Genomic DNA, 144,179 nt, shown 5'->3' with positions numbered 1-144,179 from the left:
AATAATATTACTTACCCTACTCCATTCACTACCAAATTTCTCCTGAACTTCCTTGGCCGAAATCAGCCTTTTTTGGCCATTGCAGGCGTGATTATTGCCTTTATACAGGGTCTGTGTGCACAAAGTCATCCCCGAACAATAGAAGGTGATATCTCCCCACCATATGATTTCAGATTGTCTGAAATATCCTTAATGGATGCCCATCTGTTCGCTTTAGCTATCTGTATAAGTTTTCCAGTCATTAGCAGACTCATTTTAGTCTTTCAACCACAGTTACCTTTCTGTTTTGTAACAAGTTCATCACCAGCCTTGATTGCCACATACATTTGGCTCAGTGATTTCTGTGAAACATTTACTTTTCTTGAAATATCGTGTTGAGACTATACCTTTTCTTTCAAGAGGCATGCAACCAAGGCTTTTTTCCTTGGTGATAAGTCTGCCGTCTTCATCATAACCACTTTTTAACAGAAAAGAAACTTCACAGAAGAATCAGTACTGAAGTATCAAATACAACAATGATACCGCCTTTTTGAAACAATGAAGCCTTGTAAATCACTAGAAACAATCCTACTGACCATGCATTATCACATACTCCTCAGCAAAGCAAGAATGATATAGCAAATTACATATCAAGAGGCTGAACAGGACAGCTTGTGTAGAGAAGCTAAACAACCATTGCTGCAACCTCCATAAAAAGAAACTTACCTACCACATATACTTAATACTATGGCCCAATACTATGAGGAACACATAAACAAAGCTCAATGAAATGAAATCAGTCATTCCTCCTGTATTTATTAAGATATAAATCGTGATAGAAAAATGTGAAAATACGACGGTGAGTCAAATAATTTGCACACCTCCGTATTTCAAATGAAATATTTGTACAACAGCCAGCAATTACTGAAGAAAATGGGCGAGTCATAACATTCAGTGACATGAATTTGAAATTTGAGTGGATTATCTGCATTAGTTTTTATTTTATGGATGTTTTTGTGTGACAGGTACGCTTAAACTATCAAAAATCAAACCCCATGATGCAACAAACCCAGAGGGACATAGCTTACTAAGCGACTGCTATTCAGCCTGAAGGCCTACAGATTATGTGAGCGAGCAAATAAAATCTGATTCCAGTCACCAATGTGGCCATTTATGATGACTTAAATGGGTTAATATTCAGCATCATATAAAAAACTAGTTCAAGACAGTGACTGAAACAATGCCAAATAATATTTGGACATTGCAACATACCCTTAAAGAGTATCGCAACACTCTATTTTCTGTCAACTATGACAGTAGGACCATCACACCTAGGCAAAAATTCCCAAAGGAATATATCCGTAGACCAATATGAATGCAAGCAATTCAATAGTCCAATAGTAATAATTTCAGCTTTCCCAATACTGGGAGTGGAGTGCCTAAATCAAGAAATATTCAAATCCTTCTAATTGAGAGAACTTTTAATACACACTCTTAAAACAGATTCTCTACTAAGATAGACGATACATCTATTGGCAAAGAAAGTCTGGTTTTTCAAAATTAATTTTAATATAAGCTTTTTGTTAATTCAGACAAAATAAGTGCTTATTATTCCAGTAATATTTTAATGTAAGTGAAGAATTATTGTAAACATCACAGTTTCCTTATCAATTCAAGCAACTTTATGATCACTGGTAAAATGGTCTATCAATTTTCAGTAAATAATAGACAGTAGTAAATGTATTTTGGTAACACCCAGAATTAGCCTCTTGAAGTAAGCAGAGGTGCCAACATCTGAACTGGGTTGTCAGTAATTACCCATTAGTACTGTGATAAAACAAAGTTTGAAGCTTATTTCACACCTAGCAGCTGCTTTTCGGTGTAGGTCTTCTTGAAGCATCGTTCCCACCCTGTGATGATATTTTCGTCTTTTGGACTATAAGCATTCTAGTGTAGTTGCACTTAATGTAGACCTAAATTCAGTTTGATTTTCCCTAACAAACTGAAATCTCCTGTAAGAAATCTACTGTGAGGTACACTTAATACAATTGTGCAAATACAGCATTACTAAAATTTTTATAGTGAAGAAGAGCAGAGTAGAAATCCTTAATTTATAATGAATACTACTACTAAAGTATTTTCTTTCCTCCCCTGAAGGGTGAGGAGGGCATCTTAAGACAGTAATACAGTGTCTCAGACCAGGAGATTTGTTACGGTGAAGGTGAGGGAGTTGGTGGCTGTGGTCTATACTAGGAACTGTCCTGGCATTCTGTAGTGCAGAATGGAAAACCGCAGAAAACCATTCTCAGGACAGCCATCGGTTGGAGGCCAGCCCTAAGACGTCTCCTGAATGCAGAGGCATACAGCGATGGTAGAACCGTGGCCACCCCTCCTCTGCTTGGTTGGCAGGTCGGACTTCAGAGCTGTGGTAGATTGTGGGCTGAGACCCAATCTGCATCCGATGCACTAAGAATTTCATAATGCTCACAGGTAGCAAAAGGAACAATCTAATAAGTTTAGTTGCAAAAAAAAAATTACCGGGCGAGTTGGCCGTGTGTGTAGAGGCGCACGGCTGTGAGCCTGCATCCGGGAGATAGTAGGTTCGAATCCCACTATCGGCAGCCCTGAAAGGTTTTCCGTGGTTTCCCATTTTGAAAATCACGAGCATTGAAGAGGAAGGTTGAGCAGTTCTTGTTTTTCCAGGATAGTGTTACTTTTTGTAATGATTTCCCCTTTGACCGTAATGCTGTAATCAAGAAGCAAAATCCGAGAATATTACGGACAATCCATAATAGTTGGCACCTCTGAGTAAGGTTACATTGTTTCCGAGAGTCCTCAAGAATATGTCCTCTCCTTATTTCATTTGTTTGGTTTTGCATGAAGAAACTGGTGCAGGTCTATTGAGTAAATTGCAAATGGTTTTGCATATCCAACCCTGCACAGTATGTGCTAAATCCTAAATGAATATATATTGTTAATACAGCAAACGGAAAAATATCCTGTCCTAAAATTTACTGTATCTACATGATGTAATGTGGAAACATCATGCTCAGCAGATAACATTCTGAGTGACAAATCTCTTTCAATGTCTGCAGATGACTTAGTGAAGTACTTTGTATGTGGAATTAGACATTCACAAGATTTTACAAACTTTAAATAAAGTGTAGCTGCTTATTAAAAATAAAGGTTTTGCTATTACATATTAAATCCCAGCTCTAGCAAGAACGAAACACACAACCTGATGCGTGGCTTGGAACATAATTATGATTAATTAAAATATACAGAACTATTTTTTATTCTAAGAAAAAACTTTCTGCTATATTTTTAATTTCAGGAGGAAATAAGAAGTGATGTGGAACATATATGAAATTATTTATTTAGAAAGTCCCACATTTCTACTTTTCTCCCACAGTAAACTCTCATGGCCACCTTTTTACATCTCTCGATTCCCCTCTGCACGAAATATGAAAATGAAAGTTAGTGCGGATCGTTCAATATATGCCAAGTACGAGCCGACTTTTGATCAAACGCCATTCCACAAGCTCCACAGACGTGCTTTTTCTCTCCATTATGGACTTGTCTATGACGGTTGAGATTAGAAGTGCTGATAAATTTTTTCTTACAAGTATCACATTCAAACGGTTTGCCTGTAGTATGCATTACAATATGCCTACTCAATATTATAAGAGTCGTAAAGACTTTCCCGCAATAACTGCAGGTATACGGTTTCTCACCACGGTGAGTGGACATATGTTGATTTAAGGTACCTCTTTGAGCAAACGCCTTTTCACAAATATTGCATATATGAGGTCTGTCACCACTATGGCTTACCATATGACGATCGTAACTATCTTTCAGGAAGAAGATTTTAGGACAAATAGTACAAGTATATTGGCGTTCTCCAGTGTGTAAAGACATGTGGCGTGTTAAATGAGACCGTCTACGAAAGCTCCTTTCACACTCATTACATTTGAATGGCTTTTCCCCTGTATGGATTAGCATATGCTGATTTAAATGCGGTAGTCTAGAAAATGCCTGTCCACATGACGTACAAGAGTGCGGCTTCTCACCTGTATGAATTAATATGTGTTTGTCAAGGGCAGAATTCTTGATGAAATCTTTACCACAAAATTTACATTGAAGAAGTTTCTGCTTTTCATGCGTGTATATATGTCTGTTCAAGGCAGACTGACATGTAAATGATTTTCCGCACTGTTGACACTCGAGTAAAATGCCTCTCTTATAGGTCCGTGGTTTATTGTTTCCATCTTTCACACAGTCCAATGAATCCACTTTTTTAGAATCTTCCCAGGTTTTGTCAGTCGAAGGAACATCAACCTCCGTACTGCACAACAATGATGAGTTCTCCCTGGAAGGGTTATAAAGAATGACTACCGCAAATTACCATGCTTCCAAATTTAAAATATAGATAACTTTAAACAAACCTTCCTCAGAAGAAGGCAGATCAATTTCAGTGATGCAAAATGATGAGGAATTCACACTGGAAGGATGACAAGGAACTACCACAGCACATCACAATGTGCTCAAATGCTAAAAGAAAAATGTTTGTTTACGCGACAATAAACGTGTTGTTTTTATAAGCTATCCAACATAAAAAAAACTAACCCCAGGCGCAACAGCCCTGAAAGACCACTACTCAGTCCAAAGGCCTGCAGATTACGAGGTGTTGTGTGGTCAGCACAACGGATCCCCTTGGCCGATATCCTTGGCTTTCTTGACTGGGGCCGCCATCTCATCGTTAGATAGCTCCTCAATGGTAATCATGTAGGCTGAGTGGACCTCGACCCAGCCCTCAGATGCAGGTAAAAATCCGTGACCTGGTCGGGAAATGAACTCGGGGCCTCTGGGTAAGAGGCAGTCACGCTACCCCTACACCGCGGGGCTGGATAAATTATCCAACATCAACGTAGCAAATTAACAGTTAACTGTGCATGAATTTCTGTTTTAAAATAACTTCTCAACACTCAAATATGCAGCATTGAACACAGGATGGAATCCACTTCTACCACCAGAATAAACATTCCAACAGATACTCTCAAAGGAATTAACACATTTAGGTTCCACGTCTATAGCTTTAATTCTCTCCCTGGTCTCTTTCCCAATATATTGGAGTCAGCAATTTATATTGGTTCAAGCTTGTTTTATGTCTGTTTCCCCTTACTAATGCTGAAATTGTGTGGAGAGTTGTATTCAGTATTGCATGTTTCCATGCTGATTAGTAGTGTGGTGTGTAGTATGCAGATTACGATGAAAATACACCCAATCCCCAAGGAAAAGGAATGAACTATATGCAGTTAAACATATTTACCTGGCCAGAAATGGAACTCAGGGTTCTCTCAACTGAAGCCCAATTCTCTGACCATTCAGCAAAGGAGAAAGATCGTGTCTTTAATTTGAATAATTTTCAAGAGAAAGGCAATTGCCCTCTGTTGTTAATTGCAATGTCACTGCTACTGGTAGAGGCTCGTAGACAAGCTAATGACGTGCCGAGTCCACATCTGGCTAAAACACTCATCATATATGAATAAAAGGAGCCCATCACCTGCATTCTTCTTTTGACACAGACCTACACAACTTCTTTCCCTTTACTGGCTGTCTGAGACCATGCACAAGCACACAACACTGGCTACATTGTGTGCAATATTTCAGGTTGTATTTCCTACTAAATGCATACATTTACAGAGCAAAGAATAAACTGTTCTGCTGTTAAGGCAACTTTTACTTTTGGCTTTCTAAAGATACTGCCTTGTTTTCTAAGCCATGATTACAGAATATCAGTATAAACATTTGACATTAGTGGTATCCTTCCAGCTCAATGGTGGTTTATCCTAGAAAAAATGTCATTCATGGTTCATTACATGTATTATGTGGAATAGCCCATAAGTAGAGCTGCATCATTACCTTCCACACAATAGGTACAAAGGAGAATGTATTTGATTGCTGTACATTCTCCTAAGACAGCATAATATGGTAAATAGTCCAACAAAAGCCAAGAAAATATTATTATTTCCATTTGGTTGATATAACCAATGATGAAATGCTTGTAATTTATATAGAAAAGTAAATGACTCTAAGCAAGCAAGTGGCAAGACCTTACTCAGAACTTATTTGCATTGATTTAGTGATAAACCTGCCCCAGATTCAAAAATGGGATTCCAGGCATGGCAGGTATTTTCGGATATCAATAAGGAATGAAAAAAGAGAACAAATGTTCAAGGTACATCAATCTTTTTGACCAATGTATGATCAAATTGGTCAAAAAGTTGAAAACTGTTTTAAATTCGCTAAATATCTTTGGTGTAAATGAATTAGAAATTACATTAAGTCCTTTAGGAGAATAAACAGAATTATGCAGAATCAAGTAATTTCAGAAAGTCTGCAAGAGCATGTGCCAGAGTACTGGCAGAGCAAGAAAGGGGGGGCCAATAACACAGTGGGATGTAGAACCCAGCAATTCAATTGTACCTGTGAAACCGATGGAGTGGGAGTCGGCTGCTGATTAAGCAACTATTTATACTCAGATAGGTTTGCATCCGTCGTGATAGTCTGCATCCATCAGTGCCAAGTTTATGTACTCGATGTTGATTAAGTACACTGCCACCCGAAAGGAGATTATCTTCAATGCAGAATTTAACTGTAAAATGCTTATTGTTATGAGATATTTCACTCTGATCCTTATCACAATATGAATATGTTGAATCTTGTGCAGGAACAGTTAAATTTACATACGAGATGTATTCAGTGATTCATAAATTAGTTAATCAACTTAGGGAAACGGGGTAATTTTGAGCTAAGAAGTGAAGACTATGAGCACAGTGGTCACAGAAGAATTTCTTGATCACAACAAACCATCTAGAAATTCTGTGGAATCGAAAATCTCCTCCAGCCCTCTGTGAAAAACCATGAAGTTTCATCAATTTAAACTCAGATACCAGAAAGGACAATCACTGAATTCATGGAAAAACATGATTAGTTTATCGAGACAGAAAGTGTTCTTCTTTATCATTAGTATGTTCTAGTTCTGAACATATCATCACCTTATATCCAGTGAAGGCTATTTTCAGAGGAGAAATGGAAGATATAACCAAAAAGACTGTAAATTCAAAGTTTATTTAGCTGTAGAAGTGAAAGTACTTTCATGTTTTTAGAATCAAGATGGCAGACCACTGTGTTGATGATTCCAAAATCGAGCACTTCCTTTTGGAAGATCTTAGTGACAGTATTAATGGTGACATAGCTTATTGTGTTGAGTCCAAAGAGGAAATTATTCCTGAAAGTAGTCAAAAGACAGCGAAGTACAAGGTGCCTCGGAAGTAAGAGAAAATTCTGATAAAGGAAATGATGTTCGAGTCAGTGCAGGTGATGTTATTAATGGCAGTATATCAATATTTTAAAAACGCAGTCAAGTGGTAACAGTGAACTGGACTAACATAGTACTACAAGAAAATAATTATCCAAGTCAAGATGTGCCATTTGTTTTTAATCACCCTGGGCCTATGAACTTGTCTCCCTATAATGCAGCTCCCATTGTATGAAAAGAACTCTAAATCCGTTTTGTTAAAATATCATGGTTTACTTAGCATTCAAACTGAAAATTAGAGAACTGTGTGGGAATATGTAAGAACATACTTCTGTGTTTCAGAACACCATGTTTCAGGGATAAATTATCTCTCAAAATTATTTTCTTAGAGCAAAATATTTCAGCAATTTCCTTTGTTCAAAATAATTTGTAATTATATTTTACTATAGTTAGAAATTGTGAAAACATTTTTTGTTATTTCTGTAATCTTCATGTAGATCAGTCTTTCAGCTTTATATTTGTGAATAATATGGATTAACTAGGTTTAATATGTTATTACAGGTATGGTGTTATTTTCATGGTGTATACTGAGGAAAATAACTATAGCATTTGACAGATAAATTTGCAGCAGTGTTAGAGTTAAACAACAAAATGTTACATCCTGACAACCTCAAGAGGCAATGAGTGTTTCTTGCCGTACATATTTTCCGTGAGAACGCTAAAACTGTACTCACAAATGAATCTCACACTTGTGTTCAAATAAAATGCCAAGGCATATTTTTGTTTTATGTCACACCTGCACAAACAGAGCTTATGGCAATCACAGAATAAGGAAGAGCTAGGAGTGGCAAAGAAGCGGTCGTGTTCATAATTAAGGGACCACCTCAGCATGTGCCGGGTGTGAAGTGGGAAAACCATGGAAAATGATCTTGAGGGCTGCCAAGAGAGGGATTTGAATCATACAATCTTCCAAATGCAAGTTGACACCTATGTGAGCCAAATCCATAGATGTGTTGTTTACCTTACACTGGAAATACACTCATACTTCCCACAGAACTTGGGATTCCGGGCTTAATGGCCTTGGCCAACAGCATAGCTGGACTGGATACACTGCATGCACAAACAACTCATTTTCTGTTCACCTGCTATTATAATAAATAATTTGACATGCTTCCCTTGACTAGAAATAACATGAAGTTCAAAAAATAATCACAAGAATTCAGTCACACAAAGAGCTGTGAATCATCCATCGGATGCTTGCTCTTAGTTGATTTATTCTGCTTGGAATATGAAGTAGTTTGCATGAAAGAAAGAGATCATAATATGGCAGAACCTGATTGTTAACACCCTTGCTCCTATAGAGAAGTTTGGCTGTTTAGCGCTCATTTAGTGTAGCATGCTCCAATATACTCGTGTTTTTGGAGACCAGAGGAGTTCTACCTAGAAGTTTCTTTTTCTTCCATAGATGACTCTGGTGTCTTTTTTCGACACTGTCTGTGATGTTGGATCGAGGAGAAATTCAGTATGTATCTTCATGTTAAAAAAAAGTCAGCATTATTTGGCTTAGTTGGCGGTAGGAAGGGTTCCTTTACTTGTTTACAAGCCAATTTTTGCGCTTTTCAAGCTGATTGAAATTTCAAGTGACAGTAGTTGTTTAGTAGACAAACCTTCAAATGAGTAAATTTTGTAGTAATAAGAGTGATTGCAGAAGAAAATATATGTGATAATTTGTACAATAAAGACAGGTGATGATGTGATAGCTTGAGACAGTGAAAGTGATTATGTACACAGTTAAGGTGCTGGAAGGGTAAATAGTGATCTGGAAAGGAACAATGACTGGGTTTCCTTTCTATCATTCATCGGCTCCAATATTTGATGTAAGGTACATACAGCTGTAAATAAAAATATTGAGGTAAACGATGTTATGTCTTTTGTCATTATTTTTTTCAATGATTATTTCTTTAATATACACTAATGTAGAACTCAACAGTCAAGTAGGCAGTTTGTTAAAAATAGCTGGTCTCCAGCACTGAAAAGCTGCTAAAGCAGCTGGCAGTGAAAGTGTTAAGTGGTGGAAGTCAAACAATTAAACAGCGATTAGTCTGTGATGTCGGTTGAATGAGAAGTTCAATGTAAAAAAAAAAAAGAAAGTCAGCATTATTTGGCTTAGTTGGTGGTAGGAGGGGTTCTACAGGTCCGGATTTCAAATCATCCAAACAAAAACCATATCCTTGGTGATGAGCAGAGCTGTCAAGCAGAACAGCATGACATTAAAACAGTCGTACCAAGTGAATTGGCAATGTAGTTAGTGTTGTTCAGCAGTAAGCTTGCAATCAGGAGACATTGTGTCAGCAGACCTGCAGATAGCTTTGCTTGGTTTTGCCATTTTCACACCAGGCAAATGTTCAGGCTGTACCTTAACTGTTACCAAAAGACCGGTCATATTCGGCTCAACATAAAGCAAAAACAACAAAAACCAACCTTACATTTTAAATATTTTGGCAACTCCAGAAATTAATATTTTTTTCACTCATCTGCAAACTTTTACAAGTCTGTTTCACAGTGTCTATGGGAAGCTAAGTTGTCATTGTGTAAATCCTCCCTGCTTCTCTCCCTAACCTGTTGATTAGAAGTGATTGGTTGAAGAAATTCACAAATAATTGTTGAGATGATGTCTATTGGGATATCCTACCGCGTACAAAGCACAAGAATGAACAGCTTTCTCCCTATATTCTCTGTACACCATTAACCTGTTGGCTTCTTCAACTATTACAAAGTAACTGACAAGGAAGTTGCAATGCAATCAATGCACTATAAAGGAAACTAATATAAGAACATCATAGCCTCATAAGTAAGCAGCTGAATAGAGCAAACAAATGTTGATATTTATAATTTTCAAACTACGATAGCAAGTAAGCTACCTGCACTAGAGATCTGGAAAAAACCTCACATTCCAATTTACTCTTAGTTTTATTTTGTTAATGTCAATACGCATTGTTCTATTTGAAAAAAAGTAACTTTCTAAAATAATACACTTTCTTACACTTCATTTCTGTGGAAAAAAAATCAACATAACAACAGCACCTTCTATTTCAGAAATATTTGGGGTTCAAGTTTTAGGTGATTCACACTGTACAAACAATATGCTATAGATTCTTTTCTAAACACAAAGAATTCAAATTTTCAAAATTGTTAGGAACTTACCACTAAAATTTTAATGAAAGATAAGGATTAAAATATATTCTTTATGGCAGAACATCTAAGAAATTCTAGAGCATGCTGTTGATGTAAGTCATTAAACAAGTTTACAAAAAGATTCATGAAAATATTCCAATAACTGAATCGGTCATGTAAAAAGGCACTACGGTAAGTCAGTTATTGACAAGAAAGTGACATCTGATTAAGATCACTTTATGCATGTAGACACATCTGGTCATGTTACAAGAAATGTAGTCTGCCCTTTCTGTAATGGTAAAAGCAGTAGCTGAATTCAATACTCAGTATCAACTCATTGGCATACTTTGCTGCCTGCCAAGCGTGTGCAGTGACCATTCGTACACACACTTCTGTCAAGTGGTCTACTCAGAAGTAAGCTTTCTGCAATTAGTTAAAGCTTTCTGTCCATTGATGGCATAACATGCAGTATACCGTCTGAAAGCTGAGAATCATAGATTGCATCACACAGCAGGCAACTGCTCTCCAAGAAGGGTCATTACCCGCTTGGTGTTTAGCAGAAATGGTCGGTCCTAGTAAACATTGGATTAAAAGGAATAAAATTGAATGTATATTATGGGACAGTCAGAGTGAATTGGGAAGTGGTATACTTTTAGAAAATTAGAAAATTAAACAATTTTATTTACTAGCAGTGAAAATTATAGCAGCATAACAAACAATTTCACGTGTATATGATGACACGTTTGAAAGTGACGATGATAATAAAGTCCATCTTGCCTACAAAAAGACATCAAACAAGGGTATGATTAAAATTCAGTATGTTGCGGATTACATGTATAAGTTGTAGTAGCATAAAACTGTATCTTATGCATGAAAAAAATTATATAAATGTGCATGCTCAGTACATTAAAATTAGTATGTCAATGGGTTAAAGGGAACTAAGACACCAACTTTTGTTACCTTCTATATGTCCATTGGACGGTTTTGCATTGAAAAACTAGTAATGTGCAGGGACCAGAATTTCATGATATATTTTTTAAATTATCACACACATTGCTAATATGTATAGAAATGTTATTCCTTGTTATTTTGTAAGTTTTAGGTCAAATTTAAAGTTTTGTGTCATTACTGTATCTTTATCAGGTATTTCCTTCATCAACAAGATACATTTAGGACATCTTTCCCCTATTTTGCACAGTGATTTTCAGATCAATTCATTTCAATATATGATCAGCTTTGAATTCAATGATGTCAAGAGGTTCAAACTATACTTGGGGCATTGAGAAAGTGTCTTTGTACACCTCATAATGCTTTCTTGGAAAATCCACATTCCTGAAGTGACAAGATGCTGGAAATAATCTGGGTGACTGAGAAAGTGAAAAGCAACAGGTAGGTCTTAGCAATGAATTAGGTATAGTGTAAGTATTTATAAACTAGAATTTCAGTGGGGTTGTTGAAATACGCAATGGCAGATGTATCCTAATGTATTATTAAGAGAGAGAGATAATCATATAGGCTGAGTGGACCTCACAGTGGCCCTCATATACAAGTAAAACATCCTGGCAAGGAATCAAACCCAGGACCTCTGGGTGAGAGGCAGGCATGCTAACCTTAAGCATGGAGCTTATTAAATCAGAAATTTCCCTATAAATTTCTTTCAATTTCAATGACAAAACCAACCAAAATAAACCATTCAAGAATAATACTGTCATGGTGAATAACACTTGCACAGGAGAGCATAAAATCTTCACATTTACCATGAAAATTCTTTCCTGCATTGAGAAAATTTAGAACAAGATTACTTCCTTTTTATGAATGACCGATTCAATTTACTAGTTAGCAGCAAAAATTCAGTTCATTGTGTTTTAAACACCACTGGGATTTCTAAAATTATGTACAATATTTCATGAATGGAAAAGAATACATGTTAAAACAATGCCAAATTCTTTTTAAGTAGCATTTTTTTATGGCTGCAGTATAAAAATTCAAATTAACTAAATTGAAGCCAATACGTAAAACTGTTGTTAATTCATTTAATCTAAATACTTACTCATTGGAATGTGATACAGCATCATCATCATCATCATCATCATCTTCATGTTCTTGGTGTTCATCCTAGATGAAATCAATAAGAATTTAAATAACTTTACAAACTGTTTACTACTTGCAGTGATTATAAGTATAAATACACCACTTGCCATTAAACTTGAAACACCAAGCAGTACACACCTGATGGAGGAATGCATAGAGGACGATGGGATAATGAAATTATTAGTTATTCAGGCAAGTGGTACAGTATATGAGCCAATGACGACACTGATAAGTGGCAAATATTTCAAATGAAGTTAAGGAAGGGTTCACCTATTCAATACAAGTTCTATATCAAATTTATAAATATTATGTTTTAATTATCATCATGAGGTACTAGTTTCGACCTACTACAGAGGTCATTCTCAGCTATTGACAAAAATAAAATAGATGAATTGGCAAGATCTAGAGCGGATATAGGTGATGATTCTGAAAGGGAACCTGAAAATGAGTAAATAAACAATACTAATATAGTTGGTCCATTATTGGACATCATAAATTTTCCAGCTAACTCATTCCTAGTTGCCAGTGTTTTGCCCAGTTTGCTAAGTTGGGCTCATCACTTGGTAAATAGCACACCTACCACGACGCATGTCTAGTGCATACCATGGAGGGCACTGTGTAGTCTACTTGGAGCCATCAGCAGTGCCAATCCACTGTGAGAGACGTCGTCTCATTTTCAAAAATTGATGCCTGCCTGGCCATCAGATGATATAGATGCTGATTCCCACAGGGAACCTGAAATATTTTTCCCAAGTGAGTAAGTTTATAATACCAATAGCTCGTAGTTGGCAATTATTGGACATTATAAATTTTCCAGCGAATTCATTCCTAGTTGCCAGCGTTTTGCCCCAGTGTGCTAAGTTGGGCTCATCAGCTGGTAAACAGCTCACCTACCAAGACGTATGCCTAGTGCATACCGTGGAGGCCACTGCGTAGGCTCCTTGGAGCCACTAGCAGTTCCAATGAACTATGGGAGACTTTGTCTCATTTTCAAAAATTGATGCTTACCTGGCCATCAGATGATATATATGTTGATTCCCATAGAGAACATGAAATATTTGTCCTGAATGAGTAAATTTATAATACCAAAATTCAGCTTCCTTATGGGAAGCAACATCTCTATCATCTGATGGCCAGGCAGGTAACAATTTTTGAAAATGAGACAAAGTCTTTCACAGTGCATTGGCACTGCTGGTGGCTCCAAGTAGCATATTCAGTGGCCTCCACGGTATGCACTAGCCATGCGTCTTGGTAGGTATGCTATTTACCAACTGATGAGCCCAGACTGGGGTAAATGCTGGCAACCGGGAATGAGTTAGCTGGAAAATTTATAATGTCCAATAATGGACCAACTATATTGGTATTAAGATCTACAGTAGTGAAAAACATTAAAATATAAATAAAGAAAACAGCTAAAACTATGGTGATAGAAAGTTTATGCTTAATACGAGGACGGTTTTAAAAGTTCTCGGAATCACCACTAGATGTCAGTGCTAGAGCAACGAGGTTCCCGCGCAATAATCACACATCCTTTGTGAGTGAACACGTGGCGTGTCAGTGCTCTAGCTGCAGGAGTGTGGTAGTGACGACTCTTTGTTGTTGTTCCCGCCTAGTGATTTGTGACAATGGAAAAACTGATATTTGAGGAGTGATTAAATACTTTGTAAAGAAAGGTATGAAAGCAAAGGAAATTCATGCCGACTTTCAGAGCACACTGGGGGACTCTGCTCCTTCATTTTCAACTGTTGCCAAGTGGACCAGCGAGTTTAAATTTGGTCTGGAGAGCTTGGATGATGATCCGTGTAGTGGACGGCCAAAAAGTGTTACGACCCCAGAATTTATCGCAAAAGTGCATAAAATGGTCATGGAGGATCATGGACTGAAAGTGCGGGAGATTGCTGAAGCTGTAGGGATGTCTTCTGAACGGGTATATTATATTTTAACCGAAGAATTGGGTATGAAAAAATTATCTGACATTGGACATTAAACGCACCAGATTGGAAATGTCCAAACAAAGTCTGGCCCGTTTTCAGTGCAACCAACAAGATTTTCTGCGCCAGTTTGTGACTACAGATGAAACTTGGGTCCACTACTATACCCCAGAGAAAAAACAGCAGTCAAAGCAGTGGAAACATGCTGATTCACCACCACCAAAGAAAGCAAAGGCAGTGCGTTCGGCCGGAATGGTCATGGCCTCAGTTTTCTGGGATGCAAAAGGTATTCTGCTGATAGATTATCTTCCTACTGGTCAAACAATTACAGGGCAATACTATGCAAACCTCCTAGAGCAACTACAGAAAAAGATACGTGAAACAAGGCCTGGTTTGGAAAGAAAAAAGGTCATCTTTCATCAGGAATACACTCTGCCGCACACAAGTGTTATTGCCATGTCAAAACTTCATGAACTGGGGTACGAACTGATGCCACATCCACCTTATTCACCTGATTTGGCACCATTGGACTTTCATCTATTCCCCAAGCTGAAAATTTTCCTCGGTGGACGGAGTTTTTCTACAAGGGAAAAACTGACAGCCGAATTGGAGAGGTATTTTGCAGGCCTGGAGGAATCTCACTTTCGAGATGGGATCAAGGCATTGGAGCATCGCTGGACCAAATGCATTAGTCTACAGGGAGACTATGTTTAAAAATAAAAGCAGTTCCACCGAGGTACGATAGTTAATTCTAGTACATTCCGAGAACTTTTCAAACCACCTACGTATCCTCATAACTTAAATGATGTATAATCTCCACAAGATTATTTTATTAACTTTCCCTCACTTGTCGCACAGAGGATGTCTGGGATGCCATGGGAAGGTGTTTGCTGTCATACCAACAGTTTCCAGCCACAACTCTTTGAGAACTGATGCAACACATGCTTCAAGCACAGAGGAAAGTTCATCAATTCAAAGACTTTCTGATTCAATACCATCACAAATATGAGAATGTATCCAAATTCCAGGTGGTCACACTTATGATTAAAATTCACCATTACCTTGGATGGATTGTTTCCAAAATGGATAAAACTTCAATTACTTAACACATGCTACTTTTTACTTGAAAATATTAATTTGGAAAATTAATTTACTGTAGTAAAGCAGTCTAATAAAGTTCAAGAAGTAACATAATGATCATTTTCAAATATTACAGTTAGGTTTTCTTTACCATTAATGAATTATGACTTAACTCACATTATGCCCCAAGATTTATTTATGTTAAAAAAGTATACAGGTATGGGCTCTGATATATTGTTATATCCACCTAACTGCTCATGAACGAGCTGAGTGAAGCTGGCAGGGAAAATACATTTGAAGAAAAAAAAGAAATAACCTATGTGGGATTGAGAGCCAAACACAGAATACACAACTGGAACATTTTAGTAATTAGGCTGTAAAATCTCCCAGGATGGTAGTATTCTAAATGAAACCAAATCAAGGCACAACAAAGGTAATGCTAAACCTTCATATCAGTCTGTTCTCAGACCAACTTTGCTGTATGAGAGTGAAAGCTGGAATACAGATAACGTACAGAATGGATGGTAAACTGTTTTAATTTGAGCCATCTAAGAGCAACGACTTGAACATATTCTGTAGCATTACTCAAGTTAGAGTATGCTGATGATAATGCAGGTGTAGCTCAGTCTGAAGATGAAATAGTTTTAATCTTGAATGACTGTTCTGCAGTATATAAAAAGATTGGGCTGTGACTGAATGCCAGTAAGACATAGATTCTCTACCAACCAGCCCCTGGAGAAAGACAGACAAATCAATGTCTCCACTGATGAAGTGAACCTTCAAGCCCTAAACATCTTTCCTTACTTTGGCAGCATCCTCTTATCAAGTGTGAATATAGGTTAGGAATTCCAATTTCGAAGCAACCGTGCTTGAGCATCCTTTGCCAAACTAAGTTCTTCAGAATTTGACAAACATTTCAATGTTGGAACACAGATCTTTGTGTGCAATTCAGTTATAGTTCCCAGCCTACTATTCGGATCTGAATCCTGCACATGCTACAGATGACATATTAACATGCTCAATCAATATCACCAGGGATATTTAAAGAGAATTCTGCATGCAACCTGACAAGATAGATGCACAAATGCCTGTTCCTTGAACAGGCACAGACCACCAGTATAGAAGCTAGCTACAATGGATAGGGCATGTAATACGTATGCTTAATAATTACATTATCATGAAAGTGTTTTATTCTGAGTTAAAAGCAGGTAGACACTGTTTATGAGGATGCAATTAAGATGAAACATGAAGACGTGTCACACTGACATTAGCAACTGGGAGACCTCAGCCATCAACCGTTCATCCAGGAGATCATTAGTTCACAGTAAATGAATAGCTAATGATAAGGGGCAACAGAGAATAGTAAGAGAGCAAAACAGAAGAACAGGGGATGCTCTACCTGGGACTATCTGTCATCACTGCAGCAAATTGTGCGCTTCTGGTACTGGGCTGTACAGTCACATACTAACTCAAAGATAAAAACAAGTTCTGTTTGGAAGATCAATCTACTTGTTACGAGTGTTTACTGTTATATTGTAAGTTAGAAGTAACAGATATTAAAGCAGCGAGAATGACTGTTACTACAAAGAGCAGGGAACAATGAAAAGAGATGTAAATTTACTTGTATACAAGTTATAAAGTATTTTAAACCACTGCTGAGAAAGATATAAGAAAATTGAAACTTACACTTTCAGCACTCTGGTGCTCTTCAGATGGTGACTCTTCTCTTTCTAACTTTGGTTTAACTAGGACTTGCTGCATTTCAACAGCTCCTATATCATTATTAGTATCAGAAGTCAATGGAGTCCCCTAGGGAAAAATAGAGACAAGAAGCATAAAATTCCTGATGTGTATTCAGCGAACACAGTACAATGAGCTAGGTCTGCTACGGGTTCTATTCACTCAGAACAGGTTCCTGATATTCACGACTGTCTGCAATATTTATTTTTATGATTTATTTATTTATTTATTCATTGTACATCTAGATGGGCACAACGGACACCATCAAGGATGTTGTGTTGTTTGAAATTTGCCACAATCACATAGAACTGTCTTGGTCAGAAAATGCCAATTATATCATTTGTCCTTTGTTCTTGCAAATTCAGCTTGCAGACTTTCAGATTGGCCTGTTTTCTGCTTGGCCAGGAGGTAGAGATTCCTTTGGTTCCATCAATTCAGACAAATTCCTAGTTCTCTCTTTCCACATGGCAACTCGTGCTTTAGCAACTGTTCCTTGTAATGGTTGAGTAGTTGTTACGAAGCTTTCTCGATTTTAATCTTCTTTCAACCGGTTGATTTCTGTAGAGTGGGTGCAAGGTCACAGTAGATGATTTATTTTTATGATAATAATAATAATAATAATAATAATAATAATAATAATAATAATAATAATAATAATCATAATAATCATAATAATAATAATAATAATAATAATAATAATAATAATAATAATAATAATAATAACTTTACTGGTTTCACATTCCACTAACTACTTTTACAGACTTTGAAGACAATGAGGTGTTATAACTTTGTCCTGCAAGAGTTCTCTCATGTACCCAAAAATTTACAGAGAGGAGGCTGGAGTGTTCGAATGCTTTCAAGTACTACTGGACTAAGCCAGGATCGAAACCACTAACTTGGGCTCAAAAATCCAGCTTAGGGGCCGATGACCTAGATGTTAGGCCCCTTTAAACAAGCATCAATAAAAAATCCAGCATTTGATAGTCTGGAGACACTGAACGTACAGATTATCTTCTTCTCCTTCTTCTTTTTTCTTTACAGCCGCTAGGACCCTGGGCAACTTTTTCTCCTCCCAGAACTTTTAACTTATCAATTTAACTCTTTCCCACAAGTGAACTCGAATCACACGCTGTCTCCTGTGGGTTGCACAGTAAAGCATACTTAACTTCCAAACCAACTTCCTCTGTCTGCTAAACATATAACTTCTTGGAACCTCCAAATTCCCTACACTTCCTAAATACAACTGACATGCATGGAATGCTAAAATAAAGTGATTTTTATACATTTTCTTAGATAGAACAGACAACTGACTGAATGTGAACACATTGTAGCAATATGGATGCAAATAACCAGTTGAGTGAAGAGGATATTTGTTACACATTAGATTAATATGTTGACAAATGCAATGGTAGTGAATTTGAAGTTGTAGGTATGATGATAAAAATGGTGTGGGAAGCAGCTGGGACAGAAGGTGAACCTAAGGGAAATTTCGATATGGTATATTGCACAGGATAGGAAATGCTCATTCAGGTACTGTCCCCTGTTAAAATATTAGGCCTACTTGGACAAAAAATAACTATCAGTTTTAATACTCCAGTTAATTCTGTTTCGGAGTATGGGCCTCTATGTAATTACATAATTTTCCAAGTAATGTCAATTTATCTTCCAATCCCATTCAGTGAACAATAGTTTATAATTCATATTACTGAGAGGCAGTATGATTTGCTATCTAAATATCTTCATCCAACAGATCCTGAAATTGAAATAAATTGGGGATCCGGGGTGAAGTCCTGAGTTCTTTGCATTTTCAAGGAAATAAGAGCCCCATCATGTCGAGCAATTCAGACTGACTTAAGGAACACGCAATTTAACATTAACTTGCACCATGTTGGATGCTTCCTGATTATCATTCTGAACTTGGGGGTTGCTGCGTATAATTAGATTATCTCATTGTATCAGTTTAGAAGAAGTATTTTCCCTTGTCGCAAAATTTCAACCGATATCTTAAGTGGTTTTTACAAAATAAATTATATAGTGAAGGTACTCCACAACTATACTTGACAAGCAAATGATTACTCTAGGTTTTGCCTGACAGTGAGTCAAAGACAGTCTGAAAGAAAGGGTTAAAGAACGATACCCAGAAGCTTCACAAGAGAAAAGTTGATCAACAAGTATATGGTCACCATTTTTGCAGCAACGAAATGCTTAGATAGAAAGCTTCAGGTCTATGGTGTGAGGTGCACTCTTTAATATAAAAGTATTTGTCTTAAAAATTAAACTAATTCTGAAAAACTAGTAGTTATAATTTACCTGAACTAAGTCGTCCCCCTTCACAACTTCTGAAGATTCATCCTCATCATCTGCCTTAAGGAATACATTTTGAGGCTCATCTTTGATCTTCACCACTTCATCAGTGGGAAACTGTAGATCAGACTCCTATGGAAGCAATGTCATAGTACAATGCAGACTTAAAATATGTCCAGAGAAAAACAGATGGCTATAACAGAGGCAAAATATAAAAGAGAAAAACAACTTGCATGCCTGAACTAATTGAGACCACTTGGTAAGTATTATTACAAAAGGTGGTTTGGGATACACATGGTGTTTCAAAATTATAGGTACAGTCATCAGGGATGTGAAGAGGACAGTGAATCATGAATTTGACCATATTTGCTCCTCAGTGGTCCATACTGACTATGCTTATAGAATACTTACTTACTCACTCACTTACTGGTTGGCACTACACTGTTTCGTGCTATATGATTTTTCACGAGAGTTTAATCCTGATGTAAACAAATAGGCGGAGCACCTTGGGTTTGCACGTGGACACAGACGTAGTTGATTGGAGAAGCAACCGTCGCACTCACTGGACTGTATGCGAGCTCGAAGAAAATTAATACGTGGCATTAATTTAATTTTATCTTAGTTTATTACATTTAGATAGTCTGAAAGAGTACGTAATCAAATTAAAATATGGTTGTCATATATACCGGTGTGTATCTATAATTTTTTTAAATAAAACAGTGATTAAATAACGAGATATGAAGGCAGAAGGCGTGGTGTAATGCAGGAAGTCTTCTCATAGCGAGGGAAAGTCCCAAGCTGTACAGCGTGGAGATAAGGTGTTGCATCTTGCAGCAGCTGTCAGTGTCAGTATTCACAGTGAGAGAAATGGAGCAAGAGGTGCTCTAGCCTACGATAGCTTTCTTTAATATTCAGAAATGAATAAATAAATAACGTAGGCCCTAATCTTCAGCAGTAGATCTCCCTTTAGACCCCTCTGTTTAGTTTCGCACAGCTCAAAAACTGTTCCTCGTCTATTTTAGGTAATATGCGCAGCACTGTATGTCCGAACACGAGACGTTGACGGGGCGGAGGTCGATACTACATGTTCAGCGAATCACAACTCTTTCTTTGGCTGAGGCGTGGACATGCCTTGTTTACATCAGGATTAAACTCTCGTGAAAAATCATATACAGTCCATGTAGGTCCTTGGCCTTCTTAATCACCTGCCTCCATACATCTTGGTATCAGCTTTCCTTCTCCAGTATTTAACTCCCATCTTTTTACGGTCATCTCAAACATCATCAATCCATCTTTTTCCGGGCCTTCCTCTCCTCCTCCTTCCTTCAAGTTTTCCTATAAAGACCTTTTTGACAGTACAGGTTTCTTCAATTCTCTGGATGTGACCATCCCACCTAATTCTTCCTTGCTTGATTTTAACTACAATATCTGGCTGGCCAAACAAAACAGACTTTTGTATGAGAAATCCTGTGCTGTTACTGCCTTCTTCTCCACCACTGTACATCAGGATATGTTGTCCAGATACTATCATCCCCTGCCCATTCCATCTTAGTTCCTGCAATGCTCCTATCTTCACTCCATACTTATCCAATTCATTCCTTAATCCCTTCAACTTACCAGATCACTTCAATGTCCTCAAATTCCAAGTTCCTAAGACAATACCAATTTCCCTTCTCTTTAGCCGTTTTTCTCACTGAAGCATCACAAAGTTATCTGATTTTACTTTAGTCGAGCTTAAGGAATCCGTAACAATTTTCTTTTTACGAGGTAAAGGATGCCCAACCTTCAACCTGGAGGACCAGGGTATCACTCTTAGTCTGTCTGGATCCTCACTTCAGACCTGTCCAGCTTGGGTGGCCCTACCAGGAGCATATGCTCCTGCTGGCATAGCTCTAAAGATCATTTGAAACCACAGGCCTCCAAAACACCAAGCAAAATGTATTCTGCCTTCGTCAAGGTGGTGATACCTTAGGGAGCAAGTTTATAGAATACCACAGGTAATAGTCAGATCCGCCCTATCAATATGTTATCAAATAATTGTATAAGTTACAAATTTGATTAGACTATTACCCATGGTATTCCATAAAGGACACTGAAACAAGGAGAAAAGTTTGAATGGGTATAGGTCCGTAAACCAACCATTCCTGAGATATTTGCAACTGTTACAATATTTATGTTGAATGTTCCAGATCTCATGTTTCACATTAGATATCAACAGCAACTCTACCGGTAGTGCCTTCTGATGCAGTTGTCATGACACCTCACACATTGGCACATCCATTCATGAAACAGATGCTGGCCATTTATTTGTTAGAATACAAGCAAGGTGCCATGATGACTGTTTCAAATGCAAAACAAGTTACATCCAATGTAGAGTCTGGTACCTGGAACATAAAGCATGAACAACACTTTAATGTATATAAAACATTATGATGTATATCTCAGAAACTGTTGTTTTTTTGGACTATGTTTATTGGGCTTTTCTTCTCTTGTTTCATTGCCCTGTACCTGTAATTTTGAAACAACTTATATAAGAACTATTTTGTGACACCACTGCCAGCTGAACTGATGGAGCAGCCACTCTTATTAGTTTTTATTGGAGTTGATTAATCTCATTATGCTGTTCTATATTCACACCAATAATATATAATAAACATGAAAAGAAATTATTCTGGATAAGCTGGAACCAAAATAATTTCCTTTAGAGGTTATTATAATGATATTAGGTTATATGTCGCATACAAGAGGTGCCAGAACATCATAAATATGCCTATAAAATTGGTGCTGGAAATTAACCATAAATGTGCATATTTCTTGTCAGAATGAATAATGAAAGTCTTAGAAAAACCACTGTGATAGATAGTGTCTCAGTGCAAAAAAACAGGAACTGCTGCTAAGCATTCGTTCACAAAATGCTCCAATAACAGGACACCAGTGAAGGTGCTGTCTATCTGTGCTTGGACATATCAGGTGAATGGCATGCCAGGAAAACCCATTAACCTAATGCGAGATGAATAGGAGGTTGAATATCTCTCTTTACACTGTAAACACACTCATCCATAACTGTCTGCGGCTGTGGTACATTTGTAAGTCTTGTATACACTACCTTCTTCTGCACCACAATACCAATATGTAAGGAGGAGAAAAATGTGAGGTGAATGTTGTCTGCTTTCAAGCATCCACAAATACGCACATCCATCATACAGATAACTCTTGTTTGTATGCAGAGGATACTCCACAGGTGTGTATTCACAGCAATAAGGCAAAAAACCATACTGTGGAACCATGTTCCCCTCTTTTACCAAGAGATGGAACAGTAAAAGAGGATCTATGTTTTCCCATTTCAGGATATTCCACTGAAAAGCCCAGATGCCAGTCATAGGAACTTATGCATATTCAGACTCGTGAAACAATGGCTGAAAGATCGCCATCCATACAACTTCACTGGCCTTTAGAAAGCCTGTTGTGAGGAATGAGATAGGATTCGTATTCATATACACTTATGTCCATAAGTTACGGGATCTTCAAGATCCATGAGAAGACAAACATGACAGGACAGCATGAGACTGATTAGTATGCCTTAAATAGTCTCTGCAGGCAGACAGTAAGTGAGTTATAGGGAAGCAGGATGTCACAGAGAACACATGTGGATGACATTACGCATGATCAGATCAATAGCAGATCAAATGCCAGCCACAGTCAGCGCCAGGTGGGCCAAGGGATGAATGTTGTCCGTAGTCTCATTTCATGGCTGTGGAGAAGATTCCATGAGGGAGGAATTCAACGGCAGTATGGGCACGGTCAACTATGTGCTACAACAAAGCATCAGTGCTGTCATGTAGCCTTAAGTGCCCAAAGACATTGAAGCAGCATAGCACCTGTACTGGCTACAGACCTTGCAGCAGCCTCTGGGTCACACATCTATCAGACTGCATTCTGTCAGCTTTGAGAGGGTGTTCTGTATGCTTCGTGACTTGCTAGTTTCATTCCCGTCACGGTTCATCAAATGTAGTGTTTTGCTCATTGTGAACAGACCCAGAAACAGTGGGGTAGTTTAGCCTGGAGAGTGACTCTTGCCGTCTGTTCACCTGGCACACCCCTGAAACATATTACAAACCTCCCAATATTGTGGAAAGGGACCGATATGGCAGGCCAGTGTTCTCATCTAGGGTGGTGTCATGTTTGGAGCATGTATCCCACTGCACGTTTTCTAGGGGGACTCTGATGGGTTGGCTGTCTATAGGGATGACATCCTGGAACAGTATGTGTGGCTTTATTGTGCATATGGACCTAGATTACATCTGATAGATGACAATGATGACCCAAACAGGGCTGGCCTGGTGGACAAGTACCTGCAACATGAGGACATCACACGTCTAGAATGGCCAGCTTGCTCCCTGGACTTAAAACCAATTAAAGATGCATGCAATGCTCTAGACTGAAGGATTGCAACCCTAACACTACTGTTTACTTCCAAAGGACCCTTGTCTAGCAATGGGATTCATTGCCTTAACACATGCTGGTCGGTCTGATCCTGAATATGGCGAGTTGTTGTGCATCCTGCATTGCCATGCGAGGTCATCACACCCTGTACTGATCTTCTGTATGCCATCAGCAAAGGACCACCAAACATGCATACATGGTCAGTGCCACCCACTGTCCATGTCTGGTCATCCTGTATAACTGTGTCAGGAATCAAACTGTTGGCAGGGGACCTTTTATTGCACACATTTTCACACCATGCTCCATGCTTTTCTGTGGATCTCGACGATTCCTTAACTTGCAGGGTGATTCTACGGACAGAAGCCAATGCGTAAATGTTGTTATTGGTATGCAAATGGTATTATACATTACTATATATATATATATATTCTCATGGGGCAATGATTAACGACTGACAGATAAAATGAAAAGATGTAGGTGAGTGTTGGTGATATGAAAGATGACAGGGAAGAATGGAGTACCTGGAGAAATATATATATATTGCATATGAAATACAGTAAAGCCTCAGATTGCAAGCACAATTTGTTGTGTTAACATGCTTGTGATCCAAGTAAGTTGTGTATCAAAGCAAATTTTCCCATACAAAATGACTGAAATGCACATAATATGTCACAACCTAAAAACTGATATAAAATGATTAATACAAAATATAAAGTAGAAAGACATACAGCTGAAATGAGGTTCTTGAAGAGTATACAGGGAAAGACAACAAAAAATACAAAATGAGGATAGACTATAAGAAGAGTGGGCATTTGTAAACTTCAAGAAGAGAGGTAAGGGTTATTCTGCCAGAAGGCAGGTCCGAACCTCCACAGAGGTGTTCCTGAGCTGGAGTTTACGTGCAGTAGGGTGGCCAGTTCCTTTCCGCTCCTCCATTCCCTTACCCCCCACCAACAGTGCGTGGCAACCCATCCAACTCCTGACCACACCCAATGTTGCTTAACTTTGGAGATCTCATGGGATCCGGTGTTTCAACACGGCTACGGCCGTTGGCATCAAGAAGAGACTGACACAGCAAAGCTGAAAAGGTCGTGTACATGATGAGAATGCTAGGGGAGAGAATTCCAAAGAGAACATTCATGGATACAGAGAGTGCAAAGAGGCTTAGGAAATGGCCTATAATGAGATGGAGGATCTCTGTAAGGGACTGAGTTGAAACTAGAAGAGTTGATAGCAATATAGTACCAGAAGAGAGTGGTGAAAAAATTGAGCAAGGTGGAGGGCTTTGGTATACAATCTTACCCAGAGAGAATTTGGAAAAGGGAATGTAGTAGTAGTAGTAGTAGTAGTAGTAGTAGTAGTAGTAGTAGTAGTAGTAGTAGTAGCAGCAGCAGCAGCAGCAGCAGTAGTAAAGAAATTGGCCAATACAGATTTACAAGGGTGGAAAGATAGCAAAAATGTGCAGATGTGAGATCAGTATTAAGTAAACATGGTAAGTTAATATAACATCCATACTTGTACTTGACTTACAGATCCGTAGGGTTCTTCTGTATCTGTCCCCCATTCCGGCTCACATTTAATGAAGAGTGGTTCCTCCATTATTTACAAGGACCTAGAAAACAAAATTTATACATTACAATACACATGAAAATCCACAGCCTGTTTCAAGTCATTCAACTGGGTCAGGATTAGAATGAATGAAGCCCCCATCTAGCAGTGAGGACAGGAATTGTGCCAGCTGCCAAAGCCTGTCAGACTCTTGTGGGGCAATGATTAACGACTGACATATAAAATGAAAACATGTTGGCGAGTGTTGCTAATATGAAAGATGACAGGGGAAAAATGGAATACCTGGAAAAACTCTATCCCGCCTCCCCTTTGTCGAGCACAAACCTTACATGGAGTGACCGGAATTTGAACAACCAAACCCAGCAGTGAGAGGCCAGCATCCTGCCACGTGAGCCATGGAGGATCTCACATAACAGTACATATAAAATAAATAAAGGTAATCTACACCACAATACCTGACAGTCCATAGGATCAGTAGAAGGTTCAAGAAGTCATTTATAATAAGACAGAAACACTGAAAGGAACACATGATAGGATAAACACATTGTAGCTTACAAATTTCATTTAGGGTCCTGGGAATTGACCTGGGAAGAGTCTTTTTAACTTTGGCAAAAGGGAGTGAGATGTGTCGTTGCAATCCATCTAGCAACAATAACATAAGGACTCGGAAAGTTTAAGTTCTCTAGCCTCTCTCACTTCAACTCCAAGCACATAACCTATAAGAGGTGCCCCTGCAAAGCGGACAACCGAGTGGAAGGTTAGGGTACCCAACCCCAGCGGGAAACTGGGTCGGCGAGCCGATCAGTGCGGGAGGATCACCAATCCATTATTGAACCAGGTGTGGTGATTAAGCTTCACACCCTTTAAGTCAAATGATGAATGACATTACGGTTAATAAATTCTCCAGAGGTAAAATATTCCCACATTCAGTTCTCTGGGTGGGGCAGCTTTGATGTCTCAGAAACAAAGATCTATTACAAAGAAACCTCAAATATTCTAGGTCTGTACCTATAACTGTCGCTCATTGTTAGGTAATGACAGGCTAGAAGACAATGAACAAGAACTTGGAAAGATCAACTGGAGTATTGTTGATCTAAGTGAAATATGTCAGAAATGAGAAAACTGTCTCCTTTTAAAGTCTGGAAATTTGTTTTATTTCTGTGGTGAGCCAGAAGGAAAACTGAATGGAGTTGGGTTTTTAGTAAACAGGAACATCACTGACAAGATATTGGTATTAGAATGAATATTCAGCAGAATAGCTCGAAAATGTACAAAGTGCAGACTGTACAAGTTTATGCTCCCACTTCAAGCCATTCAGATGAAGAAGTTGAGACCTTTTATGACAGTCTTGAAAAAAATCTGTGAAAAAGAAAGAGATTGTCATTTCCAACTAATTATTGGTGATTTTAATGCAAAAGTCAGTCAGCATCTATAAACATGGTGACTCAGTGGTGGGACTGATGACAGGAATGACTGAGGAGAGAGACTAGTCCAATTTGCAGAATATACAAACATGCCAATAATGAACACGTTCTTCAAAAGCATTCTAACCAAAAATGGACATGGAGAAGCCCCAAGTTCAATGTTAAAAATGAGATGTAGTTTATTCTGTCAAATAGCCTGATATTGTGAAAGACGTCTCTGTTTTAAAGAAATTCATTACTGACAGTGGTCACCGACTTGTAAGAGCAAGAATTGAAATCAATGTATCAGATGGAAGAAAAAACTCAAGGAAGAGAAACATAATCAATCTCAAAAAAATTAGAAGAAAACAAAGAAGAATTCCAAAAGTTATCCAAAGAAAGTTTCAGGTACCGGTAATAAAGGAAGAAGACCTAGCAGAAATGTTAGTTGTAAGTGCACAAGAAATATGTGGCTTATATAAGAATAACGACCAACCAAATAAATTCAATGACAAAACCAAAGACCTGCTACACAGGAGAAGAGAAATGAAAACTCGAACTGATCGGGACACGATAGAATATTCTGAGTTATGTAAGAACTTAAGAAGAGAAATGAAAGTTGATATACAGAAGTTCAATGAAGAAACCTTAAAAATAAGTGTAGAGCAAGACAAGTTTAAAGGCAGCTAAACGTAAGCTGACAATTAGTAAAAATACAGATAATAGCTATTGATGGAGACAATGGTCGAATTACTGAAAAGGAGGAGATTTTTATTTTTATTAGAGGCTTTTATAGCAATTTGTATAGTAAAACAAACAAAATTTCGATAGCACCTGACCTAAAAAGTTTAACTAAAGTTCCAGATATACATCCTTCAGAAGTCAGATGTGCTATAGATAACATGAAGAAAGGAACTGTTGGCAGTAATGATGATCTCTCTGTTGATATTCTTAACTTACATGTGATGAAACAGTAAACCACTTGGCTAAAATCTTCACTTCTTGTTTGCACAATGCTTCAATCCCAGCATCATGGAATAAAGCAAAGATAGCATTGCTGCATAAAAAAAGGAAATATTAACAATATCCAAAACCTATAAGCTTGCTCTCTGTTTTGTACAAACTTTTTATGAAGATTTTGTTATACAGAATCGGCTCTACCCTCGACTCAGTCCAGCCGGTTGAAGAGCAGGATTCTGCAGCAGCTTTAGCACAATGGACCACATTCTGGCTCTGCGTGAAGTGATTAGCAGAGCAAATTAATACCAGATGCCTCTGCGCATAGCCTTTGTCGATTTTGAAAAGGCATTTGATTCAATCAGCCATTCAGCTATCTTACAAACCTTAGATAAGCAGGGCGTTGAAGTGGGTTATATCAGAGTTCTCAATAACATCTACAAGACCTCTTCAGCCTTTGTTAATGGTGGCGAAGCAACTTCAGAATTCCCTGTTGGAAGAGGTACTAAACAAGGTGATCCAATCTCTCCAAAGCTGTTCTCAGTTGTTTAGGAGATGGCAATGTCGAAGTTAAATTGGGAAGGAAAGGGTATAAGGATCAATGGCATAAGGCTTAACAACTTGAGATCTGCTGATGACATTGCATTGCTGGCAAACGGCAATGACAAACTCCAGGCATTAGTTATTGATCTTGCCATGGAATGTGAGTCAGTTGGTTCGAAGATGAACCTTTCCAAAAGAAAAGTCATGTCCAACAAGTGGGTCACAGCAGGAAATGTGAAAATCAACAACATGCTGTTAGAGAAGATCAATGAATATATCTATCTGGGCCACTTGATGAATATGAAAGGTGATATAAGACCAGACATTTTTTGATGCATTAAGCTAGGATGGCAGGCATATGGGAGAAACTCAACTGTCTTCAGATCAAATATTCCAGTAAATCTGAAGAAAATAGTTTACGATCAGTGCATTCTACCTGTGTTGACTTATGGCTGTGAGACCTGGACACTGAACAAATTTACGAAAGGGAAAATTAGGACAGTGCATTGAGGCATGGAAAGGTTAATGCTGGGTCTTACAAGGAAAAATAAGAAGTGAGCAGATGACATCAGATGACATCAGATCAGTCACTAAAGTTAATGACATTCTTGAGAGAATAGCCACCTTAAAATGGCAATGGGCTGCACATATTCCTCCAAGGGAAGATGACAGATGGATGAAGCTAGTGTTAGAATGAGTCCAAGAGATCATCAAAGGCCTAGAGGAAGACCGCCAGACAGATGGGACATCAAGAGAATAGCTGGTGCTATCTGGCGGAGAACTGCTCGAGACCATTCTACCTGGAAATTTCTGCTAAAGACTTACCTGAGTTCATGACTTAAAGAGGCCACATCATATAATGATAGAATTGGCTGATGATGATGATTGATGTATAATGTTGATGAACTCATTTTTTAAAAATAATTTATTATACAATTCAACCTATTCAATACTTTATCATAATGATTATATTAAAAAATCATCTTAAACATCTAGGACATTTTTCGGTCCTTTTGTGGTCATCTTCAGCTAAAATCGGAATTATTTGATCACAAGTTAGGCAACGTGTCTTCTACCAGTGGAACACATAGAGACAGACAAAGGATGTAAAGGAGAGGGCATATAAATCAGAGTATAGTTTCAGTGAATTGGAACCTCAGCAGCATTACTTGATTTGAGAATTGGGGGGAAAAAAATCCAAAGAAAAACAGCACGGTTCATTCTGGCTGATTTCCAATAAAAGTATAAAATGTTGCAAACTTTGAGCTAGGAAGACTTGGGAGTAAGGAGACAAGCTAGTCGATTAAGTGTTAAAGTCCTAGCAGTCAGTGGATAGGTGACATGCAGTGACAATAGTAGACAGATAAGTTTGAGTAGTGTTTTTAAAAGTAGGAAAGAACAGAATATGAAGATAAATTTGTAATTCAAGACAACAAACTGTGGCAATTATTCACTTATAGAAATAGGAGTAAGGGATTGGAAAAATTTATCAAAGGAGATGTTTGATAAAATTCCAAATTCTTTGAAATTATTTAAGAGAGGTCTAGGTAACCAATTGATTGGGAATCTGCTGCCTGGACAGCTGCCCTAAAAGCAGATTGATACTTCCACTATTCTTTTCAGTGACTTGGTTTTAAACTGGTATACACAAACCGAATGAGTGTGCCAAACATTTATTATGTAGTACTACTTGTGTTTACTATTTAAGTTCACATGTGCCAGACTGTGTTTGTGAGTTGAAAGTTGCATTAAAAACATTTAAGTGGGAGGATACTATATTCTTGCTCTTATGTCTCAATGCAGTTACTGAGCTGGCAGTTGAGAAGTGTTTCATTTGGGAAATGAAAGATTTCAACTTCAGGGTGATCGAGAATCTTGTTGCCCAGATATAGAGGAGAGTGCATTTTCTGTACAAATGAGGGTGGCAGTAAATTCCTTTACTGTTTACTTTTGTGTATGTTTTTAGCTAATGTAACCATCCAGCTATTTTGTCCACAAAATGCCACTGCATTTACTTTTCACACTATACCTACTTTGTACACTTATTATTTGAATATTATATTTATTACCATAATTAATTTATTTACTGTACATTTTGCTTTAGGTCACTCCGACACAGATAGGTCTTATAATAACAATGGGATATGAAAGGGCTAGGAGTGGAAAGGAAGTAGCCGTGGCCTTTACAGCCCCAGCGTTTGCCTGGTGTGAAAATGGGAAGCCATGGAAAATCATCTTCAGGGCTGCTGACAATGGTGTTTGAACCCACCACCTCCCGAACGCAAGTTTATTGCTGGTGCTCCTAACCGCACGGCCAACTTTCTCCGTTTACCAACATTTTAAATAATCTACATTGTGTAGCCTATGTTATGAGCCTAGTATAATATTTGAATTTAAACCAATTATCACCAATCTTACCTTAAGGAAAGAGCTAAGCCTTCTTCTGATATATTTGAACTATTCGGTTCCATTTATTCGTATTCAATCAATGACCACTGGTCTGCATTTCAGACAGTCATCTAAGTGGCAGATTTTTCCAGCAGTTGTTTACCTAGCATCTTCTTAAATGTTTTCAAATAACTTTGATATTTATCAAACATTTTCATCGATAAATTAATCTAATCCCTTACTCCTTTTCTTATAAATGAATATTTGGCCCAATTTGTCCTCTTGAATTCCAACTTTACCTTCATAACCGTCTACTAATGTCATTTCTCTACCGACAGCTCGGATCATACCGCTTAGTCGAGCAGCTCGGCTCCTTACTCCCAAGTCATTCCATCCCAAAGTTTACAATATTTGCCTGATGTGAAAATACGAAACCACGGAAAAACCATCTTCAAGGCTTCCAACAGTGGGGTTCAAACCCACCATGTCCCGAATGAAGCTAACAGCTATGGCACCCTAACCGCGCAGCCACTCACTAGGTATATTTTAATATTTAAAATGCTTAGTATTTTAATGTTATTAGATCGCCGAATAGTTTATTCAGCTAAGTGCATTTTGCTATGAAGCGAGATTCATGTTTCACCATGCCATCGTTATACACCCCTTCTACTTCGATGCAATTTACCGTGCACATTCTATTCCAATTCGATGACCACATTCGTGTGATGTTGACACATTACAAAACGCCCAGTTAAACACTGAACAATATCTTTGACGAGGATCACACTGCGAGCTCTCTAACTATACCATGTTTATGTTGTCACACTTGGATACCAGTGCCTCGTGATAAGACGGTACCGTACTTCACTATCTGAAAAGATTTGCTTCCTGACCCCTTAGACACCGAATAAACAATGTTGAGACACTGTTTTAACTCCATTCGAATACAATATTTAGATACGCAACTTCCAAGAAAGACGCACGCACATTAACTTGTTCTTTCCATGTTCATTTATAACCTAACTGCATTTCAAGGTGACTGTTTTAACGGCGGGAGGATATTGAACTGTTATCTTGCTTGTGTTCATCGGAACATTTCTGTACTGTTTGTATTCCAGGTATGAAACCCTAACTGTCTTGTCTTTGGAGCCTAACATACAGTGAAGTTCCTTGGTAAGTAAGCAGCTACTGAAGAAATAATATCCACAATCGACAACGAATATGGGCCACTACAGGTTATGACATTAAATCATATGAGGCTAACGATCTGATTTGTTCGAGTTAAAATTGTTGGAGTAATTTACAGCACTCACCAACTTCCTGTGGATTCAGAGAGATTTAGCAATACAAATCACACTGTCTCAAGACCTGGAGCTACACTGTCATTCACAAGGAATATTGTATTTTTGCCGTCACCTACGTGAACTTCTTTTTCATGTTTGACGTAGGGCGCTGTCACTAGAGAGAACAGCTCCCGAGGATCTGTGACAATTGGGACATGTGACGTACAAAATAACTGTGATTTTTATCGGCGGTTCTTAACACAGCGGTGACTGCAACCGTTCTGTAACATTCGAGAAGCTGTGATTCTGGCATTTGAACCTTGGTGTACTGATTACTTTTTTAGCAAGACAGGTCCTATGGCGACAATGGGATAGAAAAGGGCTAGGAGTTGGAAGGAAGCGGCCTTGGCCTTACAGCCCCAGCATTTGCCTGGTGTGAAAATGGGAAACCACGAAAAACCATCTTCAGGGCTGCCGACAGTGGGATTCGAACCCACTATCTCCCGGATGCAAGCTCACAGCTGCGCGCTCCTAACCGCACGGCCAACTCGCCCAGTCATTTTTGTTGTTACTATCTGCTTTACGTCGCACCAACACAGATAGGTCTTAGGACGACGATGGGATAGGAAAGGGCTTGGAGTGGGAAGGAAGCGACCGCGGCCTTAATTAAGATGAGGACTCTGAGCATTTTCCTGGTGTGAAAATGGAAAATTACGGAAAACCGTATTCAGGACTGCCGACAGTGGGGTTTGAACCCACTATCTTCCGAGACTTTTGCTCGGTCTATGTAAAAAAACAAAACAAAAAAAGTGTGTTTACATACGGGCTTGCAGCTCCGAGTCCCAAAGGCATGTTAAGTTGATTAAGATGGCTAAAGATAGAGCAATGGGCGTCTTACAATCGAAAAACAATGGTTCAAATCCTGGAGGGAAAACATGCCAAAGGCGGGACCCATAATTTTAAATTGGAATCTATTATTTTTTAAATTTTTAATCGAGTGTTTGGCCATCTGAATATCAAATCAAACCCATCATGTTGAGCATCGTTATGCCTAATGTACACGATGCCAATTGTTGAGATAATTGTTGGCGACAGTTGTCCTCTAATTATTGCGGGGTAATCACTGAACAGTCCAGTTGAACGAGAACCCGTTCATACGAGGAAGCTATCGCCATGGCAGGAGATAACGAGAAATGGCTGAGTACGCAGAGTCTGTAGTGTCCCGTGACGAATTAAATTTATTTTGTAATTATATGTGCCGGGAATTTATTTCTAAGTCATGCAAAGTTTTGATCTCGGTCACACGGAATCCTTGAATGTCAATTTTATCGGTAATCACAAAAAGTGCCGTTTGCTTTTTTGGTCTTTATACAGGTCTCGTGCTGGTCCCACAAAAACTGTCGTTCCCTATACTCCTCATCGAATTTTACGTTTGTGTCATCGCCCCACTTTGGAGTCATACGCGAACAGCCTACAAATAGTTTAAAAATTAAAGTATTTAAATTATCAAGACCACGCAGGCGGCTGTATCTCTCGGCTGACACAAGCGAACTGGCACACAAGAAATAGGCCTATCACGTTCATGAGGATGAGCTTGGCAGTCACAGCGAGAGGATGTACGTGCTTCCCGCTGACTCTCCTCGCCAGGCGGTCTGTACTTTTCAAGTACTAGTCAGGCAACTGTACTTGTTGGTACATTTCCGAAAGAGCTTTGTCTAAGCTGAAGGACTTCTCAGTGCTTATATTCTCTCAGTGATTTATTTCAGGAGAACCAGAATGACTACAGCGGCCAACGAGACGAAGTCGTACGCCTAGAGGGACGGGTGTGAGCCTCCTGACGGCTTCGTATTCCGAGAGAGCGGTGCAACCCCGGTGAGCCAGGCTCTCCTCGTGTACTACGGGCCGGGAAAAGACGCAGCCGCTGAGCAGGACGTCGCCGGCCCACCAGGAGACGGCCACCCAGCCGCAGCCCAGAACTGCTGCCAGGGTAGCAGCCGACCGAGGAGCCAATGAGGGGAGGACCTCAGCGGGTAGCGGCAATCGGGTGTGACCGAAACGCCCCCCTCGGCAGCCTTTGCAGTGTTTCCGCTGCCTGAGGTGGGGCCACCGTCAGGATAGGTGTGGGCTCTTAGTGAGGTGCAGCCGTTGTGGGGGTGATCACCACTACACGGTCTGCGCTGCACTTAAAGAGGCGCCGGTGTGCACCAACTGCGCGGGGGGCCACCCGGCCACTCATCGCAGTTGCCCTGTGTACCGGGCCATGGAGCAGACAGAGAGAAAGTAGGCCCGGCGTCATGACCCATCCCTATCCAGGAGACCCCCGCCCCGGCGGGCTTGGCCTCATTCTCCGGGATCGGAGACTGGGTACGAGGGACCTCAAGGGGTTGGCGCTGGGCTTGCGGGCTCTAGTGGCTCTTGACGCATGGCTCCGCAACCGGCAAGGCCCGCGCAAGTCACGGCAGTGCCCAGATGGACTGATCCCCTGATAACTAGACTGGCGAGATGGCTGGTGCATGATACCGTTTCTCAACTAACTCAAACATCTAGACCTATCCAGAAACCACATCCTTTTGCATGTGCTATCAAAATTTGTCAGGTTTTACATATATACTCTTTCTTTTTCCGCCTATGTGGTTTTCCCTGACCCTTAATACCACGCTTTAACACCACCTTACCAACACAAGCCTTGCCTGGTAATACGTCTGACGTGCAAATAGGCAGGTGCACGTGTAGTACCTTTATCACTCTTCCCTGCTATTTCTTTCTCCCTGGAAATTAATACAATGTCGGAGGCAATGTAGATTGAGTCGACTGCCATGCGGGGGGAACGGAATTCGGCCCCCCCCCCCAAAGAAAAAACTGTCACGTTCACACGGCGCCAATTGCCGCAACAATACTGAGCTCCGGGTGGTGGGGTTGCAGCTGGGCCCAGGTAGTTGTCCTCAGTCTACTTTTTTTACAAGTTGTTTTACGCTTCGCGGACACAGATAGGTCTTATGGCGAGGAGAGGACAGGGTAGGGTTAGGAGTGGGATGGAAGCGGCCGTGGCCTTGATGAGGTACAGCCCCAGCATTTGCCTGGTGTGAAAATGGGAAACCACGGAAAATCATCTTCAGGGCTGCCGACAGTGGGGTTCGAACCCACTATCTCCCGAATACTGGATAATGGTCGTACTTAAGCGACTGCAGCTATCGTACTCGGTCCGAATAAGAAAATATTATGTAATGTAATTGGAAGCAGTTCTTTTGAAATAAAGACTGCTAAAAACCTTGAGTAATTATTTTTCAATGAGCCATGTTATTGTAATATCGAATAAATAGTTAACATATAACACATATAGCCTATTGCTGTAGTTATCAACTTCTCTCTCTTTGGAGTTGTCAAGTTCGGCAAAAAGTGGAATCACTTCATGGAAAACTTCATTCCACATTTGAAGCTTTTAATTTCATTTGAACAGTCTCTTGTTCGCTAATCCCACAGACAAGGGCGATTTTGTATTTCTATTAATAACTTTTCCGTATCTATGAATGGAACCGACATTTTGAAACAAAAACTTCGAACTTGCGGCGCACACAATGTTGACTGTCATAACGAACTAATCTTAGTGAGCATCCGGTCGCCCAGAGTGGAAGACACTTCAGGCCGGTTGAGAGCAGCCTGCTGTTGATGAGATTGGACGGAGGTTGTGCCACACGAAGTGTCTCGTGTGAACGCTACCGGCCTTTTTCTACACCTCTGATGGAGTGGAGTGGCGTGGAAAGCAGTGGGTCGTGTGAAAGGGCCCTAAAAGTACAGTAGTTAGAGAGACAGAGATATTATTATTTCACGTGCCGACATCATACAATATAGAGAGCCGAATAAACTTTCTGCCTTCCAAAAATCCAATTATCTCTCCTGGGTTTGAATCCATGACACTGGAATCCGGAGGTCGACTTTACCATTGATCCACAGAGGTGGCTTATGACAGCTGAAATAAAAGACGTTATCATACACAAAATAAACATATTTGTCCAAAGAAGTGCGCCCGGTTCTAATCCTGGTCCTTAGGCTGCCGATTATGAGGCCAGAACCAGTCACTTGCCCAGAGAACTTGGACACTGAAATGTTACTGATTTTCAGTTGGGCAGGTGAATTAAAATCTGTCAAAGAATCCAGGATGCTCTCTCCGAATTTGAAACCCACCGCCCGCGACTGGCCTTCTAATCAATAATTTGTCGCTCCCCAGAACTTCACCGTCATAGACTGATTGCGATTAATCAATACTCTCTCTCACACACAGACGTGGAGGGCACCCAACAAGATTTAATTAAAACGAATAGCTGACACTCCTCACCAGCAGTGCATGAGAATGGCAAGGAGGGATTCTTGGTACATGAACGTACATAAAATTATTTTATTATAAGGTCGACCGAGTCAGTACTAAAATATGTTCCAATTCGACTAAATATTGAACATTCACAAAATAAAAACACTACAGAGGACATGTTTCGATTAATTTGGGTCATTCCCAGCTACATCTTAATAAGGTACAATCATTTTCAATTACGAAGAGTCCGCCTCTCTAGCGTAACGTTTAGCGTTATTAGCTGCCGTCCTCGGGGGCCCGAGTTCGATTCCCGATACTGCCAGAAATTTAACAATGGCAGGAGGGCTGGTATGTGGTTGAAATGCTACGTGCAGCTCACCTCCATTGTGCATGTGCCTGAAAAGAGCTGCACTACCTCAGAATGAGGACACAAGTTCACTTTAGTTACGAAGAATCATACAATTATGCATTTAAAAGCAAAACATCATGTTTAAAATATGAATATGAAAATTGAAGTTCTATTTTCCTAATAATGAAAAAAGTCTTCTCATTCACATGTAGATAAATAACATTCTCGGTAAGACGTTTTTTCTTCTAAAAGCCTTTAAAATAACAGAGGAACATTGTGAGAAATTGTTCTGCATATACATTTGTTGAAATCTTCTTGTTCAGAAATGTACTGAAGGTTTGATGTTTACACGGAACACCGGGTGAGTTGGCCGTACGATTAGGGGCACGCAGCTGTGAGCGTGCATCATGGAGATAGTGGGTTCGAACCCCACTGTCGGCAGCCCTGAAGATGTTTTTCCGTGGTTTCCCATTTTCACACCAGGCAAAATGCTGGGGCTGTACCTTAATTAAGGCCACGACCGCTTCCTTCACATTATTAGCCCTTTCCTATCCCATTGTCGCCATAAGACGTAGTATTTGTGTCGGTGCGACATAAAGCAAGTTCTTCAGGTGGCAGATTCCCTATCAGTTGTTAACCTAGCCTTTTCTTAAATGTTTTCAAAGAACTTGAGAATGTATCGAACATTTCCCTTGATACCGGTAACTTTTTTCAGTCCTTTACTCCCTTAACGTAAGTTGTATTAAAATAATGATGACAGTGAAAGGCGCAATATTTATCTGAATTTGAAGATGTACCTTTTCCCACATTTCGCAAGAAGTATCTGCATACTTTCTCCACCCCAGTACAGATGGGGACAATTGAGCCCTGCTGAATGTTCCTGGCAACACACGACATTAGTTTCACTTAGGGTGAATTACGAAAGACATGTTATATAGCGAACTCAATAAAGCTTTATTTACAAGTGTCCTATTATAACCATGGTAAGAAGTTAATGGCATCGTAGTGGGCAGTCAATAAAAAAATGAAAAAAATAGAACCTGATTAACTGATTTTATTAAATACTCTATAGACAATACTGGGCAATTCCATATTCTCCTGTACTAAACTGAGATACATGTTGACAGTGGCGCACCTGGTGGTTCGACCTTGTAGCCTAAATCAAACGATAAACTTGAAACTACAAAAGTTGCATGATGAATAATGGATCTAAATAATGATTTTCACTTTGTTTGACTACGAAAGTTGAATGTTTACATTAATAGAAATTATAACACTCAATAATGATTTTTTTGTCCGAATACTTGGCTGTAAGGTTAGCGTTGAGTCCTGCGGTTCACAGGGTTCCAGGTTAGATTCCCGGCCGGATCGGGGATTTTAATCGCGTCAAATTAGTTCTTCTGCCTCGGGAACTGGGTGTGTTTGTGTTTGTTCCAACACTTATGTCTTTATATTCACACAACACATGACATTTCCAACCACCATAGAAACATGCATAATGATTACTAGATTTCGGATTTTTAGGTGCTAAAATGTAGACAGGTCCTTCTTTCTTGTAAATGTAATCTAAATCAGTCGTGGCGATTAAGGGGGGCGTGAGGAGGAATTTCCCCATCCCCCAATTTCTGTAGAAAAGATTAAATTTTTATTTCAGTTTGGTCGACTGAAACTAGGAACTATAGGAATTATTAAAAACAGCAATTTGTACAAGCCCTGTTGTCTTACCAGCTAATTTTTTCCTTTGTTTCCTTTAATTATTAACACAATTATTAGCGGAAATACGCACAAAATATAGTTCGTCCCGGCTAACCGACTTATATAGCGCCACAGTAAGTACTGATCTAAATCACTTCTCCTACATTTCGTAACCCATTGATCACGCCTACAACGAAGAAAAACAACCGGGATGGTACCTAACTTAAGGCCACGGCCGCTTCCTTTCTTCTTCTTCTTGTCTATCCCTTAAATCTTCCCATCAACCCCCTCCCCCACAAGGCCCCTGTTCGACATAGCAGGTGAGGCAGCCTGGGTGAGGTACTGGTCCTCCTCCCCAGTTTTATCCCATGACCGTAAGTCTCAAGCTCTAGAACACTGCTCTTGAGGCGGTAGAGGTGGGATCCCTCGCTGAATCAGGGGGAAAAGCCACCCACAGAGGATAAACAGATTAACAGATTAAGAAAGAAAGAAAGAAAGATAGAAAAGCGGAAGAAAGATTTCGATGGCTTCACCAGTTCAAAGTTACTGAAGCCATAAATAGCACAAATCTTACCAGACATGCTTCAGTGCTTCTCTGATTGTAATTTCAAAAACCTTTTGTCCCCGGATAAATTAAATTTCCACGATAATCTTCTTCTTAACGCTAATCCAAGAACAAAATTTCACACTTCATCAGCTGACCGGTATCACTACTTCCACTCCATCTTCAAGGCCGGACGGCTAGGTGAGCTGGCAATCAACGTCTGGCGATATCTCACGAAGTGGTACGTATTCCCTATATTTGATTTTATCTTTATGACTATTAGTAATTGCGAACTGACTCCGGTTGATCCCCTGTCGACGCACGTTGAGAATTTTAAAGCCCGAGCATATTACGTTTCAGTTGAAATGGCAATATACAAAATTTCGCGTACCATGAACTTCTTCCGAATTGACAATCGGAAGTCAGTAAAGCCATGGACACCCACGCTGCTTGTCGTCACCCGATCGGTCGCGCGTAGGTTCAGATTTTATCTAACACGGTCCCTTTTTTTAATAATGACCTAATTCACTCTACTTTTGGTGTGTTCATACTCAAAAGATATTATCTGATTATTTATATCCAACGAGCTAGAAACAGGACTATAGAGTGGCTTTCTTTTTTGCTAGTGTCTTTACGTCGCACCGACATAGATAGGTCTTATGGCGACGATGGGATAGGAAAGGTCTAGGAATGGGAAGGAAGCGGCCGTGGTCTTAATTAAGGTACAGCCCTAACATTTGCTTGGTGTGAAAATGGGAAACCACGGAAAACCATCTTCAGGGCTGCCGACAGTGGGGTTCGAACCCACCATCTCCCGATTACTGGATACTGGCCGGAATTGGACCGCCATACTTTAATGAATCTACTTGAACGCAGCGTCCGGCATATTCTAAGCGATCAGATCAAGTGGGTGTGGAGATGAAACTAGTACAGAGGCTGCGGGAATAAATACCGTTTTACAGTTTTCTTAATTAGAAAGCACTCAAAGATGCATAATGTCAGTTTAAAAGGACATGAAAAATACAAGGTACAGGCTACATACTTACATACTGTATAAAAAAGGAAAATTAACACATTTCCAGTAATTACAAAATAAATCGCAATGCACTGCTATTAAGCAAATTTAGCCCTACTTACAGAGAATGAAAGTATAGCACAGAAAACCTTGAACATTATAACATAACAACGTTGATAAATAATAATAATAATAATAATAATAATAATAATAATAATAATAATAATAATAATAATAATAATAATTCATTGTCTCTTCCCAGTTACCTGATTTGGCATTTTGTATGGATTCAGCCTTATTTTGCGGTGAGTGCCCTTCCTGACGCCAAACCTAGATGGAGTGATGTATTCACTACTGTGTGTCTCTGCGGTGGTTTGTAGTATGTTCCGTTGTGTTAGATGAAGAAGGTTATCCAGTCTCCGATCCAGAGGATATAGCTATCTACTACCCAGTTAAAATCCTCAACCCAGTCGAATCCGGGGCCCTCTGAATCAAAGCCCAGCTCATTCAGCCAAGGAGCAGGACAATAAGCGACTTGGCAGGTTCGATCCTGGCTTAGTCCGGTGGTATTTGAAGGTGCTCAAATCCGTCAGCCTCGTGTCGGTTGATTTGCTGGCACATAAAAGAACTCCTGCGAGACAACATTCCGGCACGTCGGCGTATCTGAAAAAGTAGTTAGTGGGATGCAAAACTAATAATAATAATAATAATAATAATAATAACAAAAATCATTTACAAAATTACGTATTCTAGAGCCGTGGAGGTTTGAGGTGAACAATGGTGTAATAAAAGTATCCTATAATAATAATAATAATAATAATAATAATAATAATAATAATAATAATAATAATAATAATAATAATAATAATAATAATAATAATAATTGTACCGGGCGGTACACCTCTACGCCGCGAATTCAAATACTGCGCCAGTTGAAACCTCTCTACAGGAGAAACTCTGAACTTTAAAATCTGTATTACATCAAAGGTTTCTCGGAAGATGTCTCTACTGTAAATTTTGAAGTGTTCTGAACTATGTCTATTTCGATTTGTATTTGTTTGCTCTGTAGCAAGAAGTGTGTACATTCTCTTCTAGATGGCACTACTTAAGAACTATAATTGTGCACCCTAGTGCGAAGTGAAGGAACTGGTTTTTTTGAAGAAATTTTGTATTCATAAGTTTTGTGTTTACTAAATTTTGTTCTGTGGTTTGTGGGTTAGCAACATTAATCATTTCTACCCGCTTGTTTTGAATTTAGCCAATCCCGAATTTCTCTAATTAATTTTTGACCAATAACGTATGTCTTCTCCGATATGGATATGTTGCTTTAAGCTATCCAATAAAGTTGAGGGGGGTGTGGGTACTCATTCTTGAAAGGTCTCGAATGTTCCACGAGGGTATTTAAACTGCTGATTTTCTTGTCTCGGTGCCACTTCATCGACATCTTGCTTAGTGTGTGATTATGTAGCAGGGGGCGGGAAGCGCCTTTTTCTTCGGGTAGCAGTTCATCCACAAGGTAATGGCCGTTTAATAACTTTATTTCTTGCTAGCTCAGCAGTTTAACCCTCGGGGCAGGTTCGAAACTTTTCTCATGTAACCTATCTTTAAAATGTAATAGACAATGGGTAAAATTTCGTCTCTTTAACTATAAATTGGGATAGAGAGTGCCTAACCTTCTCGAGCTCCCACTCATATTGTTTTGAGGTGACTACGTTTTCATAACCGTTTTTCTTCTCTTCGTAATGTAATAAAGTTTTCTTATCGTGTCACCTCCTTAGTATGGGATTAGCCCTTGCGTAAGCGGCCTAGTGCCAAGTAGGTTTCAAAAGTGTATTAGGTGTGCAAGCTTCGCCTCCATTCTATTTTGTATTATGGGCCAGTAACTTCACCTGATGTTTTATTTTCCTCATGTAAAGGCCCTGTAGGTTGGGTAACAAATACCCCTGTTTCTTGGTGTGCCTTAAGGGCAGACAGAAATGAAGTTTGTTGTAGCCTTTGATAGGCTTGTCAAATTGAGAGCGGGTCTGCTCTTTTTCTTAACGTTGTAATTAGGAGCAAGTGCTCCTTGTACTTAGGGGTTTTCTGCCCTTTAGCTATTGTGGTGGTGAGCTGAGAGCTCAGAAATTAATCTTGGGGCTCGAAGCCCAAATCTTGTAACTATTGTAATTCTTAAATTGTTTTCCTGCTACTTGGTACCTGTTACTCTGTTGTTGTTATCTGTTGATTTTGAAAAGAAAGTATAACCTTTGTTAAAGTTTTAAATTAACTTTAATTTCGTAAGTTGAGACCTATTCCACCCAGCACCTTGTTTCACCTCTGCAAATCCACAAAACATCGTAATAATAATAATAATAATAATAATAATAATAATAATAATAACAGAAAGTTGTAGGATAAACTATTTAACATAATATTGTTTAAAAAGAGCACAGTCCTTTTTGTGTTAATGGTTTTAAATCACATACTTTCTTGAATAATTCGCTTCGATATTTTTGGACGAAGATTATGGTAATATCGATTCTTTTCATATGCTATATGTTGCACCAATTCAGGCACGTCTTGTCGCTACGGTGCAATATTACAAGGGTGCGAAGGAACTGGCGGTGGCCAGGTAGAGCAGTCCCAGCCAGCATTTGCCTAATGTGAAAATGGGAACTACAGAAAACCATCTATCGGGGCTGTCGGCAGTGAGATTCGAACTCGCTTCATCCCGAATGCAAGCTAAGAGGTATATGCCGCGAACCACGTAGCCAATTCGCTCAGTAGTATTGGTGATATAGGGCTGAAAGTTATCATAATTACTCTGTATCGTTGGCAGAAGGGATGAGGTGACGAGGAAATTCAAAACATTGTAGGTGTGGCGTTGGACAATAAGCGCCTTGTACCAACGTTGCTCTCTATATACGAGGGGCGTGTACTGTATTATCTTACACTTTATTTTTTGTACGTCCGGGTATGGTTCACATTTGAAGGTAACTAGTGTCCTGCCAGCGTAGGAGCAGACAACATGGGAAGCAACAGTCAGGGACAGCACTGTACGACTTGGTTCCTATGGAAAGAAGACGTGACCACTGCAGAAATTAATCGGCGCTTGGTAGCAGTCTGTGGAGAACATGCGCCGACACGGAAAACAGATTACAACTGGGTGGAAGGTTGGAAAATAGGGCTCATGGTAATGGAGCCATGTCTCATCACAAGTCACTAGCCTAGTCATGAAGTCGGCTGGATCTTGATCATGGCGTTGCAAAAGTTCTCTGCACACGTTCACACGACTCTGCTTTTCGTCTGCAGACAAGAGTCTAGGCACCGACGTGGATGATACCTTCCCCAACTTTAAGTGGCCGTGCGCGATCCGCTGCAGGCTGTTTCGGCTAATTCCCGTAGCTGCCTCCATTTCCGTAAATGTGATGCATTTGTTTTCTTGGATGGCCTGTTCGACCCGGGCAATGTTGGCTGGTGTTGACACTGTCACATTCCTTCCAGAACTGGTTCCCTTGTCCACCCTGCATTTTGCCACATCACAAGACGACAACTTAGGGAAAAGGCCAGGAGAAAGAGACAGAGCACCAAGCAGATGGGTTTATCAGGTGAACCAGGTCACTCAGATGTCTCTAAGGAAGATCACACGAGAGGCAGAAATTCAAGAACAATATTGAAGCAACAGGTTAGGTCCAGAAAAAATTGACACCATGTTTGAGGTTACGATGCTCAGTCATAAGGAAAACGATTAGAGAGAGAGAGAGAGATGAAAAATATTACTTATTGTTTTCCAGGAACAGCCTGTGATAGACACGCTGAAATTTCTCTCGGCAACTTTTTGCGTATGCAGGGAGGGATTCATTTGGCAATCATTAATTACCTGCATATGGGGCAGTCGCTCAGGTGGCAGATTCCCTGTTAACTATTTACCTAGCCTTTTCTTAAAAGTTTTCAAAGAACGTGACAATTTATCAAACATTACCCTTGATAAATTATTCCAGTCCCCTACTCCCCGTCCTATAAGTTGCTCCCATTTGTCCTCTTGAATGACAACTGTCTTCATTTTATGGTCTTTTAAATGCTTATTTGTCCACTAAAGCCATTCCGCTTATCCTTTCACTGACAGCTCGGAACATACCACTTAGTCGAACAGCTTGTCTCCTTACTCCCGAGTCTTCCCAGTTCGAAGTTTTGAACATTTTCTTAACGCTACTCCTTTGACGCAAATCACCCAGAACAAACCAAGCTGCTTTTCTTTGGACTTTAACCTCTGATTTCTGCGTAGACGGATGCTTGTCTTGTAGTCGCACAGTGGCAAATGTTCTTATTCTCTGGAGTTCAGGGAACGATCATTCATTAACCATATGCAGATAAGTTTAGGTCAATATACTTTCGTTCTCGATATAAATTAGGTCAAATGTCATGACGCAGGATCCGCTTCAGACAAAGTGAAGGTGATAGAACAAAAATTTACTAAAACATGTCAGGTCTGCAACCTAATAATTTCCGAAAAAGTGATCAATCCCCGTTTCCATTGCAACGCCTATATACTTGGAGAGTTACATCGCAGTCAAACGGAGTGGCAGCCTAGTGGTTACCGTACTTATCTGCGAACCTCGAAGACGTGAGTTCGAGTCACGTCGCAGCAATATTTCTTGTACCAAAAATATATATATATATATATATATATATATTTGAGGGAAGGTGAAGATAGAAATGGGAACAAAAATGTTATGCAAATTTCAGTACACTTGATTTTCTACCCGAAATTAATATAGAGTTCGCCTCTATGGTGTAGTGGTGAGCATGATTAGCTTGATTAGCTGCCATCCCTGGAGGCCCGGGTTCGATTCCCGGCTCCGCCACGAAATTTGGAAAGGGGTCCACTCAGCCTCGGGAGGTCAACTGAGCAGAAGGGGGGAGGGTATTCGATTCCCACCTCAGCCATCCTGGAAGTGTTTTTCCGTAGTTTCCTACTTCTTCTCCAGGCAAATGCCGGGATGGTACCTAACTTAAGGCCACGGCCACTTCCTTTACTCTTCCTTGTCTATCCCTTCCGATATCCCCATACCCCCACACGGTCCCTGTTCAGCTCAGCAAGAGAGGGCACTTGGGCGAGGTACTGGTCTTCCTCTCCAGTTATATCTGCCAGATCGAAATCTCACGCTCCACGGTACTGCCCTTGAGGGGGTAGAGGTGGGATCCCTCGTAAGTCCGAGGAAAAAAGCAACCCTGGAGGGTAAACGGATTAAGAAAGAAAGAAGTAAAAGACTTAATATAAGCCTAAACGTTCTCGCAGTTACTGATATATATATTTGAGGCAGTACGAAGCGGATCCTGCGACATGACATTTATCCTCAATATTTTCGAAGACAAAAGCCTATTGACTTGAACCATTATACACGAGTTACTGCTGAGTATTCCCCAACAGATACATTGAAGCTCATTGAAATCGGTTGGCCTGTACTTGTAAGACCTGGAAGAGCAGGGGAATGACTAATAATACAAAGATCCGTCTTGTTGAAACCCTTCTACCGAGCAAGTGGCCGTGCGATTAGTGAGATAGTGGGTTCGAACCCACTGTCGGTAGCCCTGAAGATGGTTTTCCGTGGTTTCCCATTTTCGCACCAGGCAAATGCTGGGGCTGTACCTTAATTAAGGCCATGGCCACTTACTTCCCACTCCTAGCCCTTTCCTATTCCATCGTTGCCATAAGACCTATCTGTGTCGGCGCGGCAAAAAAAAAAAAAAAAAAAAAAAAAACACCTTGTATTCTCTGTTTTCTCATATGGCTGTGAGACCTGGACCGTAAACGCTTAGGACAGAAAACGCATCGATGTCTTTGAACTATGGTTTTGGCGTAGAATGCTACGTGTGGCTCGGACCGCAAGAAGAACCAAAATTAACAACGCCTTTCTTCTCGTATCAATGAAAGAATACTGCAGTCCTTTGGGCACATTGCGAGAGGACCTCGAAAATGTCTAATGAAGTTAATAATCATGGACGGGAAGGTTGAGGGAAGCAGCCACGGGGAAGGACTGCAACCAGATGCATAGGGCAAGTGAAGACCATCATCATTTTATCTTTCCAGTCTGCCCCTGAGGAAAACTGAAGATCGTCCGGGATGGTGAAGCTACAGTAGAAATGTAACCAGGAAAACTAGCGGGCTCACGGCACTCAGAAGTGAGTACCGGTAAATCGATTTGTGATGACGATGATGATTTTTGTTGATGCAAATATAGCAAATAAGCATTATTTTCTCTATTACAGACCCACAGCTAACAAGAAGTAGGTAAATATTTAAATAGTAGGACTAATGGTACCGTATGTTATCATTGGAGAGGCCTGGTTCAATTGTTTCGAGTTAGGGTGACCAACTCGAAATTAGCAAATGGAGGACAGACTCTTAATAAAAAGGAAGACTTTTCATTAAAATGTTCTGAAAATGGAGGACAAATGGAATTTTAATATTTGCATGCAAAATTTAGTATTACATACCTTGTAACTGTTATGTTGATGAATATGCTGAAGTTGTAGCTATTTTATGCTGATACTTATCGACTGCACCCACTGTTTCAGTTTCTTCCAGAACTTACATTTCCTGTTTTGTGCCTCGCCACTTTTGAGTGATGACATACTGATATTATTCAAATTTCATAATAAAATCACAAACACTCCACTCACTCAGAAGGTCCGAATACAACGAGCACAAAAACAAAACTACCGTACGTAATACCGCAGCCAGCATTACTTGACTGGTGAATCCCCGCCGAGAATTTCCCGCCCCGATCGAGCACGTTCAGATCACGCCGGGCGGTGTCACCACATTGGTGACAGGCCCTTCAGACAGCTCTAACTTAAGATATGATTTATTATTGCTCTAACTTAAGATATTATTTATTATTAAGTGAGTAAATGACGTAGTCTGATAGGGGTATGCAGAATATGGACTGAGATAGAGGAAGTGCACCAAAAATAGCTTTGCAAACAGAGAAAACAATAGGAAACTGAACGACTAAGAATACAACATACAAAAGACCGGACATTTAATAGCAAATAATAAATGCCTGCCGGACAGACGACAAGCATGAAAAAAAGGAGGTCATGTCCGGCAAATGCCGGACGGTTGGTCACCCTATTTCGAGTTGAAGTTCATGCGTGACCTGCGAGTCTGTGACGATGTGGCCCAGGCTAGGACGAAATCGAATATCGAAGACGGCAAAGATATCCAGTCCATTTTGCCCCATTTTGGCGACCATGATGCCAATATTTGAGCCCTGGCATTGCTTCCACTTTCTTGTGCCAGGCTGCTACCATGTCCGACCTCTCTTGGTCAACTCTTGTCCTTTCTCGATCCTAATGGCACTAAAGCATTCGAGGCCTAGCGAGTCTTTCATTTCCACGCCTTTTTTTTTGCCCGATACCTTCATTTTTCGAGGTGTCGGGCCCCTTCCATTTTTCTCTCTGAGCAGTGTTAATAGTTGTACCTCCTCGTAAAACAATAATCACCACCATCACCCCAGCCAGAGGAAATAATCACTGAAGGTTAAATATCCACGACCCAGCCGGGAATCGAACCCACGACCATCCTGGACCAAAGAACAGCACGCTAATCAGCGAGCCATGGCGCCGGACAGGAAGGAAGGAGAAGTTGCTAAATCCTACAAACAGTAAAAAAATTAGATAACTGCAGCATTGCTCCGTATACATGTCTATAAACCTCCTTACTTTCTTAGATAATCCTTGGTTTACACGTTGTTTGGAACTCGCGCATTTCCTTGTACAGTATTTTCTTTTATTTTTGTTTGAAATGGACGGTTTGTAACTTGTTCTACTTCATTTCGCGTTAAAACACTGGCCAGAAATGCAGTAATCTATTTTCAACCTCCTGTTCCATGAGTCCATGAATCTGGGGTTTTCGAGACCGAACTCGAGTCCCGGTAAGTTTCATTTGCATCTTTCATTTTAGCATTTTTTTGGATATTCTTGTCGGTAGTCAGCTAAACGGTGTGAAAATTCAGGTGAGGTTTAAAAAGAGGAAAAGTCCTCTCAGTTTTTACTGTGTTGATGGGGTGAAAGTTCTTCATGGGGATCGCTGTGAGTACGTAGGGGGGAATATAGGAAATATCCTTCATTGGGGCTATCACATTAACGGAATTGTAAATAAAGATTACAGATCTCTTCACATGGTTACAAGTCATTTAGGAGTTGTAGTAAGGATGTACAGGAGAGGGCATATAATTTTGTGGTATGACGACAACTTGAGTATGGTTCCAGTGTGTGGGGCTCACACCACATTACTTTATTTGAGAACTGGAACAAATCCAAAGAAAAGCAGCTCGACTTTTTGGGGTGATTTCCGACAAAATAGTAACGTTACAAAAATGTTGCCAGTTCGGTAGAGGGGGAGGGGTTTTTGGGAGAAAGGAGACGAGCTGCTCGACTGAGCGGTATGTTCCGAGCTGTCAGTGGAATGACATTAGTAGACGAATACGTTGCAGTGGTGTTTTCACAATTAAGAAAGATAACAGTATGAAGACAAAATTGGAATTCAAGAGGAAAATCGGGGCAAATATTTGTTAATAGGAAGAGGAGTAAGGGATTGGAACAATGTACGAAGTGAGATTTTCAATAAATTTCTAAATTCTTTTAAATTGGTAAAGAAAAGACTACATAAATAATTGGTGGGGAATATGCTGCATGGATGACTGCCCAATATGCAGATCAATGGAGATTGATTGATTGATTGATTGATTGATTGATTGATTGATTGATTTGATGATTGATAGATATAACCTACCACAAAGACAATTTTTTTGGTATTGGCTTTACGTCGCACTAACACAGATAGGTCTTATGGCGACGATGGGATAGGAAAGTCCTAGAGTTGGAAGGAAGCGGCTGTGGCCTTAATTAACGTACAGCTCCAGCATTTGCCTGGTGTGAAATTGGGAAACCATGGAAAACCATCTTCAGGGCTGCTGACAGTAGGATGCAAGTTTACAGCTGCCTCTAACCGCATGGCCAACATGCTCGGTCCACAGAGACAAAGACGTTGGCTTAATTAAAACAACAGTTTCTTCTAAGCATCGCTTAATTAAAAATAAATAAGATTCACCCAAGTATTAACAATACCGAGCATTATTTTTTAAGTTACAATATTTTATTTTACTTTAGTTTCCAGTTAGGGCTACCAGGTCACCTGGTATAGCCAGTTACTACCTGAATATTAATGTCTTTTCTCAGTCTCGCTTAAATATCCTTAACTACCGTACTGATGTGTGTACCATGGGACCTCTCAGTCCTGAATTTTCTGCCCTCCTGGTGTTAGGAAGCTTGTAAATGAGTCATAAATGTTTCACTCCTATGAAGTGTGAACTAACTATTGAATTTCATTGAACTGGTAGTTCAAACACTTCATATCCTCACACTTCATATCATTCACAACTCATTTGATATGACTGTCGCTCCCTCACTCGCTCTCTTCCCCACCCCCTACATCGGCTCCACCTATTGGCATCTGCGTCATTCATTCTCCCCTTCACTTCCAGTCCCAACCCACCTGTCTACAGTGTTCTTATGCCATTTAAGATATAAAAAAAGACACAGAAAAAGGTGAACATTGCAAACTTTCAGCATGTGAGTCTAGAAGTGAAGCATGCACAGAATTCATAGCCAAAAGAGTATCCTCCTTGTAGGAATATTGATCTCATTTACAACACTTGAAATAATTCAACAAAATGACACTTTGAAGATTAGCCTAATTAAATTAAGAATGTACCAATATGAATAAAAATAAACTGACATGGTACCACTTCTCTTAGGGATTTCCATTTAAAAATGTAAGCCTTGGGGTTAGCCGAGAATCAGTCTCAAAGTTACAGCAGGGATCAATTACTACATTCTCTGCATCATCCATGTCAGCTAATCGAGAATCCGAATGGAATTTTAAAAAATGATCATAATGTAGAATACGGAATTATAAATAATATTATTTCTCAACTGAATTATCTCTATCTTTACTTCCCTTGTTACAGAGTTTTAGAAATCATGGAGGAAGTTCATTTCATCAAGTGTGAACCAAAATGGCCATCGGATACAGAAGAATCAACAAATTTTGTAAGTGTATACTTCTTCCTTAATCGTAAACAAAGAACTCATTTCTCATTGATTACACAGTAAAATCTATGAATTAAAATGAACATAATTCAAAAACAAATGAGTTGGTTATTTTTAAAACCCCTTAAGTCAAGAATTGTAAATTTGTGGGAAAATAAGAAAAACTGAATAACTATGTGGAGAACTTGTATATGATTTAATTACTTCTGAAATTTAAATCTGGTTTGGGCATGCGTGGAAGTATGCAGTTTGCTTGTATAAATATCACAATTGTTGCTAGTCTGGTTTAAAAGTTCATGACTTACGGAATTTAAAAAATTAATGAAGATTTCTTTTATCATAATATAGCACATGTTCCTTACAATAATATATAGAATTACAATATTCATCTGGAAAATGATTTACGTGTCAGTAAAAGAAATTGCTAAAAATTTAAGAAACTTGTGTTTACATGAAAGTACACATCATACAAATTATTTTGAAATGAACATCCGTTGTAACCAATCTCTGTGTCAGTGATATCCCAGTCATACACGGTTATCCAGAATCTTTGAATTTCCTCTTAATTTGATATGTATGCTTCCATTTTTCAAATCCTCCATTTTCCTTATATTAATTGGAAGATTACATTTGCATGCTCTTTCTTGTGGCATCACAGTGGCACTGGGAACACTGTTAAGAAGCCTGAAGTTGTATGTTACAAGACTTCAATGTACTGGCTAGTATTATACCAAAATGGTCCCCAGAATACCTAACTGTTATACTGTGATACCTGAAATATTACTTTCTTACTTCGAGGCACCCCGTTCCCATGCAATTCACTGGGTAGGACAGACTTCTTGAACAGAGGAGGCCACCAGGATTTGTGGTCAACAATAATTAAATTCAGAAACACTGCAAATCAGTTATTTAGAGAACTTCAAAACCAGGTCAAAAGTTCGCAGAGGCACACGGCTGTGAGCTTGCATCTGGGAGATGGTGGGTTCGAATCCCACTGTAGGCTGCCCTGAAGATGGTTTTCCATGGTTTCACATTTTCACACCAAGCAAATGCTGGGGCTGTACCTTAATTAAGGCCACGGCCGTTTCTTCCCAAGTCCTAGGCCTTTCCTATCCCATCATCGCCATAAGACCTATCTGTGTCAGTGCGAAGTAAAGCCTCTAGCAAAAAAAAGTTCCCAGTGTCCTCACATCCATTCTAATCATCAGAATTATGGTATTTCTGCATAGAATGATGCATTTATGTTGCAGCTTTCATTTTCTCTCAAAATATGACAATGATGAAAGTAAGTGACTTACGGGGTTTTAAAAATAACCCAATTCAAATGAGAAAAATATTATCCTAGAAATAAATAAATGAATACCAGTAACAGTCTTGAATGAGGCTGCATTGGGGTCTTGGCCGAATGTTTGATGTAGATTAATACTACGTGACAGGTATTGTTCAAATAAAATATCTATATAGCCTTCCTGCTTGGCATCATACCAGTGTGAGAAACTTGCGGAATCTGAGTGGAGTCCAACATTGAGCAGAGCGACTCATTTGCAGACAGGATAATATAGTTGCAACTAAACCATTTATATTACAAGGGTAATCCCAAAAATAATGTCTCCTGTTTTTTATAAATACAAAGAACCATTTATTTCTATAGTATTTACATCATTTTAAAGGGTGACCTTTTATCTCTTTTTCTACATAATCATCATTTTGGTCAATGCCTTTTGTAGGCGCTGTTTCAGTTTGTGTATGCCCCTGTCATACCAGCTCACCACTATGCTGTTGAGGAAACGTTGTACTCATCTTTCACCTTGTCGGTGTTTGAATTTTTGCAGCTTGGGCGAAGAGGGATGCCACCTTTCACGTGATTGTTATTTGGTTTTTGCCACTATGCATATGAAAAGGACAACTCTTTGGGCTGGACTGCAACAGATGACAAAACCTGGGCATTCCACTTCACACCTGAGACCAATCAACAATCATCGAGTGGCGGCATTCTTCTCCGCCCATGCCAGGAATATTCAAACTAACACCAACGACGAGGTGAAAGATGAGGTTAAATGTTTCCTCAACGGCATGGCAGCAAGCTGGTATGACATGCAAATACAAAAACTGTCACAGCATCTACAAAAATGCTTCGAACAAAATTGAGATTATGTAGAAAAATAGATAAATGTTCAACCTTTAAAGTGATCTAAATATTTTAGAAATACAGTGTTCTTTGTATTCATAAAGTCAGGCTGAGTGGCTTAGATGGTTGAGGTGCTGGACTTCTGACCCCAACTTGACAGGTTCGATCCTGGCTCAGTCCGGTGGTATTAAAAGGTGCTCAAATATGTCAGCCTCATGTGGGTAGATTTACTGGCACATAAAAGAACTCCTGCAGGACAAAATTTCGGCACCTCGGTGTCTCCAAAAATGTAAAAGTAGTTCGTAGGACGTAAAGCAATTAACATTATCATTATTGTATTCATAAAAAAAGAGAGACATTATTTTTGGGATTACCCTTTTGTTAACTATGTGTGTAACTTATAGACCTAATCTTTCTTTGAAAATCTCAGGATGGCACTGTTAAACGGTCCCCATGTCACTGCCTTTAGTTATCATATTGCTCAGTCTGTAGAGCACAAGGTGCATCTCTCTCTCTTTCTCTAGAGCAATGGCATACCAATCCAGGTTTTACAGTCACTCTGCTCAACTCTGGAGTAAGCTTCTGTGTATTATTAAGGACCTTCCTCTACAATTTTGCTGTGAAGTGGAGGCTCTTATGAGCCTGAAAGTAATACCTTTTGTGTATCTGATAGAGTGAGTGATTATCCCATTTATTTATAAACTACCGTATTTTCTTGCAAAATTAATGCACTTTTATTTACAAAAAATTCAGGCGAAAACTTTGGATACATAAATTATTCAAGGAATTAGATATTTAAAAATTATTTACAATTCATTTACATTTAAAAGATACGTCAAATATAATACAAACACAATTGTTCCATCTAATTTGCAGTTATCGTCATTTGGCACAAAATTCCTGCGTGAGGTTTTTGCTGAAAAGTCAAATAGGGTACATCAGGTAAGTTAGCCACATGGGTTGGAAGTACTGATACTGGGAGATATTCTTCCCGTTATGAGCTGATGTTATGACCTGAAGTGAAATAAACATGAACTAATAAAAGTCCAGTTCATGTAATGTCATGACAATGACATGCTGGCAAAAAAATAGAAAACTGTCCAACACAAGAAGGGCCAGGCATCGAAGGAGGGACCCTGCTAGATTTCCCCAAACCATTCGTATCCAATCTTGCACTAGTGACGTGTACATCCACCCTTTTTCTTGAATACGAACATGGATCCCGAATGGAAATTTTGTTTTAGGCATTGTTTTTCATTTTAGAACAATGTAAGGTGCAAGCTTTCTGTCATCAGCTGTTACAGCAAGCATCGTAGTATATTGTCATTTTTCACTTCTGGTAGCCCGTACGATAATACTCTATGTTCCTTTCTTATCGATTGTTAGACTTCATGGCATGTGGAACCTGACTGGCGTCTGACCTGCAGTTCCTATTTGGGATATCAAATATTCCTTCACTTACGCTTTTCAATCACAAAGCTATGAAAATGGTTGAAATCATTTGTCTTTTTTTTTTTTGGCATAGTGTTGTTTTTCATCAAAGAGAAAGTCCATTTCTCTTCATAAAATTATTCAAGCCTCAGCTAATCTTCAAATTCAAGACACTGATTCCATGTGCAACGACTATTTCTCATTCTTTAAAATGCAGTGTTTCGTGAGAAATGGCTTATGCAATGTTGCATAACAAAATAATATATTTAAGCAGATCCTCCTCTACTTGCAGAAACGTGCTGCATTTTGATCCGCAAAATGCTTTGCGAGACTTGTTGGTCGCTTGAAGTGCACTTCTCTGTTACCACGGTAGCGCATGTTGCATTTGGACACTGAATACTTGTGGCCTGCTGCTCTGTTCCCATAGCTTACAGTGTAACTGATAACCGCGAGTTTGTATGATGCAGTATTATGTGAATATTTGCTCACTGTGGACTAACGAGCAATTTTGAGATCACAGAATGTCCAGTACCCGAAAAACTTGTGCAATATGTTTGTTTCAGACTGGAATAGAGCGTCACTAGTCACTTCTGGGCTGATTCTTTCATTGAACTAGTGCAGTGGGATTTCCTGCTGGCTAATAACAGTACATTGCCCTGTATTTGGAATGCCCATTTTAGCTATAGGAAGACTGCTACTTGAGTACGATTGTTGACATCTTTTTGAAACACATCCGGAACTGAATGGTGATGTTCAAAGAAGTCGGTGCATCAAATACGTGAACATTTCTTTTTCTCCACTTTGGACCCAATTATATTGGGATGCATAAATTGTGCAAGGGCATTAATTATGCAAGAAAATACAGTATGTGTTAGTAGAGTCATGCACAGAGTTATTTTTAATGTATATAGCAATGCTCAGGTGTAAAATTGTACACATGTAACATACAAAGATTTTAGTGTGTACAGTAGCTTACATTTAACCCATTCAAGTCACAAAAAATGGCCACATTCTTTACTGTGGTATCAGATTTAATTTGTGTGCCCCTTTAAGCATACCTACCACACAAAAACATGCATAAAACAAAAACTAATGCAGATAATTCATTCAGATTTTACAGTCATGCCATTGAAGATTATAACATCTATTCTTCAGTCCTTGAGTGACTGCTGGCTGTGGTACTAATGTTTTTTTGAAATAATTTCGAAAAGAGCAGATCTATGTACTCTAAGAACATCACGATTTTGGACGGTGGGCGGACTATACAATTTTTGTAAGTATTTCTGAAACAGCCCTGTATCCACAAAATGGATATATATCAGGATTATCATCTTTTTATCCAATTTCCAGTCACTATGGTTCTTTTGTGTCACTGACTGCACACGTTTGAAAGAACCTCGAGTGGCACTTTCACTCTTCCTTTCTTCAATATTCTGCTCTCTTCAATAACTTTCACTGTTACCAGCACTATCCTCGAACTTGGATTCATTTTCCAAAATGTCTTTATTGCCATAATCACCATCTAAAACAATATCTACAAGCGCTTTCAATCTCTTGTCGACATTACTGCAAAACTAGTTCTATTGTGTAATGTATACTAAATACTGATGAAAATAAACTGTTATTCAACAATTCCGGTATCACACAGAAATGACATCTATTCTTCAGTCCTTGAGTGACTGCTGGCTGTGGTACTAATGTTTTTTTGAAATAATTTCGAAAAGAGCAGATCTATGTACTCTAAGAACATCACGATTTTGGACGGTGGGCGGACTATACAATTTTTGCAAGTATTTCTGAATCAGCCTTGTTTACCAACAGTACATGTCTCTAAGTTTCTTACAGTATGTATTGTTACAAATTATATTGCAAAGGGAGTCTAGTATACAAAGATAAGCGAGGCACTGCGTCGTTGCGAGCTGAGCTTGTCATTTGATTCATGCACCAAAACACTGCACGTGACAACAGCTCATCATATGACACAAATGGGTTAATCAACAGAAATGGGACTCTTCTATGTATATGGGGCTTGCTGTTTCCCCATCTGCCATTTGCAAACTGTAACAACAGTTTTTGGAAAATGTATAAATAAATAACTAGACAATAATCAGTATATGTTTGAAATCTGACTGCTGATGTTGTATTTCTTCCTTCTAAACAAATTTATGCACCTTCAATTCAAACTGGGTAGTTACTACTTGTGACATGCAAGTCTGGATATTAGCATCTTGTCTCGATCGTTGTACATTGCTGCTTGTTTCATGTCTGTGCTGAAATGCTGCTTACCATCTCACAACAGTTCAGTATGGAAGGGCATTTTTCCCCACAGCTTCGACAAGATCTCTATGATATTCTGAACATTGCAACCTTGGCAAATGGCCAGTTTGATGTATGCACGCTGTTCTTGTCTTGTCACATTCATTCTGCATGGAGCCTGATTCACTATTGCAGTCCCTTCACCCTTTGTGTGATACTTGTCCAAAGGACCACTGTCTGATGCTTTGTTCCAAGTACTACATGTGTCCCACTTTCCAGGACATATGACCATTGTATGGTAGCACCGTGCAAATGTGAGGAAAATAATAGTTGCCATGACTTATGCAGCAACCCTCGTAATTCATTTTAAACTTGAATGTTTTTCTAATGCTCACCTACCCTACTACAGTTTCTAAAACTATGAATGCAGTAAAAATATAATTGAATATATTTTGAAGTGAGTTTTTCCTCTACCAGTCCTTACGGTGAAGATGTGTGATAGATCATCAGAACACCATGGTTAGCTGGTTTGGGTCCCAGTGGTGGAAAAAATTTCACCAAGCGAATGCTGGCAGGCAGGGTAAAGTGGTCTTATACAGTCACTGGATTGCATGCCAAATGTCTGGAGTCAGTTCCAAAGCTCTCTGGGTTGTTCATATGGAGTGAGGGCATATGAGGTGTTGATATTGATTTGTCTGTTGTATGGAGACATTAAGCTTTGAGCGGATCACTTGGTTTTATTTAACAGGAGTAGGCTAAGTGTTGGCACCTGGTTTCACCACCTCCATACCTCATTATGATCATCTTGCACCTAGACAGGACCTGCACCAATTGAGTTGAACATGTCTGCAGACATTCCTTGAACTAAAACTCATATGCTGAGAATGAATGAATGTTGAAATGTAGTTCAATTTAGGCCAGTTCTGATTGATTGATTGATTGATTGATTGATTGATTGATTGATGTTCTGGCCCCGTGGTGTAGGGGTAGCATGCCTGCCTCTTACTCGGTGGCTCCAAGTTTGATTCCTGGTCAGATTAGAGATATTTACCCAGATCTGAGGGATTGTTCAAGGTCCACTCAGCCTACGTGATTAAAATTGAGGAGCTATCTGATGGTGAGATAGGGACCCAGTTTAAAAAGCTAAGAATAATGGCCGGGAGGATCTGTTGTGCTGACCACACAACACCTAGTGATCTGCAGGCCTTCGAGCTGAGCAGTAGTTGCTTGGTAGCCATGGCCCTTTAGGGCTGTTGCACCAATGAGTTTGGTTTTCTTTTTCTCATTGTTTAAAATCGGTTTTATTTCCTGCTTCCAAATGAGTTACATTGATTATTCTCTCTGAACTACTGTATACATATCAATATTATGTATTTTTACATTCCTTAGGGAGCAGATATTCAGCCACCATATGATGATGATCCAGTGGAGAGTAAAGTGGAGGCATATCTGATGCCTGATGATCCAAGTGATGATGGGGATATTTCAAAGTCAATCAAAGAAGAATTTTTACCACAGGTAAGTACTGTCCAATTTATTGATTAAACAAAAACTTTTGGACTAGATTTTAAGCATCTCAAAGAATATAATGCATCATTCATATAATGTTTTATCTTTGTTTCTAATAGCTACCATGCGGTGAATAACACAAACAAAAATAAATATGGTTACGAAATAGCACAACTTACAAATGGAGGTAGCAAGGGCAAAAAGACACTTGAAATGAGGAAATAAAGATTAAGTTAAACAGGTATGAAACTCTGTGTATGAACTGGCTTTAAGTTTGGGGCCACAAGGGGCAAGTAGAGGACAGGTTACTTAAGACAGTGCTGAGTTCAACCTTAATATACAATCTTCATCCAGAAAGTTTTGACACCGAAGCTGTAATTGTAACAAGAATTTGAATTAACCAGAAATGCTTTGTCTGCATGTAGTACATTATACTGTAAACTTAATTTGGCCCTAAGCTGTGATACATGGTGATTTCACCAGGTGACAAGATGGTGCTTAACCCTCAATTAGTCATGCATCAAATTTAGTTCTGCATGGTCTTGAATACTGGGTTTTGAATATACACTTCCTTCTCCAAAGCACTTTACACACATAGACACAAGTACAAAAAATTAGCATACATGATGAATACAATTTATAGAAGTGAGTAGGCAAACTTCGTGTCTGTATTCATAGATGTTAGTGTATGCTTGATTGTGCACATGCACACTTCTTCTTGATCTAATTTCTATATCCCTTTGCCCATATAACTGGTTCCCATGTTTGGATCCTATATTTGTGTGGATTTCATATCCCTTGAGTAAACTCCATGCCTTAACTATCATGGCTGCCAGACGGGCTTCTTCTCCTGCTCTAAAAACGGAGCAAAAATCTTTCAAGTTGAGTTGTAGAAGCATGTCATTTGGTGGCCATACGAGTAGCCCCTGCAAGTCTTTACAAGGCTGTAAATCACAGGCTCTAGTGGCAAGATCATCCAAATTAACTTTTTACTTGTTCATAACCACAAGAAATTAACTCAAAGTAAACTATATTGTACACTAAATCATACAATATCCTCGAAAGCAAATGTTTCTTGTTCCACCTTGTTAGATACCAATTAGATTCTTAAGACCTTTAAATTATTAGTCTATTAATAGTTGCTAAGTACCAGAATGTTGGTACATGTTTCATCCTTCTTTATAGGACTCTCTGGCCATTACACTTCATAAAATATATTGATATACAATTAAAAATATGTTTAAAACATTGGACATTGCACAAAATAATCTCCTGTGTTGTTTGTTCATTGCACTGAAAAACAAGTGTTCACTTAAAATAGTCTTCTTTGACTAAACTATCCCAAATAAAAGACTGACTAGATAAGGTAAAATCTTAACGGTGATCATTAAACTGTTGTAACTCTTCGAACAGACATAATTTTACTGTACTCTTATGTAAAATACTCTCCAAATTTAGAAAAAAAACATTTAAAAAATCTTTAATCCAATGTTAAAACGTAGCAAAATACTTCCAATATGGAACAATGTAAACATCAGGTGATTAAGATGTTCTTGATATGTAAGTGATTTGATAGAATCTGATGATGCCCTTTTTAGAACAAAACATGTTGTTCAGTTTTTAATAAACTCCTTTATTTTGTAAGTATGTTTTAATGTTAACATAATTTTGTATTTTGTGTTCAGCAGATTGAAAAACTGTATGATTATACAAAATTTGTATTATGTATATATAAAAAAGAAAAGCTGATGATTTCATTGCTATTCATAACAGTTGATTTTCTTGCAGGATGTAAAGGAAGAACCCAGTACTGATGATGTTGACAGTGGAACACTTCCAGATGAGTAAGTCCTAGTCTTAATTCTTCATTGTACGCAGGTCCCCCTAGGCTACTTCTCATACTGCGCTCAATTCAGTTCTTCTAGCTTGGTTTTCTTATTCATCTGCTCCTCCTTTTACTTTTTTGATCCTAAATTGGAATGTTCAGAAAGCTGTAATGTATAAATTTTATAGGATGAGTCTCTCCTCTATGGCAAAAATGAAAGAGACAATTCGGATATGTTAACTCTCTTAGTGCCAGAGTAGTTGTGAGCGATCCTCAAAAATGAACAAAACTTGCCAGTGTTGCTCTGAGAGATGCTGTGCTTTTTCATTGTACGATAGGCTTCTAGACCGAAAATGGCACATTGTCTTGGCATTACTATTAAAGTGAGGTCTAGCTATCATGTTGTGACAACATTCTCTTGTTTTTTTCTATATATCGATAATCTTGAGCGATGTTTAAATTTCCTTGACATGTTTACGCGCGACTCGCAAAAGCATGGCATCGAAGTGTAAGAAGAGGTGTGTAAGAGACGAGGGCGTTAGAACTAATGGGTCCAGAAACTGTTGTGGAACCTGTGCAATATTGTCCTGGGCACCATTCCTTTCTTCCCAGTCACTATTAGTATCTGCATCAACACCGTCACTATCTTGGTTATGTACAGCCACATTCCGTGCAGGTAATTCATTGTCTGAGGCAAAATTGGCACTTGATTCATCACCACGATTGGAATCCCAGTTCACAAACTCTTGAGAGGTCACCAATTTACTCACCAGTCATCAGCTATACGGCTGTTTATTTTCACTCTCATCATTTAATTGTCTTTACTGGTGTGATTGCCATTATTGGTGTATTTTTCAATGCCAGATTTTAGAATTTCAGATTTTTTACGCCCTTACAGACATGTTTAAAAGAAACAAAATGCATTTCTTTGTTCTTGTATAATGTATGTGTGCCCTCCAGTGCTCGTTTTTACTCCATTTGTAAGTGTGTGGTAATAGGAATTACCAAATTTTTCATCTTTTATTTTCCTTAATTTCATTGTGATCTGAAAGTTATCTTGAATTTAGATGACTATATTTTGCACTCCCTGATTGAGTTTTACTTTCATAATGCAAAAAAAACAGAGGAGTTACATTCCTTTTCTCTGAAAGTTTACGTTTTCCATTAAAACTGTCTGGCATTTTTAGACCTCACCTTTCCATTTTTGCCTGGCACTAAAAGAGTTAAGAAACATAACAAGGCCAGGATGTATCATCCAGTTCAGTTCCAGTTTTGTAATACAACTGTATGCAGCTAAGGCAACAATTGTGGATCCACATCTGCATCTGATGATGCTAAAACAACGGTCTATCCTCCATAACATCCATAACGTATTGAACTGTACGTGCACATTCATACCGCAGCAGATTGTTGATGAGTACGCCACACACAACAGGTATCTACTCTGGGCTGGGTGATAACGAGCATCATATCGCTTTTTATTTTCTAGTGGTATTATGTTGCAGTAACCAGAACTGGGAAACAATTGAGTAAAAGTAACTTAATCACTTCTAATGATTACATTCCTCGTAATTTTTACTTAGAGCCTCCATGGCTCAGGCGGCAGCACGCCGGCCTCTCACCGCTGGGTTCTGTGGTTCAAGTCGCAGTCGCTGTATGGGAGATTGGTGCTGGAAAAAGCAGAGGCAGGACATGTTTTTCTCTAGATACTCCAGTTTTCCTTGTCATCCTTCATTCCAGCAACACAACTCAATATCATTTCATTCATCAGTCATTGATCATTGCCCCAGAGGAGTGCACAATTCCTATCTCCGCTGTTAGATGGGGCTTCATTCATTCCATTCCTGACCTGGTCAAATGACTGGAAACAGGCTGATAATTTCCATTTTCAATTTTTACTTAATACACTCCTTGAAATAAAATTGTAAACTTTGTTGTTGTTTCAGTCATCATTCCATCAATTGGTTTGATGCAGTTCTCAATGCCATCCTATCCTGTGCTAACCTTTTCATTTTGACGTAACTATTGTATCCTACATCTGCTCTAATCTGCTTGTCATATTCATACCTTGGTCTACCCGTACTGTTCTTTCTGCCTACACTTCCTTCAAAAACCAACTGAACAAGTGCTGGATGTCTTAAGATATGTCCTGTCATTCTATCTCTTCTTCTCGTCAAATTTAGCCAAATCGATCTCCTCTCACTGATTCGATTCAGTATCTCTTCATTCGTGATTCTATCTACCGATCTCACCTTCAGCATTCTTCTGTAACACCACATTTCAAAAGCTTCTATTCTCTTTCTTTCCGAGCTGGTTATCGTCCATGTTTCACTTCCATACAATGCCACGCTCCAGATGTAAGTCTTCAGAAACATCTTTCTAATTTTTATATCAATGTTTGAAGTGAGCAAATTTATTTTCTTAAGAAAGCTCTCCCTTGCTTGTGCTAGTCTGCATTTTGTGTCCACCTTACTTCTGCTATTATTAGTTATTTTACTACCCAAGTAACAATATTCATCTCCATCCTTTAAGACTTCATTTCCTGCATTACCTCCCTTCATTCGACTGCACTCCATTACTTTTGTTTTGGACTTATTTATTTTCATTTTCATTTTCACTCCTTACCCAAGACTTCGTCCATACCATTCATCAGTTTCTTGAGATCTTCTGCAGTCTCAGATAAAATAACAATATCATCGGCAAATCTCAAGGTCTTGATTTCCTCTCCTTAGATTGTGATTCCCTTTCCAAATTCCTCTTTGATTTCCTTTACTGCCTGTTCTATATAAACATTGAAAACATGAAAAGGAGGGGAGACAAACTGCAGCCTTGCCTCACTCCTTTCTGGATTGCCGCTTCTTATCACTGCACACTGATTTTTATACAGATTGTAGATAATTCTTCGTTCTTGGTATCTGATCCCAATCACCTTCAGAATCTTAAATAGCTTGGTCTAATCACATTCTAGTAATTGCTGTATATCGCATGTAAGCAGAAATGGGGAAAAACGAATGATGATGATAACTTACCAGTTCTACTGCTGCAGAACCAGTAGCCTCACCTGTTCTCAATGAGGTTCCTACTTACGTCTCCAGCACTTTCAGAGACATCGTACTTATTCCAATTATATACATAAAATTAAACACATAGGCCCTGTTTATTCAGCTTCCTTTAAAAGAACACTGATGCACTGTTCGTTAAAATTGCATTAAAAATTGAGCAGCATGTTAAGATTCTTGCATTTATCCAAACATTTTCTGGGAATTGTTAGCTAACATGGTGTTAACTCTCACAAGAGTCACGATCATGCCATTTTTGGAAATATTATCAGAGACCGATCATCTCACTCACATACTTCCTGTGAGGGAATAGAGATGTGTAAATTTTAGCACTGTAGCTTTGCATAGCAACAGTCGGGCTTTGAGACAATAAGTGTTATAAATATATCATAGTGCTGTACTGTGCTAGATGTAGAGTAAGCAGTTTTGACCAATAATGTATATCCTGATTTCTCCTGATTTTTCCTGATTTTCATGTCAAAATCTCCTGATTTTTTGTTTTGTAAAGTTGGCAGGTATGATGTTGATTCCCATAGGGATGATATAGATGTCGATTCCCATAGGGAATGTAAAATATTTGTTCCGAATGAGTAAATTTATAATACCAATATAAATGGTTCGTTATTGGACATTCTAAATTTTCCAGCTAACTAATTCCCGGTTCTAGCGTTTTGCCCCCATGTGCTAGGCTGGGCTCATCAGTTGGTACCTAGCACACCTACCAAGACGCATGGCTAGTGCATACCGTGGAGGCCACTGCGTTGGCGAATTGTGGCCATCAGCAGTGCCAATGCACTATGAGAGACTTTGTCTCATTACCAAAAATTGATGCCTGCTTGGCCATAGGGAATGTGAAATATTTGTTCCAAATGAGTAAATTTATAATACCAATATAAATGGTCCGTTATTGGACTGTATAAATTTTCCAGCTAAATAAATGCTCATTTCTTAGCGTGGTTCTTAAGCCCCATCTAGCCACCTGCAGATTTGAATTCACCCCCGAAGCGATTAACTTCAGCAACTGACAAAATGATAACAGCACAAGGTATCGATGTAATTTCTTCAAATTACCTATCAGTGTGACCAATGCTCTAAAGCTCATATACGCAGTTCACATTGTTTCCGACCACCCTGTAAAGGAACGAAACATATACTAATTAAATGTCATGCTAATTATGTGTTTGTTCTTGATATAGACGAAATAACAGTGCAACAGTGAGAAAACTTTTTTTTTTTTACAAAAGTAGGTGTACTTTATGTATTTCTGCCTTCTGAATTCGAAAATAACACTGAACATGTCATATCACCCTCAGTTTTGGCAGAAAATGTATAGTTTGCTAATAATGATATCACATATTGAAGTAGTGCATATGTATGGAACACGAACCATGCTGAACTAGAATACAAGTTTAACCAACAACATACTGAAATATGTGTATGTTGAACAGATGCATACAGAGAATGTGATAGAAAACATGCAGTTTAATTCATTCCGTGCTCTCTTAGTTGTTATTGTGTGGCCCCTGCTTTTCCTCTTATCGGGCATTTCCGCGTGCTCACGTCGAAGCATCCACCAGCAGTCGCCCATCATTTGAACATCCCAAGTTCCCTGGCATCGTTGTTCCATGTCACTTATATCCTGATGGAACCTTACCCCCTGTTTTTCACCTACAGCACCTAGGTTTGGAGGAGAAAAGTCAAGGTGAGAATGTAAAAAATGTAACTTCAAACTCATTGAGCATCCCAGCATTTTCAATTTTGTCAGTATGTTTTCCATTACATCGACATACTCTGGGCTACGATTGTTTCGCACGGAGTTTTGAACCACACAATTAAAGGCAGTCCAGGCTTCTCACTCCACGGCATTCATTGAATGAAGGAAATCTTTATCTGACATCACTTTTCGAATGTCGGGACCAGTGAACACGCCATCTTTCAACTTAGCATCTGATGGGTTGGGGAACTTGTTACATAGATATATGAAACAGTTGCCACATCTATGTAATGCTTTAACAAACTGCTTAATTATGCCCAGTCTGAGGTGCAGAGGTGGCAAGAGTATTCTGTCTCTTTCCACTAGAGGTCACACTTGATATTTTTGTCCCCTGGAACCAATTCCAACCCTTGGGGCCACTGCTTTTGCATATTATATTATAATAGACACTAAAACATCATATGAAGCTGAGTATATCAATCAGAAAATTGTTACATTAAATTGCATTATCACTAATTACAAATTTATGCCATTTGTGCAAAAAATTGTGGGTCATATGATGTTTTCAGTATTATTTTCAAATTCAAGAGGTCAAAATACAAAAGAACACCTACAATTTTGAAAAATGTTTTTGTGACCTTAATACTTGTTGAATTGTGTAAGTAATGGACTGAAAAGGTGGGAAATCTTTCCAGTAACATGTTATCATAATTATTGGAAAGAGCACTATAATTTTGGAAACATTGCACATTGAATGAAAGACACACCTTTTAAGAATCATTCAGTACAGTTTGTGTGTCTGTGTTGTGTACCATGTTTAATCAACATTGGTCTTGGCATGGTCTTTATACAAAATGACCATGACTGCTGACTGCTTGTCAAAGGTAAGTAGAATTATTGACTGAACAAGAAAGTACGCTTGAACATTTTAAGGCATGAGATAGGTTTGTAAGAGTAGAAAGGAATGTCAGAAATGTCATTGAATACTGTAACTTCCCTTTAGATTAATCTGGGAGGAAAAGAAATATGCATGTACTGTACGGTACCGATATCCTTTACTGTAGCATTTCTTGTTGTTTTGTTAATTCCTTATATTTGCACTACGAAGTTGATTATTACAAAAGTTGTGTTTCATATATGTATGAATATGTTTACAACCTGTACAGATTTTATTACATAGTTTAAGAGCTACAGTGTGTTCAGAAACTCAAAATTAGTAATTTGATAATTTCTTTCCCTCTCCAGTCGCCTCACCTTGGAGGAATGATTAAATATACTGGAAGAAGACAACATAGTCATAAGGGATGTATACACTGAGCCACCAGGTGCAGCTGTACATTCTGATGAAGGCTCTGCAGAGGAAGATGAAGAGGATTTATTAGACACACTCATCAGACAGCAGCTACATGTTCTAACTGAAGTAGTTTACAGCCATAAGCGTGATAAACAGTGCTATGTTCCCATTGAAGAAGACTTTCCTGCAAGTAAAAGGCCTAGCAAAATGCCTCAAGGCACCTCAACGTGGACCCAGGATGATCTCCAGATTAAATTCTCACAATTTCCTGAACCGGACTATTCTTCACTCAAGGATAAATCAGTCACTGACATATTTGAGTGCTTCTTTGATGAGGACATTGTTCAGTTTCTGTGCTCTGGAGCAACTCGATATGCGCTCTCCAAAAATAAAGCTGATCCGAAAATAACACCTCAAGAAATGCGCGTATTCATTGGGATTTTACTTCTCAGTGGATATAATAAAGTTCCAGGTAGGAAGAGTATGTGGGAAAGTGCCTCTGATATTTGTAATGAAATGGTTTGTTCAGCCATGTGCTTTGATCGCTTCATACAGATCATGAAATACATCCACTGTGCAGACAACAATAGTATGAATGAAAAAGACAAACTTTGGAAATTGCGGGCTCTCATAAACAAAGTTTAAGAAAGATGTGTAATAAATTTTAGAGCAGAAGAAAATTTATCGTACGACAAATGTATGATTCCGTATTATGATTATGAGAGGCACAATTGTAAGCAGTTTATTAGGAGGAAGCCTGTTAGATTTGGCTACAAGGTGTGGAGTTTGAATACTGTGGATGGGTACTTGATTTCTTTTCAGATTTATCAAGGTAAAAATCCATTTGCTAATGAACAGTACGAATTAGAATTTGGTAAAGCTGCAGCACCATTGGTAACAATGATCGACCAGCTGCCAGACGTCATTCGGAAAATGCCTCTCAAATTGTATTTCAATAATTATTTTACTGGATTGAGCTTGGTGAATCACCTTCATGCCAGAGGTTTTGGTTGTACAGGAATGATCTGTGAAAATCAAATTCCTAAAGACTGTCCAAGGAAATGAAGAAAATGAAGAGAGGTACTTATGAATATGCACAAAGTAAAGAAGGTCTTATTATCGCTCGATGGGTAGACAATACAGTTGTTTCTATAGTTTCATCCTGTCACAGTGTAAAGGCTGTCACTAATGTGGATAGATATAGTTGGACTGAGGAAAAGAGTGTATCACTCCCTTGTCCAGATTTATTTGGCAAGTACAATCGCTACATAGGAGGAACAGAAAGAATGGTCCAGAATGTGGATCTTTACAGGATTGGAATTACAGGCAAAAGGTGGTGGTGGTGCATCTTTACCTGGCTTATCGATGTCATGGTGCACAATGCTTGGCGGCTTGCTCAAAAATCAGGAATACAGGTTTCTCAACTGGATTTCCGCAGGGAAATTGTGGTGACATACCTCACCCATTACAAGAACCCACCTCGAACAGGAGGATGCCCACCAACTTCAAGAGACAGCATGATCAATATCAGGTATGTGAATATAATTTAGACCTCAGGGTGCTGATATCAGATTAAATGAATGTACAGTATGTAACTTCATTTTCTTTTAGAGTGCCTGACAGTGTAAGACTGGATGGTCTTGATCACCTGATCGCCCGAACAAGTCAGCGTCGAAGATGTGCTGCTAAAAACTGCGAGTCCCGTGTTCGAACTGAATGTATCAAATGCAATGTCGGCTTGTGTGTTGACTGCTTCTTAATATTCCACACGCAACAATAGGTCAGTTGTTGAAGATGGCTCCACAGAACAGACTAGTGTAATGTGTAGAATTACCTTCCTCGTAACAACAAACTTTTTTCTTTCAATTTTATGCGGCTATATATTTGTGTAGATATATTAGAAGGTTATTTTTATCAGAAGAAAAGACCACACAGGGTCATATTCAATAATTATGCAAGCTAAATGTATTACCAAACATAGCAAAATTTGCTTTTATGAGAGACTGTAGTACTGTATACAAACAGTCTGTTATTGACAACCTATTGAGGATATTAAAACATGAAAATAGCTTTTTCCTTGGTTTCCCTTCAATGCACATCTGCAGATTTCACAAAATGAATAAATTGGGAGAAAAATAAAAACTCTATCCTCCCCAGGTTAATTTAATTACATCAACAGCATTTGTCTGGTGTAAAAATAAAAAATTATGGAAAACCATCTTCAGGGCAGTTGACAGTGGGATTTGAACCCAGAATCCCCCAGCTATGTGACACTATCTGCACAGAAATCATCAGTTTATATCTTCCAATGGCACTCTAGGGGAATTACAAATTACAAATCTCATCATTGGGTCTGTATTGAACAGCATGTAGCTTTTTGAAGGAATGTTTGTTGAGGGTCCGACTTTTCACTACGTTATACGCTTTTGTTGATTTATATAAATAATATTACATCTTGACTATGTCTTTTGCCTATTTTAGGCATTTTCAGCCACTTTCCTAATATCTAAGGTCAAAATTATTTACTAGGATCCTAGGCATTATGTACAATGTAAATACTTAGAATAGTTAGACTAACATGAGTTGCTCTGTCTAAAGAGTTGTGCTTTCACATACTGCATATCTTGTAAAAAACTCTTTAATATGATTATCACACATTAAAAAGTTCAGATTATATACTAATTCAATCCAATGTTTTGTTTACTAAAGGATGTAACTTTTTTATAATGTTCATTTTGGGGTAAAAGTCCAAATGTGGTTTTATGAGAAGGTATTGATGTGATAAGTCGTCTGACTTTTTTTCTTGTTGCCTTGTGTTGATTAAAAGTAAGTAAAACAGGGCTGCCTGCTGTTGTATAGGTTGGAAGAGGGGAAGTCTCAAGATTGTTTTTACTGTTGTGGTTGGACCCTATTGTGCTTTAAAAGGTTGAGAGTGGTGGATAGAGAGTCTGTAATGAGGAAAGGTGCCTTAGTTATGAAATTTGAGGTTTATGCAACATTAAGTGCATTCTCCCCCAACTCTTAAAAAATGTAGTTAACAAAGAGTAGTAGTGCATTGGACCATACTTCTTGGCTTATAATCCTCATCTCCCGAGTAGCCTTCCTGCATTTCCATACAGGAGAGATGAAGGTTGTAGTCTATTGCCAAACTAATAATTCATCAAAAAATGTACATAGAATAGAACTTGGTACACAACATTAGGAGTGACATTACTGTTACAGTATTGAATGATTCTGACTCAAATTTTTAAAATTATATTTCATCAACAATATCATTTTAGTTGGTAAGTTTATGTTCAAGTGATTCTTTTAGCAAATATTGAATATGGATCAATTTCTAAAACACCATCATTCCTCCAAGTGTACTGGATGGCTCTGAAACATGGGCAGCCAGGAAGACTGATAGAGGAAAGCTCAATATCTTTGAAAGAAATGTGATGTGATGAACTCTCGTGCCTATCAAAGATGAAGAAGGGTGGAAGCAGAAGGCTAACAAAGGGCAGTGACATGGGCAGATATGGTATCTTAAACATCAAGGACATGTTTCGGCTCGTTTGTGGCCATATTCAGCTAAAATCTGAATTACTTGATAACTGAGAAATGTGATATGTTATGAATAAAAATGCACATTAAAAACACACACAATTACAAATTAAACTAAAGGGCAACATTTATGACAAGTGAAATATTTTTCTCTTTAAGTGTTCTAATAATGTTGTTGCCAGGACAAAACCTCCTTTCTGAAAATATTTTTGGAGATATACTGACCCGCAGCATATACATTATGAAGAGCAAGAATACCTTGACAATATTCACACAATATTGCACTTTAGATGACAGAACCTTACCGTCCAAAGTTCTAAGCAAAAATATTTCACACAGGAGGTTTTCTTCTGGTAGCGATGATATAGTCTTTAGTGAGAAAATATTGATGTAAAGATACCGCTGTATATTTGTGGTGGATACCGGACAAAAGGTGATGGCAATAGAGCACTTGGTTGAAATGCTGTGTTTATAACAATGTATGTTATTTTGGTTGTCAATATGGAACCTGTGGAAGTTTATGCTTTTCTAGTTCAAACTGTAACACACTTCATAAAGATACCGGGCAAGTTGGCCACGTGGTTAGGGGTGCACAGCTGTGAGCTTGCATCCAGGAGGTACTGGGTTCGAGCCCCAGTATTGGCAGCCTTGAAGGTGGTTTTCCATTTTCACACCAGGCAAATTTGATGGCTCTAACATAATTAAGGCCTCGGCCACTTCCTTCCCATTCCTAAGCCTTCTCTATCCCACTGCCGCTGTAAGACCTGTCTGTGATGTAAGCCCAATTCTAAAAAAATCTTCATAAAGAAGTGTTGATGATGTCAGGTCTGCAGAGACCAGATAACCACTTCAAAATATGTTTATTTACCTCTATAAATGACATTTTAATTGTTACCTGAAATGTTGGTTATCCAAAACCACTTTCCCTGTTTGTTCCAGTTAACAGAGGTTCTAATGTATTAAAAAGCAAAGTTAATTTTGGATGTAACTCAGTAAGGAAGAATAGTTCTAAACAATGACTGTGTACTTTCCAGAATGCTGTCCTTGTCACATTCCAACATCAATGAACTCAACTCCATTGAGTCAACGAGGGATTCCAGTAATGATTCTCAGAACCATGTGGGTTTGTTAAGTGCAACACACCTAGGGCAAGATTCTAGTGAATTTGGTGAAGTAACGAGATACAAACATGAGAAATCCTTTCCGTGTAAGGATTGTGAACTGGTATGTCGGAGCCGATCTGCTCTGGCCAAGCATATTGTACTTCATACAGGCCTAAGGCCGTATGTTTGTAAATTCTGTTCTAAGTCATTTACAAGGAGTGATGCATTAAAAACTCACGTAATGCGGCATACGGGTGAGAAACCTTACGCTTGTACTACGTGTGGGAAAGCTTTTGTTAATAGTGTTGCTTTGAATCGTCATATCAGAATTCATACTGGGGAAAAAAAATTCATTTGTAAGATTTGCAACAAATCATATTCTCAATGGTCAGGATTGAAATTGCATTGCTTATCTCATTCTGGAGAGAAGGCTTATGCTTGTGTGTCGTGTGGAAAAGCTTTTGTTTCTAAGGGTGCTCTCAAGAAACATATGCCTATGCACACAAATGAAAAATCACACATCTGTACTATTTGCAATAAGTCGTATGCTCATAGGTTTACTTTAATGGAGCATATGTTAAAACACACAGGAGGAAGGAATTTAAGCTGCAAATTTTGCAATAAGAGTTATACATCACGTGCTGGTCTGGCATTTCATTTGCGTATGCATACAGGGCAAAATCTTCACAGTTGTACTTCTTGTAATAAGTCTTTCACTACTCAAACTTTGCTAGAAAGACATGTGTTGTCCCACAGTGGTGGTAAACCTCATGAATGTCCCTCCTGTGGTAATGCGTACGCACTTAAATCCAGTCTGAAGAGGCATCTTTCAACACATGGAGAATAGATTTCCTTTTTCTTGTTTACCGATTTGGAAGAATTGTTTTATTAGAAGTGGCAGAGCCAGCTTTCAGAATATTCTTCAAATTATACACTAGAAAATTTTCAAAATGATCCTGGAATTGTTAGAGGAAGGAAATTGTACTGTACATTATGTATCAAATTAAAAAGGAAACTTAAATTTCATAGCCTCGTTTGTTAAATACCCTTCTTTTGTAGGACTATCAGGGACTTTGGCACTATGAGAGGGTTGTGACGAACATGGCAGTGAAGACAAGAGTTTGCTAGTGACACTTTATCATGGGTCAGAATGGTGTTTTCATAATATAACAGAAATCAAAGTGCTTTAATTAACATTGTATGTACAATTTTAAAATTATTTTGAAATCGATTGTAGCAGATGTCACAATATGATATTACAGAGAAACTGTGTGATAAATATTCCTGTTGTATTAAGGAGCCCCCTCACAATAATTGTAAATGTCTGTAAATAATAAATGTATTTTTCCTGTAAAAAGTGTGTGCCGGGATATATATTCAGTCAATGAACTTCTATTGTCATACCTCACTGATGTACATATTTTTATTTAGCATGACCTCATAAGGAAACTTTGTCATTTCATAATATTTATATTAAAAGAAAATAACTAATGAATAAGTGGCGTTCAATTATTACAAGTAAACAACTTTATAAATTTTATTATGTGTTAAGTAACGGAACATGTTAAGATATATAACCTACCTACAAATACATTGGCCGTGAAACGTCCTCATTAGGGTGCCAGAGAATCAGCTTTTAAATGTATTACAAGTTCCACAATAAATCCCTATGCCATGCCAATCATGTGTGTCAATTATTACCTCTCCACCTGTAATATTCCATGAAGTATTGCTTTGTCAAATGCTAACAAATTTTTAGGTCGCCCTGTACATACACCAGCATAGGAGCTGCTTGGCATTTACCCCTAACTACTTCCATTTAAGTCTTGCCACATTTTATATCTGTCGCTTTTGTTCTGCTTCTAACAATTGTGTTTCTCACATTATCCTTTATGCTGACACTAAATGCTACACTTCCCATTCCTCTTTGCCTGATACATAGTTTAAAACGGAAGTTTCTCAACCTGTCAAAACTAACTCAGGTTAAGTGAAACTCGAGAATACCTGAAAAAGAAATAATCAAACCTTAGTACTCACATAAGTTTGTCTGGTAACACAACTCCACTTGTATTTATTCTTCTGGAAAAGTATGGGGGACTGTTATCTAATCTTACATCAAAAACTGAAATAAAGATTTTACTTGGCCATGTAAATCTTGAATTAAGTATTTTTAGGTATGCTTTCATTGTTTATTTTTACCCTCTGTATAGCAATCACAAAGCAAACATCTTGATGAAGATCTAGTGTCATTGCAAAGATTTTTAGAAGTGGGTTTCATTTCGCCTTTCTTCGTTCTATGTATTAACACTCTTAGCCAATGCCTTTGTAATATTTCGAGTGTGTGTCAAGATGAAGTGTGGCATTGTCTACAGTGGTCCCTCAATTGAAACAAGAAATACATCGGACAGACTATGAACTGGTACCTTACAGACACGATACTGTCAAAGAGTTGCTAAAAGCTTAAATCATGCAATTAACATGTGCTGTTCTTGGAATAAACAAACAAATTTAATGGATTAAATTAAAATGTCTTGTTTCATTTTTGAAACAATGACATGAGATTCTTTAAAATCACACATTCAATTTTTATGTTATTATGTGTACTGATGAATGAAAATCTAATGAAACTATATTAGAGTCTGTTGCTGGAGTGAAAGATGACATCAAAAACTGGAGTACTCAGAGAAAAACCTGCCCCATCTCTTCTTTGTCCAGCACAAATCTCAATTGGAGTGACCAGGAATTGAACAGTGGAAACCATTGGAGAGAGGCGTGCACTGCTGCCTGTGCTACAGAGGCTCATATTAGTTGAATATTGTGAGCAAATTTGAAAGCATTTTAAAAATATTATTGTGAAAATGTCAGAACTTATCACAATGAAGTACATTTCCTGTACTTGCTTTCTCCTCAGTAGTGCAACAGGACTCCAATGTATAATCTATGGCTTCAGGCCTGCTGGCTTGTTTACAACTTTCTGTTACCTCATGCTCTAGTGATGTCATTTTCTTTACTTGTACCTTTATGATTATGATTATTATTATTATTATTATTATTATTATTATTATTATTATGGTGCATGGCCACAAAAGAGGCCTGGTGCAGGTCTTTTGTGTTGATGTCATATAGGCGATCTTCACATCTGCAAGGATGGGGCCTTATCTGAGATGAAATCTAATGTTGAAGATGTCACAAACACCCAGGCCCTGAGCCACAGGAATGAACAAATGAAAGTTAAAATCCCTAACCTACCCAGGAATAGAATCAGGGTCCCCTGAACCAAATGCCAGCATGCCTACCACTTTGCCATGGAGCCAGATATTATTATCATATTTTGAACTATTTTCAAAATGATTTAGGGGTAGTTTAATGAGTTTAATGAATTTATATAATTTAATTGAGTTTTAATTACTGTGCTGGACTATGGAGATTACACAGAATACATAAAATTACACAATAAAGTCCACATTCTCCAGCCACTTGATAGCATCAGCTGTGTGCCTGAAGATTTGTTTAAAGTGCCTGTCAGGTAAACTTATACATTAAGAGTACAACTTTACTCTTTCTCCCCTGTTAATAGTGAAGGTAGTGATTTATAGTTATTTTCTGTTAGGTTCAATTCAGTGTCGCTAACTATGAAGTTTACGGACTCTTACTTGTCGAATGATGTCTTACAGTTACTGTTAATCTTGCAGGTTGTAGTCATGATTTTTTTAATGAACTGCAAGATTATACCTACTGATATGTACTGCCACTGCAAGAATCAGCTTCATTTCCTATATCAAATCTTATTTATAATTAATCAATAACAGTAAATTTCCACCTTTCTGACACTTATATTTGCTTTAAGCAAATCAGTTGATCATTTATAGTACATGTTTCATTCAATTTGGAACATCTTCAGATATATTACAATGCTTAGGTGAAATTACAAAGTTTATTTATCTTCTTGAGAACATCTTAATGAGTACATTGTTTTGCTTAAAACCTATGTGAATTTTAAAAACTAAAATAATTAAAATAATTGTGAATGTTTGAATGGGGCAGTGAAATGGGAAGGAAAATGGATTTACTTATTTTAGCCTATTTTAAAACTGTATCTATTTATTTGAACATATGTTAAAAATATTTTGTTCCCAGCACTTTTCTCACTATGATGTACGATTTTCTGGTGGTCTATTAATAAAAAGTTTTTAAAAATAATTTTCCTTTGTCACTGTTCTATTTTTTACAAGGGCTTCTCCCAGAGACCAGGTATAGATTATACTGAAACATTTGCACCAGTAGCACGACTCAGCTCAATACGAATGGCTATTGTGCTCGCTGCTCATCATGGAATATATGTACGACAATTCGATGTAGCAACTGCATACTTAAATAGAATTGTTGAAGAGGAAATCTTTACGGAAGTACCAAACTCCACCAGAGAAGTACTCGAATTCATCGTACACGAAAGCAATGCAACATCCGAGGTCATAGCTGAAGCCAGGAGGATGCTGAAGATGTTGAACAAGGATTGTGTGTGCCGTATTAAAAAGGCTCTGTATGGCTTGAAGCAGGCTGGCCACTGTTGGCACCAATGCTTGAATGAGCAACTACTAAAGCTTAGTGTCAAACCAACGTCCAGCGATTTGAGCGTCTATGTGAAGGGTTCTGATGCTGATGCTCTCCTAATCATAGTTTATGTTGATGACATTTTAGTTTTGTCACGGAACTCGAGAGAAATTGACGAGGTCCACACATTTCTACAAAAGTCATTAAAGGTCGAAGACCTAGGAGATATTAAGTACTGTCTCGGGATTGGGTTTTCTCGAGATGAATCTTGTATCACCTTGAAACAGAAAGGTTATGTTATGGACATCTTAGATCCCTTTCGAATATCTGATTGCAAGCCCATGGCCACACCAATTGAAGCTGGAATTAAACTGACAAGATCAAATATTTGGTCCAAGGATGATGGCAAGAGGCCTCCCTACAGAGAGCTCATAGGTGCTCTTACGTACCTATCAACTGCAACGCATCCAGACATATCTCATGGAGTGAGTGTCTTAAGCCAATTTAATGATTCTTTTGGCAAACAACACTGGCAAGCTGCAAAGAGGGTACTGGGGTACCTGAAGGGTTCTTCTGATGTGCATATCACCTTTGGAAGCGATACCAGTAATTTAACTGGCTATGTAGATGCTGACGCAGATCACACACTGGCTTTGCCTTTACAATGTATGGCGGAGTTGTATCTTGGGAATCCAGGACACAAAAGATAGTGCCATTGTCCTCAACGGAGGCTGAATATATGGCCTTGAATGAGGCTTCAAAAGAGGCAGTGCACTTACTACGACTAGCAAGGGAAATAGGCATTAACAGCGTGTCGACTGTACAGCTATACAATGACAACATTGGAGCTCAGAAGCTTGCTGGAAATGCTGTTTTCCACTCTCGGACTAAGCACATTGATGTGCGACATCATTTTGTATGAGAGGTTCTTTCATCTGGGGACATTCACCTCGAATGCTTGTCAACTGAGAGGATGCCTGCAGATATATTAACCAAGGGACTTCTGAAGGATAAGCACTGGAAGTGTTTAGAATGTCTGGGTGTCAGAAGAGTGAAATATTGAAACTGGTTCAGCCTTCGAGAGGGGGAGTTGAGAATATTTACATATATTCATATGACTCTGGCTGAGCCACCATCAAGTAGCGCCACCTACACACTACGTTTTCTTTGTCCATTCTGACATGTCACAATTGTAATCTCCATGTCTATTGTTTTCACTGCATCCATCTGTGATTTACATAAGTAATAAATAGTGTCATTCTAAATAACCCGTGCTGACCTTATTACTTTCCGAAACATTGTGCCTTTTCAACTTTTATAAAATTTAAACAAACAACATTCACCTTGGAAAGAGCAAATCCTTTTAAAAAATAGAACAGTGACGAAGGAATTATTTTTCAGAAACTTTTTATTACTAGACAACTAGAAAATCATACATCATAGTGGAAAAAGTGCTGGGAACAAAACATTTTTTAACATCTGTTCAAATGAATAGATATAGTTTTAAAACAGGCTAAGTAAATTCATTTTCCTTCCCATTTCACTGCCCCCCATTCACATAGATTTTAAGCAACCAGGGTACTTATTAAAATGTTCTAAAGAAGATAAATATACTTTAAAATTCAAACTAAGTGTTGTAATATAGCTGAAGATGTTGTAAATGGAATGAAACATGTACTATAAATGATTAATAAACCAATATAAGTATCAAAAAGGTGGAAATGTACTGTTATTGAATCAATGTATTGCCATGCTGAATTGTGAAAATCACTGCTGTTAGGTTTGCAGGAGTAAGTAAAGCATATTTTCTTTTTTCTGGAGGATCGAAAATCTGTTTGGGTAATAACAGATAAGTAGAATTGTGGCCTATCTGAATAATGCATTAAATAATGTATCTAGGTAGTTGGTGTTAAATGACAAATGCAGCAATTTATTAATACAGTCTTATTTTGGATGTATAAGAAGAAAGAAAAATCTGCAAGAATTCCTCCTCTATAAAGATCAGTTCAGTAGAAATGGATGGAAAGTTCATTATCAACATAACTTAACCTGAACTTGTGCTGTTACAACTTTGGTGTGGTGTGCAGATTTAGCCTTTGTGTATTATTCTTGTCTTATGGCATATGGGTTTTTTACAATGTACTTTACGTCGCACCAACACATACAGGTCTTATGGCGAGAATGGGAGAGGAAGTGCCAGGGAATGTGAAGGAAATGGTCATGGCCTTAATTAAGATACAACCCCAGCATTTGTCTGGTGTGAATGTGGGAAAGCATGGGAAACCATCATCAGAGCTGCCGACAGTGGGGTTTGAACCCCCTATCTCTTGGACACAAACTCACAGCTGTGCACCCCTAACTGCATGCCCAACTGGTCTGGTCTGGCATATGTACATGTAATATATTTGCTTGTGTGTATTATTACAACATAGCTTCACTTCATTCTGACAAGAAATAACAAATTGAAGAAGGGAGCTGAATTATTTGTTCAAGGCAAATACTGAATAATATGTTTATAGTAATGCATATATCAAAATAAAGGTAGAAATATATACCATTAAATTGAGTGAGGGTGAGAGTGTTTATTTCCACAACTCCTCACCGAGCTTGAAAACCGACTTAATTATGAACATCTTGATTGATCATTTCTTTGGCTAGGGGATCTTCCATTACTGATACTTATATTGAGATAAATTTATTGATGTTTATGTCTCATGATTTCAATAAGCAACTAGTCAAGATGGCAACAGTGATGAGCTGTTAAAAAAGGGAAATAAGCGGCGATATTTGCTTTTTAGCCTTATGTGCCAAGTAATATGCTTGAGTCAGAAGCAATAATGTACATGCGGTAAAGGAATGTTACAATTATTACATGTATACATTATCATTATAGACTGTTATGCCTTTCAGCGTTCAGTCTGCAAGCCTCTGTGAATTTACTAAACGTCACCACAATCCTCGATTTGCAACTAGTGTTGTGGCCTCATTTAGTTCTATACCTCTTATCTTTAAATCGTTAGAAACCGAGTCTAACCATCATCGCCTTGGTCTACATCTACTTCTCTTAGCTTCCATAACAGAGTCCATTATACTCCTAGGCAACCTATCCTCCTCCATTCGCCTCACATGACCCCACCACTGAAGCAAGCTTATGCGTACAGCTTCATCCATCGAGTTCATTACTAAATTAGCCTTTATCTCCTCATTCCAAGTACCCTCCTGCCATTGTTCCCACCTGTTTGTACCAGCAATCATTCTTGCTACTTGCTACAATTATAAATTCAAAAATATATATATAAATAAAATCTATCAACTTGCATTATCGTTGCCAAGAAATGGGTCACTTCCATACCACTGTCACAGCCTACCATTAAACACTTGTGTTGTGCAAGAGTATACACACAGTTCCCTGGTACACAGGTGTAACGTTGTCTATCCCTCCCCACACTCACAGAGATCTGAACCTTGTAGGTGTCCCCATTTATGTAAATTAACTCTACATCTTCCCACACCACTCGTAAGTCTGCAAGTGATCACCAGATTTCCCATTTGGCTTCATGACCTGCAGGAAGGCTTTCTTTGGCTTTCATCCATTTTGGTGGTACAGTGGATTGCCATAGCTGTGTCCTGGCTACCTAAAGTTTTGCAGTGAGCACTGTTGTCCTTTATTTGAAACCTCTCGTAGCAGCTGGTGACCAAAGAGGGCATGCGATTGGTTCTCTACAGATGTTGTTCATTCACTCTGTGCTATGACCTCACAATGTATCCTAGGAGGGGTTATGCTTGCCAGGGAGTATTTCAGGCATCTAGAAATTATTCTCTCGAATCACTGAGAACAATATTCACTGGTTTCGCATGAGTTGGATGATACCATACAGATGCTATGGCTTCCAGGGTCAGAAACAGAGGATAATGCTAGATGAGGCATTTGATTGTCTGCTCCTCAAGAGCACAGTTGCATAATTCTGTGCCAGAAGTAGCAGGTGTATACAGTCAAGATGTGAGTAAGGTTCTGATCTTCATTTTATCCTAATACCCTGTGTATTGTAAGTGCTATCCTTACAAAGAGGACAAGAACAAACAGGAGCACATATTTCCATTCACTGTTAATTCCCTGATGAGAAAATATAGCCTTCAAGCTTACTTTTTCAGGTACTATAAAGCATAAGAACAAACAGTGGCATTTTTCATAGACTTTTTATTGCCTTTGGGTGTCCAGTTACTTTAAACATTATGTCACAGTTGTTGCACAGACAAAATTTAACTAAACATTTTGAAAATCATGCTGAAATTGATTTAAGTCATTGGGCCTGAGCCATGGAACTATTCCGTGCTTCATCTTGCTGGACCACGAAACTGTACAGTTGTCTCACTTTACTACATAATAGCTGCCTCTGTGGATCAGCGGTAGAGTGTTGGCCTCCGGATCCCAAGATAGCGGGTTCAAACCCGGCAGAGGTAGTCGTATTTTTGAAGGGCGGAAAAAAGTCCATTCGACACTCCATGTCGTACAATGTCGGCATGTAAAAGATCTCTGGTGATACATTTGGTATTTACCCGACAAAATTAATCAAATCTCAGCCATAGACGCCCAAGAGAGATCCGGTTTACTCTGTCTGCCATCTAGCGGACCTAGAGTAAAACGGAACGTCGAAATTGATGAGCAGACAGCCAGATGGCGTCAAATAGAAATGTCTGCACATGGCAGCTGAGGCCATACGATTATTATTATTATTATTACTACATAATTCAAATTTTCTTCAAGACACGGCAGAGTGGATAGCATTTGGGACTCTTCATCTCCAATGTTATATACTCTTTGTTAATATAGATCAATAATGTGCTTGGTAATATTAGTTTGAAGTGAGCTATCTCTAGACATTGAGATTCCCTTGTAAATAAGATGGCTGCCAGCAAACGACTGAAAGTTACCAATATACAGTAGCGTAGCCACCATCAGCCAATGTGGGGAGGGGTGTCTGTCTGTTAGGTCATCAGCCCAGAGGCTGGTTGGATCCTCAAATAGCACCACCAAAGGCTATGCTGTTATAGGAAACCCACAAAAACCAATGACAGCACCAAAATGTGGCATATTAGGCAAGATGAGGAGTGAGGTAGTCTGCCATTGCTTTCCTCACTGGGTCAGAGTGTGCTGTTGTAGCATGACTAAGCCTTTGAGCAATACCTTTCACAACCCTCAGACACATACGATGTGCTCCGACTGTCATTACTTAGCACCACCCATACCCCAGCAGCTTCCATATTGTCACAGCCATGGATGAGACTGGGACTTCGGTGGAAGGTACACTTTGCTCTCGCCTGTGCCAAGAGGTGGATGCAAAAGTACTGTATACATCAAGAATGGGGAAGGGGGTTGTAGTTACAAAATGATGGTAGAACGCAATGGAGAATGAGTGACTTGTCATTATAAGAACAATGACACAAGTGAATTATAGATCTGTTGGTTCTACAATAAAATGTCTCTGAATGTTTATTTTGTTTGTCAGTTCTGTTCATTTTCTTTTTGTAAAACTTCTATGGGGGGGTTCAAACACCCCCCCACCCCCAGTTAACGCCCCCTGGCTACGCCCTTGCCCATATATAACCCCTTTTATAAAAAAGTAATGACTAGGAATACTTTTTAGTGAAATTAGTAATGGTATTAGTAATAGTGTGAGTTATGTGGAAATCAAAGAGGAAGTGAAAGGAGATGACCGTGTTACAGCCCAGCAGGCGGACTGTGCATGGACCCGTGATGCTAATAAAATAAAATGTATTTAAAGTATTCGTGGTTCGTGACTTGGATGCCATTTATTTTCATGTTCATTTAAACATTCAAAGCTCTTGTAAGTAAGAAATTTCTCATCATGCGAAAGCTTCACTGTATTTCCTTCAAGATAATCCCAGCCCCAATTCAGTTTCAATCCAACCAATATGCAGGCCTCAATGGGTTATGACCTGCTTTTTCTGGCAATTCACTTTACTTATATCATTGCTAACACTTCCCATCCAACATGGCAATAGATTTTATGATCACTAAATAATATTTTGTATGTAATGACTGGAAGTTTTAAAAGTCTGATCTATTACTGCCTGGCTTTGTAAGATAATTGATTCTAAAAGTATGACACTAAATTTTGTGCAATTTGATGTAAAGTGAATTCCAAAATGAAGATAAAATACAACACAGTAAAAGGGAAATATGAAAAATTGTGCCAGGGTATCTGACTAACAAGGAGATCTTGGAAACATTTCCCCACTGATTTGGCCCTTCAGTATAAATGAAGATCAGGGCATGAACTTTCACCAGTTCTAAGAAAACTGAATTTGAGTAGTTTGACATGGCGTCACAAGATCAGCAAACGCAACACATTCTCACAACACATGCTCATAATCGATGGCTGTATCAAGTGTGCTTTGCAATGAAAGATTTGAAAACTCTTGTTATTTGTGAGAAACATGATCTCTGTTCAGTGTGCCAGATGCCACATAAATTGCAGCTTTTATTGTTTTTATGATTAGCACCACTGCACTACATGTAATAATCTATAGTTGGAATGCCATTCTTATAAGGGTATATATCTTATATAAATGACAGACAACAAATATTTTGAAGAACATATGTGAAATACAATTTGTGCATGCTCTGTAGCACAACTGTTTACCCAAATGTGAAATGAGAACAGCACAAATACTGTGAAACCAAACTCATAATCATCAGTTGTAAGTGTACCTACAAAGTTCTTGAAACAATTACTTCTTAAGAATAAGGTACTTATGCCATTGGTAGCAAAATTGTACAGTGCGGATTCAATAATGGCGCAGTGTGATTATAAGCATGGAAGGACCACTTCAGCTTGTTCTTAAACTGCAGTTCTTCTGATAAACAAGACCTCCTCCAGCATGTGTCACAATATCCTTGACAACCATGGATGGCAGCTGTACCTACTTTTCATGAATTTTATAAGGCTCTTCATAATCTAAAACCAAGAAAAGCTCCTGGACCTGACAATAGTGTCCTTGAGTTCATAAAAGTGGAGGCTTATCTCTGAAAACTAGGCTTTTGCATCTGATCCTTCTAATATACAAATTGTGCAAGGTCCCTGTTGACATGACGTATTCCACCACTGTCACCATCTTCACAAAGGGTAATCAAGCTTTGCTAGTAATTACCATGTCATATCCCTTCTCTCCTTCCCTGATAAAAATATTTGCTAGAATTCTATTGAATCATCTCCAGATAGTCTCTAAGAACATACTTCCCGAATCCCAATGTGGGTTCCATCCCTCAAGAGGCACTACTGATATGATCATATGTTCGGGACAAATCTAGGAAGAGCACAGAGATCAACAAAAGCCTTTGCTTTTTGTGCTCTACAGTATGGAAAACATCTTTGATACAGGAGCTAGAGAAGCAATGTCTTTGATTTTAAGGTGATTTGGATGCCAAAAACACACTGATGGATTGATACAGGCAGTCGATGATATGCTTGAATAAGTGTTACACCAAAATCAAACTTCAAAACAATTTCCCATCAATAATGGGTTTAAGTTAGGCTGTGTATTTGCACGAACACTCGTTTCTCTGTACCTAGCAGCCATACTCTAACGAGACATGTCTGAGAACAACACAGATGTGGAACTTAAGTACAGGCTTCATAGAGGCCTATTCAATCAGGCCAGACTCCAATCCGAAGTACTTACTAGTCTCACTTATGTAACTGAACTGCAGTATGCATATGACAACAGTTCTCCAGTTCATACACCTGACGAGCTGTAAATATCAGTTAACTGTTTCACTAGGGCAGATGAACAATTTGGCTTAACCATCAACATTCCCAAAAGAGATGTACTTGCACAGCCAGCTCCTGGAAATGCTTTCCCAGATTTCAGTACTTCTATCTCCATTATCATTTCCTCTATCTAGGAAATATTCTCTCTTGTTACTGCTCAATGGAGAAGGATACAGATTATGTGCTGCCCATATAGCTTGTCGACATTTTACACAACGGGGCTTCCTGAACAAAGATATAAGAATATATACAAAACTGATGATGTGTCGAGCAGTTGTCATCTTCACCATACTCTGTGGATGTGAAACATGGATGCTATATTGATGTGATATGAAGAAATTTGAATACTTCAGTCAATAGAAGCTCAGATATATTATGATTGTCAAACAGGATTACTACATTCCAAACACAAACAGTTCCTAGAGAGGGCAAAGATGAACAGTATGGAGGGCCACCATTGTTGGTCACAAACTTAGATGAATTGGACATGTCCAGATGACCAACTTCCTTAAAAAATTCTGTGCAGTGAAATCAATAGAGGGAGGAGATCCCATAGTACCCCCTCTGAAGCGCTATAAAGATCAGATTAAGAAGACTTTCAGGAGCACTGACAATGATTCAAATACTTGGCACATCATTGCAGAAGACTGCATTTGCGGCACACAACTACTGTACCTTTGCAAAATTTGAGCATGAAGAATGTAGACAGGATGTACAAAAACATCAGAGGCATAAACAACACCAGGCTCAATCACAAGCTACACCCTCTAAAAGATGCAACCAATGTAGTCATATGTTTCATGATACATTGCAATCCTTAACCATCAAAGACGTCTGCACCCCCGAATTCAAATATTGGAACAAGAGCAAGAGAATATGAATATCTGCCACTGCCAACGACTTCAACAAATACCGTGGTCATCAGATGTGTGCATTATTCTTTCAAATGACAGATTGATCAGACTCTTCATCTGGTCAATGTACAAGTTTGAGAAACAACCTCTCAGCTGTTTTCCATCAACTTTACCCTTTGCTTCTCAGTGATGTCTTGCCAGATAAAAGGGCCGAAAGGAATTCATTATTCACCTCTGGATGTTTGGAAGTAGGCGTGCATTAAGGGCAATCTTTAACTCCTGAATGGATTCATGCATTATTCTTTTGCTAGTGGTTTAACGTCTTACTAATACTAAAGGTTTTTGGTGACAAAAGAATAAGAAAGGACTAGGACTGGGAAGTTAACAGCTGTAGGCTTTATTTACATACAGTCCCAGCATTAGCTTGCGGTAAAAAATTGGAAATCAGAGGAAGCTATCTACAAGGTTGCTGACGATGGGTTTCCGACCCACATTCATATCGAAGCAAGCTCAATGCTACACAACACATACTGCATGGCCAACCCTCTTGTTACTGTTGTTCTTATTGACCATGATACTTGAAGCATTCTTCAATAACATGTCACCTCATAGGTTCATTTCTCCTACAGCATGCAACATTTATAGTCCAAGACTCGGAGACACATACAGTGATAGGAAATACTAAAACTTGAACCAGTTGCTTCTTTTGTAGGTAACATGATGGTATTTCCATGCCTATTCTTTATTTGATTTCTCCTCCACAATTTCCCTTACTGGAAATTTGAACCCCTCGGTAGACTAATTCTTCCTTGAGATCTCTACCCTGTATAAGTTTGAAGGGATGATTTAATGCACCCTGCCATTCAATTACAATCAAGTAACAGTGGACTGATTTAATTCAGTGCTGGTTCGTCACTGAACTTTTCAGTGCATTGTAGAAATTGTGACAGCTCTTCCTCCGAACTAGCAAGTAGCGAAGTATAATCTGCATAGTGGAGGTCTAAGATTGTGTAATAAGTGAAAATTTATTACAGTGAATGCAGTTATGGCACTTCAAATTACATTATTTGGGACCTTGTTTCTTGAAGGCTGTTTTAGAAGAGCTTTGCTGCATAACAATCATTGACACAACTCCTCATTAATGTCCTTTGGCAAATAATTTTTCAGGCCTTCTAAAGAAACCTATTTTTAAGAGTAAGGTAATGTTACAATAAACCTTTCAGAGTAGAACATGATTTTTGCTGCAAATTTTATTCACAAATTTTCTTCTCCTTGTTGTGAATTAACATATGAATTTTTAAAACAAATATATTGTTAAATACCTTATTACACACAGAGCAGGGGTAAGGTTTCTCGCCTATATGTTGCATGATGTGAGGTTTCAATACACACGCGTTGATAAAAATTTCGTCACACACAGGGCAGCGGTGACATTTCTCGCCTTTTTGCCGTTTTAAATGAGTTTTTAATGAATCTTTCCTTCTGAACGCCTTTCCACACGTAGGGCAAAGATTAGATTTGTCACTTGTATGAACTAATAAATGATTTTTCAGTCCACCTTTCAGCCTGAACGACTTAAAACAGAAATTACAAACAAATGACTTCTCACCTGTATGAATTAAAGTGTGCCTTGCTAGATCGTACTTGTCCCTAAAAACTTTTCTACACTCCTTACAGGGAAAGGGGGTTTTATGCTTGTACCTTATAACCTCACCAAATTCATCTGAATCATTTCTCAACTGTGTTGCACTTTGTGAATCGTTGTATTCCTTATAATTATTACTGGATTCACTTGATGACTTACAGGAGATTTCTTTCTTGACCCCAGCGACATCTAGATGTACTGCAGAATGGTTTCTAGAAAGGAGAACACAATTAATAATACTCTATGAGCAGAATAATGTCTTCTTGTTTCATCATATTAAAATTACATTCCTAATCGGCACAATGCACTATGAACACCCTTCAATGTTCTTTTCTTGTCTGACTAACCGGGCACTTCCTCACAACAGACAAGCAGGTCACCCCAGGCAACAACTCAAGAACGTGCATGCTCCGATCCTCTCCAATGACTGCTAACCATTATTTTTATTATTATGACTTCTTCAACTGGTCAGTTTAAAAATCACTAGATTACCACTTTGTTGGGGAGCCTGAGATCAAGTCTTCTGTGCTACGATGATACAAACCATTATATGATTTCTATCACCCTACTTACTAGAATACAAGTGAGAAGGAAAAAAGAAATTGAAACTACTGCCTATATTAGGGGCTAATGGGCTGAGGTAGAAAAAGCAATTGGTTCACCTGGAAGAACATGTGTTCGGTTCCCTGTCAGGAAGTCTAAAATTTTTTAAATGTAATTTCCACTTCCGGAGGTGCACATGGCCCTGAGGTTCACTCAGCCTACATAAGAAATGAGTACCAGGTAAATTCCTGGGGACAAAGGCAGCCAGACGTAAAGCAAACCACACTACCCCATCAAGTGCCGAGGTTAGGGATAATGGAAGCCTTTACCTTCCACCACTCCAAGGGCCTTCTTGGTCTGTACAGAAATGAATTGTTACAGTTCTGAAGTTATAACTGAATTTTATTGTACTTGATTGCATGGGAGACAATACCTTCTGAAGTCAAAAGGTCATTTTGTAATTTAACATTACACCTTTGTATATATTTCATAGCATTAAAGTTTCACTCTTGTTGTGATTTTAGAACCACAACGCAGTAAAATACACAGCCCAAAAGTCTTTATGTGGACCAAAAGTGAACAATCGATCAATACACAGATCAAGTTTGAAACGTAGTTGCTCACCATCTAATTTCAAATACAACATACATCTTTGTGTGGTAATCTCACTTACTGAAAGACAGAAATAATTATCAGGATTTTGCCATATTTCTTAGTCACCCATATGACAGTCATTTTGGCCTTTCATATAGGTACAGACCTGCTTTTTTGCTAGCTGCTTTACATCGCACCGACACAGATAGGTCTTATGGCAACGATGGGAGAGGAAAGGCCTAGGAATGGGAAGGAAGCAGCCATGGCCTTAATTAGGGTACAGCCCCAGCATTTGTCTGGTGTGAAAATGGGAAACAACGGAAAATCATTTTCAGGGCTGCCGACAGTGGGATTCGAACCCACTATCTCCCGGATGCGAGTTCACAGCTGTGCGCTCCTAACCACATGGCCAACTTGCCCGATAACAATCCTGTTTTCCAAGGACGTATGGCAACTCTATCTATGCGAAATTATAATATTTATTTTTGAAACATCGCCTCGCACCTCACATGCATCGGTTCTGAAAAACCAAGCCTTAAAGATCTAGAGTAGGTTCCTACATTCTGTGCTCATTCATTTTTTCTTACTTATTTTACAGTTTATTTTATCTCTGCTGTATTTTTATCTTGATGACACACCTATGTGGATCAGCACATTTCAAAAAGTTTTTAATCACTGATGAGGGACCTTAGTGTCTGACAACTGGTTATGAATTATAATTTGCTGTGCTGAATTGACTGTTGGATTTTGATAACAATAACAATAATAATGGATATATGATGCAAATATATTGCTGTCCAAATATTGGTTAGAAGAGATTGTGATATTCGTCATGTTACAAAAGAGATTGTGAATATTAACATCTCCTCAGCAAAGCAGACTGTTGCCCTCTGAAAATAGAATAAACTGTATTCTTTCCTGCAAAAAAAAAAAAAAAAATATTTGACTTGACACTTTGATATAGAAATGATGAAATGATTTTGCACAACTGAAAACTGGTATTTGCTCAGATATATTAACAGAGTCGCTAAATGCCAACAGTGGGCTGGCGACAAATTAAGAAGGAATCTATGGGAGGGTTGAGGCAGATAAAGGTGTAGGCAGCCAGCAGCAAACTGTTTATATTGTAAACTTTCTTTTGTCCTTTATATTTTGACAACTTACTGCACGCAAAATAAATCAAATGTCCTTTAACTGCAAAATATTTCTAAGGAAAGGAAATTCTAAATGAATATTCGACACTCCATGTTGTACGATGTCGGCATGTAAAAGATCTCTGGTGACACATTTGGTGTTTACCTGACAAAATTCATTAAATCTCGGCCATAGACCCCCAAGAGAGTATCAGTTTACTCGGTCTGCCATATAGCAGGCCTAGAGTAAAATGGAACGTTGAAACTGATGAGCAGACAGCCAGATGGCACCAAACTGAAATGTCTGCACACGGTAGCTGATGCCATTCGATTATTATTATTATTATTCTAAATAAATAAACAAAATGAAAAATATCTGGACATTATCAGCACAAAACACATAAATATGACTTGGAGAGTGGTTAAGACATTTACAACATTTACATTTACATTTACAACTGGTTATGAATTATAATTTGCTGTGCTGAATTGACTGTTGGATTTTGATAACAATAACAATAATAATGGATATATGATGCAAATATATTGCTGTCCAAATATTGGTTAGAAGAGATTGTGATATTCGTCATGTTACAAAAGAGATTGTGAATATTAACATCTCCTCAGCAAAGCAGACTGTTGCCCTCTGAAAATAGAATAAACTGTATTCTTTCCTGCAAAAAAAAAAAAAAAAATATTTGACTTGACACTTTGATATAGAAATGATGAAATGATTTTGCACAACTGAAAACTGGTATTTGCTCAGATATATTAACAGAGTCGCTAAATGCCAACAGTGGGCTGGCGACAAATTAAGAAGGAATCTATGGGAGGGTTGAGGCAGATAAAGGTGTAGGCAGCCAGCAGCAAACTGTTTATATTGTAAACTTTCTTTTGTTCTTTATATTTTGACAACTTACTGCACGCAAAATAAATCAAATGTCCTTTAACTGCAAAATATTTCTAAGGAAAGGAAATTCTAAATGAATATTCGACACTCCATGTTGTACGATGTCGGCATGTAAAAGATCTCTGGTGACACATTTGGTGTTTACCTGACAAAATTCATTAAATCTCGGCCATAGACCCCCAAGAGAGTATCAGTTTACTCGGTCTGCCATATAGCAGGCCTAGAGTAAAATGGAACGTTGAAACTGATGAGCAGACAGCCAGATGGCACCAAACTGAAATGTCTGCACACGGTAGCTGATGCCATTCGATTATTATTATTATTATTATTCTAAATAAATAAACAAAAAGAAAAATATCTGGACATTATCAGCACAAAACACATAAATATGACTTGGAGAGTGGTTAAGACATTTACAATATAACCAAAAATCATTTTTATACCACCTTTTGTTCAAATATGACATTAATAAAATGTTGCAAATGTATTTCTGTTAAACATAAGAACCATGTTCTCGTGCTTCAGGTTGTTAAGTTGTATTTAATTCAAATTTGGAAAAAAAAAAGAAATCAGTTGAAAAATACGTCATGGAACCCTAATTTTAATTAGTACAAGAGTCATCCAGACACAGAGTCAAATCTTGAATATATTTTATGTGATACAGACTGTATTAAGCACTTTGCCACACACAGTATAGTGAAATTCCTTGTACTGATGGTGTTTATTAGGAAAAGTTACCAAAATAAAACTAATACTATTGCTAAAATCTTCATTCAATGATAATTTTTGGAATGGTATATCCAAAAATAATTCAAACTCCTTTATTACTGAGACCCTCTGAAACTCACTAATTTCTGGATGGTAAGTATATAAGGCTGATCATTTGCCATGTTTTTCGTCCTTGTTAGAATGGGACACCTATGAAGGCAGGCATCATATTAAGGAGCCATCACATCACTGCAACATCATCTTCTCTAAGCACTGTGCTCAATATGGAGTCACCTCAATCTTTCTGTTCTTTTTATGTTGTGTGGTTATTAATATGTATGTAAGTCTTTGTAGTAAAATTTGTCTTTAATATGTAGGTGATTTCAGTGCTCTCCTGATAAATAAATAATGGTACTTTAGGGCCCTAACAAATACAGAACCATAAGGGATTCCTTACTGTCTTCATGTCAATCCAACACATTTCTGTATATTCATCCAAAATATTTTTTCTAATTTTGTACATAACAAAATACCACTAGAAGACACCACCATCAGAAAGGTGCCAACGGTCAAGTACCTAGGAGAATGGATCTCTACAAACCAGAGTGAGAAGCTAGCCTTAGACACCAAGTGCATTGAGTCTGAGAAGGCTTATCACTCCTGCAGAACCATCAAAGTACCTCTCAAAAAACCTCAAACTCAGGCACTATAATGCGGTAGTGAAACCATCTGTTCTCTATGCCTCTGAGTATCTTGTGTTGACCAGAAAAGGCGCCCTCAGAAAACTAGAACTCGAAGAAAAGAAGATCCTGAGGAGAATACTGGGACCCATAAGAGAAGAGGAAGGCACCTAATGAATAGGGCACAACAATGAAATATACAAACATCAAAAAGGCATCGTTACTTGTGTTTAAAAAAGGCGCCTGGTCTTCTATGGGCACCTAACCTGCATGAAACCCTGCAGGCATACCAACAGGATCTTTGCTGTTGCAGATAGAGGGAAGGTGTCCAGGAACAAGTGGATCTCTTCGGTCTAGTTGGATCTGGAACAACTGGGGATCTCACATGAATCCATACATGACCGCCCATAGTTTTGGCAAGCCATCCAGCAGGGAATTTTTCCAATGTAACTTACGAGTAGGAAGAACACAGGAACCAGCAAACCCATGTGAACGGATGAAAGAAAGCTGGCTCACAGCCAGAGAATGAAGGAATACTGGAAGAGGAGAAAACAGAAGGCCCAAATGATGAGAAGATACGAGCCACAAGGTCTGCGGTAGGCCCAAACGACAAAGAAGAAGAACACCACAGTGTATCAGGCCTCGAAATGCCAGTTCTGTCGATAGTCAAGATATTAAGCTTTACGACTCCCAAACGCAATTAGTCCATGAACAAGGGTTGATATTTTAATTATTTCAATATTTTTTTTAGTTAAGACAAAAATCTGTCCATATATGATGAGAGAACCTAAAGAGAGGTTCACCCTAAATGTAATTTTTTATATCAGATTTTGAAATTTCCAATTAGGAAGCAAAAATAAAAAAGAGGTAGTTGTGTACAATCGTGATGAATAAAAGAAACATAATTCCAATATAACTGGTCTGTTATTGGAAATGATAAATTATCCAGTTCACCCATTCTTTGTTGCCAGCATGTTGCACCAGTATGCCAATTTGGACTCATCAGGTGGTAATTAACACATTGAGATTGAGTGGTAGGTCCAATAATGGACCAATTATACTGGAATTTTGAATTAACTCATTCCGGGAAAGTATTTCAAGTTCCCTGTGGGAATCAAAATCTACATCATCCGATAGCCTAACAAGCATTACTTTTTGTAAGAGGGACTAAGTCTCTGATAGAGCATTGGCACTGCCTGAGGCTCCAAGTAGCCTGTGCAATGGCCTCCATTACATGCCCTAGCCATGCTTCTTGGTATGTATGCTAGTTACCAACCGATGAGCGCAAATTGGCATACTGGGGCGAAACACTGGCAACCATGAATGAGCTAGCTGTAAAATTAATAAGTTCAATAATGGACCAATTATGCTGGAATTATGAATTTACACATTCAGGACAAATATTTCAAGTTTTTAGCTGATTTGAAATCTATACAAAAAACTAACAATTAAGATATTAACTGAGTGTGATGCAATATACTGGGGACTAGTTTACAATGAATAATTAAAATTAGCACTTACTCATTTGCAAATGTTCCACTGTCAAGATCATCATCATCATCATCATCATCATCATTGAGTTCTTCTTTCAGATCCTGTGAGAAAACAAGAATGTTTTGTGCAGCACTGAAATCATCTGCTCATCTTGTTCATATCTACATAATACAGAGCTTATATAACATTTTTCAGTGCCAATATCAACTTGCAAATACTGTATAAGAAAATTTCTTTATAATTTTATGCAATGGGTATCAGTAATAATGACATGTAGCTGAAATTCTTTTAATGTATTTTAGCAGATTGAAATTTCTCTCCTGAGGATTAGTAAGAAATTGAAAATTAAAAAAGTCAATAAGGAAAATGATTTAGTTCGACTTAATGTTTGTCAGCAGTGAATAGAATGAAAGGAAATCACATAGCATATTGTGAAAAGTAAAATATTAAAAACGGAGAACTTGGTTACTCATTTATATCGTCTGTATAGGTTTTTAGTGACGGATCGGCAGGAAAAGTCTGGGATTGAGAAGGAAGCAGTCATGGCCTTAATTAAGGTACAGCTCCAGCATTTGGTTGGTGTGAAAATGGGAAACCACGAAAAACCATCTTCAAGGCTGCCAATAGAGGGATTTGAACCCATCATCTCCGGAATGCAAGCTCATAACCATGCGACCCTAACCGCACGGTCAACTTGCCCAGTGATATGAGAAAAACTGTCAGCCCATGAATTTATGTGGACCTCCTGTTGCTGTTCATGCCAGGGCTTCCAAGAAATATTTTGCAACGACATAATGCTAGGCCGTACACAGCAAATTTATTATAGGAATGCCTCCGCAACATGGTCACACTCAAGTAGCCTGCTGTTAGCCAGATTTATAATTCACTGATCATATCTGGGACTGCCTGGTGTGCCAACATAAGCAACCTAGAAGTTTACATGATCTTGAGGAGTAGTTGCAGCACATATGGGCAGCTATGCCTCAGAATACCATGTGAAACCTGTCTGCCGCCATGCCTGCTTGCATCACATCCTAGCTAGAGGAGGACCCACTGGATATGAGTCAACCTTCATGTGTTCAGTTTTCTGCTCTCTACAGCCAGTAAGACAACAGGGGGGAGGGCTACTAGACTTTTTCATGCTTATTATCCCTTCCTGGCAATGTGGTGCGAACCCACTATCAATCAATCATTACTGATCTGCATTTAGGGCAGTCGCCCAGGTGGCAGATTCCCTATCTGTTGTTTTGCTAGCCTTTCCTTAAATGATCACAAATAAATTAGAAATTTATTGAACATATCCCTTGATAAGTTATTGCAATCCCTAACTCCCCTACCTATAAATGAATATTTGCCGCAATTTGTCCTCTTGAATTCCAGCTTTATCTTCATATTGTGATCTTTCCTACTTTTAAAGACATCACTCAATCATATTCGTCTACTGATGTCATTCCACGCCATCTCTCCACTGACAGCTCAGAACATACCACTTAGTCTTGCAGCTCGTCTCCTTTCTCCCAAGTTTTCCCAGCCCAAACTTTGCAACATTTTTGTAACGCTACTCTTTTGTTGGAAATCACCCAGAACAAATCAAGCTGATTTTTTTGGATTTTTTTTTCCAGTTCTTGAATCAAGTAATCCTCCTATCTCCTTAATGGTAGCTCACAGTCACATGACCAAAACCATACAACAAATTCATGTGGTGCCTATTTTCTACCATTAAACAGGGAGATGGCTCCTTGATGGTGTGGGCTGCAATTTTGTGGTATACTATTACTCATATTCATGCTATTCAGGGAAGAATTACAGCCAAGGATTAAGTAGTACTTTTAGGTAACAAGAGCAATTTATGTTACGGATGTAATTTCATAACAAAGACGCCATCTTCTGGGATGAAAATGCCTTCATTTATACTGCTAGCTCTGTGCATGCAGTGTTTGACAAACTTGTACACGAACTTCAAGACCTCTCATGGCCTGCCCAAACACCTGTCCTCGATATAATCAAATATGTGTAGTCCATTTTAGAGCACAGAATCTCATGCGTATTTCCTCCCTCATCATCACTGACAGAACTAATCGCTGCACAGCATGTTGAATGGTACAAAATTACTCTGGAAACAATACATGAATTGAACGAATACATTCAATGAGGAATCACTGATACAAACAAAATGTGGTCCAATGCCAAGTAAAACAAAAAGAAAAAAAAAATCAAAATCACTTTATTTGCAAATGAGGTGTCTACCTTGGTGTTAAATGATACACAAAAATACATTATTATCAAGCACTAAATTTTGAAATAATAAGAATAAAATTCAGTATTACACATATTACACTAACAATTTTTCTATTAAACTCACGGCTCATACTTAAAAATTTATATTATTTACAAAATTCTACTCATAATGTCTTTTGTACTTACATATATAACCAACTCATATACAGTAAGTGGAATCAATTCAAATAATACTACACAACTCCTATAAGATTTAAATTTACAATGCAATTTTTTTACCCACTTCAGTACCTAACATGCATCATGTTAATTATTTTCATTTAGATGCTTCCATTATTGCGACAACCATATGCACATTTTTGTTCAATCTATGACCACACGGTTAGCAAATACAGTGGGCATCAAATGGACAAAAACTCTGTCCATCAGGTAAAATAAGTAATGCAGAAAGAGATGATCATTTCTTAAATGAAACAAGTATTCCTGAAACAATAATCATAGTCAAATCCAAGGCTGTGATTGGGAGACATCTGTTACTTCAGAAGATGAAACGAATATTCATGACTAAGCCACAACTACTGCTACCATAAAAGTAATGTAAGTAAAATGGAATGTAATCATACTGTAATTTTAAATATTTGAATGAACTTCAAACATCTTTATCCTGTGTTACAATAAAGAGTTCTTAATTTGATATCTCTCAGAAGAAAATTTATTGTTTGAGTATGTCAATTTAATGAGAACCTAACACTCAAAGTATAAACAGAAAAGTAGAGAACATTATTACCTGTATTATAAGTTCCTCATTGATTGAATCTGAAATTTTCTCATCATCTTCTTGGTCATCAGACTTAAGATATGGTTCCACCTTTATATCCAATGGATTTGTACAGGGTAGCTGAACATCTTCCTCCTGAAACATATTACAAGCAGGCCTACCATTCAAAGATCTATTCTGGAGACTGTATATAACATCCAGAAAATAAGCTCATGTTGCAAATAAAATTAATGAAATCAACGGAAATGAAAGAAAAAAGAACAAAGTACAGTTTATTATTTACAACTGTATGACATTGTTACTGCATGATAAGGTACTCAAAAAATTTTCAATTAATATCATTCCCTCAGTTGTCTATTTACAGTGTTTCCTTCTCTGGGGTATTTCAATAACATTTAGCAAGAATTTATTCAAATATACACATAATCAATGATAAATTACATTGCAGATGAATATTTTACTTGCAGTACATGAGGAAGCAAAGAAAGGGAATGATAGTTATCATTACAAGAGCCAAAAGTGAGGTCTTATGCATGAATTGAAAACTTCCTGGCTGAGTAAGAATTTCATAACAGATATGTGAAAAATTTTCACTAGAGTAGCATACAAAATTTTCTGTCATATACTACTGAATTACTTTGATTTTATTTTAAAACCAAACCAAACCAATGGCAGTGCAGCCCTTGAAGGGCCTTGGCCTACCAAGCGACCGCTGCTCAGCCCAAGGCCTGTAGATTGCAAGATGTCATGTGGTCAGCACGATGAATCCTCTCGGCCATTATTCTTGGCTTTTGAGACTGGGGCCGCTATCTCACCGTCAGATAGCTCCTCAATTCTAATCACATAGGTTGAGTGGACCTCGAACCAGCCCTCAGGTCCAGGTAAAAATCCCTGACCTGGCTGGGAATCAAACCTGGGTATTCTGGGTAATTGATTTTATTTAAATAATATTCATTTCATCACACTTTCAGGGCCGCCATCTACTAAAGACTGATCATTCAATGCTCACAATTAGGATATATGGCATAATTAACAGAGGTCAAATTTTGTCCTGTACTAAAATCTCATGCGCATCAATAAGAAATCAAGACAGAGATAGAAAATGAATTTTAAAACAATAAGTCATTTGGAAAATTAATACAAAGAAGTCCAGTATGGTAAAATTTTTATGAATGTCTATTTTCAAACCCGTTTGCGCAGTAAAATATTCTTTATTGGGGAAAGGAACAGAATCTATACATTTGGGGAATTTACAATAGTATGAAGTCCTGTCAGTTACAGATAAAACAATATTGAAAATACCACTATCGTCTTCATCACGACCAATATTTTCTCATCATTAGGTTCACATAAACTCTCATTTTCACTAAATAAATCATTATCGTGATACAATTCTCTTTCAATATCATCAATTAGCAAAGATCACAAAACAATGTGCGATGAGGAACCTATACTGTAAACAAACAGCGCCTGGCATCACTCTTTAGGTAAGGTTGAGGCATCTTTTAATGCTGCTAATAGCCGTCGTTTTCGTTCTAGGAATATTCAACTACAGCACAACCTTTCTTCTTTTGTGCACTTACAGTCAAATATTCCGCCTGCCTCATAACCCCTTAACCCTAGAACACTAACCCTATTTTGCCACACATTATTACTAACCCTTCATAAATTTGACTACTCCAATTTATAATTGTTATATTTTCTATGTAACAGCTTATATTTGGCAAGATATTGGATATTTAGAGTTCCTATAGTGTTGTAAACTTAACATGAATCAAAATACGTAGATATTGAATAATTTTATGTGATTATTTATTAAATATAGAAAACTTGTCACACAAAAAATATTAAATGAACATGTTTTATAAGAAATGAATTTAATAACACAACATATTCAAATAAACCCTTCAAATTATGAATATGTGTTATTTACATCACAAAGAAACCAAAACTACCAAGAAAATAAATAAAATAAGTATAAATGTAAAAAAAAAAGGAATGAAGACACATTATACTTTTAAGTTCACACTGTCACTAACCATTCATCAATATGACGACACCCACCCAATTATTACAAGAATGAACAAAGATATAAACAATAGCACATGCCACAGTCATTAACTGCTTGAAAAAATCAGCTACACAGAATGGTGGCAGGTATGCATGCACGGAGGGCAATAAACTATAACGTTCTGCTACCTACCGTCGTAAAATTTACAAAGGGTTAGTGTTCTAGGGTTAACTAAGAATTATTAACAATACATAAACCTCCATGGCTCAGATGGCAGCACGTCAACCTCTTACCGCTGGATTCCGTGGTTCAAATCCTAGTCACTCCATGTGAGATTTGTGCTGGACAAAGTTGAGGCAGGACAGGTTTTTGTCCAGGTAATCTGGTTTTCCCTGTTATATTTCATTCCAGCAACACTCTCCACTATCATTTCATTTCATCTGTCAGTCATTAATCATTACCCCAGAGGAGTGCAACAGGCTTCGGCAGCTGGCACAATTCCCATCCTCACCACAAGATGGGGGCTTCATTCATTCCATCCCTGACCCAGTCACTGACTGGAAAATAAGTTGTAGGTTTTCATTTTCAACAATACATCATCATGCCAATATAAGAACCAGATCACCGAACTTTTAATGTAACTACTACGTGTGTTCAACAATTTTATCTTCAGTTCAACAGAACAAATAAGGGAACTGTTCCAATATTTTAAGAACATTCTTTGGATTTTATCATGTAATTTAACTTGACGTATTTGGTAACCCGAATCATATTTCACATAATTTTGGAGAATGAAACTAGATATAGTACGAAATAAGAATAATGAACTTACAAATTTTGATGATTCTTCTGTATCAGACGTCCTATCTATCTCACATTTGACGAAGTGTACTTCCTCCATAATATTTAACCTTTAAATGAAAGAAAACAAAAAAGTTATGCTCAATTTTGTATGTAAATACTATACACTTCATTATGCGTCAAATTTCAACAAAGACCTTCAATTTCTTTAGCTTCACAAAAGTAAGGATTTTGGCCTTATAATAAACATTCCAAAACATTCATGGTAATCAGCAATCACAAAATTACCAATGCTGTTATCACCCCAGATGAAAACATCAGAAAGTGTGTCGCATTTCAAGTACCTAGAATGCTGTCTACCACAAGAAATGAATCTGGATGTAATATCAACACCAGAATGATAAAGCATGAAATAAGTTTCTCAAATTAAAACAATTTATGTGCAACCATTTCCTCAAATTCAAAATTTGGTGTGTCATGAGGTGTTGTGAGTTATCATTGTCACTTTATGGTGTCAAAGGATGGACAATGAGGGCTTCCTAAATAGGACAACTGGAGGCCTTTGAAAAATAGATGCAATATAGAATGTTGACAACTGCTCTCACAGGTCTGACACATTCATATAACACCATTCAACTGTAACTAACAGATGGTATGGTACAGCTTGGTCTCGAGACACCTGCCTTTCAGTCAATCACTAGATGGCAGGCCCAGGCCAGCCTCGCATTGTCTGTAAGGTAGCAGAGGCTGGGCCCAGTGGAGAAGTGGCAGTTATTGTTTTATGAGGAAGTACAACTAGCTAACCAACCTGCATTAACACTAATCAGAGGGAAAAAATGGAAAGATCTCACCTTTTGAAAAATGAAGGAATTGGCTAAAGAAAGACAAGGGCCATGAAGAGTGTGAAAACAACTCCTTAGGCCTTGAATGCTCTGATACCTAATGTTAGGGTCGATGACCAAGGGACAGGACAGATAAAAGTGAGGAGCCTGGCTCAAGTGCAAGAGGGCTGCCAAACCATGCTCCAAAATTAAGTCCCTGGGTCCCTTTTAGTCACATCTTACAACACACATGGGAGACTGTATTATTCTACCAACCCCACCCACAGTGGGTGAGGGGGGACAGAGCATGTGTCTAAAGATTCTGAATGCACTGTACAATGATCAATATCACGACTTCTCATGTGATATTGTTTGTCAATAGTTATCATGAAGCTGAATGAGCACTGTTCCATGCTCTTAAAAGCAATCATAAAAGTGCCCAGAACAAACCACAACTTATAGGGAAGCAGCTTCATTCTCTAACTGCTGGGAATGTACAAAGGTCAATTCCAAATTACAAACTAAATGAAAATGTTTTAAAAACATTAAGTTCACTGCCTGAGGACGCAGAGCAAATCTTCACAAAACGTTCAGATTTCCTACAGCTTCCTTGTTTCATATAGCAAAAAACACTACCAATATTGGGTTTAATCTATGACCTGAAAGCATCAATTTAACCATTAGTCATTCATTTATCTTACTTCAGCTAACTATGCACTATATCATTTCAACCATCTCCTTCTTTGAGCTTTAACATTTGCCCAATACTTTCGTATTAATTGTCAGTGTTGTTCCTTTCTCTTCTGTGTCCATGCCTTTCCTGTTTTCAGCTTTGGCTTTTTTCCTTGAATACATGGCAAGCCTCAAGTCTCTTCTTGAAAGTGACATGCTCCGGGGTGTCATTGCATGTGTCCATTCTTCAAGATTCCTTACTACCTCAGTGATCCAGGCCCTTTTGATTTTCTTGTTCTGAAAGTAGTTAATGATCCAATAGGCCTACCTTGGTGGGATCATTCACATCACGTGTCCAAATAAGGCGATCCTTTATTTCCGGATGGTGTTAGTTTACTTCTACATATGTATGGATGGTTCGTGATTGTGCCACTTTGTGTATTCACCATTTCCACTCGAAGGGCCGAAGATTATTCTAAAAAATCTTTCTTTGACCTACAGTTTTTCAATCAGCCCTTTCTTATTCATTCTGAGACATACCGCAGTGTATCAGACCTCTAGTCAAACAATACTGAAGTTATGTCACAGATTCACATTGAAGGAAATTGACTTTTCGTTGTAGACATGCATAGTTAGCTAGTATGCCATTTCCATTTTGTTCATGCATGACCTGAATGCTTCTTTCACAGAGATGTTGGGTTCTATCCACTATCCCAGGTACTTAATCTTTTCTGCTAGACTGATTTTTCCTTATTCCATGATTAAGTCTCTGGGTGCCAGCTTGATATTAGATATGAACTCGATTTTCTCAAAGGAGATCTGGAGTTTCACCTTCTCAGATTTTGCCCTAAGCTGATAAATTTAGTTTGTGGCCGAGTCTAGGAGGTGGGTTGGCAGCCATGGAGTCCTTATCTGAGTCCTGGCATTGCTTCCACTTCCTTGTACCAGGCTCCTCACTTTCATCTATCCCGTCTGATCTCACTTGGTCAACTCTTGTTCTTTTCGGACCCTGATGGTATTAGAATATTTGAGGCCTAAGAAGTCTTTGATGCCCTTGATGGCCTTGTCATCTTTAGTTGATACCTTCATCTGCAAGTGCTAGATAATTGATTGCAAGCTTTAGGTTTCTGTGGCCCAGCTTGACCCTATTTTCAATTACTTCATCAGTCATTTCTTCACATCACTCACAAATGACTTTCTCGAAGACAGAGTTGAAGAGTATGGGTTATAGCTCATCTCCTTACTTAACTCCTGTCATAATCTCAAAGGCATCTGATACCTCTCCCATAAACTTCAGTTTAGAGGTAGTATCTATGAGGATTTGCAGTATGGCACTCTTCTTTTGTTGTATAAGAGAAATTATTTTAGGATCTGAATTACTGTGGAACAATCAACAATTGAGTCATAGAGCTTCTTGAAGTATACAAAGGCCACAACAAACTTCTTGTTCCTGAGCTTCAGATAAGAAAGGGTGTATTTCAGGTTCAAAATCTGCTCGGCATATGAGTGCCCTCTCCTAAAGCCAAATTGATACACTCCAACTTATGGATCTAGTTGTACCTCAGCTCTAGCCTAAGGTGGTAGTGATTATTGTTTTAAGAGGAAGTACAACTGGGCAACTATCTAAACAGAGGAAAATACGGAAAGGGTCCAATGCTCTTTTAAGTATTATCATTTAGAGTTTCATGTCTGTGTAACTATTCATATATTTTTGGGATTATGCCGAGTAATAAAGCATATAAACACTCAACACACATAATTCCAAAAATTTTAAACACTCTTTTAAGTACTGTAAGTCTTATTCACCATGACAATAATACACCATTTCTTGCAACACGCATGCAAACATTAAAACACAAAAAGACCTATAGTAGCTCTAACCTATCTTTCGTGTTTGTAAAAGGCCAATGTATAATACACCAATATTGACAAGCCTCTTCAGAGCATTGTGAGATTGTTGAGGGAGTTGCCGCCACTTTCAATCTCTAAACTATATTTTGCAAACCAGCAACCAAAGTTTTACCAAGTAAAAAAGTAGGCGCTATTTGGAAAGCCGTACAATTCAATTGCACTCAAATTGAGAACATAAAAGTACCGTTTTCTGTGTGCGAACAATGATTACATAAGTATTTTCAAATATGTTATTGAAAAATAATTTTGTAAACATTTCAAAGTGTGTACCTGGAATACATTTCTTGCATTTCTGCCAATGTATGGATATTGTTTTATATTTTGAGGAAAATTGTGGAGAGAAAGAAAACCTGGATTGTTTTAAATGTATTATTATTATTACCATCATGACATACATTCTGTAAGCTTACTATGGATCACACAATGAGAACTGTTGTTCAATTAAGCTAAAAGACACATCATGTTCCCTCTCCCTCTCAATAACCACTTGCCAGATGGATGACACGCGGAGAGATGAATACATTTCCTGCACCCTTATTTTTTGCTTTTCCTTCTCAGTGCCTTTCCCAGAAGCCATCCTGTTCTATTTTAATTGTGGTGTGAAGAAGAAAGGTATTGTAATAACATGAGAGCATGGACTAGGGAGGAAAAATCCACTGTTCTAGCCTTTGAGGTAAGTAACTCAATGTTGAAAACATCCTAGGGGTATGAGCTTCAAATTTTAGGTAAATAAAATATAATAAAGTATGAGAATATATTCTTTATTTATTCCTAAGAATTACAATCCTTTTCTTAATCATCGTTATCTGGTTGATCAGATTAGCAATTTGCCTTTTTATGCCACTACGAGCGCTAATGTGAGTCAATGCAGAGTTTCACTTAAGTCCTTAACTACATTTAGTGTGTACATTTTTCAAAAATCAAAAAGCGCCTGGGGGTATTGAACCAAGAAACACATTACAGAATGAATTATATATATTTACTCCATTACTTCCCTCAATGACGGGTTGCCACAATGGACAAAGTAAAGCGTATCAGGATACAGAATGTTTTGTCATATAGAAATATAGCAACAATATAGTTTTTTTTAAATATGGAGGTACGAACAAATGAGACTTCAGGATGTGTACAGATCCACGTATGGTGGTGGTAATTATTCTTTCAATGCTGTTCATGCATTTGTGGATGAGAGCGACTAATGTGAATGTTTACACCTCTTGCTCCTTAAAAATATCCACCACAGTGAGGGCATTGGGTTCTTTGTGTATCGGAATTATCTTCCGGCCTGTTCGCAGTTTCCTTGTTTTATTCATCCTGTACATATTCACTTTCTGTCTCAGAGTACGAATATTTATATTGTGGTCTAGAATTTCTCCCTAATGAAGACAATATTCCCGTGGAGACTGTCGACGTAGTAGGTTGTTCTGTCGAGGCATAGTACTTATTCTCTTAACCTATCTTTATGCTTCTTCTCCATATGAAGAAGCAAGCCTTTCTGAGAATTTTTTTTATCACATTGAAGGTATTTATTTCTTTTCTCTAAATCGGTCTCCATTCTGAATGAGGACTGTGGTTAAGAGGAATACCAAAGTTCAATGATATGACAATTCATGGCAGAGTACCATAGCGACCTGATAACAGCTTAACTAAAATCTAGCTCCTAGTGATTGCGGCGGAAGTATTATGAACTCACGGACAGGTCAGACTGCACTCTTGCAAAGACAGTGTTGACTAAGTACCATATTATCGCGGCCCCCTTCACCAGCCTCTATTGGCAGTTACTTGAGTTAAACATAGTATACTGAGTATACTGCGTGTGCTATTTTCAATGGACGGTTTGCTTGGTAACGTGCAATGTATGACTGAAAAAGCAAGATCCATTAAAATGTCTAGTAGCGTTGGTACCAAATCTATTATAACCAAGTAAAATAACTCACAAAACGAGCCACGATTCCGTCAGATAACATCAGTGCACTATTAAAACCCACGAATAAACAGCACAAATTAGCAACGACCCCATAAAAACCGACCTGGCACTTATTTCTTACAGCACAATGTCAGAGAACATAATGCGCACAGCCATCTTGAATCAGTGATGGTAGGATTTGAATAAAAAGGAATACTAGTAAAGAAACAAGCAATTTTAGGCTGTTTTTCTGGAAATATATTTAGGCCATAAGTGATTTTTGAAAAATGTTTTTTCATTTTGATAGAGCTATCCAAGACTCACATTTTGAAACCTTTCTGGGCCCTTTAGCCCTTCCAACTTGTGGCAGAATTGAGGAAAATGCTTAATTTTACATTCTTTGTGGTATGGGGACCCCTACTTTGTCTGCTAAGAAATCTTTTCAACATTACGATGTAACACTGGCTTCTATGTATAATTTCTTGTCAACGGTTGTATGTATGTTGGGTATTCAGTCCGAAGGCTGGTTTGATCTTCTACAGCTCCACCAACAGCAGTCATAGATAGCCTAGGTGTCACTGAAGAGGCGTACTAGGGATATGAGTGAGGTCACATAATATTCTGAGGAAAGGAAAAAAAATCTGTCTCGAGGATGGTTTATGCATAGCAGGTAAGCGATTATCTGATTACACCGCACCTTTGACATCGGCTTATGCAGCCAACATTGCTGCGGCTGTTGAGAGCAATGTTAGGCGTAATTCTCAATGCAAATGCAGAAGTACAGAAACCCGAACAAGAGCAATCCCTAAGAGAAGAAAATATGCGCCTTTTCTCCTTCAAAGTTGTGGAGAATGACATACACTACCTGCCACTGGGCATTATGTGGCGACCACTGATCAAATACCTGTGTAGGAGTGTTTAAGCTATATGCAGGTAGTTAAGAACAGACAGGCCTTATAATAAATCATCAATAGCAAATATTCATAAGACATGCTTAACAATCCAGTGCATGCGCTGCAGCGTTTTGACAGCAGATTTGTTCTTTTTGTTTCAGTCCAGTAAGTAATCACCTCACCAGTTTTGCATTCCACTTTATCTTAGTTTGGATCTCACCCTTCTGGTGTATTACAACACTTGACCTTCAGTTCACTGTCTGCCGGCTTGGAGATATTTTAGTAATTGTGCAGTGCTTTCCACAGTGTGTGTACTAGTGTGCTTCGGTTGTGATGGTCAGCTGGGTTGTACACTTTAAATGTTCAGTGACTGTTGCACTCTTATATTACATATGGTTGTACCTTGAAATGGATCCAGAAAAAGTGAAAAGGATAAATAACTTGCTCGAAAGTGTTGAAATGGTACATATACAGAATGAAGCAACACTGAGAGACCAATGGGCTGCCAGAAAGATACTTTTTCAAGAAGACAATGAAGATGAGAGTGAAATGTTATCTTAAGAGGAGGAGGAAGACAATGCCAACAATGACACAGAAGAGAGTGAACAAAACACAGATGTTTTGACTGATATTGAAAAAGATGGAACTGAGGATACAGTGTCAGACTTGAACTCCCTCCTTGCACACCTCAGTATAATGAAGAGACTTGCAATCTAAATGGAACATACACTGCAGCGCTTATTGGGGCCAAGTGAGGAGACACAACATCGTAACACACATCCCTCACTGGAAAGGTATGGCTCGAGATATAGCATCTCCTACAGAAGCCCGGATATTATTTGTTCCTTGCGGTATGCTGGATAAAATTGAAAATTATACAAATATTTGGATCCAAAATCAACAGGGAAACTACAGTAGATCATGTGATGTTTCAAGCACAAATATCATTGAAGTCAAAGCTGTGACTAGTTTACTTTATTTAGCTGGGGTTCTGAAGTCATTCCATTAGAACTTGAGAGATTTGTGGGTGCGAGACGGAAGTGGGGATGAGCTTTTCCACACTACTATGGGCATAAATAGAATTCAGTTTTTACTCTGAGCTTTATGGTTTGACTGTATTACTGATAGAAGAGAAAGACAGAGTGTTGTCCGGCCACGTGGTGTAGGGGGCAACGCGTCCGCCTGTCACCCGGCAGCCCCGGGTTCAATTTCCGGCCGGGTCAGGGTTTTTTAATTGTAATGATTAACATCCCTAGCCTGGGGTCTGGGTGTGTGTGACATCCTTAATCTTCCTTTCCTCACACAGAACATTCCATACTACCGCCATTTCAATTACACGCAGGTTCATACAATATAGTGGCAGTAGGGGTAAAAGATCCACATGGGTCGATGCCACTAACAAATAGCATTAAAAAAGACAGAGTGTTGATAGATTCGCAGCCATCAGAGAAATATTCGAGGATTTCGCTGACCATTGCAAAACAAACTATTCTTTGAGTGAATATGTGTTTTTTTTTTTTTTAATTTGCTTTATGTCGCACTGTCACAGATATAGGTCTTATGGCGATGATGGGATAGGAAAGGGAGTGGGAAGGAAGCAGCCATGGCCTTAATTAAGGTACAGCCCCAGCATTTGCTTGGTGTGAAAATGGGGCAATCACAGAAAACCATCTTCAGGGCTGCCGAAAGTGGGGTTCAAACCCACTATCGCCCGGATGCAAGCTGACAGGTGCGCACCCTAACCGCAAAGCCAACTCGCCCAGTGAGTGAATATGTATTGATCGATGAAATGTTGGATACGTTCCACGGTAAATGTCCCTTCCGACAATACACTGCTAATAAGCCTACAAAATATGGACTGAAAATATTCGTCCTAACAGATTCCAGAACATTCTACACAGAGAATATGGAAATATATGCTGGGAAACAACAAGAAGATCCCTATAAAGTGAGCAGTAGTGGCAAGGATATGGTTGAAAGGCTTATTCAGCCATTTTCTAGATCTGGTCAAAACGTAACCATGGATAATTGGTATATGTCTGTACTATTAGCCCACAGTATGCTAGCTAACCATAGGTTAACTATGGTAGGAACTCTAAGAAAACAAACCAAAGACAGGCAACCTCAAAGCAGTTTTTTTTTGTTTTGGAAATGTTGCAACTCTGCTATCATATGTGCCCAGGAAGAACAAGGTGGTTTTGGTGTTGTCAACTATGCACAACAGTGATGAGATTGATGAAGAATCTGGTGATGATCGAAAAGCAGAAATGCTCACTTTTTATAATCTCTCAAAGGGAGCAGTAGGCGTGGTTGATAAGCTAAAAAGTGCATATTCTGTTTCATGCGTAAGTCGCCGGTGGCCTCTGGCTCTGTTCTACACACTTCTACCTGTAGGAGGGATCAACAGCTTCATCATTCTGGAAGCAAAGTATGTATGAGTGATGTACATTTCTGAAAAAAACTTTCAACTGAGCTGTGCAACAAATATTTACTGTATCGCCTCAATCCAGACTGTATTCCCTGGGGAATGAAGCAGAGACTTCAGGACTTACTTCGACCACAGTTGGTTCACAAGCAACTTGAAGATAGGCCCCAATACCCTGGAAGCTGTAACTTTTTTGACAGGACCAAGAACTGGTAAATTAAGACTAAAGGCACAATATGTTCACACTTTATCTGCCAAGAATATACAGTCTTCACTTGTAAATACTGCAGTTTGGTAAGAGAAAAAATGACAATGATTTATAATTAGTATGAACCAAGAAGTCCGCCTCTGTGGTGTAGTGGTTAGCGTGATTAGCTGCCACCCCCGGAGGCCCGGGTTCGATTCCCGGCTCTGCCACGAAATTTGAAAAGTGGTACGAGGGCTGGAACGGGGTCCACTCAGCCTCGGGAGGTCAACTGAGTAGAGGTGGGTTCGATTCCCACCTCAGCCATCCTGGAAGTGGTTTTCCGTGGTTTCCCACTTCTCCTCCAGGCGAATGCCGGGATGGTACCTAACTTAAGGCCACAGCCGCTTCCTTCCCTCTTCCTTGCCTACCCCTTCCAATCTTCCCATCCCTCCACAAGGCCCCTGTTCAGCATAGCAGGTTCAGCATAGCCTGGGCGAGGTACTGGTCATACTCCCCAGTTGTATCCCCAACCAAGAGTCTGAAGCTCCAGGACACTGCCCTTGAGGCGGTAGAGGTGGGATCCCTCGCTAAGTCTGAGGGAAAAACTGAACCTGGAGGGTAAACAGATGATGATGATGATGATGATGATGAACCAAGAAGCTGTCACTGCTACGAAACAAACTTGAAGTGATTATAAAATGTATGAATAGAGAGTATTTGTTACAATATACTGGATATTTGCATTTTGTAACTGAGGAAACTGAATGGACCAGGATATACCTTCCTAAGCTTCACTGTACATACCTACTTTTAGTAGGCCTACGGGTATCTAGTTTTCTTATTTTTTTCTGTAATTGCACTGGCAATATTAATGCTATCTTTAGCAAAAAAGAATATATATTACTTTAACTACAGATGTGATCACTTTTCTGATATTAGTGTTTCACTGGTGATTAATTGTATGAAAATGAATATAGAAAATAAATGTAGAAATGAAAAAATAAACAAGTAATATGATTAAAAGAAATGCTACCATAATAATAGTTCAAAAATAAATTGTGGTCCTTTCCACCGCGTGTGTGTACTGATGTAACACTACACTACACGTGTTCTGGAGGCTTAAAATAGGACACAAATGCACCTGTCAACCAAGCTACAGATAAAAAATCATGATCAGTGTTAAATTTCACAATGAAATTTACTGTGGTCATTAAATGTGATGTTGATTGAGGTTTTCAGAGAAAATACATTGAAATGATTGAGAGATTGCACCGAGAACAGAGTGAAAGAAAGAACATTTGTAAGATTGAAAGTGATTATTTTAGTGTACTGTTTACGATGGAGACGTGACCAAGAATCGAATCGAACAAGTGCTTTCCTCATAGTAATGAATTTTAGGACTTCGAAAATAGGAAAGTGTGCTTGTATATGTGTACTTTTAAGTTGTGGCTTACTGTATTATGTGCATAACGATAACAATTTTGAATATTGGTGGTTTCATTTGTGTAGTCCCAGAAATGAAATGGCGTATTTCTTTGAATATCGGGACTGTCCGAGCACAAGTTTGGCTCGCCAGATGTAGGTCTTTTGATTTGACACCGCCAGGTCGTGATAAGGATAGAATGATTGATGAAGATGACACACTCAGCCCCACTGTCAGTGGAAGTAACCAATTTTGAATATTCCCGACTCTGCCGGGAATCGAACCTGGGACCCTGTGACCAAATGCCAGCCATGGAGCCATGTAGTCCCAAAGACGGATGGTTAGTGATGACGTTTGTCGTGGGAGAGTTTAGTGATCCAGGGTTAAAGAGGAAATATCATTATGTTTATTAATTACGGAAAATAATCAGTTCGGAGTTCGATAGCTGCAGTCGCTTAAGTGCGGCCAGTATCCAGTAATTGGGAGATAGTGGGTTCGAATCCCACTGTCAGCAGCCCTGAAGGTGTTTTTCCGTGGTTTCTCATTTTCACACCAGGCAAATGCTGGGGCTGTCTCTTAATTAACCTTTAGATACTCACGCTCAATTTTCCCCCTTTATTATTTGCGTGGGGTCTTTAAGGCCTCCAGGAGTGTATACATTGAAAAAATACCCTAATTACAATACAATTGCATCTTATTTTACTGCAAATACTGCACCACATTAAAAAGTATGTTAACAAGAAATCAATATGCATTAAGTATCATAAAGTTCATGACAGTGTTCTTTTTTTCAGATTACACACAACTCTCACATATTTTCCTCATATGTTCTCCACAGACATGTTCCTTGCATTTTTCACATCTAGTTTTTATTCTCCTGTCCTTCGACCTATGGCAAATCATGCATCCCTTTCTTGAATTGTCTGGCTCCTCTATATCTTCCCTGTCACCATAACCTGTACGTACTCTTTTCTTGAGATTCCTATGCAGGCTAGGTATAGCAGCACGCGCCAACAGCCATGGCTTCATGAGTTCTTTCGCCAGCTCTTTCAAAAATACTCTCCTTGGCATGTTTTTCTCGTGGCTGGAATTGAATTTCCATACAACGAAAGTGTTCATACAAACCACATTGAAGAGATGATAGAAGACAAAGAGTGTCCATCTGTTGGTTTGTCGTGCTACGTTGTAAGTTTGGCATAATTTATCATTTGTGTCTACAGTACACCACCTTTCGTGCTGTTATAAAAATGAACTATTTCCGATTTCATTTTCTCATCCTCTTCAATAGCTACCATGATGCATGCTGGAGATCAGTATTACTGCTTTATGAATGCTGAATATTTCACAGTCTGGATCAGAATCAGAAGCAACTGGGGCATCATCATCGTCGTCTTCTTCTTCTCCTAAAAGCCATTATTCAGTATCCTGTACTTGACGACTGTGCCTTCCATACATATTAACCTGCAAGCGGAATACAAATAGAAGTAACCCAGAAATATGAGAGAAAATCGCTCTATTTGCTGCACTGTATCACATGTCAAAGTAAAAGCGCCTTATACTGTAGGTTATAGGCTTACCTTTGTATGTTAACAATTCCCAGACATCACAAGAGGTTCAGATGCTGGCCAAAATATGTGTATGACACGTTCACATCATCAAAACTAAATAAATAATTAGTTATACGCAATATGTGCAAGAATATGAAAAGAGTTACCTTAGTTTATTTTCATACGTAATTACTCGCGTGGGGTCTTCCAGGCCTGGCCACTTCTCTCCACTGAGTACCTTAGTTGGCAACAATGAACCAACTACTGAACTGAGCTCCCCTTCCCACAACATGAAGCTATTGCATGTGTCAAGGTCACACGTAGTCACTTCGGGAAAATATAACAATTTAAAAAGGGAGTGGGGCCTCAAAGACCCCGCGCGAGTAATTAAAGGTTAAGGCCACGGCCGCTTCCTTCCCACGACTACGCCTTTCCCACCCCATCGTCGCCATAAGACATATCTGTGTCGGTGCGACGTAAAGCAAAAAAAAAAAAAAAGTATTTAGCCAAAGTATGTTAATATTATTTATACATGTGTTGTTGAAGATACTGTAGCTGAAAATAGAAATGTTTGACGTATAAAGTTCATCTTACTTTCCTTTACACGTGCTGCTGTAAAATTATCATATTGAAACCATTGTGTATGTAAAAAACACAAATGAAACTTATGTGGGCACGAATTAATTCACAGAAAATCCTGCTGCAGGTCACTCAGATGTGAAAAAGCGGCGAAGCAATACCAGAATGCGGAAGATCTCTTACAGACTTCATTAGTCATCGCCCAAGCATTCGCGGAAATGTCACGAAGATCGCTATCTGCTCACTTAGAAAACAAACATATGTTATTTCCTAAATGATGGAAACGTTTATACCTAACTGAAAATGCTGCTATAACAGACTCGGAAGACGTATACCTGATACAGTGTTTGGCACAGAGCGACTACAGCTATAGTTGATGAATCGGATGTAACTAACGTTACAGGTTGTGATAAGGAGGCGATCCTCGTATTGATTGAATCGGATTATGCGATTGCAGCGCTACTCCGGTGTCTGCTGTACTACCGACGGAGGTAAAGCTGGTACGGAGCTTCGGATGTTAACCGGAGGGCCGCCTCCTGTTTACACCGTTAGTTTCGACTGTACTAACATATTGGTTTGTCATTTCAAACTTACCCCCAACAATTAAGGCACCCTATAAAAAGCATTGCCTACATATACAGAATAAACAGTCATTCACAAGAATGCATGTATCCTCGCATTTAATAATTTTTTATCCAACATTTTTAATTATTATCGACATACAATTCATATTATTATTATTATAATAATAATTATTATTATATTTCTCTCTTCCTTTCTGCAGTACCGGTATAATATATAACTTTCTTCTGTAGTTAGGTCTAGGGGTTTAAGAAGATTCAGTTCAGTACGTAAAAAGTTAAAAATAATATGCATTACATTAATTTTTTATTATTATTATTATTGTTATTACTACTAGTGTGAAAATATTCCTATAATATTGGCACCAGAATACAGTAGGTTCTATTTACATTTAAATTAGCTTTTAATTTCTGGATATGTCACAAATGCAAAATTTCCAAGTCTGTAAGTGTTGCGCTGTAAAAGATGGCACAATTGATTCAGAAGCTCCAAGTAGAAGTGCAACTCCACTCTGTTAAGAGCACTAGAAACTTTCAGCTGTTCACAAGAATATGGGTTGACTGTAAGATTTAACGAAAGAGGATATAAATACTACTGCCACCACCACCGAAGTTTTCTTTCCATATCCGATGGGAAGGGCGGGCTTCCTAAACAGTAATGCCACCTCTTAGATGAGGGATATTTCATCCGGTGTAGGTTGGTGGCCCCTGGCCTATACTAGGAACTGTTCCGGTATTCGTCGTAGTGGAGGAGAATGGAAACACGGGGAAAACCATTCTCATTATTGCTGATGGTGGGAACCAGCCCAAGAGGATATAATTTTGTCCAATAGCGAAGAGGACAGGAGCCAAACAGTTGGTGGAATTGGTTCCACCATACATACATTCACAGAGCAAGTGGCCACACAGTTTGGGTTATGAGCTATCAGCTTGGTATCCGCAGTCTGCCAAATTATTCAATGGAGGGTTGTAGTTTCACATTATAATAGCAATAAGTTATAAATTTTCTGTAAAAATGCTCATTCATTTATCCCATAATAAGTTATGCGCTTATTATTCAATCGCGGGTTCTCCGAAGGCATCAACTGAAAATGCCAAGAGGCTCTGCTTCATAAACTTCCACTCCGTGAACAACGCCAGATTGAACGGGATGTTACGCAGAAATTTGAGAAATAGTGACAGAGTGTTTTGTCTTATACTATACATTCTTGTTCATAAGTTTCCATTCAATCTCTCTATGGGTTCTATCAATTTCAGTGCTACCTTTTGGGTCATTTGATACACTGTTTTGATATCAGCATTCAGTCTGCAAGCCTCTGTGAATTTCCTAAGCACTTCCACAATTCTATATTTTCAAATAGTTCTGTGGTAACTTTTCGTCAACACCTTATGGTATCCCTTGATGAGAAGCCAGGAGATGTGAGGGTCCATGCGAACCGACTCCAGTGTTCAGAGTTAAAGGCCAAGTACAAGTAGTTAATTTCAATTCTCAACTTTTGCCTGGCAAATGAGCACATGTAGTGTGTTTACATGCAGGATAAAATCTATTAGATTATACTTTCCATAATGACAATGTCAAGTAAATGGAGATTCACTCTGGATCAAGTCCCAATTGTGAACACTGTACGAAACCAGAACGTAAGATATATGACATGTTGTAAACCGTATTGGATATAGATTATAATAACCGTAAATAAAAACAATAAGATAAACCACCTTTCGAATATTTATCAATCCTTATTTTTAGGATACAATTATTACAACTGGTGTTATAAGTTGGGACATGTTTCACTCAACTGTCGTAAGCATCTTCAGCCATAATAAACTTAACCTAAAGTTTGGTCAGGCCCCGAACCTAATGACTTAAAGTATAATAATTCTCTAAGAGCTAATGTTCTCATTAGTGACAATCAATACCGGTAATCGTATAATTAGTGTATAAGCTTCCAACAATTTCACATATTTAAGATAATAACACTACATTCATATTGACAGAGGTTAAAATATATCAAATTACTTAAGCTGATAATAAAGTAAATAATCATATTAGATTTTACAGTGCTATCATTCAATCCCTAAAAACTGTTTTACAATACTTCTAAAAATCATGTTTATTTTTTGTTGAATGATGTATAAAGTAAAATTAAAATAGTCACAAGTTAAATCTCATTCTATTGCATAGAAAATGAGAGTCAGGTACAAAAAATCACTTCATAGTTAGTTGACTAGTGGAATAGTTCACATCACGCCTGCAACTCCGTATGTGTATATGTGTATATGTGTGTAAAGGCAAGTATCCAAATTTCTTTTAATAATAAGTTAAAGCCAAAATAGATGTCCTCAAGTTTCTGCTGGGAGTTCAACAAAGTTTTAGATGGATAATAAAATGCTATGAGCATGTATTGAAGTCTGAAAATATAAAAGAGAAAATATAAACATCAGTTCTAGAATACTTGAAGTATCTAATGCAGTGAGAGTGTAAGACTGCTTACACCTTATGTTGGAAGAGAGGCGACTAGTCACCATAGCCGCTCGAGGTCTGGTTTCGGCTATCCCTCCCTTCCTGGCTTGCTCTCTGCCTGTGCTAGCACACCCCTAATACACACGTAGTAGCGAGCAGACAATTACCAGTCCTCCTCGAATGGCTATGGTGACTAGTCACCTCACTTCCAACATATGGGGAAAGCAGTCTTAGACTCTCACTTCATTAGATACTTCAATTTTTCTAGAAGTAACGTATGTCTTTTCTCTTTTATATTTTCAGACTTCAATACACGCTCATTGTGTTTTATTCTCCATCCAAGACTTTGTTGAACTCCCAGCAGAAATTCGAGGACAGTTATTTTGGCTTTGACTTATTACTAAAGGAAATTTGGTTATTGATCATCACTAATGAAAACATTAGTTCTTAGAGAACTATTATACTTTAAGTCACTAGGTTCGGAGCCCTGACCAAACTTTATGTTAAGTTTATTATAGCTGAAGGTGCTTAAAATACTTGAGCAGAACATGTCCCAACTTATAACAGCAGTTGTAATGATTGTAACCTAAATATAAGGATTGATAAGTATTGTTTTTATTTACGACTATTATAACGTAAGATATATTCATCATTAGAAAATTATTTAGAAAAGCTGGAAACAATGATTGAGAAAGGACACTATATAATGACAATTATCATAAAAAATTTACACTAAAATCAAGTAGAGATCGATGATAGCATCAGAATATCAGATTCATAATCGATAATACCACAATCCAGCAGACAAATGTGTTTGTAACCTATGTAATGACTGTGTGATCGTTACCAACTCGTGGAATGTAAGAAATTAAGAAAATTGTGTGACTGAATACAGGAAAGAGTGATTTTTAACTAAAACATAATGCTCATTCGAGTGCTCATTATCATCATAAGTTATGAATTTCATTGCAGTCCGTATTGACAATTGATCCTATCATAGGGTAGGAAGGGTCCACCTATACAATACCATTAGTTTATATGTTGTCTTTTAACACTGGGACTAGTTTCGACCCCATATATATAGGGTCATCTTCAGCCATGCTCCAATTGGAAGATATAAGCACACAATATAACCAATAATTTAAACTATTGATGAAGTCTGAATAACATATCTATACTTTAAACTAAATAACACATCAAAAATGTTGTGGTTTATGGCAAACTATTTTGTCGTTTCTACAGCAACCATTGTTTTTGAGTTGATCTGGGAGTAGGTATCCTTTTCTGTGTAAACACTGATATAATTTAAACCATTGATGAAGTCCGAATAACATACCCACAGTCTAAACTAAATAACACATTCATTCAGAACAATACTTTAACCCTAACCATAATATTAATGAAATTAATTAAAAATCTAATATTCTATTTGATACTATCATTCCTATATACACAAAGTATAAACGGAAAAAAGACACATTAAGTCCACCAATCAGTTCAAATCTACCTACTTGCCCCTCCTCACACATCCCACCTCCAATCCCTGCCATCATAAGCTATACTATTGCTCCCTCTCAACAATCAGTCTGATGTTGGTATCCGTACCAAGTGCACGTAATTTACGAACAACATAGGAGTGAGTTTCATATAGCTATACATATTTATCTTGATCTTCTTGCTTCCCTTATATTCTCAATTATTTACTTCAAATTATTTTCTTTTCAGACATTCACCTCCAAGTAAATTAAACAATAGATCACTACACTGATAAGGAAAAACTATTCAAAGTACGAATGTTCCCCTTAAAGCTACATAAGTCTTGACCCATATTACTACTGAACAAACATGAATATCAGTCAAGTTGCTCATCTACACAGAAAAGGATACCAACTCCCAGATCAACTCAAAAACAATGGCTGCTGTATGAAAGGACAAAAAAGTTTGCCATCAACCACAACACTCTTGATGTGTTATTTAGTTTAAAGTGTGGATAGGTTATTTGGACTTCATCTGTGGTTTAAATTATATCAGTGTTTACACAGAAAAGGATAACAACTCCCAGATCAACTCAAAAGCAATGGTTGCTGTAGACATGACAAAACAGTTTGCCATCAACCACAACATTTTTGATGTGTTATTTGGATTAAAGTATAGATATGTTATTCAGGCTTCATCAATGGTTCAAATTAAGATTATAAATTGTGTCATATCAGTGTTTATATCATTATTGGTTACATTGTGTGCTTATGTCTTCCAACTGGAGCATGGCTGAAGATGACCCTATATATATGGGGTCGAAACTAGTCCCAGCGTTATAAGACAATATACATACTAATAGTATTGAATAGATGGACCCTTCCTACCCTTTGATAGTACTCATTATCATCATAATCCATAGCCGACTGAAAATATGAGGACCAGACTTCATTATTCCCTACTTGCAATTTCATCTTTGGAGATTATCCTGTCTCTACAATGTTCATCAGCCGTGCAAGTTATGGTAGAGATTTATAAACAAAAAAAGAAATTCACAAACTTTTTGGCAGTAGAGGCTTTAAAAATAATGAAATTTACAGGTTAGTGGAACAAGAAATGGAAAAAGGAGATTATAGTTCAAAAAATGCCACACAAATTAAAAATGAATGTAAGAGTTCAAAATCAATGCATAACTGTTGTTTGAAAGACAGAAGTAAAAGTGGTGCATATAGAACAGAAAGTGATTTTTTTCATTCTGAATAAAATGTAAGGGTGCTGCCCATGTGCTTTGCTGGAGGGATTGGACACCTTAAATCCAAATGTACTGGGCAAAGTTTGCACCACTTCCTGTGGAGGTGGAAATAAACCCTTCTGTAAGTACAGTTTAATTAAATATATTCATCCAATCACCACCCTGCAGCATGTTATCAACACACGTGAATGAAGACAGAAGGAAGGTGAAGGATTCATCTGGTATATTAGGGCAGATGACCTGGATGTTATGACCCTTTAAACAAAAAGCATCAACATCATGTTTTATATTAGGCATAAGTCTCAGAATGAGATTATCATCATGGTAAGGTGGAATAACACCAGATGTGCACAAGTTACATAAATCCTTGGAATTCTCTTAGTGTAAAGAACTTGATGTTATATATAGGGAAGATATAGATCTTTTGTTTGGTTTTAGTCTCTACACTATAATTAAGCTGCAATGGGCATTATATTAATACCTTACATGAGCTAAATGAAACCTACCTTACATCCCTCAACATTGCCTTAGTTTCATGGGGTCTTATCATGCTAAATTATCCAGCACCATTGCAGCATTCTAGGGAGCTCCCAGGTTCAATTCCTGTCTGATGAATCGACACAACTGTGTCTACTGGGTTTTGGAAAATCTGCATGTTCATGTGGACAAACTGGTCAATCTACCAGGCGTTAATGTCTGGTGTGGACTGTCGTCGAGGGGCTTAGTAGGACCCTTTTTCTTTGATGGTACTGTCACTGGAGCAGTGTACTTGAAAATGTTACGCACATTAATTTTACCAGCTGTACGTGTGCTTTATGGAGCCAATGATGAAGTCTTCTACCAACAGGATGGGTCGCCAACACACTACCATGTAGCAGTACGAGCTTTCATGGATGATAATCCACCGGGACATTGGATTGAACGATGAGGGCCCATTGAGTTCCCCCCCATGGTCACCAGATCTTACCCCTATGGACTTTTACTTGTGGGGAACTGTGAAAAATCAAGTCTGTCGATGTAAGCCAGGCACGCTGGAGGCCCTTCGACAGAAGATTACAGCGGCATGTGCAGAGATCCCCATTCAAACACTGACGGACGTAGTTGCAGTGACCGCTCATTGTTCTGCTATGTGTCTGGCAGCCAAAGGTGAACATTTTGAATATCTCATGTAATCATATGATTAACTGAAGACTACATGTGTAATCAAAATTTAAATGTAAAAAACCCACATAATAAATACTTTTTGTTCCCTAAAGAGTGTGTATATTTTTCTGGCGGACCCTGTATAAAGTAAATTCTGAGTAACTATAGAAAGCCCACCTCTTCAAGCACAACTAAGCCTAAACATTATTTACAAAGAATAATCTAACTTCAAACTGTAAATAACTGTACACAGTAATATAAAAAACACAGAAATAAAAAAGTTAAAATAACACAACTTCAGGACTCCTACATGGCTGCCTCACAATTTTGTTACGGATTACTTCTTTGTACACTCAAGTAAAACTGACTTCTTTCTTCTGTAACTGTTCCTACTAGAGGTGGGCTAAACTGCTATTTGTGTGAAACAGTTTCAACTGTTCCTGTTTCGAACCCGAAACAGTTTCAAAATAACTGTTTCGATAACAGTTTTGCTTCTCCTTCCAAATAGTGTTATGGAATGATTACCACATTGCTGTTGCACACTGCTATTCTAATAGTGACTTAAAAACTGATGCACAGAAGGAATTAACATAAAAATAAATTAAACTAAACTGTTTTTGCCAGTGAAGTAATGCTTCGAGAGCTACAACTAATAATTAAACATGAGAATATATGTTCGCAAGGAACTGATGATGCAACCACGCCAAATCTCTCTCGCACAACTTTTGAAAGCAGTGGATAATTATGATGGTGGTTTTGCCACCACAACAAGGGATCCGCAGTCCTGGGATAGTATGCCTCCAGCAGGAACTGTTGTACTCCTACTATAGCCCCAGATATGTCTGTTCCTGGAATAAAAATATTTAAAACATTTAAAATAATTTTTATGAAATGTAAATTATTAACCATCACATTAGTTTATTGAACTTTTTCCTTACCTTGTGGTTGAGTGTTGGCAATCATTCTGTCAAACTCCTCTCAGACTGATGAGTCACAGTTGGAAGTTGCTTCTTGTGGTGCAGATGGTTATGTTTCTGGCTGTTTTTCTTGTCTGAATACTCTTGTAGCCAATTCTAGTGCATGTTTCTTTGCTCCTTCCACAGCAGTTGTATCTGCAAATCCAGGCTTCCTGTATCTGGGATCCAAGAATGGGAATGGGATGCTAGAGCTCCGGAATGCTACATATTATGGTATCTTGTGGCAATTTACCGGTTTAAAATTTCTAGTATCAACATCACGGGCGTACAGATTTTTTGTTTCAGCATAGACTTGCATACTGATGATAAAACATGTGTCAGTGGAATAGTGTGGCTACCTGTGATATACTTTTCTCCACTACTGCTTTGTGATTTCTTCAAATGGTTTCAGCACTGTGAAGAGATCTCTACAAATTTCCCTTCTTCTTCAGAGAGTACAGGTAAGGTGTTACTGGTCAATGCTGTTGTTTCTTTTATTGCATCTTTGAGCTCTTCAAAGCGACTCAGCATATAAAATGTTGAATTCCACCTAGTTGGTACACTCTGAATTAATTTTTTTGGGATAACATCACTATGAGCTTTCTGGTAGTCCAATAGCTTTCTTGTTGCAGTTGCACTTCTCTTGAAGAAGGCAACAATAGATTTGACCTTTTCTTGCAGTGGCTGTACTTTATCTAAAGCTTCCTGAACAACCAGGTTCAGGGTATGTGCATAACAACCAAAATGCTTCCACCCTAGGTCATTCTTCACAGCATTTTTATGTTGCTTGCATTATCTGTGACAACCAATTGAACTTTTTCAGATAAATTAAATTTATGTGTTATGTTTCTTACATGTGTATCCAAATTACTGCTAGTATGTGGCCCATCTACTGGTGTACAGTCCAGTAATATTGTAATAAACTTGAAGTTTTCATCCAAGTAGTGGGCAGTGACAGCTATGTAAGGAGCATTATTTTTTGAAGCCCAACAATCTGTAGTAAGGCAGACACTTTCAGTAGACAGTTGTGGGACAGCATTAAAACATTGCTCATACGCTGCTGGTAGGTAACTAGAAGATATGAGCTTCCTGTTGAAGAGTTCATATGAAGAATTTAATGCCTTCACAAATTCCCTAAACCCACCAACTTCTACTATAGAGAAAGGTTGAAAATCAAGCACAAACAGCTTCATTAAATGGTGATTGAGCCCTTTCTGAACAGAATGACTGATTTTCTTTGTCAAAAAACTTGATATATTATACCAGTAAAAGAGCCCGACTCTCAGATTAAATTTTAAAGTAGCATGAAATAGAGTTCTCAGGGCGAAAAGCTGGATTAATTGTAGCTAGGGCTCGGTACAGGAGGTAGGGTCCTATCTACAGAAAAACTTTGACTCTGATTGTATAAGAGTTTATTCAAATAAGTCATGAATTTGCACATCACCTCTAAGTAGAAATGGATTGTCTTCCTCGTATTCCAATAGTATGGCTCGGGTTTTCCAGCTCACCAAGTCAAGCTGGTTGAAGCACATTCCATAAGACTCCAGGTATTCCAGGGACTCCAGATACTCCAGACAGAGGCAGCTGGACTGTCTGGATTGACGGCAAGTAGAGATGTCTCGAACTCTGAGGCCCGGGTTGAACCCCGATGATCCAGGCGATGTTGTAGATAGTCATGTACTACCTCAGCCCAATGAGACTGAGAGGATTGATGTTCCCAAGGTCACTAGTAGCACTGAGTCCATGAACACCTTGGATGATCAACTTATAAGCAGAGATCTTGATAATTGTACATCAAGACTTCCAACACTCCTAAAATGATATGAGTGGTATTAATAATTTTAGAGTTCATCACTAGGAAAATCTTCGTCTCTGAATAACGTTTGGCAATGAAAAATACAAGTCCCTTCTTGTGAAATTATAGTTAAACTCAAAGTTCATTACTGGCGAAGGTGCAAATCTTTGCCTAAACTCGAACGAAAAAACACAAGTCCATTCACTTGGAAGTCTGAATATATTTAAAGTTAATCACTAGTGAAATTCATAAAGTCTTTGAGTGACCACTGACGAAAACACAAGTTCGTTCACATAAATAAATTTGCTGACGAAATTTATAAGTCTTTTAAACCAACACTGGCAAATGTACAAGTCTTTGAGTAAATGCAAGTGAAATCCCAACTTTGTTCAAAGCCGTTGGAAAGTTAATCACTAGCAATGTTAATCAATCACTGTCTATTAGAAGAATGAGTTCCTCAACAGTTGCAAATATTCCACGTAAATAACATAAGTCCATTTTACGAACACTTAGAAAATTTCCAACCTTGAATACTCGTAAATAATACAAGTCCATTCAATGATCACGTAGAAAAGTTCTGATCTTGAACACATGAAAATAATACAAATCCATTCAGTGAACACTTAGAAAAATTCTAGCTTCGAAGACATGTAAATAATACAAGTCCAAACACTTAGAAAAGTTTCAACTTCGAAGACACGTAAATAATACAAGTCCATTCAGTGAACACTTAGAAGAATTCGGGTCTCGAACCCATGTAAATAATACAAGTCCATTTCCTGAACACTTAGAAAAGTTCCAGCTTCGAAGATACGTAAGTAATACAAGTCCATTCAGTGAACACTTAGAAAAGTTTCAGTCTCGAAGACACGTAAATAATACAAGTCCATTGAACACTTAGAAGAATTCTGGTCTCGACGGCATGTAAATAATACAAGTCCATTCAATTAACACTTAGAAAAATTCCAACTTCGATGACACGTAAATAATACAAGTCCATTCAGTGAACACTTAGAAAAATTTGGGTCTTGAACCCATGTAAATAATACAAGTCCATTCAGTGAACACTTAGACAAGTTTCAGCTTCGAAGACGCGTAAATAACACAAGTCCATTTAGTGAACACTTAGAAAAGTTTCAGTCTCGAAGACACGTAAATAATACAAGTCCATTAATTGAACACTTAGAAGAATTCTGGTCTCGACGGCACGTAAATAATACAAGTCCATCCAATTAACACTTAGAAAAATTCCAACTTCGAAGACACGTAAATAATACAAGTCCATTCAGTGAACACTTAGAAAAGTTTCAACTTCGAAGACACGTAAATAATACAAGTCCATTCAGTGAACACTTAGAAAAAATCCAGCTTCGGAGACACGTAAATAATACAAGTCCATTTAATGAATACTTGTAAATATTCTAAGTTCAATTACGAAGACTTAGAAAAATTTCTACAACGCTCGAAGTCTAATGAGTCCACTTTATAAAACTTAGAAGAATCGTCTTCCTACACTTGTATAATGACAGAGTTCCACGATGATAGTAGCAGCAAGAGTGTCCCCGCTGACTACTCAGCTGAGACTGTGTGAATAGGCTACAGTAGGTCCCCTTTTTATTCAATCCGGGATGTCTACGTCATAATACGGTTTGATTGAATATCTCCTGAATCCCTCGATGGATTTGCTTGAAACTCGACCATTGGGACGTTTAGGTGATCCCAAACAAGATGACATATTGTTCGACTCGCTAGCACAATTATTATAGAAATTTCAAAATTTTCTCAATCGAACTCTCTAGAACAAGTGACGTGGAATCCAGAAAAAACCAGTCAAGGCTGGTATCACGTGTTGAGACGAGCGGGCGGTCTAGCTAGCCCCTGTGGCTACGTCACAGCTCACAGTCGTCACACACTCGCTAGCTGGTCCTCGCTGCTGGTAAACAAACCAGACGCGCTCGGAACATTACGCGTGGTAAATAAACGTAACTTATGCTCAAAAAATACTTATGTACAGGTCGTAACCGGTACAATATATGACTGGTGGGATGAACTGCTGGTGTTTGTTGCTATAGTATTAAGCCCTGGAGAAAATGTAACACTTGAATTGGGTACTGAATTTGAAGGAAAGTGAAGATCTTGATTATGAGATAGGATAGAAGACACAGGAGGTTGCTGAGGATTACTTTGATTTTCTGAATTGTCAGCTAAGTGGAAAAGAGGCCCTGAGACAGTACTTTTTCTTGAAATGGGAGCAGAAACTTGAGGATTATCCACATTGACTATTTCACTGTGAAAATTTTCACCTCATTTTGATATTAGCACTGTAGGGTGTTTTCTCCTTAGATGTGTTTTTAAGTTTGTTATTGATGATTTATACAACAGTTTCTGGCTACAGATATCACATTGTGCCACATGGTCACTGTTCATTACCTCTGTAAAAATTACCATAATGGGCTGGTTTTATTCCCCTTGGCCCCCACATTCATTTTCAAATACTATAATTTATTAGTGCCAAACAAATTGCATTCACGAATAAGTTAATTAACCAAAATAAAACACACTTAAAATTTACACTGCACTCACAATTCAGCCATATCCTGATTTTCACTCTGTATAACTCAAAATTACAGAAGCATCCACCTGCGCGTGTTGCATACAGAATTTGCGGGAAGTGAATGATTTTGCAATTTCAGCAAATTTTGAACTACATGGCGATTTCCCACATGATCAGGTATCACAATATTATTTCTCTTTATTATTGCATTTCAATACAGAATTCGTTAATACTAGAATGAAGGTAACGATTAAGCATATAGAATTGCCAGTGGATTGTTTCCTTTTTGTTCTTTACTATGCTCAGACATCAAGAAAATTGTATTAACTTCGAGTATTTAAAATTCGCGGTTTAAGTATTGAAAGCCTTTTAAATCGCTCTCGGTGCCAGGCTGTGCATCTGTTTCATTGGTGTTCGGCCAGATGGCATTGACAACCTTGTTGGGCATGCAGAGCGACCAATAGTTATAGCAATTGCGAAGTAGCAACACAACAGTTTCAGATTCAGTGGTCGTAACAGAGTGTTTTATGAAACAGCTAAATTCCGAAATGGTTTCGATACCGGGTCTCACAGAGTGAGCAACTAAAAGTTCGATTAGTAAAGGTAGCAACAGAACAGTTTCAGAAGCAGTGGTTGTAACAGGGTGTTTTGTGAAACAGCTACATTTTGAAATGGTTTCAATACCAAAACAGTTTCGAAATACCTGTTGCGTTTAATCTGTCCCATCTCTAGTTGCTACTCATCACAGATATAGAGCAAAGAGAGCTTTTAGCTCATCTATAATAACAGATAACCATTGTTTCTGTTCGTAAGTATTACTGGTTTGAAGGGAAGCAGATAAATTACCGAGTAATGTAGAGGTATAGGCATTGGTTTCCTTTGTAATGTGATCCCAGAACTGCGGGGTTAGATATTCATTCTCTACATACATTTATTTTGGATTATTACCCAACCTCCTCCTCAATATAGAGTGAATTTCAGAATGTGGTTTGCACATTACAAAAACAGGCATATTGTAAACAAGATCCCAATTCCTAGTATCTTTGAGTTCTCACCCGCTCTTGTTGCATTCTGGCTTTGTCCCATAGTTTTGATTGGCACTATCACCTTGGAACTGAAATGGGAATCATTTTCATCACTGTTAGTTGAAGAAGTATTTTCACTGTTCAGAGAATCATTTGCACTTTCAACATCACATCTGGATGTCGCCATGATTGTTTACAACCAGCGGCAAAGTTAGGTGGTTTTTATTTTCTGTGTTTCAGCTCCAAGTTACTATTTCCACAGAGAATACAGCTTCAGATGTCCTCTGACATCAATCGGGTAGGCTGCAAAATGAACTGAATAAATCCCTCAGAGCAGCTAACTGTGATAATGAACTTATAAATGTTCCGTGCACCAGGATGGAATTATCCGTCAAAGTATGTTACCACCTTATGATCGCAGGACGGATGGTTCCATCAAAGTATGGCAATGGGTTAAATTGTATTTTACTACATATCCTATTACATGAATGTGAATAAAAATTCAATTTTTAATTTATTTAATTTATTTACTATTAATTTCTTTTAAGAGAAATATTGGGAAATGTCAAACAATTTCATGTATACTTACAAGTAGACTAAATAAATTATTAAAGTTATTGAGTATTATCAATATAATTTCAGTAACCAAACTTGTCTCTTTAAACAAAAGTTCTTTTTTTTCACAAGAATATGTAGTTTACTTATATTTATATGCATTCCTATACATTCATAAGAAATAACATGTGAAATTATGATTTTATTTCCACTGTGCCTATGAGAGACCATTACCTGAAATCTGTCCCAATATGAGCATATTATGTTTTTTAGGAATAAGAAATAAATATAATAATTTTAATTAATAACAATTCCAAGTATATAGTGTTCTGATTATAATGTAGAAAAAAAACTACACAGGCCTACGTTGAAGTCTCCCACCAGTAGAGTCATGCTCGCATTAACCCCCTTAAAGTGGCCAACATACTTTCGGGCCTGGTTTAATGGTAACGGAAGAGGATATGGACCTAACAGGTAGGTTTTTGATACACATGAGGGACAGACATGAGAATTTCAACCTGCGTGAGACAAAACGAGCCATTTAAGGAAAGGATGAGAGCAGTAGGTTAGATGCAGAAGGTATAGCTATGAAGTTTGAGCCCAATATTCCCAATCAGATACATTCTCAGACCAGACTAAGCGGTAAAACTCCAATTACAACTATTATTCCTCAAGTCCCTCACTCACGTTTTCTTTGGTAAGTACTGTTTTAATAAGCAAAAATGTATTGCAGTTCCGATTACTGTTAACAGGCACAACTGTCTTGAGGTCATCTTCACAAGTGAGGGCATTACTGAAGGACACAAATTCATGTTTTCTCATTCCAGCCTTTGGGCACGTTTTGCCACTTCCCATGTAGAGAGGAGAGGTATTCCCCTGGACACACATTTAATAGCCCTCTCTCTCTCTCTCTCTCTCTCTCTACAGACTGGATATATGCAAACTAGAAACAAGTCGGGTTAGAGTTTGTCTTCAGCCACATATCTTATATGCAAACTTTGTTCCTGCTGTGAGTCGTCATATGAATTTTCAAAACATACGGATTGACAAAGGCCTCTCTACACGAAGGACAGAGATGTGGTTTCTCTCCTTTATGCCGCATTAGGTGAGTTCTTAATAAGTATGTGTTAATAAATGCCCTTCCACACATAGGACATTGGTGAGATTTATCACCTTTATGTCTCATTATGTGAATTCTTAATGCATCCTTCCTTGTGAACGCTTTTCCACACGTCGTGCAAAGGTGTGGCCTTTCTTTGGTATGTACCATTAAATGAGCTTTCAATTTGGCTTTCTGTTGAAATGTCTTTGAACAAGTGTCACAAACAAATGGTCTTTCTCCTGTATGTATCAAAGCATGCCTTGCTAATGCGAAACTACCCCGAAATATTTTTTCACATCTGTCGCAGCGAAAGGTCTTTTTAAGTTTGAGGTATTGAATCTCGCCAAGTTCAGCTGAATCTTTGTGTTCCTTAGAATTAATAGTGCATTCTTTTGTTGACTCGCAAGAATTGGCCTCTTTCCCTTCAGTGATGGCAATATATAACAAGGACTGTTTTCTGGAAAGGAGAACATAATTATTGTTCAGAAAATAACTGCTCTTCAAAATGAGATTAGTCTATACCCAAAACAATACCTTGTTATTTAAATGCACTAAAATTACATTCTTAACAACTGTCAAGCACCATGAACACCATTTGATCAATTTTTTCATCTGGCTCTTTGGCTGACTGGCCCCTTCCCCAAAGACACACAAGTCACCCACAGAATGGCTTTGCTGCAGAAGCAAAGCTCACATGTTTTGTATTATGATGACAATGTCCTTTATGGGGTTTCTACCTTCATAATTATTGAAATGTAGCAAGTGGAAAGGAAAAAATCATTAAAATTATAGTATTATTTATTCATACAACTTCTGCTGCCACAAGGACAAAATATGTCAACTATACAGCATTTTGCCTTCTCAGTTATTGGTGAGTTTGCTATCATTTATCTACAGCGGCATCCTGAAGGGCTACATTTCTAATCTTCTAATTGAATTTTATGATAATCATTTGAACAGTAGGCAAACATATTTTTATAGCTGAAGATTACTTTGCTCTCATAAAATTTTGATTCACCCCATTAGTAACTTTGGAGGAATCACAGCACACAAGAATACAGACTGCCCAATTGTAATGTGGACCAAAAGACAACTGACAATCATTACACAGATCATTTATCAGAAATTTTCAGAAGTGAAGTTCAAATAGAACATAAATCAGAGTTTGGTAATCGCATTTTTCAAATTTAGATACTGTGTAAGGCAACTGAAGAGGAAAATATACATTACATACATACATACATACATACATACATACATACATACATACATACATACATACATACATACATTATCATTATCATTATAGACTGCTATTCCTTTCAGCGTTCAGTCTGCAAGCCCCTGTGAATTTACTAAACGAAGCCACAATCCTCGATTTGCAGCTAGTGTTGTGGCCTCATTTAGTTCTATACCTCTTATCTTTAATTCGTCATCTTGGTCTACCTACTTCTCTTACCCTCCATTGCAGAGTCCATTATTCTCCTAGGTAACCTATCCTTCTCCATTCGCCTCACATGACTCCACCACCAAAGCCAGTTTATGGGTACAGCTTCATCCACTAAGTTCATTCCTAAATGAGCCTTTATATCCTCATTCCGAGTACCCTCCTGCCATTGTTCCAACCTGTTTTTGTACCAGCAATCATTCTCGCTACATTCATGTCTGTTACTTCTAACTTATAAATAAGATACCCTGAGTCCACCCATCTTTCGCTCATCTGCATAGATGAACTTGCGAGATACAGTTTCTGTGAGATCATGGATGTATAAGTTGAAGAGAATGGGAGACAATACTGATCCCTGTAGCAAGCCATTATCTGCTATTTACATGTTCTGTATGAATTTGGAAAAAATCTGTTACTGAGCATATTTTTCATCAGGGTGAAAATTTTAAGACATGGTATAGTCCTGATGAGTTTCAGGAGAAAGCCTTCTTTCCAAACGGTGTCATAAGCAGCCGTGAGATCAAGGAACACAGATAGATTTTTCATTTTCCTCTCAAATCCTGCTTCAAGGAAGGAAGTCAAAGCGAGAACCTGATCACCACAGTCTCAACCGTGCTGGAAACCAGCTTGCTTAAGTGGAATAAGGTGTTCAATTGCAGGAGATATTCTAATGAGGGTCAGTCTTTCTAGAAGCTTATACATAACACTTAGTAGAGATATGGGTCAATAGCTTTGAGGTGATTTGGGATCCTTGCCTGGCTTCAAGACAGCAATAATTTTAGCTATTTTGAATAGAAGAAAGAAGCAGGCCAACGTTTGATTGCTGAACCACAGTTCTTTATAAGTTCAGGGTATATGCCATCTGTTTGATTGCTGGACCACAGGAACGAAACAGAGATCGGGTGAATAATCTTTATTCCAATGGCCAGAGAGGAACATCCCTGTGTCCTTAGAATCATAGACTAGCTTAAGGCCTCTCTTGTCCATCCATTCAAGCAGTCTGTCAACATTCTCATAACACTCATCATATCCCCATAAACCATGGTGACTGCTAAAGTCTCCAATGATTATGTTATTTTCTGTAGGTACCAGCACGATGCATGATGATGCTTGTTGTTTAAAGGGGCCTAACATCAAGGTCATCGGCCCCTGATGGTACAAAATGACAACAAAAAGTTCAAAATCATCCACTGACCAAAATAAAAAAATGTCATAAAAAATGAATGGATGGACATGAACCCCAAAAAGAAAAAAAAAGAAAAAACGTGGATCCAAATAAAAAAAGATCATAAATAATAGTATTACTGACCAAGGGACCACTTATAAAGCACAATCCTGAATCAAGGATGCCTGATGTCTAAAGTGGTCCAAAATCCAGGTCTAAGGCCCCTCAGAATGGTACATGTCACAAATAAAGTAGAACAATGGCATTTGTCATGTTGGGGTACTAATCAAAAGTAGTGAAGACTAATGGTGTTCAACACAAGATGGTACTAACCATAAGTATTGTACTTCATACAGATAACTCAGACCTATGGTGTTTTTCACACAATGGCGCCATTCATCGTCAATGCAAACAGATGAGGTTCCTCACCTAGGTGTACTAGTCACAGGTGCCGGCATTCCCATGGTGTTCCTCACATAGTGGGTACTAATCACAGGCAACACAGACCCACGGTGTCGCTCATATAGTGATACAACTCACAGGCAATGCCCAGACCCGCGCTGTTGCTCAAATGGGTACGACGCAAAGGTACTGGAAACCCACAGGAGATCCTACTCTTTGCTGCTACTAATCACAAACCTATTTCGTACCTAACATAGTGGTACTACTCGCAAATACAGGCAACCCATGGTGTTCCGCGCGTGATGGTAAAAATCAAAAGTAGTTTCATGGTTTCATTCAATCATTCCTTGGTCGCCCCTTTTAGTCGCCTCTCACGACAGGCAGAAGATACCGTGGGTGTATTATTTGTCTGCGTCTCCCACCCACAGGAGTAAAGAGAGAGAAAAAGAAGAAAGAAGGGAACCGTCACTTTGAAAAATTAAGTAAAGGACGAAGAAAGGCAAGGGCCACGAAGGGCGTGAAAATGAAAGAATCCCTAGGCCTCAAATACTCTAATACCATTGGGGTCAGAAAAGAACAAGAGTTGACCAAGGGAGATCGGATAGGATAGACGAAAGTGAGGAGCCTGGTACAAGTAAGTGGAAGCAATGCCAAGACAAAGCACAAAGGGCCCTGTAGTCACCAATCCACACTCGCAAGTTGAGAGCCCCTTGGGCCCCTGTTAGTCGCCTCTTACGACAGCCAGGGGATACCGCGGGTGTATTCTACATGTGCGTCCCCCACCCGTAGGGGGTAGCACGATGGAATCTGGCCAATTGACTGTAGGTGGCTTATATACATTAGTTATCACAACATTCTGCACTTGTATAAATGAGGAGAAGAAAGTTTGATTCACACCATTTTCAAGTACATCATAGTTCACTATATCTTTCCTGACCAAAGTGGCAATGCCATATTTAGGACGATTTACTGCCAATTTACTGCTGTTGCTAATTGGTATCCATAAATGTTACCCCTAAATTTCAGCTGAAGGTCACCTTCTGTATGAGTTTCCTGAAGAACAACTACGTCCACGGAGTGATCCAGAAGGATTTTGGATAAGTATTCACTTTTTGCCTTACTGATTCCTTCAATGTCTAAGTTGGCAGATTGTTAACTGCGAGCCGTAGGTTCAGGACTGGAAATACGAGTCCTCAGAAGGACTGTTTTTAATGTTATTTAACTTGATTTCTCAACTGTCATAACCGTGAGGCCCTGTAGGGCAATACGGCAGCATCTTATTGTGGTTATTGCTCTATTAGCACCACCCAGAGGACACGTGTAGGGTACTTTAAGGTTAAACCTACAGATGTTGAGCAACGTTCTCCCCCTACACAACATCATGACCAGATGATAGAGCATGTTCAGCTATTGCTGATTTGTCTGGCTGATTGAGACGAGTATTTTGTTCATGTTCCTTGATACGAGTACCAATGGACCAGCCTGTCTGGCCAATGTATACCTTGCCACAAGTAAAGGGAATTTCATATACCCCATTATGTAAAAGTGGGGACAATTTGTCCTTGATTTTACCCAGACTGTGAGCAATTTTAGTGATGGTGCTAAACACGGTTTTTATATTATTTGCGGAGGACCTTGGTAATTTTATCTGTGGTGTTGTGAATGTAAGGCAGGTAGGCAGTTCATTTCTTCCTTCTGTGAGCTTTACTTGGTCTTCTCTCTGGGATCCAGGGCTCTATGTATCTGCAAACTGCTGTAATAATTATCCTTGAACGTGACTTTTGAGTGTGTCCATCTCCACCTGGATATTTGATGGCTCACAAATTTGTCTCGCCCTCTTGGTGATGTCATGAGAATGCCTTGTTTTTGTGCTGGTTAGTGGTGAGAATCTGCATGAATATAGCAATTTGTGTGGGTAGGCTTATGATAGACAATATGTCCTAAGGAGCCGTCCGGTTTCTTTCTTACTAGAACATCCAAGAAAGGAAGGCATCCATCCGACACCATCTCCAAAGTGAATTTAATTGAAGGCTTGTGATGATGCTTGTTGTTTTAAGAGGCCTAACATCGAAGGTCATCAGCCCTTTAATTGAAAGATGTTGCGGATTTAGGTGGTTTAGAAATATATGAATTTTTTCAGGATCTTCTGTCCAGACCAGATTTTCTTCAGAAGATGCAAAGCAAAGTTCTCTTCGGAACGGAAAGAATTTCACCTTATTTTCTTGATAAGTCATAAGCCCAAGAGCCTATATCATATCTATAAGTACAGGCCATGAAAGCATCAATGGCAAAATCCTTACCAAATCGAAGCATCCAGTTTGTAGAATGCAGCAGATTATTTGCATATTCATTATTGGAGAGTTGATCCTAAATGACATAATGGGATCAGACAGACAATAAACCTGAATCACATAGTCCCACAGCATTCATACAACAAATACTGCAACACCATTTTGAGTTGAACTTGTGCTATGGTAGATTGCCTTATAACCTTTGTTGATTTTTGTTGATTTTGAACCTTCCCATTTCCTTTCATAAATGATGGCAATGTCGACATGTTGGTTCTTCAGTGTGTGCAAGCTCACTGCTTCTTCCGGTGAGCATTCCAGCATGATAGTCGCTAGATGGAGATTATGAATTTGCTTCTTCACCCTACTCTGTCTACAAGTGGATAGCCCTTGGCAATTTTTCACATTGTTCAGGTGAGAATGTGAAGAATGCCCTAACATTTGATTGGTCTGGTATGGCCATTATTTCATTGATGCAACAAAAAATACTTCAACCGGTATGTCTCCTTACCTGTAGTTCGAGGCATTTTATAGCTACCACCAGCATATAATTTAGCCAATACTGACATGGAGTATAGACCCCATGTGTAGTGGTCCGAGTTGGAACAGATGCTACGACTGCTAACTGCCCCTTAATAGGGAGAAGTACCTTCCACGCTATTAATTCCAGGAACTAGGCGACAATATCTGCCAACTATAATGTACCAAAGACTTTCTCCACAAACAGCAAACGCCACTGAAGGCTTTACTCATTACCCTGAGATGGGGCCCTCCATAGAGAGAGGGTGTCCCAATAAGCCCCTATGCAACATTTTATGGCTTTTGTTATTCACCCGCTTCAAGGTAACAGTACTCTACTACTACTACTACTACTACTACTGCCAAACCCTTAACTTTATTACAACGTGCTTTATGTCACACTGACACAATAGGTCTTATGGCGATGATGAGATAGGAAAAGGCTAGAAGTATGGAAGGAAACAGCCATGGACTTAATTAAGGAACAGCTTCAGCATTTGCTTGGTGTGAAAATGGGAAACTATGGAAAACCAGCTTCAGGGCTACCAACAAAGGGGTTTGAACCTAATATCTCCAGAATGCAAGTTCACAGCTGTACGACCCTAACCGAACCCTTATTGACTTCTTGTTTATCCAGCATATTTCTGTACAGTCATGAAAATATTTATCTATTTTGGCAACAAAGTACATTGTATTATTTTAGGTCTGAAAATCCCTTCATAAATTTCAAACAGATGTCCAGGTCCATAAACAAAAGTTGATATTTCAATTATTTCTATATTTTTTCAGTTAGGACATTTAAGGGGATTCCACAGAGAAAGGTTACACTGTACATATTATTTTTCCATATCAGCTTTTTGAAAGTTCCAATCGGAACCAGAAATGCAAAAGAAGAGTGGCATGTAAGACTGTGATAAATAAAGAACTAACAAAGCAGAAGAACTGAACTGAGCCTAATGCAATGCAGTGAGGATAGTTTACAATGAATAATATTAAGACTAGCACTTACTCATTTGGAAATGTTCCACTGTCAAGATCATCATCACTGGGTTCTTGTTTCACATCCTGTGAGAAAAGCAGAATGTTGTGTGAATTACCTGCTCACCTAATTCATATCTACATAATGCAGAACTTATGTATTTGAGTGTTTCAGTTTGATTAATACAAAATATAAACTTGTGGAAAATATACTACATTCATGAAAAAAATGTTTTTTTGACTCTTGGAGGGTGTGATGTAACACATTAAATCTCATAACAGGTTGCACACAAGCAGAATTTAATATATGAATGGCCAGAGATCAGGCGTCACCAGTAGATGTACTAATAAAAAACTCAACAGATATCATTAAATGACAAAAATAGGAGCATCCGCAAATAGAGTTGTGTTATCTTCCTGCTAGCTTTTTACAAGCTGTGAGAAGCTATTGTGTTCAATCAAGCATGTGTCGCAAGTTTTGAGACCGGGTTTTTGAATTTATATAGCTATTTAGCAAAATGATTAGTAAGAAGAGAGTCAGTGAGCAATGGATTGCTTCAATTTTGGACTCTACAGATTTAGATGAAAGTGATTTTTTATTTGAAAAGTATGAAGACAGAAATTCAAGTAGTAAGTCCTCTCAGTGCAAGAGAGACTCAAGTGCCTCAGAGAACGAAAAAGCTGACGAAAGGACTGAGGTGAATAACTTGGACCCAGGACCTTCAAGTAGCATTCTGATAAATAATATTAATCAAGGGCCAATTTTACATTGATATTTTGATATGGTGACCGATCCTACAGAGTACTATTCACTTCTTTTTTTTTTTTTTTATATTGAAATTTTGACACAATTCACCAGCAAAAAGTAATTCAGTAATTCAGTTTAACTCGCGGGGAAGGTTCGAAACCTATAATATGTAACCCATCTATTTAAAATGTAAATCCCTTTTCAGTCTAAGTAAAAACTACAAAATTTCTTCAACTGTAGTTGTTACATTCCTTCAGTTGGTAAAATAAATTTGTGGAATATGAAAATTTATCCTGAAAATTATCCAGTGTGTATCTTACAGTATCTAGAATAGCACTGTGTAGATGAAATTGAATGAAATTTCTCTCTTGAGATTAAGCAAGAAATTGAATATTATAAAATGAATAATGAAAAAGACCTAGTTCGAGTTAACAGATATGAGCAATGAACAAAATGGAAAGAAATCACATGTGGTAGTGCAAAAATTTCAAACAAAAAAGACTTGGTTACTTATTTATTTTCATGAAAAATCTGTCATGTGTTGTTTTAAAATAATGTAAATAAATGTAATGTAACTATATTGTATTTAAATATTTAATTACATTTAAACATGATTATCTTGTGTTATGGTTCATGTTTTGTGGGTTACTGTAGTTACGTCCTAGTTCGTGAACCATGGGCAACGGCTGAGTGGCCTAGTAAGTGGTCCCGAGAGTCGGGATACCAGTTGCTATGGAATGGGAGTGGGCATCTCAGACATATTCTGAGTCGTGGCCCTCCTTGTGCTCAGGCGGCTAGGACTATACAATTCACCGGTGGTCCATAACCCGTTAGAGGAGAGATCCTCACTTGGCTATGTGCAAGTAGGGTAGCATCCTGCTTCATGAATTTACCAAGCTCTGAACACTTTAAGCAAGCCTCGGACCTATGGGAGTAATGGAGTCCCACTCCCACTTGACAGGCGAGGGACTCCTTGGAAACAACTTGGCGAACGAAATGGAATTCGATGGGGAGCTATCAATATTAATGGGGCTTATGGAAGAAAGAAGGTAGAACTGGCTGAGTCAGCAAAGAGGATGCATCTAGATGTGCTAGGAGTAAGTGATATTTGGGTAAGGGGAGATAATGAGGAAGAGATAGGAGATTATAAAGTGTACTTGACAGGTGTTAGAAAGGGAAGGGCAGAGTCTGGGGTAGGGCTCTTTATCAAGAATACCATTGCACGCAACATAGTTTCTGTTAGGCACGTAAATGAAATAATGATGTGGGTAGATTTGTCAGTTGGAGGAATTAGGACAAGAATTGTGTCCGTGTATTCACCATGTGAGGGTGCAGATGAGGATGAAGTTGACAAGTTTTATGAAGCATTGAGTGACATCGTGGTCAGGGTCAACAGCAAGGATAGAATAGTGCTAATGGGCGATTTCAATACGAGAGTTGGGAACAGAACTGAAGGATACGAAAGGGTGATTGGTAAATGTGAGGAAGATATGGAAGCTAATGGGAATGGGAAGCGTTTGCTGGACTTCTGTACTAGTATGGGTTTAGCTATTACAAATACATTCTTCAAGCATAAGGCTATTCACCGCTACACATGGGAGGCTAGGGGTACCAGATCCATAATAGAATATATCTTAACAGATTTTGAATTCAAGAAATCTGTTAGGAATGTACGAGTTTTTCGCGGATTTTTCGATTATACAGACCACTATCTGATCTGTAGTGAACTAAGTATCTCTAGGCCTAGGGTAGAGAAAGTGAAATCTGTCTGCAAACGAATAAGGGTAGAAAATCTCCAGGATGAGGAAATTAGACAGAAGTACATGGATATGATTAGGGAGAAGTTTCGAACAGTAGACAGTAAGCAGGTTCAGCATATAGAAAGTGAATGGGTGGGATACAGGGATGCTGTAGCAGAAACAGCAAGGGAATGCCTAGGAACAACTGTGTAAAAAAGATGGCAAAAGGCGAACATCTTGGTGGAATGAAAAAGTGAGAGCAGCCTGTAAACGTGAAAAGAAGGCTCATCAGAAATGGCTCCAAACAAGGAACGAGACAGACAGGGATTTGTACATAGATGAAAGAAACAGAGCGAAACAAATAGTTGTTGAAACAAAAAAGAAGTCATGGGAAGATTTTGGTAATAACCTGGAAAGGCTAGATCAAGCAGCAGGGAAACCTTTCTGGACAGTAATAAAGAATCTTAGGAAGGGAGGGAAATACGAAATGAACAGTGTTTTGAGTAATTCAGGTGAACTCATAATAGATCCCAGGGAATCACTGGAGAGGTGGAGGGAATATTTTGAACATCTTCTCAATGTAAAAGGAAATCATCCTGGTGGTGTTGCAAACAGCCAAGCTCATGGGGAGGAGGAAAATGATGTTGGTGAAATTATGCTTGAAAAAGTGGAAAGGATAGTAAATAAACTCCATTGTCATAAGGCCGCAGGAATAGATGAAATTAGACCTGAAATGGTGAAGTATAGTGGGAAGGCAGGGATGAAATGGTTTCATAGAGTAGTAAAATTAGCGTGGAGTGTTGGTAAGGTACCTTCAGATTGGACAAAAGCAGTAATTGCACCTATCTATAAGCAAGGGAACAGGAAGGATTGCAACAACTATCGAGGTATCTCATCGATTAGTATACCAGGCAAAGTATTCACTGGCATCTTGGAAGGGAGGGTGCGATCAGTCATTGAGAGGAAATTGGATGAAAACCAGTGTGGTTTCAGACCACAGAGAGACTGTCAGGATCAGTTTTTCAGTATGCGGCAGGTAACTGAAAAATGCTATGAGAGGAATAAACAGTTGTGTTTATGTTTTGTAGATCTAGAGAAAGCATATGACAGGGTACCGAGGGAAAAGATGTTCACCTTACTGGGGGACTATGGAATTAAAGGTAGATTATTAAAATCAATCAAAAGCATTTACTGTATGTTGACAAGTGGGCTTCAGTGAGAATTGATGGTAGAATGAGTTCTTGGTTCAGGGTACTTACAGGTGTTAGACAAGGCTGTAATCTTTCACCTTTGTTGTTCGTAGTTTACACGGATCATCTGCTGAAAGGTATAAAATGGCAGGGAGGGATTCAGTTAGGTGGAAATGTAGTAAGCAGTTTGGCCTATGCTGACGACGTGGTCTTAATGGTAGACTGTGCCGAAAGCCTGCAGTCTAATATCTTGGAACTTGAAAATAGGTGCAATGAGTATGGTATGAAAATTAGCCTCTCGAAGACTAAATTGATGTCAGTAGGTAAGAAATTCAACAGAATTGAATGTCAGATTGGTGATACAAAGCTGCAACAGATAGATAATTTCAAGTATTTAGGATGTGTGTTTTTCCAGGATGGTAATATAGTAAGTGAAAATGAATCAAGGTGCAGTAAACCTAATGCAGTGAGCTTGCAGTTGCCATCAACAGTATTCTGTAAGAAGGAAATCAGCTCCCGGACCAAATTATCTTTACATCGGTCTGTTTTCAGACCAACTTTGCTTTACGGGAGTGAAAGCTGGGTGGACTCAGGGTATCTTATTTATAAGTTAGAAGTTACAGACATGAATGTAGTGAGAATGATTACTGGTACAAACAAGTGGGAACAATGACAGGGGGTATTTGGAATGAGGAGATAAAGGCTAAGTTAGGAATGAACTCGATGGATGAAGCTGTACTCATAAACTGGCTTCGGTGGTGGGGTCATGTGAGGCAAATGGAGGAGGATAGGTTACCTAGGAGAATAATGGACTCTGTTATGGAGGGTAAGAGAAGTAGTGGGAGGCCAAGACGGTGGTTAGACTCAGTTTCTAATGATTTAAAGATAAGAGGTACAGAACTAAATGAGGCCACAACATTAGTTGCAAATCGAGGATTGTGGCAACGTTTAGTAAATTCTCAGAGGCTTGCAGACTGAACGGTGAAAGGCATAACAGTCTATAATGATAATGTATGTATGTATGTATGTATGTATGTATGTATGTATGTATGTATGTATGTATGTATGTATCTTGTGTTAGAATAGAAAGTTCTTAATTTGTTATTTCTCAGAAGAAGACTAATTTTTGGACATGCCCACTAAATTAGAACTTGCCACTAAAGGTGTAAATGACAGAAAACTACAAAACATTACTACCTGTATTATAAGTTCCTCGTTGAGTGAATCTGAAATATCATCATCTCCTTGGTCATCAGACTTATGATATGGTTCCACCTTTGCTTCCAGCGAATTTACACAGGGTAGCTGAACATCTTGCTCCTGAAAAATATTACATGTAGGACTACCATTCAAAGATCTATTCAGAAGAATGTACCAACATCTATGAAATAAAGTTTGCACATAAAAATAATGAAATTACACCAAAGTGAATGGAAAAGGGAGAAGCCACAACTCAATTTTAATTATTTATGACTGTATGACATTATTACTGCATAACAAGTTGCCTAAAACTTTGATTTCAATTAACATTATTCCCTCAGTTGTCTATTGCTTTCCAGAAGATTATTCTACTTGCAGTATATAAGGAGCCGGCCCCATGGTGTAGGGGTAGCATGCTTGCCTCTAACCCGGAGGCCCCGGGATCAATTCCCGGCCACGTCAGGGATTTTTACCTGGACCTGAAGGCTGGTTCGGGGTCCACTCAGCCTACGTGATCAGAACTGAGTAGCTATCTGACGGTGAGATAGTGGCCCCGGTCTAGAAAGCCAAGAATAACGGCCGAGAGAATTTGTTGTGCTGACCACACGACACATCGTAATCTGCAGGCCTTCGGGCTGAGCAATGGTTGCTTGGTAGGTCAATGCCCTTCAAGAGTTGTAGTGCCATGGGTTTTGATTTTTTAGTATATCAGGAAGAAAAGAAACAGAATAGCAAGGCAGACTTTCATATCGGGTGTAGCGCACAAACATTTTATTTTATACTACAATGAATTTATTTTATTTTAGTAACATAATATTAACATGAAAAACTTCTACTGCACTGTCCTCCATTTAAAAATTGATAACATTTAAGGTTCATAACTAGAATATACTGCATAATTAGCAAATTTTCCCCTATTTGCCTTCTTTTAAATTCCTTTGTTCAGAAATATAAGCTTCTAAGTTATAAACAAGTTCTCTGCTATTGCAAGCCTATAATATTTTTGCTTTTGTGCTTATTGTATTTAATGATTTCTAAAACAGGCTTTTATTTGCTTTTGTGTAACGTAGGAGGGAAAAGTACTGCAGTGATTGGTAGTATTTTCAAGGCTAATTCAGAAACTCTGGTAAGAGAAATATTATTGAATGGAAGTTCTACCCTCATGAGTAGAAATAAGTTTCCGCAGGTATAAATATATTCTATGTGATAACAGATGTTTTACAGCTGAAAATATGGAGAAATATATTACTATTCATTGTAAAAAATTATTGCAAGGAATAGTATAAGTAGACTGGGAGATAAATATGAGAAATAAAACATTCTAGTTCAAAGTTGTATACTAATGTTCATTTTTAATATTTTGTGGCTATTTCTTGAATTTCAGTGCTTCTTTATGCATGTATTTTTCTGTTTTTAAATAATCTTTTTAAATGAGTAAGGTTTTTAAATTTTCAATAAGATTCCTTTTTATACATTTTTATGGTCTAAAAATCTATGCCCTAATAATTAGACTTGCCCACCTGGTGCAGTGTAGCCATCTGCCTGAATCTTAACTGACTGGTTTACATGCACATGTTTCTGATGATACATTTCTATGATGGTACAAGTTGACTGCAGTAAATAATAACTGTGTGATAAACTTCCAAATATCACATTAATTTTAAGAATGTAAATGGATGAAATTCCCTATAGTGTGAAATAAGTATATACTCACAAATTTTGATAATTCTTCTGTGTCAGGTGTACATCCAGTCTCACATTTGATGAAGTGTACTTCCTCCATAATATTGAAAAATCTAAAGGAAAGGAAAGTTATGGACAATAATATGAATTCCATACACTTCGTTACCTACCAATTTAAAATACCTTGAATTCTTATGTATAGCATCAGAAAAAGTAAGCAAGAAATTTTGCCTTAAAAGAAACATGCATACATTATCATTATAGACTGTTATGCTTTTCAGCATTCAGTAAGCAAGCCTCTGTGAATTTACTAAATGATGCCACAATCCGCTTTTTGCAACTAGTGCTGTGGCCTCATTTAGTTCTGTACCTCTTATCTTTAAATCATTAGAAACTGAGTCTAACCACCGTCTTGGCCTCCCACTACTTCTCTTACCCTCCATAACAGAGTCCATTATTCTCCTAGGTAACCTATCCTCCTCCACTTGCCTCACATGACCCCACCACCGAAGCCAGTTTATGAGTACAGCTTCATCCATCGAGTTCATTCCTAACATAGCCTTTATCTTCTCATTCCAAATACCCCCTGTCATTGTTCCCACTTGTTTGTACCAGTAATCATTCTCACTACATTCATGTCTGTAACTTCTAACTTATAAATAAGATACCCTGAGTCCACCCAGCTTTCACTCCCGTAAAGCAAAGTTGGCCTGAAAACAGACCGATGTAAAGATAATTTGGTCCGGGAGCTGATTTCCTTCTTACAGAATACTGTTGATGGCAACTGCAAGCTCACTGCATTAGGTTTACTGCACCTTGATTCAGTTTCACTTACTATATTACAATCCTGGGAGAACACACACCTTAAATACTTGAAATTATCGACCTGTTCCAGCTTTGTATCACCAATCTGACATTCAATTCTGTTGAATTTCTTACCTACTGACATCAATTTAGTCTTCGAGAGGCTAATTTTCATACCATACTCATTGCACCTATTTTCAAGTTCCAAGATATTAGACTGCAGGCTTTCATCACAATCTGCCATTAAGACCAAGTCATCAGCATAGGTCAGGCTGCTTACTACATTTCCACCTAACTGAATCCCTCCCTGCCACTTGATACATTTCAGCAGATGATCCATGTAAATTACGAACAACAAAGGTGAAAGATTACAGCCTTGTCTAATCCCTGTAAGAACCCTGAACCAAGAACTCACTCTACCACCAATTCTCACTGCAGCCCAATTGTCAACATAAATGCTTTTGATTGATTTTAATAATCTACCCTTAATCCCATAGTTCCCCAGTAAGATGAACATCTTTTCCCTCGGTACCCTGTCATATGCTTTCTCTGGATCTATGAAACATAAACCCGACTGTCTATTCCTCCCGTAGAATTTTTAATTACCTGGCGCATACTGAAAATTTGATCCTGACAGCCTCTCTGTGGTCTGAAACCACACTGGTTTTCATCCAACTTCCTCTCAATGACTGATCGCACCCCTCCCCCTCCCCTTTCCAAAATGCCAGTGAATACTTTGCCTGGTACACTAATCAATGAGATACCTCGATAGTTGTTGCAATCCTTCCTATTACTATGCTTATAGATAGGTGCAATTACTGTTTTGGTCCAATCTCAATGTACCTTACCAACACTCCACGCTAATCTTATTATTCTATGAAGCCATTTCATCCCTGCCTTCCCACTATACTTCACCATTTCAGGTCTAATAACATCTATTCCTGCTGCTTTATGAAAAAGGAGTTTATTTACCATCCTTTCCACTTCCTCAAGTGTAATTTCACCAACATCATTTTTGTCCTCGCCCATGAGATCCGTTGTTCACAACACTGCCTTCAAGATTTCCTTTTTCCTTCAGAAGATTTTCAAAATATTCCCTCCACCTGTCCAGTGATTCCCTGGGATCTATTATGAGTTCACCTGAATGACCCAAAACACTGTTCATTTCCTTTTTCCCTTCCTTCCTAAGATTCTTTATTACTGTCCAGAAAGGTTTCCCTGCTGCTTGACCTAGCCTTTCCAGGTTATTACCAAAATCTTCCCATGACCTCTTTTTGGATTCAGCAACTATTTGTTTCGTTCTGTTTCTTTCATCTATGTATAATTCCCTGTCTGCATCAGCCCTTGTTTGGAGCCATTTCTGATAGGCCTTCTTTTTACGTTTACAAGCTGCTCTCACTTCATCATTCCACCAAGATGTTTGCTTTTTTTCCACCTTTACACACAGTTGTTCCTAGGCATTCCCTTGCTGTTTCTACTACAGCATCCCTGTACGATACCCATTCACTTTCTATATCCTGAACCTGCTTGCTGTCCACTGTTCGGAACTTCCTACTAATTATATCCATGTACTTCTGCCTAATTTCCTTGTCCTGTATATTTTCTACCCTTATTCCTTTACAGACAGATTTCACTTTCTCTTTCCTAGGCCTAAAGATACTTAGTTCACTACAGATCAGACAGTGGTCTGTTTCATCAAAAATCCCTTAAAAACATTCCAAAAAAACATGATAATCAGCAAGCAGAAAATTGCCAATGCTGTTATCACCTTGGATGGACTTCCAATGAAACAGTTACATTTCAAGTACCTTGGATGGAATCTGTATGTAGGAATCAAAAGCAGAATCAGAAATGCAAAAACTATATTTCTCAAAGTAAAACAAATGTTATGCAACCATTACATCAACTGAAAACTCTGTATGTCATGAAGTGTTATGAGTAGAAAATGAATTTGAAAAGGTTTTTTTTTTAGTTCATCAACAAACATGAAATATTTAATTATAGACCCTATTGTTCAAACATGTCTTCCATTGTCCAAATTATGTGGTTTTGAATTCCCCTTCTATCTCTTTTTAATCCATATTCCCTTTTTTTTTTTAAGTATTTCTAGTTTTAAGTGTTCGTTTGTAACAGGTACTCATCTCAACCATTCCATCATTCTTCTATAACACCATCATGACATACACATTTCTTAGTGTTGTTCGGGCTCTCGTCCACTGGAAGAGGAAACCTGCGATGACGAATTCGCACGAACACGCACAAAAACGGCTGAACGATCCAAACTGCTGAATTCAAGTGAGACTGCGTCCATTGGCACCGGCGCTGTTTGTCAGTAAACGCACAAACACCTGTGAACTATCCAGATTGGTTTGGATTTTTCAGCCAAAGAGTTGCGTTTTATCATCAGTGCTGAAAAGCTGATACTTCCAGTACAAGATGGGAAGTATTTTTGGGACCAGCAAGAGTCTAATTAACACATGCGGGATATGCAGGAGTTGTAGATCTTGGTTCCCATAGGGAACCTAAAATATTTGTCCTGAATGAGTAAATTTATAATACCAATATAATGGTCCGTTATTGGACATTATAAATTTTCCAGCTAACTCATTCTTGGTTGCCTGCATTTTGCCCTCGTGTGCTAAGTTAGGCTCATCAGTTGGGACTTAGCACACCACCCAAGACGCCTAACTTAGCACACGAGGGCGAAACGCAGGCAACCAAGAATGAGTTAGCTGGAAAATTTATAATGTCCAATAACGGACCATTATATTGGTATTATGCAGGAGTTGCCATGGAGTGAGGTGGCAACAGAAATGGGTGAGCCAGGTAAATTTAATTTTATAGTTTATTCATTTTATACCACTTTATTCGATTCTTATATATGAAGATTCTTTACAATACAAATTCAAGGTGTAATTTTCATTTTAAAAAATGTAGCAATATTTATATTTTCCTGTCCGATCACTTCATACCTATGCTTGATTATTTTTTGTAAAATACGTTTTAAACGTGCCGTGTATAACAAATCATTGCCTCCTGTGTTCGAATTATAGAAAATAAAGATGAAGTTTCTCATTTCAGATAAATGTTATCATGCTGCGACTTGACAACAAAACTCCACACATATTCCCAAGTACTGTAGCAGCTCGAACCAAGCTTTATCGCACTGTTGAGAGAGAGAATCATTTCCGCTATTTCTATTACCTCTCGTTACAAATCATATTCTGGGATAAGAGATATTGTTTGCCTGGTTGGGAATTATGAAATGAATGTTAAAATTGGGAAATAGAAGTAGCAGGGGAGAAATTCTCCAGCTTCCCATTTCAAAATGAACATTGGTTACCTCAAAGTTACAGCTAGATGTTTTTCAGGTGAAACAGTCTCTCGAAAGTTACTGTGCTTCTTTAACTAAAATTGTACTTCTTGTAATATGTATTGAAATGTTTCACATGTCATGCGAACATAACCAAAGAACTGTCTTTCGTCCTTTTCCCGATCAGCCCATATATGTGAAAATTCCCCAAACGTTTGTCTTTTTGATAACATCATTTAGCCACTCCCGTCTCCTATTCTGAGCTCTTCTTCTTGCTAGCAGAGGTGTATCTAATGCAGAGATCATACAAATCTTCAGGAGACGCCGTCATCTCACACATACACCTACTAAATAACTCGGCCGAATACGCAGCCAAAGGCGACAGCGTACGCACGATTTCGGACGAACAAACTTTGCACAGATTCGTCCAAACTCGCAGTTTGCAGGTTTCAGCTTCCAGCAGACGAAAAGCCTTAGGCCAGGGCTCCACTGGCAGTATTTTACTGCTTTAAAATGGGAAGCATGCTTTGTATTCAATGTGCCTACAAGGGCAGTATTTTACTGCGGCAGTACGAATGGCGGCAGCAGTTTCAAGGTCGTACTGCCGAGAAATAGGACGGGTTCCATTTACCTGTAGTTATTTCCTGTCTGTGTTCTGGCTCCACTGGCAGTATTTTACTGCGAACCTCGCTATTGGACACTGCGCTCCTCTTCAGTTGCGTTGTGTTGTGTTGAGCTGTATTTGCTTGTTTCAATGGAGGTTGATGGTGAATTACTAATCATGGAAGTTGAAAAATATCCTGTTCTCTATAACCCTGCGAATGACAATTTTAAGAACAGGAGTGCAAGAATTGAAGCCGAAGAAAGTCACCGAGGCCACCGTCGGTGAATTGTACCAGACATTGGATGACAAGCAACAAAATGAAATAGGTAAGTAAATAAGAGAACATTACATACTATTCTTAAGAATTTACTAACAAATTACATCCAGTAAATTCTTTTTTTTTTTTTTTTTTTTTTTTGCTAGGGGCTTTACGTCGCACCGACACAGATAGGTCTTATGGCGACGATAGTAAATTCTTTAACATTACTGTTTATCTTATATTAAAATTATACTACAGCATTTTGTTTTTCTTCATTTCAACCTTAACACCACAATTTTAATGTATAGTCCTAGACTGAAAGTTGTGGATTTCAGTGCATTTGAGTCATTTAACCTTCCATAAGATCCGACATTTATGTAAGAAAAGCAGTCATTTATGTTTATGTTTCTACAATCTTCAACTTAGGCATACATGTTTTGCCAAAGAACTGATCTCTCATCAGAACAAAAGTAATTCATAAACGTGTCCATTGTTTTAATACCATGTGTTTTAGCTCTCAGACCTTGTGCGGGTATACTTTCCATTTCACACGTCAAACTTTCTACCAAATTGTATCCTTCTCTTTGTCTAACAAAGTTATGCAGAATAAAGAACTCTTTTACAATACAATCAGCAAATTCAATGTCAACATCCAAAGGACGAAGTAAAATTCTCCATTTATTAGACATGATCCCAAATGCACACTCCTCATAACGTCTGGCTCTAGAGAGTCTGTAATTAAAGATCCTCTTTTCTGCAGTAAGTGATCTTTAAGGAAATGGTCTCAATATGTTTGTGCTTAGCACAAAGGCTTCATCAGCCACAAAAACACAAGGGCAAGGGACTACTAAATTACTTGATATTGATCTTGGCTTAGGTATGTTTAAATTACCCACGTACAATTGTTGCCTGAAAGTTGTGGATTTCAGTGCATTTGAGTCATTTAACCTTCCATAAGATCCGACATTTATGTAAGAAAAGCAGTATTCTGCATCTGCCACAGCCATTTACACCATCGAAAAATAACCTTTGTAATTTAAAAAAATAGCTTTCACTTAATGATGGTTTCACTAGGCGAATATGCTTACCATCGATTGCGCTCAAGCAATGTGGAAAATTAGCCTTTGTTTTGAACTTTTGTTCTATTTTAATCCAGTCCTCTTCTGTTCCTTATTTCATGTAGTCACTAACTAATCTGTTCCATAAAGCTTCATATGTGCCTTTAACAATGTTCTGTATTGTTTTACGGCCCATGCGATACTGGAATTGCAGTCATCGAAAGGAACATCCTGTAGCCAGTTATCTGAAAGTAAGTAAACACTATGATTTTATTTATCCAAGGAAATGGCATCAGCTCATACAAAATGAGTGACCACAGGGGTCCTGAAATAAAATAGTAATTTCTTTCCTGTGCTAAAATAATTGAAAATATTACTTTCCAAAACATAGAACGAGAGCTTGCTTAAGGATATTGGAAATACAAAAAATTCCTACTAAAAAATGTTAAAATTGGAAGCCTTGATATTTCATAGATTCAATTGAAGTAAAGATGATCATGATGAGATGACCATGATGATGCAGAATACTGAAAAAGTCTTTGATAATTCCTATCAGGTCATGCTTTAAGGAATTTTGGGCAATACCAAGATCTTTTTAGTGGTTCTTTGTAAACTTACATTCGTCACCATTACTATAACTCGGTGTATACTTATTACTGTACTTGTCTGTTTGATGTTTTAGGTAAAGAAATTTTAAAAAATGGAAAACC

General features: G+C 38.3%; 3 protein-coding genes across 6 annotated transcripts; 1 reads left to right on the top strand and 2 right to left on the bottom strand.

The window, feature by feature from the left end:
• Positions 1-2,632: 2,632 nt before the first annotated feature.
• Positions 2,633-32,367, bottom strand: LOC136885298 (zinc finger protein 501-like). 2 transcript variants are annotated; one of them, XM_068230231.1, is made up of 6 exons: positions 32,237-32,367; positions 25,594-25,675; positions 19,627-19,752; positions 17,263-17,385; positions 12,525-12,589; positions 2,633-4,348 (listed from the first exon to the last, which is right to left on the bottom strand). In XM_068230231.1, the coding sequence occupies exons 2-6, from the start codon at positions 25,660-25,662 to the stop codon at positions 3,457-3,459; spliced, it is 1,275 nt and encodes a 424-aa protein (XP_068086332.1). In that variant the 5' UTR covers positions 25,663-25,675; positions 32,237-32,367; the 3' UTR covers positions 2,633-3,456. The 2 variants fall into 2 exon arrangements, with proteins under 2 accessions (XP_068086332.1, XP_068086333.1); XM_068230232.1 differs by lacking the exon at positions 32,237-32,367 and adding an exon at positions 30,954-31,144.
• Positions 32,368-47,951: 15,584 nt separating this feature from the next.
• Positions 47,952-71,737, top strand: LOC136885314 (zinc finger protein OZF). Of its 2 annotated transcripts, XM_068230242.1 has the most exons (5): positions 47,952-48,034; positions 50,132-50,213; positions 57,418-57,546; positions 59,326-59,381; positions 70,007-71,737. In XM_068230242.1, the coding sequence occupies exons 2-5, from the start codon at positions 50,145-50,147 to the stop codon at positions 70,920-70,922; spliced, it is 1,170 nt and encodes a 389-aa protein (XP_068086343.1). In that variant the 5' UTR covers positions 47,952-48,034; positions 50,132-50,144; the 3' UTR covers positions 70,923-71,737. The 2 variants fall into 2 exon arrangements, with proteins under 2 accessions (XP_068086343.1, XP_068086344.1); XM_068230243.1 differs by lacking the exons at positions 47,952-48,034; positions 50,132-50,213 and adding an exon at positions 52,244-52,300.
• Positions 71,738-71,992: 255 nt separating this feature from the next.
• On the bottom strand, positions 71,993-109,319 carry LOC136885300 (zinc finger protein OZF). Of its 2 annotated transcripts, none has more exons than XM_068230358.1 (5): positions 109,188-109,319; positions 96,840-96,918; positions 94,006-94,131; positions 91,008-91,081; positions 71,993-72,079 (listed from the first exon to the last, which is right to left on the bottom strand). In XM_068230358.1, the coding sequence occupies exons 2-5, from the start codon at positions 96,906-96,908 to the stop codon at positions 72,049-72,051; spliced, it is 300 nt and encodes a 99-aa protein (XP_068086459.1). In that variant the 5' UTR covers positions 96,909-96,918; positions 109,188-109,319; the 3' UTR covers positions 71,993-72,048. The 2 variants fall into 2 exon arrangements, with proteins under 2 accessions (XP_068086459.1, XP_067013911.2); XM_067157810.2 differs by lacking the exon at positions 71,993-72,079 and adding an exon at positions 84,274-85,130.
• Between the last annotated feature and the right edge of the window lie 34,860 nt (positions 109,320-144,179).

Source organism: Anabrus simplex, chromosome 14 (genome assembly GCF_040414725.1).
Source record: "Anabrus simplex isolate iqAnaSimp1 chromosome 14, ASM4041472v1, whole genome shotgun sequence".
NCBI lineage: Eukaryota > Metazoa > Arthropoda > Insecta > Orthoptera > Tettigoniidae > Anabrus > Anabrus simplex.
Note: the sequence above shows the minus strand (reverse complement) of the source record. Positions and strands in the feature narration are given on the sequence as shown.

Coding starts and splice junctions, on each gene's coding strand:
- LOC136885298 (XM_068230231.1), bottom strand. CDS start 25,662: ATGGAGGAACCACTCTTCATTAAATGTGAGCCGGAATGGGGGACAGAT. Junction 19,753..25,593: donor CAGAAGAACCCTACGGATCT/GTAAGTCAAGTA, acceptor TTGCTTCCATAG/GAGTCTGATCTACAGTTTCC. Junction 17,386..19,626: donor AGGGGGACGACTTAGTTCAG/GTAAATTATAAC, acceptor ATTTTTCCCTAG/GGGACTCCATTGACTTCTGA.
- LOC136885314 (XM_068230242.1), top strand. CDS start 50,145: ATGGAGGAAGTTCATTTCATCAAGTGTGAACCAAAATGGCCATCGGAT. Junction 50,214..57,417: donor CAGAAGAATCAACAAATTTT/GTAAGTGTATAC, acceptor TACATTCCTTAG/GGAGCAGATATTCAGCCACC. Junction 57,547..59,325: donor AAGAAGAATTTTTACCACAG/GTAAGTACTGTC, acceptor ATTTTCTTGCAG/GATGTAAAGGAAGAACCCAG.
- LOC136885300 (XM_067157810.2), bottom strand. CDS start 96,908: ATGGAGGAAGTACACTTCGTCAAATGTGAGATAGATAGGACGTCTGAT. Junction 94,132..96,839: donor CAGAAGAATCATCAAAATTT/GTAAGTTCATTA, acceptor AATATGTTTCAG/GAGGAAGATGTTCAGCTACC. Junction 85,131..91,007: donor AGTGGAACATTTGCAAATGA/GTAAGTGCTAAT, acceptor TCTCCTTTCTAG/AAACCATTCTGCAGTACATC.